Source organism: Oncorhynchus tshawytscha, linkage group LG05 (assembly GCF_018296145.1).
Source record: "Oncorhynchus tshawytscha isolate Ot180627B linkage group LG05, Otsh_v2.0, whole genome shotgun sequence".
Lineage (NCBI taxonomy): Eukaryota > Metazoa > Chordata > Actinopteri > Salmoniformes > Salmonidae > Oncorhynchus > Oncorhynchus tshawytscha.
The window spans coordinates 28,739,900-28,884,078 of NC_056433.1; the positions used below are offsets into that span (position 1 = coordinate 28,739,900).

At 42.5% G+C, this 144,179-nt stretch overlaps 2 protein-coding genes across 2 annotated transcripts; one reads left to right on the forward strand and one right to left on the reverse strand.

The window, feature by feature from the left end:
* Window positions 1–16,323: 16,323 nt before the first annotated feature.
* On the forward strand, window positions 16,324–35,138 carry LOC112250440 (ankyrin repeat and SOCS box protein 2-like). Its single transcript, XM_024420588.1, has 10 exons — window positions 16,324–16,436; window positions 18,627–18,666; window positions 19,248–19,390; window positions 21,083–21,249; window positions 21,680–21,835; window positions 22,089–22,334; window positions 22,614–22,785; window positions 31,392–31,947; window positions 32,865–33,018; window positions 33,364–35,138. Exons 3-10 carry the CDS (start codon window positions 19,254–19,256, stop codon window positions 33,492–33,494), a joined length of 1,719 nt encoding a protein of 572 aa, XP_024276356.1. The 5' UTR covers window positions 16,324–16,436; window positions 18,627–18,666; window positions 19,248–19,253; the 3' UTR covers window positions 33,495–35,138.
* Window positions 35,139–47,939: 12,801 nt separating this feature from the next.
* Window positions 47,940–109,860, reverse strand: prima1 (proline rich membrane anchor 1). The gene is given in 5 exon segments (XM_042322698.1): window positions 47,940–52,706; window positions 85,443–85,569; window positions 106,344–106,387; window positions 106,389–106,492; window positions 109,837–109,860. Coding segments are annotated over 5 exon segments (399 nt in total). The 3' UTR covers window positions 47,940–52,606.
* Window positions 109,861–144,179: the final 34,319 nt, after the last annotated feature.

Below are 144,179 nucleotides of genomic sequence, written 5' to 3' on the forward strand. Positions count from 1 at the left end.
ACTATACAGACATCTCCATCAATTTAAATATTCAGTTGCGTTCAAAATTATTGGCACCCTCGATAAAGATGAGCAGAAAAGACTGTATAAAATAAATTATAAGAATACTGAGCTATATTGTATGCTACATTTTTTGGAGGAAATTATCTTCTTTTTTACTCATAGAATTGCTTAGAGATAGAGATTTTGTTTAACAAGTAATACTTTTTTCAGAAAATTATTGGCACCCCTGTTTTCAGTACATTACATTGCGACAATAACAGCAGTGTCTTTTTCGAAAATGTTGTATGAGATTGGAGAACACATTGGGAAGGATCTTAGACCTTTCCTCCATACAGAATCTTTCCAGGTCCTTCATATCATTTGTCTGCGCTTATGGACTGTCCTCTTCAATTCAAACCGCAGGTTTTCAGTGGGGTTAAAGTCCACTGATCCTGGGTCGAGGGCATCTTGAACTTTACCCTGTACCAGGACATTGTAGCCCAAAACCTGGTTGCCTCTGTTAAGAGGCTGAAACTTGGGATATTGTGGGTATTCCAGAAAGAAAGTGGATATTCCAGAAAGACAAATACCCCAAGCACGTATAAAAATCCAAATAAATTGTTAATTGACCACAACTCTAAATTTTCCACTGTCCATTTCAGTCTCTGGACTTGAACCCCATTGAAAACCTGTGGTTTGAATTATTACCTATTACCTTTATTCTGCATTGTTGGGAAAGAGCTCATAAGTTAAGTATTTCATTGTACTGTTTTAAACCTGATGTATCCAGTGCACATAACAATACTATTTTGAAATGTGAATGACTCATGTCTCATGTGCAAACTAATGACTTTACTTGTGCAGAGTTTACACCTGCTTAGCTAACGTGACTAATCAATGTACTCACTAATACTGCTAGCTGGCAAACCGAGACGCCCAGAGTATTGGTTTTGATATACAACACTTGGTTAACAGGCTGGCCACGTGCGAAACACCTGTCCCATAGCATCTCACAGCACTGGCCTCTTACCCAACAGGCATTTTGGGAATAGATCCAAGTAACACGGTCTGAAGTTCACATGTCACCAAGGGGGAAAACAACACCACTGACGAAAACAAGTCTCCGTGCTGAGTTGGATGTACAGTTGGAGGCTCTAAAAGTTAGCTAGGTCAGGTTGCAGTATTGGCAGAACAATTGCTACAAGTGTACAAGACGGCGCTCTAGCATCTCCTAGCGATAGTTTGTGTCATGGTCCCCTGGAGGTTTTTTGTCTTGTTCCCGGTTTGTTAGGGGGACGTCTCCAAGGGCATTTAAAGGACGTTCTTTCAGCGTTCTGTGCTGGTCTCCTCTGAGTTTTTGTCTAATTCCCGGCATTGAGGACAGGGACAGGAGATTATTAGGCAGGACATTCAGTGTATAAGTCGTCAGGACGTCGTCTTGTGGTCAAAGAGAAACGATCTCCTCCACCCCCAAAATATTTGACCCGCCCACCCGGGCATGCTCACCCTCGTTTCATTACACATCCCCCCTTGTTACTGTTTCAGAGCCCATCAAGGACCTGATTGGTGAACCACTGATCCATTCACAGCTTTGGCTGTTGACAAGGTTAGGGACTACCACACACAGTGCTTTTAATATACAGTGTTTTCAACTTACATATTTTAAATATATAATTGCATTGTGTATGTTCATTTACAGTAATTATTATTCAACGTGTTCTCACCTGGAATTTAAACTCACAACCTTGTGGTTCACAGATTTCCAATCTTCCTGTTACGCCACCGTGTCTGTGTCAACGCCAGCTTTCACCTGTATTGTTACACTTTGCACTTCAAAGTAAATCTCAGATCTTTTAAAAATACACGGAAGAAAAACAAGTTTATTTTTTACAGTGATTCAGGAGTAACATTAAAAAACATTAGATAGCTAACTATACAGTACATTGCAAAGCCTCAAATGGCTGAAATAAGTCAATCAAATCACTGATGAGAGATTAGTCTGATTAAAACTTCTTCGGGATCAGTGTCCCTTCCACGGTTGAGCTAGCGTGGGCTAATGCAAGAACATTTCCCAGGACATAGACATATCTGATATTGGCAGAAAGCTTACATTCTTGTTCATCTCACTGCACTGTCCAATTTACAGTAGCTATTACAGTTAAATAGTTAAATATTATGCTATTGTTTGAGGAGAGTGCACAATTTTGTACATTAAAAGTTATTAATAAACAAATGAGGCATATTTGGGCAGTCTTGATACAACATTTTGAACAGAAATGCAATGGTCATTGGATCAGTCGAAAACGTTGCACATACATTGCTGCCATCTAGTGGCTAAAATCGAAATTTCACCTGGGCTGGAATAATACATTATGTCCTTTCTCTTGCAAAACAAAGATGATAATACAAAAAAAATACAAAAGAGCAGTTAGTTTTTTCTTTGTATTATCTTTCACCAGAACTGTTGTGTTAAACTCTCCTACATTCCTTTCACATTTCCACACATTTCAAAGTGTTTCCTTTCAAATGGTACCAAGAATATGTGTATCCTTGCTTCAGAGCCTGAGGTACAGGCAGTTAGATTTGGGTATGTGAATTTTAAAAAAAGGGGGCGTATCCTTAAGAGATTTTAACTGATAACTGAAATAGCAGTGCACTCTTTTCCTATGTGCAGAGATGTGTTATAGTTCATTAATGTGTAGGGGACTTATACTTATACTTATACTATACACTTACAATGTAGAAAGATCAGTATACTCCAAATCCAGAGGTTGTGAATTCAATGTCTAGCTGGAGTCATATCAAAGTCTGTACTATAAAAGTGAAAATGTCAAATGTAATCATATTGTCATTGATTAAAGTTTTGCACTATTTTAGCTGAGCAGCATCCTACTTACCTTGAAAACACCCATCCCATTTGATGACTTTACTTACAAAACAAATGTCCTGAGAACGTCTTGAAGATGTCCTCACATGGTCCTCAACGACGTCCTAGTAACTTTCAGGGAACTAGACAAAGTTTCCCTGTCCTCAGTGACGTCCTGGTAGCTTACAGGGACCTACAAAAAGGTCCCCCAGAGTACATTCCCTTGGGACCATCACGCAACGTCCTAATGACTAGTAAAATAAAAAAGTCCTGAACATCCTAAAAAAAGTATTGACATGGTCCTCAGTGACGTTTCCTTGGGACCGTCATGAAACGTCCCCTTGTGGTCATTGAATGTCACATAGATAACTTCCTATCAGAACCAATTAGGAACCTATTCCTAATGTTCCCTAATGGACATCAAAATACCTTATTATAACATTATACTGCAACTTAACCGGGACCTGTACTGAACGTCCTCTTATGGTCCCGAGGTTAACCTCATGTTTTAATGTTCCTAGAACGTTCTCAGAACATCAGTGTGATAATGTCTGCCCAAAACCCTAAAAGGGACCTAATGGGAACGTTGCCTAAAGTCGTTAGGACGGCCCCTGTTTGCTGGGAACTTACTATGCATGTCTCAAGCCTACCCCTTAGAAAAGCTTTCAGAGGAACACGAGATTTGAACTAGGATTGTGGTAGTGGACAGATATTTTACTTTAGTGACTGATACAGAGCTTTCCATAGTACGCATGTCAGTAATGAAAATTGATTAAGAAATCCAATAGTCAACTGAGTATATCTCACTGCTCCTGTAGCAGGAGAAGGAAATGTGATGAAAGGAAGAAATATGACAAGGCTGTGGTGAATCATTTTGTCACAGGCAATGGAAAGCACATGCTGGCATATCAGAGGGGCGATGGCTCCTTTCAGTACATGCCGGAGACAGAGGATCTCCTTTCACAAAGGGACTTTTAACAACATATCTGTCCATAAACCATAAAATCTAACGGATGTGTGTATTTCGTTTAATCAATTATCCATAACTCAAATGACACTAAACTTAAACAAGGCAATAGTAAACATGTCTTCCCGCACAAATGACGCAGAGCCTCACCTTGGACCAATCAGTGACAATTATTCAAACGTATGATGTGTGGATTAATGAGAGAGAAAAACTTGATAGCTCACAATGGACGCGATGTCAGAGAACCAACTCCACTGCTTGATAGGGAGATGCATTACAGGAGAAAAGCAAAGACAACAAACTGCATGGCGTGTGGGGAAATGTATTTATTTCACAGGCAGAAATGTAATCAGAGCGAAATAGTGTTTATACTTTTTGGGTCCAAATCTCAATATCTGTTATCAAAAAATTTAGCTGCAACCAGCAATTCCAGGGGCCAAGCACGCTATAGACATATTGAAGCCACCATGTGGTCAATCGGAGTGCCCTATCATTGTTCAAAGTTTTGTGACAGAAGTTCAGGGAGCTTTTTAAAATAATATTTTTGTAGTATACACTACTGTTCAAAGGTTTGGGGTCACTTGTATTATACAATGTCCTTGTATTAGAAAGAAAATCACATTTTTTTGTCCATTAAAATAACATAAAATTGATCAGAAATACAGTGTGGACATTGTTAATGTTGTAAATGACTATTGTAGCTGGAAACGGCTGATTTGTTATGGAATATCTACATAGGCGTATCAGCAACCATCACTCCTGTGTTCCAATGGCATGTTGTGTTAGCTAATCCAAGTTTATAATTTTAAAAGACTAATTGATTATTAGAAAAGCCTTTTACAATTATGTTAGCACAACTAAAAACTGTTGTTGTGATTAAAGAAGCAATAAAACTGGCCTTCTTTAGACTAGTTGAGTATCTGGAGCATCAGCATTTGTGTGTTCGATTATAGGCTCAAAACGTCCAGAAACAAATAACTTTCTTCTGAAACTCGTCAGTCTATAATTGTTCTGAGAAATTAAGGAGATTCCTGCTAGAAATGTCACTGGACAGAGGAACTCTGCCTAGAAGACCAGCATCCCGGAGTCGCTTCTTCACTGTAATAAAATTAATAAGAAATGGCTGAAATATTTTGAGTCTGTAAGTATTCAACCCCTTTGGTATGGCAAGCCTACTGTAAATAAGTTGTATGGACTCGTTCTGTGTGCAATAATAGTGGTTAACATGATTTTTGTATGATTATCCCATCTCTGAACCCCACGCATTCAAATATCGGTAAGGTCCCTCAGTCAACTTGTGAATGGCAAGCCCAAATTCAACCACAAGGATCAGAGAGGTTTTCCAATGCTTCACAACGAGGGACACCGATTGGTAGATGTGTGTAAAAAAAGAAATAAAAAGAAGACACTGAATATCCCTTTGAGAATGGTGACGTTATTAGGCTTTGGATGGTCCCAGTCACTACAAAAAGGCACCCTTCCTTACTGTTGGAAGGAAAACACTCAGGGATATCACCATGAGGCTAAAGGTGACATCATTTAATGGCTGTGATGGGAGAAAACCGAGGATGGATCAACAACGATACTAACTTCAGTGAACCTAACTGAAAAGAAGGAACTCTGTACAGAATAAAAGTATTCCAAAACATGCATCCAGTTTGCAATAAAGTAATACTGAATTTTGGGGGGCAGATAAATTATATTTTTATCATGAACACAAAGTCAAACGTTTGGGGCAAATCCAATACTAAGTACCACTCTTCGTATTTTCAAGCATGGTGGTGGCTGCATCCGTTTTGACTTAAATCGGCTTGAAAATCTATGGCAAGACTATAAACAATGGCTGTCTAGCTATGATCAACGACCAACTTGAAAGAGCTTGAAGAATAATGCGCAAATATTGTACAATGCAGGTGTTCAAAGCACTTAGAGGCTCACAGCAAAAGACTAACAGCTGTAATCCCTGCCAAAGGGGTCTCTAACATGTATTGACTCAGGGAGGTGAATACTAATCTAATCAAGATATATTAGTGTTTATTTTTCCTAAGTTTTTAACAAATGTTAGAATTTGTCTTCAACTTTGATATTAGAGTATTTTGTGTAGTTCGTTGACAAAACAATGACAAATCCATTTTAATCCCACATTGAAACACAAAAAATGTGAAAAAAGTAAAGGGGTGTAAATACTTTCTGAAGGCACTGTATGTACGAAAGAGCATGACTGTAGCTCAAACGGGGCAGGAGATAAACTTCTTCAAAGTTTGGTTGGGGACAAAGTCCAATTTTCAGAAAGTATAATGGGCAGAGTTTATAGGTCCTTATGGGAAACTTGTTTCTCATTAGGAGATGTGTTTATAACATGTTTTAATTAACTGCAGCTAAAAAAAGGAAAAGGAGATACAAAGTGTGGAATTTCAGATTATTACTATAACGCCCTCCTTGGGCCAATCATTGTAATATTGTTAATGCCGGATCTCTATGGCAAGACGCATCATTCAGCCAAGTTTTGTCAAAATCGGGCCAGTGGTAATGTTTGTACTCACGTACAGTGCATTCGGAAAGTATTCAGACCCCTTGACTTTGTTGATGCACCTTTGGCAGTGATTACATCCTCGAGTCTTCTTGGGTATGACGCTACAAGCTTGGCACACCTGCATTTGTGAAGTTTCTCCCATTCTTCTCTGCAGATCCTCTCAAGCTCTGTCAGGTTGGGTGGGGTGTGGCTGGGCCACTCAAGGACATTCAGAGACTTGTCCCGAAGTCACACCTGTGTTGTCTTGGCTGTGTGCTTAGGGTCGTTGTCCTTTTGGAAGGTGAACCTTCTCCCCAGTCTGAAGTCCTGAGCGCTCTGGAGCAGGTTTTCATCAAGGATCTCTCTGTACTTTGCTCCGTTCATCTTTCCCTCGATCCTGACTTGTCTCCCAGTCCCTGCCTCCGAAAAACATTCCCACAGCATGATGCTGCCACAATCATGCTTCACAGTAGGGATGGTGCCAGGTTTCCTCCAGACATGACCCTTGTCATTCAGGCTAAATATTTCAATCTTGTTTTCATCAGACCAGAGAATCTTGTTTGTCATGGTCTGAGAGTCTTTAGGTGCTTTTTGGCAAACACCAAGTGTGCTGTCATGTGCTTTTTACTTAGAAGTGGCTTCCGTCTGACCACTCTACCATAAAGGCCTGTTTGGTGGAGTGCTGCAAAGATGGTTGTCCGTCTGAAAGGTGCTCACAGAGGAACTCTGGAGATCTGTCCGAGTGACCACCAGGTTCTTGTTCACATCCCTGACCAAGGCCCTTCTCCCCTGATTGCTCAGTTTGGCCGGGCGGTCAGCTCTAGGAAGAGTCTTGGTCATTCCAAACTTCTTCCATTCAAGAATGATATGAAATATGTGACTCGTTTCAGGAAACTAGGCATATGCCGAGCATCACTACTTCACAGGAGAGCCATTTGAACATAAACTTTTTTTTAAATCAAAATGCTTTTTTTGGCAGAAATGCCTTCTGGAACATGTGAACTTTCATGTGCCTTAATAACACATTTGTATGACATCTATAAATACGAATAAAATTGTTAAGTTACGAGCCTAGTTGGTTTAGCCACAGAAAAAAGTAGCAACCTTCCCGCTAGCCATGATTGGCTGAGATAATGAGTGGGCTAAACATGCTGAGAGATGAGTTCGGATTGGTTGGCCATGTAGGATTCTTCTGTCAATGACATGAGCTGGTCAGTATATGTAGGTAATCCTTTCTAACGGGTCTTTTTTTGAAAGATATCACGTAGTTGCTCTCCACTTTCTGGAGGACCGAGTTTTGAAATCAGTGGCATTATGGCAGAATTATGTGGGATACAGCGATGGGGTAGTTATTCAATCTAGCTAGCTACATTTTTAGATATTACACGTTTCTAATTTTGTCAGAAAGTCGTTTTCATTTCCAGTTACTGTACTGTTAGCTAGCTGGCTGACGTTAGCTGGCTGGCTTGCTAGCTAACGTTACGTGCATGATCTGTGTAGTTATATTATTCATATCTCAGAACCATTTGCATTGCTAGTTATAGCCTGGTTTTGTTAGCTACCTGCAGATTCATGCATTGTAGAAACGTTATGAGTTGGGATTATGGTTCATTGTTTAGCTAGCTAGCTACATGTCTATACAAAAGACTCCCTTATGCAAGTAACCATTTCAATAGAATGTTCATTATGTTACTGCGACAACTGTCGATAGACGTACAGTAGCTGGTAAATTCGCTCTGGCTATCTGCTCTGATTTCAGAGCACTCTAACTAATGAATGTACGAACGCTCAACACCCATTGAATATGGCCGGTATCAGTAAACATTGACAAAAAATTGTAATTACATTGTTGCCAGCAGCACAGTTGCAGTCAACAACACTCTGGGTAACATAAAAACAGCCTAACCAGCTCTGCTAGGGCGAGTAAAAAGGTCAGATTTAGCTGTTCTCTATAAGCTAGCCAATGTTAGCCAGTTAGCTTGGGTACTTGACTGCTGTTGTAAGGTCAGAACTCTCGGATCAACCCTACTCCTCGGCCAGAGCGTCCAGTGTGCGCTATGAACACTCCGAGAGCAAAACAGACAATCTGAAAATGCTCTGAGTTTATGGATGCCCAGAGTGCACTCTGAGCACACTGGCACTCCAGATTAAATTTACGTACCCTCCCATAGCATAAACCAGCCTTAAGTCTTGAAATCTTTGGTTGTTTAGTACATGGCCTCACACGTGAATCCTTAAAGAGATGAGTGGGGCTAAGGCTTTAGAGGGTGTGAACGATGCTGAAAGGGTGTAGACAAAGAAGAGCTCTCCATTAGGTGTACCAGAACATTCAAGGGCCATTTTCTCAGAAGTGAGTTTGTCAACTTTCAAAGCAGAATTACTTTCCCATATTCTATTTTCTATCTCTGAGTCTCTACTTTTCTCCAATGTAAAAAAAAAGGACAACGTAAGACTACTACGGTCTTGCTACATAAAACCGAATCGAGCCGGTCAGTGACATATGGTACTCAGTGATGTGTTTTGTTGGATTTGCACCAAACACAATGCTTGGTATTCAGGACAAAAAGTTAATTACTTTGCCACATTTTTTTGCAGTATTACTTAAGTACCTGGTTGCAAACAAGATGCATTTTTAGAACATTTGTAATCTGTACAGCCTTCCTTCTTTTAACTCTGTCTTTTAGGTTAACATTCTGGAGTAACTACAATATTGTTAATCCATCGTCAGTTCTCATATAACCACCATTAAACTTTGTAACTATTTTAAAATCACCATGGGCCTCATGGTGAAATTCCTGAGCAGTTTCCTTCCTCTCTGGCAACTGAGTTAGGAAGGACGCCTTTGTCCTTGTAGTGGCTGGGTGTATTGATAATTAATCATTAGTAACTTCACCATGCTCAAAAATATATATTTTTGCCAGTGAAAATGCAGAGCACCAAATTCAAATAAATTACTATAAAAATAAAACTTTCATGAAATCACACATGCAATATAGCAGATTAAAGCTACACATGTTGTGAATCCAGCCAACATGTCAGATTTCAAAAAGGCTTTTTGGCAAAAGAAAATGATGCTATTATCTGAGAGTAGCACCTCTGTAAACAAAGAGAGAAATTGGGAGAGGGTGGGGTGATTGCCATCTAAGAGCTAACGTCTTTTTTGCGGCATTGCTGATTGATTGAGAGATTCAAGGAGTAACATCATTAAGTAACATAATAGATGCAAAGCATTGCATATTTACATTCATGTACTTCAAAATTACTTTTTTGCTTTGACCCTGAAGCATTTAAATGCATGGCACTCCTACATCATATGAAGGAATGTGCCTAGCCTACCTGATTTAGGGGACACAGTTGAGAGTTGCGATCAATTTAATTGGAAAACGTTTTCTTGGTGTTAAATACAGTCTGTGAACAAACTTAAAATGTATACATTTATGGTTCGGATTATGGGATGCCAAGGTCATATTTTAGAAATAGAAATTGTGTGAGCAATAATAGGTCCAAAGAGTAGTTTACATTATTTAAGGGGTATATGACTGTGTCACGGACCCCTCTGGAACTTTCATCACGCACACCTGTCCCCTATTCCCACTGATTAGTATATATGTTACCTTTAGTTTCCATTATCTTGTCGGTTATTGTTACAAGCCGTTGGTGTGTGTGAATGCCTGTGCTGTGTGTTTTGCCCTTGTGGATTGCGCAGATGATTACGGGTCTCGTCCCGTGCGTTAATCATTGTGCGCATGTGTATTTATTCGAGGAACTCCTCGCTCTTTAGTTTGGGTTTCAACCCTATGTTTTCTGTACGTGTTTGTTTGGTCTTTGTCCCCGTGTCTTTACACGGTACGCCGTAATTTGGGCTGAATAAAAAACCCTGTTACGCATTCCTTTGCCTGTCTCCCGAATCTCTTCATGCCAACATGACAGACTGAAGACCACCTCTAGGAGGCACCATTCTCTCTTTACTCAGCCAGGGGGCAGAAGAATCATGTCTAAACCAATTTTGGATGGGGAGAAATGCTAGTGAAATGCTGGAAATGTCTGTAAATACAATTTAAATTCTACATCTTTCTCTATGTGAGTTTGTACATTTTATCAGGAAACGTTTACTTTGCCATATACATTTTAATACCGCACTATGAATTTTAGCCCAATAGCCAGAATTGGGAACCATGGAAAGCATTGAGCTACAAAAATTCACCTGTGGCAATATATTAGTATTGACAATAGATATTCTGCTGGTTAAAGCAACTGGTATATTATTTAATCTACTGAGGTCAGATTCAATTGATTTGAGCATTCTGTTAAAGTTTCTAGCAACGGCTTTATCCAAGGACGGAAATATATCTACTCCCAAATGTATTATATTCATCATTTTGACAAAAACTAGACTAAATCATTATTGAAATGACACAAATTTGACTAACATGCTAACCACACTGCTCATGTCACGTGCGCGAGCGTTGCAAAATAAATGTACACATACATGTTATTCAATCATTACACCCACACTGCTAGCGAGCGTCTGCGTGGCCAGGAGCTAAAATACAAATTGGTTCTATTTGTGACGCTCAACGCAATGCAAGACCGGCCTCTCCCATCTCCTCATTGGTTTTTAGAAGCATATACCCACGTGGGTGATTGAAAGATGAACTTAAGTCCACACTCCGGTTGGTTGTAGTAATGCTGTAAAGTTGGGTGAAAATGACTAATACTAGACTAAATATAAAAAAAGAGTGACAAAATTAACACTGTGCTACAGTTAGGTTAAAATTATAAAGTCAATCTCAATGTGGCTTTTAAAGGAATAGACGTGAGACTGGTGAAAAAAAAATATGGTGGAAGAAAACTCTTGCCCATGTTTACACCAATTCAATGCTTTTTTACTTTGGTAGTAAATACAAGAAGAATCAAGTTAGCTACTTAGCCGTCTTTGTTCACAAATATTGGGGTAAAACAAGCTCATATTATCACGAATCAAGGTAAGACCCAGATGCAGACTGTCGAAGTAACAATGTTGCAGACTGTCAGAAAGCAGAAGACAGGTCAAGGCAGGCAGAGGTCGGTAATCCAGAGGGAGGCAGAGGTACAAGTCGGCGGGCAGGCTCAGGGTCGGGGGCAGGCAGAGTGGTCAGGCAGGCGGGCTCAGAGACAGGACAGGCAAGGGTCAAGACCGGGAGGAATAGCAAAAACAGAATAGAAGGAGGAATACTGGAAAACACGCTGCTTGACTTGAAAAACATACAAGACAAACTGGCACCAGACAGACAGAGAACACAGGTATAAATACACAGGGGATAATGGGGAAGAAGGGCAACACCAGGTGGGGGTGGAGACAAGCAGAAGGACAGGTGAAACAGATCAAGGCGTGACACATATTTTGGGTTCTAATGGGGTACGACAGTTGAACTAAGCTCATGAGTCGTTTATAAGTTTATAAGTTATATTCATTAATGGGCACATATCATTAATGTATAAGTCCAAAAATGTATTTAGCAACACATTTAAATAGACCACACAGGCTGATATAGGAAATATGACAACTAGACACAAAGTGGCACCCAAGTCCTATTTTCCAGTCCACAAAAAAATCCCAAAATCATTTCAAACATTCTCAAATTCAAATAGGTTCAAACTCCACAGAAAACAGTATATATCAGCCTTTGGTATAGAGTTTACAGTAAAACTCGGAAATGCTTAACATTAAATTATCATGCAATAAATAGAAGATCTTCAATTGTCATGCAGTCAATAAAAGCTTCAATAATTATGCAATAAATAATCGAGTTATATGTGCTCTATGGAGTGGGCAAAGAAACAATAACAGCGAGAAACCGGACTGTACTGTATGCCCTGGGCCAGTTTTCTACGAGCAGCACCACTCGCTAGTCTACAAGCAACACCAAAGAAGAAAACAAAAACAAAGTAAAGCTAAAGCATTTCCAAAATAGCTTTGATCCATATATCCCGGCCTAGAAGCCTACGTGTCCTCCCGCAGGCTGGACCGAAGTTTCCAATATTCCACGGCCTTTAGCAGTCCATTGTTCTCAGATGCGCATGACCCCGTCTCTCTCCTGAGTGAGGGAGAGACCACACTGCTGCAACTAGATACTAGGAGAAGCGGAAAAGACCACAGGATGAGTGCCATTGTCTGGATGAATACTAGTAACTCACTCACTCCAAAATTGTAGGTAATCTGAAGATCGTCCCTTAATAGTACGGCTATAGAGCGTTGTCTGGAAGGCTGTAGTCACGGGTAGTATTGGTATTGAAGATTTGAGGTGAAGATGTGAGTGGAGCTTCCGGTGTCTGGGCTGGGAGAAGCGGGTCAGGTTTCTCCTTCCTGGAGTTGCTTGGCTCTGTTTTGAATCGCTACTTTTTTATGCAGGTAACCAGGCAATGTAGAAACGCCAGGTGGAGGTCTGCTAACAATACTTCTGTGTCGAAACCTGCATAGGGGAAAAGTCCTCCAAACAATAGCACAAGCACTATACCTCAATCATTCATACGAGTCTATGCTCAGTTCATAGTAGGTGATTGTTTGTTAATCAGTTCATGTCAGATCAATCAGGCCTGGGTACGGTTAGAGCGTTGGGCCAGTAACTGAAAGGTCGCTCGTTCAAATCCCCGAGCCGACACGATATAACAATCTGTCAATCTGCTCTTGGGCACTTAAGTCTAATTGCTCCAGGGTCACTGTTGATAATGGTTGACATTGGCTGTGACCCCACTCTCCAAGGGTGTATAAGGGGGAGTTGTGATATGTAATAAACACACACCAAATTATTATCAGTTCTGTTCATTCTCAGTCTACTGTTTGAATCAACATTGTTTCCATATCATTTCAACACAAAAATGTAATGTGATGACGTAGGGGGATTTCGTCTTTTTTCACCCAACCTTTAAACCTACAGCCAATGACATGGTAAAATGTTTTGTTGATTTCACGTTGAATTCACGTTGGTTGCAAATGTAAATTAAAACTAAACGTTGAACTGAAGTCTGTGCCAATGTAACAGGGTTGGTTATGTTTCCACTTGCCTCTAAAGAAATATGTATTTAATGTTCAAGCATTCTTATTGGATAGTTCAACTCTGATGACAATAAGGTGTGTTGTGATTGGCCCCGCTTGCAGATAGGGGGAGATCGCGAACGTCAGGTCTTCCCAGTATGAAAATGTGATTCCAGGGTTAGGTCACGTTCTGAATACTGTTTTCTATTTTCTATTTTACAATGTGTACAAGTTTGCTGTACTTTACTGATTTATACATGTGTGGGCATATGGTACCTGTTAGGGATTGAGGGGCTTTCTGGGATGTGCTTTGGCATATGATTGCTGTAAATACGTGTGTTAGCTAGCATACACCGACGTAATGGTCACATAAGCCACTGCTAACACAGTTGCCTTCATGCTACAGATTTTGCCATCGACAGCCATCAATACCGTTCAGCCCTGCACAACTAATGTGCTGTTTCCCATTTAACAACAGGTATTTACACGTTATATTTTGTATTGTATTTTTTTATTTTGTTCGCCCAGTATGAAAATGTGATGCAAGGGATTTTGCCATCGACAGCCATCAATACCGTTAAGCCCTGCACAACTAACGTGCTGTTTCCCATTTAACAACAGCATAAATAAATGATGCTCAGCTGGGACCACTGGCCGAAGTGATTTATTTTGAGAAAACACAATGCGTGGAGAGTACATATACATCTGTTACACCCAGTGGGTAGTTCATCACATTAGTTGATCTTTCATGTCTAAAGCATAACGGCGCATACAAAAGTAGCACCAGAGCTTGGACCTCATGATCCTCTTCAAACTCTGGGGTGTGACTCAACTCAGACCACTGACACTTCTGACACAGACCCCACCTGTGGAACTCAACCTCCCAGGCCTATGTGGCTTAGCTACGGGATGTGTGCAGGCTGGCTCAGGAGAGGCAGAGGTTACAGAGGGCCCTACAGGAGGCACTATGGAAGGCCCTACAAAGGAACCTCCAGGGGGCGCTATAGCCAGTGCTACAGGTGAGATTGCTACAGATGGCCCTACACAGGGTGCTAAAGGGGGCCTGACAGGGGGCTCTACTGTCGATGGTACAGGTGGCCCTACAGGGGATGCAAGAAAAGGAAGTGTGTGGCAAGTGGCAGCTCCCTAACAGCAGGTCCTGGTGGAGGCAGTACTAGGAAAGGAAGTGCAGTGGTACAGGTAACTGGCAAAATAATGGGAACAATCGGGTAACTGAGATATCCAAAGTATCTTGAAAGCAGGTTTTTCCACACAGGTGTGGTTCCTGAGTGAATTAAGCAATTAACATCCCATCATGCTTATGTATAGAAATGCTGGGCAAGCCATTATTTTGGCTACGCCCCATAGGAAGGCAATGCCCCTATCCACAAGGCACGAGTGGTCACTGAATGGTTTGATGAGCAGGAAAATGATGTAAACTATATGCCATGGCCATCTGAGTCACCGGAAGTCAACCCAATTGAACATTTATGGGATATTCTTGAGCGGCGGCGCCTGAGACATTGCATTTTCCATCACCATCAACAAAACACCAAATTATGGAATTTCTTGTGGAAGAAAGGTGTCCATCCCTCCAATAGAACTCCAGACACTTGTAGATATGCCAAGGTGCATTGAAGCTGTTCTGGATTGTGGTGGCCCAACGCCTTATTAGGACACTTTATGCTGGCGTTTCCTTTATTTTGGCAGTTACCTGTACCTGTTCCTGAAGGACAGTGATGCTGTCTCATTGCAACCTGATGGGGCTCCACTGGTTCAGCTGGCAGATGTTCTATTTCAGCATGACATGGGCGGAGATTGTTGCGATGGATGGTACCGGTCCGACCCTCCCTCGCTTCAGGGCGAAGTGTATAGCAAGCACTATACCTCAATCATTCATAATAGAGTCTTTGCTCAGTTCATAGTAGGTGATTGTTCATTAATCAGTTTGTCAAGTTAATCAGTTCTATTCATTCTCAGCCTATGCAAATTAGTTAATCTTTCATATCAGATGGTGAGAGCAAAACAGTAGATGTCATTTGATAAATATTGTTGATTTACCAAAATAGATTTCAATTGCAATATTTACAGTATTTTTTTATGATCACTGTGGAATTTCTTCTGATAATAGGGTATATTCCCCTGGAAGGTGACTTCCATGTATTTCTGATCACGGAAACAATCAAGTATTTTTTGGTGGGGTGGGGAGATAAACTTTTTCTATGGGTTTTCCTTAAATATGGGTATGAGTGATCATCAATCATGCAATAGTCCATTTGTCCAGTAATTTAATGGTCCAAAAGGATGTGTAATAATTACATAGTTTCCATGTTTATGTGTTTCCACTTTTATGTGTCCAGCATTCCTGGATAAGTAATAATTGTTGATTAGAATGTGTGCGTGCTTGCACTTCACTTCAGACAAACTCCTCATGAGGGCGCCAAATAACTTTACAGAGCGCCAAACTACTATGGCTGACCCTGTAAAACAACACACTTCACACCACCTTTTTTTTTTTTTACTGTAGTTATATTGTTAGACTGTAGCATGGCTATACCACACAACCCAATCAAGTGCATTACTCATGCAATGTACTGTCCATGTTATGATGGCCCACATTGTTTCAAAAATAATAATCTACATTGTGTACATCTACATTTTATCTTGGCATGTTTGTCAAATTCGATTATGATCAATCATTAGATTAGATTAAAAATGTATATGGTAGTGGCAGACGTTCTAGTCTTGAAACACATCTGAGAAGCAATCCATTCTATATCAATGATTGAGAACTACATTGTTCGGCATTATAAACTTAGTACGGTATGTAATTACAAAACCTGTCAAGGTAAAGGAAACTAATAATCAACTGTTGATTGACAGATGAACAGCCCACCTTTTCTGCATAATCCATCACATGTGATCCATCCAGTACATATACTGTAAGATATGGGAGTCTGGTTCCACTTCCAGCACAGTGGTCTACTCTGTCTGAACTGAGGAACGCCACATAATTTAGTATTTATTTGGATCCTCTGACTCTGTCTTTACTAGCTCACAGCTCATTTCAACTAAGTAAGAGCAAATCATAACGGTAAGTTAGGAAGCAGACATTTTATATACATGCATTTTGATATATTGTTTTTAAATGCTCCTCTGTGATTCTCTCCAGTGAATTTTACAGATGATAACACACAATAGATGTGGATTTATGTGACATTGCTGTTGTTTGGTTTTACTTGAGTTGAGTGCAACACATATCTGTCATTTCACATTCTGGATTGTTTGGTGCAATCTTTATTATGCTGCGCTAAATGTGAATGTAGAGATAACAATTTCATTGCAAATGTGGTCGAACTATCAAAAATTCCTATAATTGCATTCACATAACTGAACATATAAATCATATCATATAATACATATATCATATAATACGTATATGATGATGCCTCAATTAGAGTGTTATATATTTTCTTCCTACCTCGTATGATTCTTGTTATTTGTTGCACTGCACCTTTTCCCCCATTCTCCTTCAAGTGATCAGGTAAAAACAGTTTGAGAAACCATGAAAGGTCAAACTATTTAGAAACCATTACCTGAAGGAGATTATATGGTAAATCACACTATTTTTTTTTCCACACAGTAGAATTTTATGGGTTGATAATACAACCATGCTCCTTCGTTGAGCAAAGCTTTTATTTCACTCACAGCATCAGTCGTGTCAAGCGTTAGCATATAGTTGTCTAGTACAATTTTGAAATGAGGAATTATTACGCACACCCAGATGGGTGACACACCCTGTGTGTTACTATCTTTACAATACATACCTGTGTGTTACTATCTTCACAATACATACCTGTGTGATACTATCTTCACAATACATACCTGTGTGTTAGTATCTTTACAATACATGCCTGTGTGATACTATCTTTACAATACATGCCTGTGTGTTACTATCTTTACTATACATACCTGTGTGTTACTATCTTTACTATACATGTCTGTGTGTTACTATCTTTACAATACATGCCTGTGTGTTACTATCTTTACTATACATGCCTGTGTGTTACTATCTTTACACACCTGTGTGTTACTATCTTTACTAAACATACCTGCGTGTTACTATCTTTACTATACATGTCTGTGTGTTACTATCTTTACTATACATGCCTGTGTGTTACTATCTTTACTATACATGCCTGTGTGTTACTATCTTTACACACCTGTGTGTTACTATCTTTACTAAACATACCTGCGTGTTACTATCTTTACAATACATACCTGTGTGTTACTATCTTTACAATATATACCTGCGTGTTACTATCTTTACAATACATACCTGTGTGTTACAATACATACCTGTGTGTTACTATCTTTACAATACATCCCTGTGTGTTACTATCTTTACAATACATCCCTGTCTGTTACTATCTTTACAATACATACCTGTCTGTTACTATCTTTACAATACATACCTGTGTGTTACTATCTTTACAATACATACCCGTGTGTTACTATCTTTACAATACATACCTGTGTGTTACTATCTTTACAACACATGCCTGTGTGATATTATCTTTACTATACATACCTGTGTGTTACTATCTTTACAATACATGCCTGTGTGATACTATCTTTACAATACATGCCTGTGTGATATTATCTTTACTATACATACCTGTGTGTTACTATCTTTACAATACATACCTGTGTGTTACTATCTTTACAATACATGCCTGTGTGATATTATCTTTACTATACATACCTGTGTGTTACTATCTTTACAATACATACCTGTGTGTTACTATCTTTACAATACATACCTGTGTGTTACTATCTTTACAATACATGCCTGTGTGATACTATCTCTACTATACATGCCTGTGTGTTACTATCTTTACAATACATACCTGTGTGATACTATCTTTACTATACATGCCTGTGTGTTACTATCTTTACTATACATACCAGTGTGTTACTAACTTTACAATACATACCTGTGTGTTACTATCTTTACAATACATACCTGTGTGTTACTATCTTTACAATACATACCTGTGTATTACTATCTTTACAATACATGCCTGTGTGATACTATCTTTACTATACATGCCTGTGTGATACTATCTTTACTATACATGCCTATACATGGCTTGATTGTTCCACGGAGTCGATGATGAGGCTGCTTTAAGATACTTGAGGAGGTTGTTGTTGACCTTCTGTCTTGTCGCGGTGTTCTTGTTCTTTTGTTTTCCTGTTGCCTGGGCCCTAATTCTATCACCAGAAGGTTGGAGAGTCAAGCATCTCCTGTGTCTTCACTGAAGGTTGTGATGCATGTGTGTGTGTGTAAGAGAAGGAGAGAGGAAGTGTGTGTGTGCACGCACGCATATATGTGTGTTAGAGACCATCTACCAGGTGCATAGGATTAGGCTCTTGGCAGCCATTCAAAAATGATCAAATCAGCGTTTCGCTTAATTGCTAATTAACTCAACTAAGCTTACTTTGTGCAGTGCACTTGAGTCCGAGCCGGGTCTTTGTGGGGATATTAGAGGTTGTGTTGTAAGTCATTGGGATCATGCTAAGGTGGCAGTCCAATTGACTGGCAAGTACATGTCCTTCAAGGTGTAATATTTCAAAGGTATCAATCTACTAACCATGTTGAATAGGTCATGTTTATCTTCTGAGGTGGTTAGCATACAAGATTTGCTGTTGTCCTAGGTTTGAATTTGACATTGACTGTTGGACGTACTAATGGACTGAACCAATGCTAACCCACTCACGGGGTGCCGGCGCTAATACTTTGATATTTGTTGGGTTTCTGTCATTGGTCATTCACAAAGTGAATGCCTAACCCCCCCAAAAGAAGTTTTAATACTGATGTTTTAATTTGGTTTCATTACGATAGGAAAGAATGAAAGTCGACTATCTACAGAACGTGCCTTCATCAGATGCAACCAGAAGCTACACCTTCACCAGCAATGAGGGGAAGCGCTGTGTGGCATGGAGACGCTATGATGGGTCTATGTATTTCACTGCTGAGCCTGAAGAGTGAGTATGCCTCAACCTTACTATAGTATGTTCCCATTTTACAGTATTTTAAGTACACCATAAAGGAGTAATCACCTAACCATGGATCTGTTAAAACTACCTCGACAACATCCGCTGAAAAGGCAGAGCGCCAAATTCAAAAATATTTGGGGGAAATATTTAACTTTCATACATTCACAAGTGCAATACACCAAATTCAATCTTAACTTCTTGTTAATCTACCCATCGTGTCCGATTTCAAAAAGGCTTTACAGCGAAAGCACACCATATGATTATGTTAGGTCCGAGCCAAGTCACAAAAACACTTACAGCCATTTTCCAGCCAAAGAGAGGGGGGGGGGAAAGCAGAAATAGAGATAAAATGAATCACTAAACTTTGATGATCTTCATCAGATGACATCATAGGACTTCATGTTACACAATACATGTATGTTGTGTTTGATAAAGTTCATATTTATATCCAAAAATCTCAGTTTACATTGGCGCGTTATTTCCAGTAATGCTGTGCCTCGAAAACATCCGGCGAATTTGCAGAGAGCCACATCAATTTACAGAAATACTCATCATACACTTTGATAAAATATACAAGTGTTATGCACAGAATTATAGATATACTTCTCCTTAATGCAACCGCTGTATCAGATTTTAAAAAAGCTTTACGGAAAAAGCAAACCATGCTATAATCTGAGTACGGCGCTCAGACACAAAAACAAGCCATACAGATACCCGCCATGTTGTGGAGTCAGTAAAAGTCAGAAATAGCGTTATAAATATTCACTTACCATTGATGATCTTCATCAGAATGCACTCCCAGGAATCCCAGTTCCACAACAAATGTTTCTTACAGTTCTATTACAGTTCGTAGAAACATGTCAAACGATGTATAGAATCAATCTTTAGGATGTTTTTAACATAAATCTTCAATTATGTTCCAACCGGAGAATTCCTTTGTCTTTAGAAATGCAACGGAACGCAGGTCGCTCTCACGGGCGCACGGTCAGCTCATGGCCTTCTGCCAGACCTCTGGTTGAAACAGCTCTCATTCTCTCCCCCTTCATAGTAGAATCCTGAAACAATGTTCTAAAGACTGTTGACATCTAGTGGAAGCCTTAGGAAGTGCAATATGACCACATAGACACTGTATATTCGATAGGCAATGAGTTGAAAAACTACAATCCTCAGATTTCCCACTTCCTGGTTGGATATTTCTCAGGTTTTCATCTGCCATATGAGTTCTGTTATACTGACAGACATCATTCAAACAGTTTTAGAAACGTCAGAGTGTTTTCTATCCAAATCTAACAATATGCATATATTAGCTTAGGGGCCTGAGTAGCAGGCAGTTTACTCTGGGCACGCTTTTCATCTGAACGTGAACGTGCTGCCCCCTGTCCCAAACAGGTTTTAACTGAAAGTGTCATAGCTACCATAGCACTTAACTCCTCTTGAATACCCAGCCCCACATCAGCAAGGGAGTAACAATTGTCAAATCAATGTTGACGGTCAATCGTCTGTGAACTGAAAAAACTGAACTGAACAAAATTAGCCAGATTAGGTACTTGGCTTTTCTATGAGTGTGAAAGTGTTTGTCTGTGTGCTGTGCAAATGTCTATGTTCTATTCTCTGCATCACTTGTTATTGAATACAACTCAAGTAGAGAACCTGCACTTAATTTTCTCTATTCTCTTTGAGGCTGGTCGACCCGGTCGTCAAAGCCATTAAGGGTGGTGCTGTGGGTGCACTGACGGAGATGGTGAAGACTGGGAGAAACCTGACGGAGAGGAATAAGTTGGGGTGGCTGCCTCTGCACGAGGCCGCAACCCATGGGAAGAAGGAATGCCTTGATATCTTACTGGAAGGTGAGCCACAAAGTTTTGGGATTGTGCCAATCCCCATTCCATAACACCCTATTAAATATTAAAACTGTTTTTGGAATTCCTGTTGCATCTGTTATTAGTCCCCTTCAACCAGGCATTGAATGTAAATAAATTTGCACTAGTGTTGAAAGAGACCTTTCAACTCACAATACTTACTGCATTAATTTCAAAATGACTTCTTGCTGAATACCCATGAGGGATAGGCTAGCAATAATGTATGAAGGTTTACTGTGCTAATCAAGTTCCATGCCAGGTTTTTGACTTGACACTGTCTGATTTCACAGTATCTTCTCAATTCTGCAACGTCTAAATATCTAAATGCCATGTGATTCTTAAACACCCAACATTTTAAACGTCATTATGATCACACTTGCTCACACAACTACTAATCCTGTCCTGTCATTAAATACAGCCCACCCTGAGGTGATTAACAGGCGCACAATGAAGGACCAGACTCCTCTCTTCCTAGCTGTGGTGGCTGAACATTTGTCCTGTGTCCAGTGCCTGCTGGAGAAAGGAGCTAACCCCGTCATCACTGACAAGGACAGGGAAACCCCTCTATATAAAGGTACATACCTATGCATAAAGGACACCCGCATGCCATTCTTTGAGACAATGGTTGCAAGTTTGGGTAATGTGAAGTTATTTTGTCACATAACCAAATCTTACAGTGTCCATATTAAGACAGCATCAATCTAGCTCATTTAGTTTTTTAACATTCAGATTTCTAGCCATAGGATGATCGGGCTATATTCAACAAAACATGTGTTCACTGTTTCTCTCCCTCTCTCTAACAATCCATCCATATGTCCCGTTCAAAGCTTGCGAGGGAGAGAATGTTGAGATGGTGGCAATGCTTTTGGGCTTCGGGGCCGGGGTGAACAAGCATTGTATTCAGGGCTGGACCGCCCTCCACGAGGCTGTGATCCGCAACAACATGGAGATATGTGTGCTGCTGATGAGGGCGGGGGCCAAGCTCAGTCCAGTCAACATGTATGGTATCACTCCCCTGTTCGCTGCAGCCCAGACTGGACATGCTGAAGTCCTGAACTTCCTCATCACCAATGGTAACCAGTATGCTGGCTTGGGCGTTGATTTGTGCGTTGATTGGCTTAAGTGCAGATAAAAGCTTTTGTCATCAGCTTTATTAGATATGTGATTCCTATCACATTCCAGGTTGAATTTATTATATTTTTCTAAGTGTTTTTTTCTCCCGCAAGACAACGTGATTGTGTTAATTAAACCGAACGGCATGCCACTGAAGTCGTACATCCTAAATGCTAAAGAAAGTTCCTAGTGACATTTGTCTCGTGTAAAACATCTGTGTGGGCCCTTTGATGATACAGGTGCAGACGTTAACAGCCAGGCGAACGATGGGGCAACACCGCTCTATGAAGCCTGTAAGAATGGACATGGGGAGATCGTGGAGCTCCTGCTGTCTCAGAAAGCAGATGCCAACAAACCCACCAAAGCTGGACTTCTGCCCATTCATATCGCTGCCCAACGTGGATATGATGAGTAGGTGGAAATATCATACATTCTCATACAATAACTACATTGTTACGACAATATGAATGGATTTGATGACAATGAAATCTTCATTCAAAGATTTTGTGGGAGTAAAGGTATCTATTCTGGTCTCCATTTTCACTTTATGGTGTTATGTGTAACGTCACTAACGTTTGTGAGGAAAGACCACACTTTGAAACATTTACATCTCCTCCCCTCTCGACAATCAATGGCTGTATATATATACCACAGTTTACCCATTATATAACCAGATAATCTAGTGGCCGCTCTAACAATGAAAATAAATGTCTTCAAAAATGGAAGGCAGTCGGGAGGCAAGGTCAAGTGGGAACAACAGGCACTATGGTTTCCACTAGTTACCACAGCAACAAAGTCAAAATGGACTATATCCTAAAAATGTATGAAAACAAAAATTTGCTTTTTGGTTTTAATTTAAGGTTAGGGTTAGGCATAAGGTTTGCAGTGTAGTTAGGGTTAGGTTTAGAAATCACAGAAATTGTAGAATCAGGTCAGGTTTATGACTTTATGACTAGTGACGACCAGGCACAATTCTCATATAAAGTGTTATTTCTCAAAGTTGGAGCGATGTCACGTTTCCTACTTATATCAGTATACTCGTACTTGTAAGCTAATGCACTTCTTAACATAGTAACAACCAAAACATTACAAAACTTATATTCGTTCAAATCAAATCAAACTTGATTTGTCACATGCGCCGAATACAAGGTGTAGACCTTACCGTAAAATGCTTACTTACAAGCCGATAACTAACAGTGCAGTTCAAGAAGAGCTAAGAAAATATTTACTAAATAAACTAAAGTAAAAAATTATAAAAAGTAACACAATAACATAACAATAACGAGGCAATATACAGGGGGTACCGTGAGGTCATTTTTACATGTAGGTAGGGGTGAAGTGACTATGCATAAATAATAAACAGCGAGTAGCAGCAGTGTACAAAACAAATGTAATAGTACGGTGGCTATTTGATTCATTGTTCAGCAGTCTTATGGCTTGGGGGTAAGCCAAACGTAGCAAATCAGCCATTACATTTTATGTTAACTAAATTCGACACTCTCATGGACATCTATACAAAAACTTGTTTAAATGGAAAAAAAACATATCGTACTGGAGAAGACATATTTTGGGTTGAGATATCCCTCTCGCTCACCTCTTCTTCTTTGTATATACTCACCCTATTCTGTTCCTGTTATCGTAATCTTTCGTTGCATTTCGAACTTGCTCCTGTCAAGTCTTCTCTGTTTGTCTCACAACCCCGTGATTGAAATCAGCTGGCTCTTGGCATTCATGCTTTAGAGTTTTATTTTGGTTCGTTTGCTACCGTCAGGCTCTTTATCCTCTCATTTCACGGACCAGCAAGCTACCAGCCTTTTTGACATTTACTCTTCGACTCCAACATGCCTCAACCAGGGTGTATGCAGCCCATTCTCAAGACCGCGCTTCCCCCGAGCACATCTACCTACGAGCACATCTACCTACCGACACCTCCACGGCCCTGCTTCAACAAACACAAAAGAGCATCTCCCGGCATCATGCAAGCCACACTCCTCGGTGGACGAGTGAAACTTTTCTGAAAACAGCATACAAGTCCCGGCAATTCATTTATATATTCATTTTTATATATTTATTTTTATTTCACCTTTATTTAACCAGGTTGAGAACAAGTTCTCATTTACAACTACGACCTGGCCAAGACAAAGCAAAGCAGTGCGACAAAAACATCAACACAGCGTTACACATAAACAAACATACAGTCAATAACAAAATAGAAAAATATATGTACAGCGTGTGCAAATGTAGAAGAGTAGGGAGGAAAGGCAATAAATAGGCCACAAAGGCAAAAATAATTACAATTTAGCATTAACACTGGAGTGATAGATGTGCAGATGATGATGTGCAAGTAGAGATACTGGGGTGCAAAAGAGTAAGGGGATAAGTAACAATATGAGGATGAGATAGTTGGGTGTGCTATTTACAGATTGGCTGTGTACAGGTACAGTGATCGGTAAGCTGCCCTGACAGCTAATGCTTAAAGTTAGAGAGGGAGATATGACTCCAGCTTCAGTGATTTTTGCAATTCGTTCCAGTCATTGACAGCAGAAAACTGGAAGGAAAGGCGGCCAAATTAAGTGTTGGCTTTGGGGATGACGAGTGAAATATACCTGCTGGAGCGCGTGCTGCAAGTGGGTGTTGCTATGGTGACCAGTGAGCTGAGATAAGACGGGGCTTTACCTAGCAAAGACTTATAGATGACCTGGAGCCAGTGGGTCTGGTGACGGAGATGTAGCGAGGGCCAGCCAACGAGAGAATACAGGTCGCAGTGGTGGGTAGCATATGGGTGACAAAACGGATGGCATTGTGATAGACTACATCCAGTTTGCTGAGTAGAGTATTGGAGGCTATTTAGAGTATTGGAGGCTATTTAGAGTATTGTATTGGAGGCTATTTTGTAAATGACATTGCCGAAGTCAAGGATCGGTAGGATAGTCCGTTTTAGGAGGGTATGTTTGGCAGCATGAGTGAAGGATGCTTTGTTGCGAAATAGGATACCGATTCTAGATTCAATTTTGGATTGGAGATGCTTAATGTGAGTCTGGAAGGAGAGTTTGCAGTCTAACCAGACACCTAGGTATTTGTAGTTGTCCACATATTCTAAGTCAGAACCGTCCAGAGTAGTGATGCTAGGATTTAAAAGGCTCTACTCTACCAGTATGGCGTTGAAGCTCGTTTGGAGGTTTGTTAGCACAGTGTCCATAGAAGGGCCAGATGCATACTGGTAGAGTAGAGCTGGATCAGAGAATCACAAGCAGCAAGAGCGACATCATTGATACGTACAGAGAAAAGAGTCAGCCCGAGAATTGAACCCTGTGGCACCCCATAGAGACTGCAAGAGGTCCGGACAATAGGCCCTCCGATTTGACACACTGAACTCAGTCTGAGAAGTAGTTGGTGAACCAGGCGAGGCAGTCATTTGAGAAGCCAAGGCTATTGAGTGTGGTGATTGACAGAGTCGAAAGCCTTGGCCAGGTCGATGAAGACGGCTGCACAGTACTTTCTTTCATCGATGGCGGTTATGATATCGTTTAGGACCTTGAGCGTGGTTGAGGAGTGCCCATGACCAGCTCAGAAACCCGATTGCATAGCGGAGAAGGTACGGTGGGATTCAAAATGGTCGGTGATCTGTTTGTTAACTTGGCTTTCAAAGATTTTAGAAAGGCAGGGCAGGATGGATATAGGTCTATAGAAGTTTGGGTCTAGAGTGTCTCCCCCTTGGAAGAGGGAGATGACCACTGCAGCTTTCCAATCTTTGGGGATCTCAGACGATATACAAAAGAAAGGTTGAATAGGCTAATAATAGGGGTTGCAACAATTTCAGCAGATAATATTAGAAAGAGAGGGTCCAGATTGTCTAGCCCAGCTGATTTGTAGGGATCCAGATTTTGCAGTTCTTTCAGAACATCAGCTGTCTGGATTTGGGTGAAGGAGAAGCGGGGGGGGGCTTTGCCAAGTTGCTGCAAGGGGTGCAGAGCTGTTGGCCGGGGTAGGGGTAGCCAGGTGGAAAGCATAGCCAGCCGTAGAAAAATGCTTGTTGAAATGATCAATTATCGTAGTTTTATCGGTGGTGACAGTCTTTCCTAGTCTGGGAGGAGGTGGTCTTATTCTCCATGGACTTTACAGCGTCTGAAAACTTTTTGGAATTGGTGCTACAGGATGGAAATTTCTGTTTGAAAAAGCTAGCCTTAGCTTTCCTAACTGTCTAAGTATATTGGTTCCTGACTTCCCTGAAAAGTTGCATATCGTGGGGGCTATTCGATGCTAATGCAGAACGCCACAGGATGTTTTTGTGCCTGTCAATGGCAGTCATGTCTGGGGGGAACCAAGGCCCATATCTGTTCTTATTTTTACATTTTTTTTGAATGGGGCATGCTTATTTAAGATGGCGAAGAAAGCACTTTTGATGAGCAACCAGGCATCCCCTACTGACGGGATGAGGTCAATATCCTTCCAAGATACCCGGGCCAGGTTGATTAGAAAGGCCTGCTTGCTGAAGTGTTTTAGGGAGCGTTTGACAGTGATGAGGGGTGGTTGTTTGACCGCGGACCCATTACGCATGCAGGCAATGAGGCAGTGATCGCTGAGATCCTGGTTGAAGACAGCAGAAGTGTATTTGAAGGGCAAGTTGGTCAGGATGATATCTAAGAGGGTGCCCATGGTTACGGATTTAGGGTTGTATCTGGTAGGTTCCTTGATCATTTGTGTGAGATTGAGGGCATCTATCTTAGATTGTAGGACGGCCGGGGTGTTAAGCATGTCCCAGTTTAGGTCACCTAACAGTACGAACTCTGAAGATAAATTGGGGGCGATCAATTCACATGTGGTGTCGAGGGCACAGCTTGGGGCTGAAGGGGGTCTATAATAAGCGGCAATGGTGAGAGACTTATTTTTGGAAAGGTGGATTTTTAAAAGTAGACACTCAAATGGTTTTGGCACAGACCTGGATAGTATGACAGAACTCTGCAGACTATCTCTGCAGTAGATTGCAACTCCGCCCCCTTTGGCAGTTCTATCTTGTCGGAAAATGTTATAGTTAGGAATGGAAATGTCAGGATATTTGGTGGCCTTCCTAAGCAAGGATTCAGACACAGCTAAAGCAGTGAATAAAACAAACTTAGGGAGGAGGCTTCTAATGTTAACATGCATGAAACCAAGTGTTTTACGGTTACAGAAGTTTTTAAAAATGAGAGCTCCTGGGGAATGGGAGTGATGCTGGGAGCTTCAGGGCCTGGGTTAACCTCTATATCACCAGAGGAACAGAGTAGGAGTAGGATAAGGGTACGGCTAAAGGCTATAAGAACTGGCCGTCTAGTGCGTTTGGAACAGAGAGTAAAAGGAGCAGATTTCTGGTCGCGGAAGAATAGATTCAAGGCATAATGTACAGACAAGGGTATGGTAGGATGTGAGTACAGTTAAGGTAGACCTAGGCATTGAGTGACGATGAGAGAGGTTTTTTCATCTCGGGAAAGCGTGCAGTAATTAATCTCAAAGCAGTCCCTGTTCCACATTCTCTGTGTTAACTCCATAGTTATTTTATATATTATGGGCTGGCATCAAAAACCATACAGTTCAATCACCATACAGCTGCTAGGCTACACTCTCAGGAAAAAGGGTTCCAAAAAGGTTATTCGACTGTCACTGTGGGTGAACCCTTTGAAAAAAAACATTTGGGTTCCATGTAGAGCCATGTAGAAAAAGGATTCTACCTGGAACCAAAAAGGGTTCTCCCACAGGGACAGCAGAATAACCATTGTATGTTCTGGATGTCACATTGTGCCGTTTAAGGCAAGAATCTCATCGTTCTAAGCATTCTCCCTTCAATTCCGTTTTACCTTCATTCATGTTGTGTCATTGTGGACAGTGGTGTAAAAAGTAACAATAATTCAAATGACTACTTAAGTAGTTTTTGGGGGTACCTGTACTTTACTTTGTTATTAATACTTTTGAAAGCTTTAACTTTTACTCCACTTGTCATGCCCTGACCTTAGAGAGCCTTTTTATTTCTCTATTTGGTTAGGTCAGGGTGTGATTTGGGTGGGCATTCTAGTTTTCTATTTCTTTGTTGGCCGGGTATGGTTCCCAATCAGAGGCAGCTGTCTATCGTTGTCTCTGATTGGGAATCATACTTAGGCAGCCTGTTTTCCAGCCTAGTTTGTGGGATCTTGTCTTTGTATAGTTGCTGTTTAGCGCTACAGAGCTTTACGTTCGTTTCGTGTTTTGAAGTTTTTTGGTGTCATTTGAAAATAAAGTCAAATGTACGCATACCACGCTGCACCTTGGTCTCCTTCCAACGACGGACGTAACATCACTACTTTCCTAAATAAAATAATGTACTTTTTACACCTACATTTTCGCTGACACCCAAAAGTACTAATTCAATTTTGAAAGCTTAGCAGGACAATACAATGGTCCAATTCATGGACTTATCAAGAGATTATCCCAGGTCACCCCTACTGCCTCTGATCTGGCAGACTCACTAAACACAAATGCTTTGTTTGTAAATTATATCTGAGTGTTGGAGTGTGCCCCTGGCTATCTGTAAATGTAAAAACATACAATAATAATTGTGCCGTCAGGTTTGCTTTATATAAGGAATTTTAAATGATTTTTACTTTTGATACATATGTATATTTTAGCAATTACATTGACTTTTGATACTTAAGTACATTTAAAACCAAATACTTTTTTTGACAATTGGGTACATTTTCCACCACCGATTGTGGATAAAAGTGCTGCTGTTGGCACTTTTATTATGCAATTCATTTAATTAAAAAGTATTGTCAGGGTCAGATTTACCACAGTCCAGGTGAGGGCAGGCCACATATATCATTAGCTTGCATCAAATTGTTGCATTATGCTCATTTCAACTAAATACTAAACATCCTTATGTAATGGCATGGCGTCCATCCTACCATGATCGTTTTTGCTCTCTCTTGCTATCTTGGCTCTCTCCCTTTTCCCATTTATCTTCCACTAAACTACTTCTCCCTCTCTCTGGTTAGTCGACTATGGCTGCCCCTGTTGACTGGGACGACAACCATATTTCACGTTTCAAGTGTTATTAGTTTACAGTATGTACGGGATACACATGGTATTCACCATCAAACAAAATTCTTACCTTCAGGTTCCTTCTCGACAATGCAACAATAATAAGAAATAAGAAAAAGTGAATAGGAACATAAAGTAAATGGCTCAGTAGAATAAACATACTGTAATACAGAAAGGCACAATTTATAGTCCAATATTTACATGTGTTTTGGGGAAGGTGGGATTGGGGGGGCAAGTGTTTAAATTGTACAGTATTTAACAATCATAAATAGAGTCTTGTAGCAGCAGTTGTGCTGTGTGTGTGTGTGTGTGTGTGTGTGTGTGTGTGTGTGTGTGTGTGTGTGTGTGTGTGTGTGTGTGTGTGTGTGTGTGTGTGTGTGTGTGTAGCATGAATGTGTGTGTGAGTGCATGTGTGCTAAGGTGCGGAGAATCCGAGCAGGTGGTCAGTCCAGTTCAAGTGTTCAGCAGTCTGATTGCTTGTAGATAGAAACTGTCTCTCAGTCTATTGGGATCAGACGTCATGCTCCAATACCATCTGCCCAACGGTGAGTGAGTAAGCAGCTCGTGACCTAGGTGTGTGGGGTCCTTGACAATGCTGTTGGCCTTCCTCAGGAACCATTTCTAGTAGATATCCTAGATGGGTGGGAGTACGGTCCCAGTGATGTACTGGGCAGACTTCACCACCCACTGGAGGGCCTTGCGGTCGGGGACTGAGCAATTCCCGTACCAGGCCGTGATGCAATCTGTCTGGGAGATCTAAATGGTGCAGTGGTAGTATTTGGAGAGGACCTGTGGTGGCATGTCAAATTTCTTCAGCCTCCTTAGGAAGTGGAGACGCTTTGCACCTTCTTGCCAAGAGTGGTGGTGTTGTTGGTACATCCACCTCCACCATGTTCCCCACTGCCCGACGACACCACCCTCACGAGGGATGACATACCTTGTCGCCTCCACTGCCTGATATTCATTCCACCACCACCAAATCGGCCGCAGCCCAATTCTTCCTCAGTAATTACTTCTAACTACAAGATCCGAGCTCAAGATCACACCATAATCTTTACCACCAAATGCTGTAAGAGGACTGCACATCCTCTTTTTGCATCACCTCGATTCCCATCTCAGCTCAGACGTTTACCATCGATTTCATCTACCCCTGACCTCTGGACACTCAGAGCATCAGAACTACAATCCATCCATTCAAACCATCAAGCCCTCTGACATGTTCACGTTCTCGGACATCTCGGGAGTCCTGACCCTTCCTCTTTGGGGATTAACTCTGGGCCGAGAAGCAGAGACCACCAGGACTCCCACCCCAACACTGTCTTCATCTCTCCCTCCCTATCCTTTAATGACCAAGTAACCAACAACCTGAACCATAAAGCTCCTTCAACCATCCTTAACCATCAAGCTCCATCGACCATCCTGAACCATCAAGCTCCTTCAACAATCCTGAAACTTCAAGTTCCTTCCACCATCCGGTCTATCAAGATCCTTCAACCACCCTGAACCATCAAGCTCCATCAACCATCTTGAACTATCATGCTCCTTCAACAATCCTGAACGTTCAAGATCCTTCCACCATCCGGTCTATCAAGATCCTTCAACCATGCTGAACCATCCAAAACTGTCATGCTCGTTCAGTCATCCAAAGTCGTCCTCCAATCATGCGACAGCACCTCTCATGACGCCTACCTAGAATTTTTCATTCCACAACCACCTAAAAATCATCTAACCTCATTTCGAAGCCTGCATGACGTCATTCCATATTCATACCTTGTAACCTTTTCCTGCATTAAAATATCTCAAACATATTTATGTTGAAGATGTGGTCTGTGCCTAAAGTAGTGAACCAAAAGTTATTGTTAGACAAAGCAGAATGTGCTGTAGATTGTCACCTAACCACACTAGGATTCTTTGAACCTCTTCGCTAATCTCCTATCCCGTCAACTATTCCCTATGCTTTTCCTATTCAGGATCGTGTCCAGACTGATCCAAGTCACCAGCAAGTCCAGAGTGCGACGCAGTGGCATCAGTCCCCTCCATCTTGCCGCCGAACACAACAAAGACAACACCCTGGAGGTTCTGATCGAGGCAGACTTCGACGTCAATGCCAAGCTGTCCACCGACCGCTCTTCCATATACCAGGATCGACGAACCACTGCACTCTATTTCGCAGTCACCAACAGCAACGTTGATGCTGCCGCCATGCTTCTTGAGGCCGGCGCAAGCCCCAACCTGGACATCTTCAACCCGCTACTGGTGGCTGTGAAGCAGGGTTGTGTCCAAATGGTGTGCTTACTGGTGGAGCACAGGGCAGACGTCAATGTTAAAATCCCAACTCACCCCACCTCGTTCCCGGCAAGTGTCATGTTCTGTATGAAGCATCTATCTCTGCTCAAGTACCTCTTGGACAATGGCTGTGACGCCCTATCCTGTTTCAAGTGTGAGCATGGCACCAAACCACACCCACCGATGAGGAATGTATACAAGGATGACCTGGGTCTCTGCCACGAGGAGCCAGGTGTGCAGGTAGGTGGGATTAGCAGAAAGATGGTTCTTTTGTGGTTTGAGAGAAAATATGTTTGGGCAAGAGTTAGAACAGGAAATTACGTGCTAGGTGGTTGGTTGGGGGTGGTCGACATTGGAATGTCAATAGTTTGAATCCAGGCATATTTAGTTTTTTACTGTTTTGTTTTCTAACCCTTACCTTAACCACTTGTTTGCATGCCAAAGTAGAACCCTACCCTAACCACTCACCAGCATGCCTCAACATAACCTGCTCACCTTGCATGTACATTTCTGTCATTTTGAGATTCAGAGAATGAGCGATTCTCAGGCTCTTAGAATTCTGTGTTTGTTGTGAGATCAAGTTGGCCACTCGTTAATTTAAATTTGATGGTAAAGGTAACCACTGCGCTGGCCCCTCAAAACCAGAGACTAGGGAGCAGTTTTACCACAGAATTCAAATAACTTAGTTGCAGTTACGTTTGTGGCATCTTGTGGCATATTGCTTCTAAATGCATTATGTATAGCATTACTTGATTCTGTCAAGGCTCAGGAGAAGACCCAGATGCAGACAGTTTCGAAGTAACAAAAGTTTAATACAAAAACAGGAGGGCAGGCAAACGACAGGTCAAGGGCTGGCAGAGGTCAGTAGTCTAGAGCAGAGTCCTAAAGGTACAGAACAGCAGGCAGGCTCAGGGTCAGGGCAGGCAGAATGGTCAAAAAATTGGAAAGCTAGAAAAATAGAGACACAAAGAGGAGCATTGGGAAAAAACGCTGGTTGGCTTGATGAAACAAAACAAACTGGCAACAGACAAACACAGGTATAAATACACTGGGGATAATGAGGAAGATGGGCGACACCTGGAGGGGGTGGAGACAAGCACAAAGACAGGTGAAACAGATCAGGGTGTGACAGATTCCTTTTTCTACTCTACTGTCAGTTCTGTGACATTATCTCCAGTCCCTCAATACGTCATTGGGCAGGACCCATCATAGATGCACTTCTAGACTACGTCGGTAATGTGAAGCTGTGCTCAAGACTCATTGAGCATCTGGACAGCTACGAGGCCTGGGCCTGTATCAAGGAGAAATCGAGTGAGTACCTTCTTCATCAGGGTCCAACTGTCTAAACAGGTTAGATATATTTACACAAGTTTGCAACAACCTTCAAATGTGTCAAAAAGGACATCTAAGGGTGACATTTTTCTAAAGTTCCCCCTCCCAGAAATTGTTCGAACAAAGTCACAACATAAATTGCGTTGCAGACTATAATTTCACATAGTTTACAGCGCAGGTGGCTTTGCGACAGGACAATGTTGCCCTAAGACATTTCCTAGTGAGTACAGGATTTTCCTTCTTCCATATGCTTTTATAACACTGTAACTAAAGATTATTTTATGGAGAACCTATACTTGTGCATGCCAATCCTTTATTCAACAGTACCCCCACGGAGCCTTTTGCAGTTGTGCAGGCTGAAGATCCGACATCGGGTTGGAGTCCACAGACTGAGGCAGATCAGCACCTTACCCCTACCGGGAAGACTTGTCAACTTTCTGAACCATGAGGAGTGATCCGTAGCACAATAAGGACACTGGCATGGAATTCAATACTGTAGAGTTGCTAACATTCTGTTTATGCATGTGATTGTGTCTGGTTAAAGGTCAATTCTATATGCATGCAGCTAATTGTAATATAAGGATTGACAAAGCTCATATGAGTTTACCACATCCTGAATCAATGCAGATTTAATCGTTATTCTTTTACATTTTGGTTTACACACAAACATTTAGGAAACAATGTGGTAAGGCACCGAACGTTCCAAACAAACCCCTTCATTCAAAGAAAATTGAATGAGCATGACAGGCCTGGCATTCTATTTCAATGCAGAGCGTGCAATCCAGACTTGTTTGAACAGGAAATCTTGCATTTTGTTACAATTGGTGCTCTTACTTGATTTCACCCTTTATGAAAAATTGTTTTTTAATCTTGTTGCTTTTATTTCTTAAAGTAGAAGTGAAAAATGTACGTATCAGTATTTTGTTTTTATGTATGGAGTGAAACTTATATTCAATACTTATTGTGTGAATGCACATGCCTAATAAGCTCCCACCTTTATTTGTCTATCCATGTTACATGTACCTACACAGTGTCACGTTATAAATTTGATTTTTGTTGTGTTATTCATAAGTTACTGTTGAATGGCTTGCAGCTTTAAGACTTTTGGTGTAATCAACCTTGGGAAGTTACATATTCATAGGAAATAAATTAACTAACACACACATACATCCCCCTTAAGCTCTACAGCCCCCTCTCCATTCCATTTTCACAACAGAGCCCAGTGTTTTGAACACAACACTCCCTGCGCCCTTTGACCCCCAGCACTTTCATGTCCCCTGCACCTGCCTCCCCTAGCCAGTGTCTCTCAGACGGTCAAAGGGACTATGAGGCTCACAGTAGATGGAAGCAGCGGCGGATATGCTGGCTTTGCATATCATTGTGTTCCCCCATGAGGACGGCTAAAAATACATGGGCCACTATAACCACCACCTGCTAGAAGAGGCCGGAGCGCTGGTTCAGGGTCAGATATTATCTTTAATCGTCCTGATGGTTAAAGTTAGGATTTGCGGTTTGATAATCTGATCCTGGATCTGTGGTTAAAGGAGACTTCTACCTCGAGCGAGTGAGTTTTTGGTACTGATGGGGAACACAGAAGGGATAGTTCGGAGCTCTCTCTAGAACTGAACCAGTAAGAGAATCTGTAAGAACAGAGTTTGTCAATGACAGTCCTGGGTTCCCAATGAGTATGCAGGTTTATGGAAGGGGATCGCTAGTTCAAATCCCAGGTCTGATGGGGAAAATCAGGCAGAATGTAATCAGCTTCCCTCAAACTAAAACCCTTTCTTAGGGCTAAAAACCAAAACAGATTTGTTGACATGGACCACTTTATCATAACAAATGTCACAGCTTGAATGGTTGGATCATAGTGCTTATAAAACTAGCGTGAGGGTTATGGGTCTGAAAATAATTGTGGTTAGACTTGTACTGCTTTTTAAATTGTTATGTATGGATTATGAATGTGTTAAGAAGTCCTTATGTTGGTACCATTCATTAAACTGTTACCCAACATGGAATACAGTATGTGTTGACTTTAAATCACTGTGAATTAAAGTTTCTGCTAAATGTACCAAGTAACACCACTGATTCCCTACACTAGGGCTGCCCAAACCTCTTCCTGGTGATCTACCATCCTACAGGTTTTCAGTACAGCTGATTCTACATATTAGCAGCTCACCAAGACCTTAGCTAGCTGAATCAGATATGTTAGGTTAGGGTTGGACTGAAAACCTACAGGATGCTAGATCTCCAGGAAGAGGGATGGACAGCTCTGTACTACACCAAGACAAAAACAACCACATGTAGACCTTACTGAATATCTACACGCCACTAGGTGGTAATATAGCTCCACTGCATTTCACAGAGACCAGCAGGAGCATTCAAATTGCTAACTAACAGAACAATATTCAGTCTTATATCTGCAAGTTGTGTTGACATTTAAATTGTTCCTTTTTCCTGATGCTATCTTGATCTATGTTTTAGAAATGAACACTTGGGATGACGAAGTACATAGGCCTAGACCATTCTGAAAATATTGCATTCTTGGATGGCATATAAGCCTTTGCACCTCGTCAAATGAACTATTAATTAAGCCTTTGCCAATTTCATTTTACATATTTGACATAAGGGCACTGGAAGAAATAAAACCAAATCAAATGCAACTTTATTTAGGGCTCTAATCAATCCGCATTGCTTCAGCATGCTTCAGCAATACAGATTGAATAGAGCTCTTAAGGAGCATTTAAACATATCAACACACTTTACATTCAAATTAACAAAGTAACACATATATATTTTTAGATGAGACAAACTGTTTTGTTGTAAAAAAGACAGAAAAATGATATAATAAACAACAAAAGAAGACAGTTTGTTTTGGTTCAATTAGCCAGACGAGGAAACTCCTTTTGGCACTCGGTTCAACTGGCCAATCATCTCACAATTCCAACTGTAGGCTGCAGTCCCTTGGTGTGTCCCAAATGACACCCTATTCTCTCTATAGTGCTCTATAGTCCCAACTCCCAGTTGCCATTTGGGACACAGTCCCAACTCCCAGTTAGTCACTTGTGAAGTTGGGCCTGTGTCAGAGAGGTCAAGAAAGAACATGAATTATCTCCAAACCAGTGGTTAGGACGAGGCTGGATTTATTACCCTTTGTTTTGGGAAAAAGACTAATAATGCTGACCAAAGGCGGTCCACTGCAGGGTAGTCTATCACATTCTCCTGAGTGACAACAACAACACTGTTGTACAGGCCTGACTGTTGAAGTTGGAAAATTGTTTTGTTGAGAATACACAGTTGTCTGTGTCAGACTACAACAGCTTTAGGATTCATTTTCAGCTCTAGGACCAGGGAATAATGGTTACACTTTCAATGAGCCACTTTTTTTGTAATGCATTAAAGATGATACATACTTAAGGATTTATATGGAATGCGCCCAAAATGGCATCCATTTCCCTTCATAGTGCACTACTTTTGACATGGGTCCACAGTCCCCACCTCGAGGACAAAATATTTTAGTGGCCATTCTTGGTGGAGGAGAGAAATTGTGCTGCAATTTTACACATTTTGCCATGTGGCGTAGAGAAAATGTTGCAGTTTTTAAGAAAATTGTCTGCAATTCTACACATTTTTCCATGGGGCAGAGAGAACATTATTTCGGGTGATTCTACTCATTTTGCCATGGGATGGAGAAAACGTGCGTAATCTGTGTATAATGTAGGTAGAGGAGCCTTTGATCTTATCTGTAGGGAGCCTCATTGAACTCACGGCCCCAACTGTTCGCCACCTCTGTCACACAATTCCCCCGTCAGCCACACATGACGGAAAAAACACCCTTGCTAGGGAACATTCAGCACCCTGTCTCTTTCTTGCTTTTTCACACCCGTCCTTGTAACAGAACGACAGATGACACGTGAATTGACAACATGGGGTCTTTCTCTTCTTACACTCAGGAAAAGCCCTCCTTTCTTTCACCCGTCAGCCACACATGACGGACAAAACACCCTCGCTTGGGAATATTCTCCACCTCTGTATCTTTCTCACTTTCTCACACCCGTCCTTTTAAAAGACCGACGGATGACATGTGAATTGACAAAATGCGGGCTTTCTCTTCTTATAATCAGGAAAACCCCTCCTTTCTGCATGTGTTTTTGGTTGTTTTTGCTGTCTTTTGTTTGAATATGGATGCCGACTTCTGTTGGTTGGGGTGTGTGGTGTATTGGGGGCCGCAAAGGGACCCCCTGTCAGTTGTGACTACTCTGTGGTAGAGTGAGGTAGTGTGGACTGTCAGACTTTGAAAAGTGGCCCGACACCCATTTGACTTATTCACTGACCCGGGCCCATGGCCCACTGCTTCCATGCTGTCAATCACAGGAAGGTGAAATAAGGCTGTATTTTGAGCTACCAATGCTCTCTCACAAACACGTACTGTATGTATTAGGTATCAGCATACATGCTGATGTGAACATTGAAATTCATTACTATAGAGTTCAAATTTGAATACAAACCCTGTGTGGGAATGTGTCACGTGACATCAAAATGATGTCATTTCCTGGTTGTAAACTATTTTGGGGGTTTCTTTTGCAAACAGCTAAAGATGTATTTTCATGATGAAATTAAAGTTCCAGTTCTCTGCACCTTCCACTTGGAACAAGTTACAAAAGAACATAAAATGACAGGAGATTTGGTTTACAATGGAGTAATGAAGCAACACAAACATAGGCACAGACACATGCATACACACACATAAAAACATATGCGCTATACACACACGTACACATGGATGTTGTGTTGTAGTTATGTGGTAGTGGAGTAGGAGCCTGAAATCTGTTATGAATGTATTGTAATGTTAAAAATATTGTATAACTGACTTAATTTTGCCAGACCCCAGGAAGATAAAACCTGATAAAATGTAAAAGTTAAATAAAACATTCTAGTTGTTATCTGGTCAGACAACCATATAAGAAAATACAGTGCATTTAGAAAGTATTCAGACACATTTTGTTACGTTACATCCTTATTCTAATCAATCTACACACAATACCCCAGAACGACAAAGCAAAAACATGAAATGTTTCCAAATGGATATTTAAAAAAAAAAAGGAAATATCACATTCACATAAGTATTCAGACCATTCACTCAGAACTTTGTTGAAGCAACATTGAAAGCGATTACAGCATTGAGTCTTCTTGAGTATGACGCTACAAGCTTGGCACACCTGTATTTGGGGAGATTTTCCCATTCTTCTCTGCAGAACCTCTCAAGCTCAGTCTGGTTGGATGGGGAGCGTCGATGCACAGCAGCGTTCGATCAGTTTCAAGTCTGGACTCTGGCTGGGCCACTCAAGAACATTCAGAGACTTGTCCCGATGCCACCCCTGCGTTGTTTTAGCTGTGTGCTTAGGGTCGTTGTCCTGTTGGAAGGCGAACCTCTGCCCAGTCTGAGGTCCTGAGCGCTCTGGAGCAGGTTTTCATCAAGGATCTCTCTGTACTTTGCTCCCGTCATCTTTCCCTCGATCCTGACTAGTCTCCCAGTTCCTGCCGCTGAAAAACATCCCCACAGCATGATGCTGCCACCCCCATGCTTCACCGTAGGGATGGTGCCAGGTTTCCTCCAGACGTGACACTTGGCATTCAGGCCAAAGAGTTCAATCTTGGTTTCATCAGACCATAGAATCTTGCCTTTTGGCAAACTCCAAGCGGGCTGTCATGTGCCTTTTACTGAGGAGTGGCTTCCGTCTGGCCATTCTACCATAAAGGCCTGATTGGTAGAGTGCTGCAGAGATGGTTGTCCTTCTAGAAGGTTCTCCCATCTCCACAGAGGAACTCTGGAGCACTGTCAGTGTGACTATTGGTTTATTGGTCACCTCCCTGACCAAGGCCCTTCTCCCCCTGATTGCTCAGTTTGGCTGGGCAACCCGTTCTAGGAGAGTCTTGGTGGTTCCAAACTTCTTCCATGTAAGAATGATGGAGGCCACTGTGTTTTTGGGGACCTTCAATGCTGCAGAAATGTTTTACCCTTCCCCAGATCTGTGCCTCGACACAATCCTGTCTCAGAGCTCTACAAACAATTCTATCAACCTCATGGCTTAGTTTTTGCTCTGACATGCCCTCTCAACTGTGGGACCTTATATAGACAGGTGTCTAATCATGTCCAATCATTTGAATTTACCACAGGTGGACTCCAGTCAAGTTGTAGAAATTTATCAAGGATGATCAATGTAAACAGGATGCACCTGAGCTCAATTTCGGAAAAGGGGAAGGGGACTGAATACTTTCCGAATGCACTGTATGTAATTTTCTTGTTGCAAAAAATATGTTTACAAAACGTCCTGTTACAACTTTGACATCATTGCAGCCATTTTTACCAACTGCGGCTGGGAACAGAAAAAATGAAATTGAAAAAGTGATTTCATCCTGCACTGAAGACTGGAAGACTAAACATGTAAACACTCCACATATTGATGTGAAATAACAAACAAACTCTTCAGCCATAACACCCCACATGAAAGAAATACTATGGTATATTTATATACTATAGTATTCACTGTAGTGTTTTTGCAGACATTACTGTAGTATTCTATAGTATATGCAGTTTACTACGGTATAAATCCTGTAGTATTTCTGTAGTTTTTGCAGACTTGAGTGATTTTGAGAAATCTTATTTGACATAGAAGTGGGGTCTTTCTCCTTGAGGAAACCTACTGGACAAACACGTTTGATACCGAAGCAGCTAACTTCGAAGTAGTGTGCCGGTGCGTGTATCACTTTAATGGAAGTTCTGTTCTGTGAAGGGAGCAATACACAGCGTTGTACGAGATCTTCAGTTTCTAGGAAATTTCTCGCATGGAATAGCCTTCCTTTCTCAGAACAAGAATAGACTGACGAGTTCCAGAAGAAAGTGATTTGTTTCTGGACATTTTGAGCCTGTAATCGAACCCACAAATGCTGATGCTCCAACTAGTCTAAAGAAGGCCAGTTTTATTGCTTCTTTAATCAGCACTACAGTTTTCAGCTGTGCTAACATAATTGCACAAGGGTTTTCTAATGATCACTTAGCCTTTTAAAACGATAAACTTGGATTAGCTAACACAACGTGCCATTGGAACACAGGAGTTTTGGTTGTTGATAATACACCTATGTAGATATTCCATTAAAAAAAATGCCATTTCCAGCTACAATAGTCATTTACAACACTAACACTGTCTACACTGTATTTCTTATCAATTTCATGTTATTTTAAAGGACAAAAAAGGTGCTTTTCTCTCTAATACAAGGACATTTTTAAGTGACCCCAAACTTTTGAACAGTAGTGTACGTCATCAAAGCTTTGTTTGATTACATGCTTTTTCAAACCGTGTGTTGCAAAATCCCACTGATTTTTCTGTGGTCCTGGTGCTTTCACCGTAGGTATAATTAGGATTTTATATTAAAAGCTTCTCCTGGTAGCTTAGTAAGTACAGTAGGGAACTACGGAACATTCATGGATGTGAGGGTATGAGGTAGAATCCCGTTGAAGACCCGAAGTTTTGGAAAAGATTTATGTGAAACCACACTTTCTGCACTGTTGTTCAAATTATTTGCTTTATTTAGTATAGTATAAGCTTTCATACCCCCTCCTCTCCCCTGTAACTATTCCCCAGGTCATTGCTGTAAATGAGAACGTGTTCTCAGTCAACTTACCTGGTAAAATGAGGGTACAATTAAAAATGTACAAATTCTGTCTTAAGCATCCTAAATAATGCCATAGATTCTGTTTTTGAAAAATATTAACCTGAAGGCAAAAAATGGAAGCATGATGTAAGATGCGAACCTACTCTAGCCTTCCAACTGAATATAGGCTACTAAAGCCAACGACTTACTGCTGCACTACATAGTTTTTCTGAAAACAGTGTATCTGAAAATCACACACCGCTATTTATTGCTGACAAGCAGATGTCACTAATTAAGCTCAAATTAGCCCCAACGCCTTGGTAATCCTATCACTAACAAATACTCAAAGAACACATTTCCCATAACCTGCAGGTAAGTCTGGCATCTGAACAGAGAGTTCAGTAGTTCTGCTTTTTTCTTTAACCTGTAGGGAACACACTATATGGTCTATATTTGGGATGTAGGTTTCTCACTAATGGGTGGGACAAATTGGGATTATGGGGATGGGTGGGGTAATGCAAAATGTAATACTGTACTGTTAGTATAGTTTTAAAAAACAATTTTTGCGGGACACTGTGGTGTATTTTCGGACTTTAGTTTAGTATTTACAACAGTATTTCTTTCCGGATAATACTCTAGTATTTACTATAGTATTCTACAGTATTCTACAAAATTCAATGGTAATTACTACACAAGATCGAAGGATACCACAGTGTGTAGTATAGTGTTCTACAGTATACTAAAGTTAACTACCAAATTCTATAGCAAGTACTATAGTATTCGATAGTAAACTGTAGTATTGTTTCATGTGGAACAGTCTGGGGATGGCTTAAAGTGCTATTTGCTGAAGTTGTTGTTAAAGTTAGTGTTGTTGATGACTCACCCTGACCAATAAGTTGACCACAACAAACATTAGTGCATTTCTTTTGGTCGGGAACTAGGGGACTGAGATCACACAGATATCCTGCCGATTATTTTGAAAAGGAATTACCTGATGACCATGCTTCAAAGGGGGAAAAATGTCTATAACATCATAATTTGTAAGTGGAGGTTCCTCCAGGTAGGAAATCGAGGGTGGTTCTCCTTAGCCCCCACTGAAGTGCGTACATTATGCTTTACACTCACAGACCATCATGCATGTACACACACACACACACACAGTTGTATTTGCCTGCATCAGGACATCGTTCCCCTCCTTTTTGGAGCTTCTTTAGATACCTCCCATCTTAGGCTGGAGCTATTTCAGTTGGGTCATCCAGACGACTAGACAAGGGTCTCCCTCTCCCTGCTTCCCTCGGCCGATTTAAAGGCTGTCACTTCCCCTTTGGTTCCCGCGCCCATCCAGCCTCCCTGGCAGTGCGACCGATGCATGAGTGTTCAAAATGGCCCAGACCGTCTAATCGCATTATCTTCAAATTGCACATCTGAGTCGAAGAGGTTGGAGCATGGTTCAGAGCATTGCTCATTTGCATTCCTTTGGTCGCTCTTGTTCTCTACTGTAACCCCCCCATCCCTTCATCCCTCTCTCCCTCCCTTCCTGACTCTATCACCACTTGCACATATTTTGTACACTGACTGTGTCACTTGTGTGGTGATAACTTATGCAGTACATCACGTGTGCTTGGTCTGCTTCACCTGATATCAGATATGTGTGGATCATACATTTCTGAAATGTATGATAAATGTCAGTAAATAAAATTACTTCCTGGGTATGATACATTTGTTCCTATTTCCTTCTCTGGTATTGGCTGACTTAGTATAAGTCCATACAATACATGGGTGGGACATACATTTGAAATCCTATTCAAAATCAGTCCTAGGCTAAAAGTTAGCTTTCATTTTAGAGGGATCCTGGTACACACACACACACTTTTGATTGGCATGTAGACTCGCAGCTGTCAGTTTAATTGACCTGCGGCGGCCCGTAACAACAAACCATCTTCTTGCCGAAGGCAGCCACATGATTGACAGCGAAGCTATCCTTCCACTGAGGAAGGAGCTGCGGGTATGACCGAGCAATCCATCAGCACTCCACGACTTTTGGGGGAAAGCCACAAAGACTAATGAGGACGTGAATATTAAGTCTGGGGTCGGTTCACGTTGTTGACACTTTGCTGATAGGATGCTTGATTTGTTGTGCGAGGTGCAAAGCAGAAACACTGGCTTGGTGTAATTCAAAACTGCGTTGCTGTCTCTATTGCTTTGACACAGCTAAATAAATAAAAATCCTTTACCTCTAGGGAGTCCTGAAGGAGGAAGGAGTATGTTTTGGTTAAGACCATTGGAAGTGAGAACATGGAATGTGCCATTTCCCACAGCATGAAACTATTCTTTCAAATCTAAAAGTATACATTCAAGTCCCCTGTTTACCCTGCTGAAACATACAGCATAGACCAGTATAGGCTGGTGACCAGCCTTCATTGTGTTTTTACTGGTGACCAGCCTTCATTGTGTTTTCACTGGTGACCAGCCTTCATTGTGTTTTAGCTGGTAACCAGCCTTCGTTGTGGTTTTGCTAGTAACCAGCCTTCGTTGTATTTTCGCTGGTAACCAGCCTTAGTTGTGTTTTCGCTAGTGACAAGCCTTTGCTGTGGTTTTGCTGGTGACCAGCCTTTGCTTTGTTATCGCTGGAGACCAGCCTTCATTGTGTTCTGGACACTAGGGACCAGTATAAGCTGGTCACCAGCGTACCAGCATATACTGGTCACCCCTGCAAAACCAGCATCAAGCTGGCTTACAAAGTGATGTCTAATTCCTATTGGAATTCAGCCTGAGTGGGTTAGTGACGTGCAGCTTATGACCGATTTGTTCTTTTTGAACTACTCTTTTTACTGACTCGAGAGTCATGATTCGTTTTTTCTGAGTGACACATTTTTGTCATTCTTTTGACCTGCTGGCTGCAATGAATTCTACAGCAGGATTAATACGCAATCCTCCACACCGGAGATGTATTCTGACCAATACGTGGCTGTCATATATCCTCTCACGCAAAATAGATAATGCTGCAGAGAGCAAAGAGGAGAAAAATACATGTTCAGAACTGATAATAGATCTCATTAACTAATATAATTAATGTATTATTGAGTGTTATGATGGAAACATCTTTGTAGAACCAACTAGTCCGGTTGCCACAACTATTTCTTTTTATTTTACCGTTATTTTACCAGGTAAGTTGACTGAGAACACGTTCTCATTTACAGCAACAACCTGGGGAATAGTTACAGGGGACAGGAGGGGGATGAATGAGCCAATTGTAAGGAATCGTTAAGGACTGGGGAGTTTTTCAGGACAAAAAAAAACTCAATGGAGCTAAGCACATGCACAATTCTAGCTTTCCACCAGACACTTGGAGATTAATTCACCTTTCAGCAGGACAGTAACCTAAAATACAAGGCCAAATCGACACTGGAATTGCTTACCAAGAAATGGCTGAGTTACAGTTTTGACTAAAGTCTACTTGAAAATCTATGGCAAGACCTGAAAATGGTCATCTAGCAATGATGAACTACCAATTTGACAGAGCTTAAAGTATTTGTAAAAGTCTAATGGACAAATGTTTGGCCGCCTTTCCTTCCAGTTCTCTGCTGCCAATAACTGGAACAAACTGTAAAAATCACTGAAGCTGGAGACTCATATCTCCCTCACTAACTTTAAGCACCAGCTGTCAGAGCAGCTCACAGATCACTGCACCTGTAAATAGCCCATCTGTAAAATAGCCCATCCAACTACCTCATCCTCATACTGTTATTATTTATTTATTTTTTGCTCCTTTGCACCCCAGTATCTCTACTTGCACACTCATCTTCTGCACATTTATCACTCCAGTGTTTAATAGCTATATTGTAATTATTTCGCCACTATGGCCTATATATTGCCTTACCTCCCTTATCCTTCCTCTTTTGCACACACTCTATAGACTTTTGTATATAGACTTTTTCTATTTTATTATTGACTGTATGTTTGTTAATTCCATGTGTAACTCTTTGTTGTTGTTTGTGTTGCACTGCTTTACTTTCTCTTGGCCAGGTCGCAGATTGAAATGAGAACTTGTTCTCAACTTTGGATGGCTCTGATTTTTACCCGCACCCTCAAGCCCGCCTAGCATCACTACTCTGGACGGTTCTGACTTAGAATATGTGGACAACTGCAAATACATAGGTGTCTGGTTAGACTGTAAACTCTCCTTCCAGACTCACATCAAACATCTCCAATCCAAAGTTAAATCTAGAATTGGCTTCCTATTTCACAAACAAAGCATCCTTCACTCATGCTGCCAAACATACCCTTGTAAAACTGACCATCCTACCAATCCTCGACTTCGGCGATGTCATTTACAAACAAATTGGATGCAGTCTATCACAGTGCCATCCGTTTTGTCACCAAAGCCCCATATACTACCCACCACTGCGACCTGTATGCTCTCGTTGGCTGGCCCTCGCTTCATACTCATCGCCAAACCCACTGGCTCCAGGTCATCTACAAGACCCTGCTAGGTAAAGTCCCCCCTTATCTCAGCTCGCTGGTCACCACAGCAGCACCCACCTGTAGCACGCGCTCCAGCAGGTATATCTCTCTGGTCACCCCCAAAACCAATTCTTCCTTTGGCCGCCTCTCCTTCCAGTTCTCTTCTGCCAATGACTGGAACAAACTACAAAAATGTCTGAAACTGGAAACACTTATCTCCCTCACTAGCTTTAAGCACCAGCTGTCAGAGCAGCTCACAGATTACTGCACCTGTACATCTATAATTTAGCCCAAACAACTACCTCTTTCCCTACAGTATTTATTTTGCTCCTTTGCACCCCATTATTTCTATCTCTACTTTGCACATTCTTCCACTGCAAATCAACCATTCCAGTGTTTTACTTGCTATGTTGTATTTACTTCGCCACCATGGCCTTTTTTTGCCTTTACCTCCCTTATCTCACCTCACTTGCTCACATTGTATATAGACTTATTTTTCTACTGTATTATTGACTGTATGTTTGTTTTACTCCATGTGTAACTCTGTTGTTTTATGTGTCGAACTGCTTTGCTTTATCTTGGCCAGGTCGCAATTGTAAATGAGAACTTGTTCTCAACTTGCCTACCTGGTTAAATAAATGTGAAATAAATAAAAACACTTAAAAAAAAAACTAGCCTACCTGATTTAATAAAGGTGAAATAAAAATAAATAAAAAATAAATGTTGCACATTCCAATGACTTACCTAGAAAGACTCACAGCTTCTACAAAATATTGACTCAGGGGTGTGAAAAACTTATGTAAATGATATATTTCTGTATATAATTTTCAATACATTTGCAAAAAGTATATATAATTTGTTTCACTTTGTTATTAGCGGATATTTTGTATAGATGGGTGATAGAAAAAATATATGTTATCCATTTTGAATTCAGGCTGTAACACTACCAAATGTGGAATAAGTCAAGGGGTATGAATACTTTCTAAAGGCACTGTATATCCACACACTCAAAATTTGGGAATGGTTAGGGTACATTGTTTTAGACCATGCCGCCAAATATGCTAATGTGCCCCCACCAGCACATTGCTCCTACCTACATTTCAAAGTGCAGTGAAAGTAAGGTAAACAATCATTTATTTTACAACAATAAAACCTTAATTCAACTGTAAAAATACAGTATTTTTACTGCAACTCAGTAGCTGGTAACTTACTGTCAAATTACAGGTAATTGTTTACAGTGTCTGCCATACGCACATATACTATATACTATAAGTATAACTGTAGAACCTGTAAATGGTCTACCTGGAACCAGGGGTTCTTCGTGACAGGGTTGGAACTCAAAAGGCTTCCCCTACATGGACAAATCAAAGGATTCTATATGGCTCCCCAAAAAGTTCCTCCATTCGGGACAAATTACATAACTCTGTAACCAGAGAGTTCTTCATGACAGGGTTCTATGTAGAACCCAAAAGGGTTCCCCTACAGGGACAAAATGAAGAACCCACGAGGGTTCCCTGGGAGAGGGTTCTAAAAAAATCAAAGGGTTCTACGTGACACCCAAAAGGGTTCCCAAATAGGGACAAATGAGGGAATATCTATAGGTTCTAATCTTTTAATAATCTTTATTATCCTCTCCAGCGGTGTATCAGGAAATTCAGTTTACTGGCAACAGAGGTTGTGAGGTTGGCTCCCAAATAGTCAGAATTTTGCTGGTCTGCAAAACCACGACCATCATTATGTGAACAGAAGCTGAGAATCATGATTTATTCCTTTCATAATCTTAAGAGAATGTGATTGCGCGTTTAGGGACCTGTTGTGTAGCCTAAACATGCAATTTCTTTCAGCAACATAAAAGCTGACAGTATTTCATTTTCAACCACATAAAATACACCTTCCTAATATTGAGTTACACCTTCTTTGCCCTCAGAACAGCCGGGGGCTCTAATCGCCCGCTTATGTTGCTTATGCCTGGAGCCAGCCCAGATTATACTATATTTAGAAAGCATATAAGTCATTCCAAGCCTTATTCATACAGTTTTGTTGAATAGGAAATACATCAAATGAAATATGTAATATTTTCATCATATACAACTTTCCCCATATACAACTGTGTACTTGAACTTGTGTCCTCTAAAGTGACGACACCTCAGCAATTTATATTTTAAAAAATGTCCAGAAAGGTTTAAACCTGTCTTAGAGTATGCAGCATTACTAGTTATTGTTTACTGCCTCTCATAATAAATAATTACTTTTGGGGATGACGTACATTACATTTTAGATTACATTTAGTTACATTTAACTGGTTAACTCCTGCGACCTGTACAGGTTTCTTTGAAGTGCGTTAATGCAATCAGTCGTAAAGCAATACAAAGCCTATATTGTACTATGCAAAGGAATAAAGCACACATAAAAGCCTGTTGCAATAAATCCCTGTATATAGAGGTCATTGAGGACTAAAAGTAAGTACCCACTGGGCACACACTGGCTGAATAAATGTTGTTTCCATGTCATTTGAATGAAGTTACATTGAACAAACGTGGAATAGATGTTGAATTGACTGTCTGTGCCCTTCCAATGTTGTGTTCATCAAGTTTTTCAGGGCCAAATCCCAATTTGAGATTTTTGGGGGGTTTATTAAATCATGCATTGATATCAGTGAGAAATGTGCACAATGCGTTTTCAAAGGGTTGATCCCTAATTGATTGGAAACAGTACAATCCCTCCAACAACGATCCACACAGTCTTGGAATCATTGAGGAAGCAATATGGAACAAACTGACAATAGATCATATTCAATAGTACAATTTTATTGAAAACTAAAAAAAAGTCAGCAGGTTGCAATTTAAATTAGTTCAATGCACAATATATATATGTATATATTTATTGTTTTGGTATGTGATGCATACATTGTGCAACAACCTTTAATTACTCAAATATACATGAATGGCTTGTTCCAGACACACAACAACATTTACTCAACTCAGACTGGTAGCATTTCAACATCTTGTTTCTTAATATTTAATCCTATAAACGTACAGTATTTTATTTACTCTGTACACACGAGAAACAGTCAAGAAGACAAGTCTTAAATACTGATATTTACATTCATGCTATTTTTGTTATACTTATTTTGTACATTATAATACACCACTATGTTCATGTAGTGGAGTTAACTGTAGGTATAGACTGTATGGGCTGTAGGTATAGACTATGCAAAGAGTGTGTCCAGTATGATTTCTTTTGTAGCATGAAATGAAGAAGGACGGACAGCTTGGGCATACAGACAGTTACCTTTGTGTGCAAGATGATGATCTATGAGCTCTGTTATCATTGTATTTTACTCTTCTTCTGATGTGAATAAATGTTTGATTTTAATGTATGTTGAATTTCAGCATGTTAACCCATTATGACCCACTTCCCTACAGCCCACTAAAGCTGTGTATCCTTAGGGAGAGGGGGATTGGAAGAATCACTCTTCAGAAGAAATATAACTTTTTGATCTAACCACAGGCAGATCATTCGGCAAAAAAAAAAGGATACACGTCAAAATGTTCCCAATGTTTACGTAGATTAAAGGGATAGTACAACCAAATTACAAAATGACATGTTTGTTTCCTAACCTTCCTAACCGTAGTCAGTTTGCTTATGCATCTACTGACCACTATCGGCTTACAGCATTTTCCAATCAAATGCAATATTAGCAATGGCTTCTAACCAGGTCAATGACTTCTCACCAAGTCACATTTCTACACAATCCCTTTTGGAGACTTTGGGAGGATTTGAGCATGACATTTAATTCATGATGATATCGGGTACATTGACTTTGAGAAAGAATCAACAATGTTAGCTACAATGCTTTTAGGAAACACACCTTGAAAACAATGCAGTACCAAACATATTGTAGGTGGAGTAATTTACTGCGGTAGCTATTAGGGACTGTTCGAAAATGACTGCATGGGGGGGGGGTTCCAACTCGAGACGTCATTAAAAAAAACGTTTAAAATGCACCCCCCTCCCCAATGTAAAACATATTTTCACATGACCCTCCCCTTGTAATTGAAAATAATTAAATACCCTCCCCCTTTATTAAATTAACTCAAAATAATGATTACAACCACAGTAATAGTGATAAAGTAGTCCTACCTCCTTAATACCATCAGGGGTGCATATTTGCAGGTCAGATAAAAAAAGTACCTTTTAAAAACACATATCATGCAATTCTAGTCAATGTACATGACTGAAGATATTAGCTAAATGTATTTTGTTTTTATATCATTTTTTTCTGAGTTAATAGTCGTCGGGCCAGAACATAATATAATAGCAGCCCGATTCATAGGCCTACACTATTTTGAACACCATTTTGAACACATCTTTTTAGTACATCACTAATTCAATGACAATAACATACTCGTGTAGATAAACGTCTCTACTCAATCTACATCGTGGAAGTTCAGCTTTACATCGTGATTGAAATGTAAAGGCAATGTTTACGGTAAAACTCTGCATTCGTCAGCTCAATCGGAAAATACCTTTACATTTCTATCGCAAGATCTGTCACACTTCAGCGTTACAGATTGAATAGAGACCAAAATGTCTCTAGGTGAATTCGTTTTGTAGCTTATGTCTATTTATCTGTGCGTTGATTGGGGAAAAACAGGCAGCCTACCCTACTTTTTATTAGCTCAAAACAATCCGCTTGGTTGCAAGAGAAACTGTCGCTCCCAAAATGTCACAAAAGAAAGGCCGATTTAGAAAATAGAAGTTTCAGGGAAGAATGAACAGAGAGATATGTATTAATTTTACCACATTTCTCCGATGCTAAACCAGTGTGTCTTGTTTGCAACCAAACTGTCGCTGTTTGCAAATAATTAAATCTAAGATGTTATATGATTCTAAGCATTGTAGCCTACTTGCCACCCCAGACAGAAGCCCGACGCAGAAAAATGTACGCTTTAACTGCTGGCTGCTCTTCCATGGCTTAACCCAACAAGAGACAGTCACAAGCGCATTCCTAAAAACTGCCTGGGTTTAAAAATCTTCCCTTTTAGAGCAAGTGAATAGCTCAATTGGTAGCGACAGAGTTACACATTGTAGGCCTATTAGATTACTTCCCAAGCAATGTTTTTTTCAAATATTCTCGGCTATAAGACTTCATAGCTTAACCTCTGAATGACAGAGACAAACCAAAGATATTCCCCATATGCATCGGAGTTGCGTCTTTGGGCATTTTGCAACTTGTTTCTAGCATAAAGCATCGGGGAGAAAAACATTGTTATAAAGTCACTTTATATATGCAGAATCCGTTTTAATTTCTTCAAAATCTTAACCTAACAAGCAAGGGGTATGATTTTGCAAGTTTCTTTAACAAGAAACTAGGCTATGGCATACCCTCACATAGGCCTACTCCTTCAATTCGAGCACTGGTTTTAACTTAACAGACCAAGCCATTCACGGACACTGAGGTATTTAAGAGTGGTGACACTATTGGAGGAATTGGCCAACAAATCTATGGATAGCCTTTAGTTTTGTCTGTTAAAACAGGTAGGCCTACCTTTTATTTCTTAAATAGGAAGAAATCGGCTTCAACACATAGATGTGTTGTTGTTAGTCAATTAGCATAATTTCATCCTCATGTGCTGTCCACCTCCTGATTGATTGCACCGTGGCTTTCACTTCACGTTTCTGCACCACAAAGCTTTCATGGAAGCACTCAAAATCTGTCTGATTCTGAAAAACATGTTGTTTTGTGGCCTTTGGAGTGGCAAATATCAAAGATACGAGTGTGACAAATATGAGCCCAGAGCCGACGGCGGCAGCCAATGTGGGTACTGTGGCATAGGCTAGTGTATAAGGTAGGCCCATGCAAGCAGATGGGTAAAGTTGGTTAGGATGGAATAAATTATATAGGAAAACCTGCAAAACAGCAAATATAAACCAGGGGAAAAATGCAATACCCTCTCCTGTGCACAATAAAAATCTACACAATCCTCCCCAAAGCAAAAACAAAAGTTACACACCCCTCCCTTATTTTGGAGCGCCCCTCCTGCGCAGTCATTTTACAACTGTCTTTTAGATATGTATCCAGTAGGCTATTAGGGTAGAAACTGCAGGTTAGCCATTAATGAAATGCTGAACCCTGGCTTTGTTAAGGGTGGAAAGCCCATAGGCAAAGCTAACATCCAAAGTTTTCAGTGCATTTAAGGTGTAGGTCATTAACCCAAATCCAGAAGACTGAATCCTGGAGCCAAACTTTATAATAGAGACTTTGACAAAAGAGTACAGAATGCAATTTTGGAATGCATTTTTTGGGGAAACATATACTTACAAATAAAAATAAAAAGGTTAATTCTACCTTTCTTAAAGGTAGACTCAGCAATATTGCATCATCATACACAGCGGGGCAATAACAAATGAACAAACTTGAAAGACTGCCGCTATTGGCTCTTCCCAATTTGAGCCCCCTCTTGAGGCATGCCCACATTTCTGTAAGCAGGAAGTCGCTCCACTGTGCATCATGATGTCATATTGCTAAATCCACATTGAATATAGCCCCTGTAAAAACTCTTTGAGTCACATATGTGTAATTCTATGGGCTGAGTTCTCCCATTGATTAATATAGTCTAGACATACAGATCTGCGTCGGAAAGCACTAAACAGGATCCATAACTGGTCGGCATTGGATACTCTCATGTCCTATTTTCATAATAAGGAAACAACCCTTGGGAACATATCTCATATCCTTTCAAATTGCATAGTCAGAGACCAAAAGCAATACATTGAACTCTTTACGATGACAGTCCTTCTTTTGTCATATTTTGGTGTACAGACCACTGCAATCCTTGTCCATCAACATGATTTTGTGTTTCAAGTAGAATGTCAATTAACAAAAGGCGTCATCAAGGAACCTTCAGAGGCAGGAGAGGAAGGGGAAGGGGGGGACAAGACAATGAAACGTGGAGGGTTGCGGGAAGTGCAGAAAGAGAAAGACAGAAATCATTGCATTCAACAGAAAGTGCATGCGATTTTTTATCCTCTGTATTTCGTGTCGCTTCTGTCCACTTAGGGGTCTCCAAGGTGATGTATGGACTTCCAGATTTGGCCAATGTGCTGGCAGCTGTTATCGAGTGCCCGCTAGACATCGAGTCCACACTAGACGAGCCATCCCGTTAAGGCTTCCAGTGCTAAGCCCTCAAGCCCTGCGTGTGAAGGAGTCAGCTACTGAGTTCCAAACCCGGATTAATATATTTATCAATGCTATTCTCTTTCACAGACCTACGGCCAAGCTCTCTTTCATATGGTCCCACAATGGTCTGAAGCATGATTTGCTGTTGGGTTGCAAGTTCATACTCTCCCTCCTACCAGCCCCCCTGCCTTCTCAAAGTCAAGGAGGGCTTCTTGTCATTTCTAGTGGTTTGGGGTTGTGGTTGCCGTGATCCTTCTATCTGGGCACTTCCTACACCCCTGTGTTGTTGGTGTCCACCGTCTTCTTGCTGCGCGAGCTCATGGCGTACTCCCCTCGGCTTGTTCCATTCTCCTCCTTCCGTAAGGGTTTCCTATGACACAGGTGACAAAAATAATCAGATGTCAACATGTGAACAGTACTGCTCCTGTGACTACATCTGATGCATACAGTTGTTCTATGTCTTGCACCTGTGTCCTTTAACTCCCTTGTTGGTTCATTTGAAATCAATTGACTCTGAAGAGTATATCCACATTCATGGAAGAGAAGACAAGCATTGGCCAATCTGTCGCAAGTCAAAAGTGAAATGTGCATGCACCCTCCACAAGATTCAAAGCATTTATGCTTACGACACAAGTGGGGAGAATATTATTTTGACTGCAGATGGATACAATGAAGATAGCAATCTAGCTAGCTAGATAGGTTCAAATTGTTTACAATTACTTATAGCTATTAGCTTACTATTACTTCAGCTACAGCAGCTAGCTAGCCTGCCAACTTAGAGACATTACTGTGCAGCCGTCTTCATCGACCTGGCTAAGGCTTTCGACTCTGTCAATCACAACATTCTTATTGGCAGACTCAACAGCCTTGGTTTCTCAAATGATTGCCTCGCCTGGTTCACCAACTACTCCTCTGGTAGAGTTCAGTATGTCAAATCGGAGGGCCTGTTGTCCGGACCTCTGGCAGTCTCTATGGGGGTGCCACAAGGTTCAATTCTTGGGCCGACTCTCTTCTCTGTATACATCAATGATGTCGCTCTTGCTGCTGGTGATACTTTGATCCACCTCTACGCAGACTACACCATTCTGTATACCTCTGGCCCTTCTTTCACTGTGTTAACTAACCTCCAGATGAGCTTCAATGCCATACAACTCTCCTTCCGTGGCCTCCAACTGCTCTTAAAACTTCTTAGGGCTGAGATCCCGCTAACGGGATTGATATGACAACAGCCAGTGAAAGTGCAGGGTGCCAAATTCAAAACAACAGAAATCCCATAATTAAAATTCCTCAAACATAGAAGTATTTCACACCATTTTAAAGATACGCTTCTTGTTAATCCCACCACAGTGTCCGATTTCAAATAGGCTTTACAGCGAAAGCACCACAGACAATTATGTTAGGTCAGAGCCAAGTCACAGAAAAGCACAGCCATTTTTCCAGCCAAAGAGAGGAGTCACAAAATTCAGAAATAGAGATAAAATTAATCACTAACCTTTGATGATCTTCATCAGATGACACTCATAGGACTTCATGCTACACAATACATATATGTTTTGTTTAAAAAAATCTCAATATACATTGGTGCATTATGTTCAGTAGTTCCAAAAACATCCGGTGATTTTGCAGAGAGCCACATCAATTTACAGAAATACTCATTATAAATGTTGATGAAAATACAAGTGTTATGCATGGAACTTTAGATACACTTCTCCTTAATGCAACCGCTGTGTCAGATTTCAAAAAAGCTTTACGGAAAAAGCAAACCATGCTATAATCTGAGTACAGTGCTCAGACACAAAAACCGTACAGATACCCACCATATTGTGCAGTCAACATTAGTCAAAAATAGCTTTATAAATATTCACTTTGATGATCTTCATCAGAATGCACTCCGAGGAATCTGTTCGATAATGTCCATAATTTATGTCCAAATAGCTACTTTTGTTAGCGCGTTTTGTAAACAAATCCAAAGTCACGAAGGAGCAGACGAAATGTCAAAAGGTTCAGTTACAGTCCGTAGAAACATGTCAAACGATGTATAGAATCAATCTTTAGGATGTTTTTAACATAAATCTTCAATAATATTCCAACCGGAGAACTCCTTTGTCTGTAGAAAAGCAATGGAACAGAGATCGCTCTCACGTGAACGAGCATCACGAGCTCAAAGCATTCTGCCAGACCTCTGACTCATTCCCCTCTCATTCGCCCCCACTTCACAGTAGAAGCATCAAACTAGGTTCTAAAGACTGTTGACATCTAGTGGAAGCCTTTGGAAGTGCAACATGACCAATATCCCACTATCTTCAATAGGGAATGAGTTGAAAAACGACCAACCTCAGATTTCCCACTTCCTGGTTGGATTTCTTCTCATGTTTTTGCCTGCCATATGAGTTCTGTTATACTCACAGACATCATTCAAACAGTTTCAGAGTGTTTTCTATCCAAATATACAAATAATATGCATATATTAACAACTGGGACTGAGTAGCAGACAGTTTACTCTGGGTACCTCTGGGCACTGCAAAAATCACTAAAGCTGGAGACTCTTATCTCCCTCACTAGCTTTAAGCACCAGATGTCAGAGAAGCTCACAGATCACTGCACCTGTACATAGCTCCTCTGTATATAGCCAATCCAATCTACCTCATCCCCATACTGTATTTATTTATTTATCTTGCTCCTTTGCAACCCAGTATCTCAACTTGCACATTCATCTTCTGCACATTCTACCATTCCAGTGTTTAATTGCTATATTGTAATTACTTCACCACCATTGCCTATTTATTGCCTTACCTCTCTTATCCTACCTCCTTTGCACATGCTGTATATAGATTTTTCTACTGTATTATTGATTGTATGTTTGTTAATTCCATGTGTAACTCTGTGTTGCTGTATGTGTCAAACAGCTTTGCCTTATCTTGGCCAGGTCGCAGTTGCAAATGAGAACTTGTTCTCAACTAGCCTACCTGGTAAAATAAAGGTGAAATGAAAAAAATAGTTTGCCAGCAACACTCGTCTTACTAGACAAGGCTAGCTAGTTGGCTAGCCATGCAGAGAATACTACATATTGCCTATCAAGCCATTAGCATTGTAACAAATGCTAGCAAGGAAAGTAGCCAAACTGGATGGAAGTGAGCAAACCTCAGTCAACCAATCATACCATCTGACACTCATTTCAGAAATGAGGAGGTGTGTAACATCTTCCATTGCCCTCCACTAAAGCCAATGCGTACATCACTTGTCTTTTCTACCAAAAAGCTGTCTTAAGCATAGGTAAAAGATCTGAAGATCTTGAGATCAATAGTTAATAAACTCCAAGCTACTGTATACCTACTATTATGTTGAAAAGCATTGTGATTAAAAGAAAAAGCACACAGGAGTTGGTTACGAAAGCTATTTGTTATTATGATTGTAGAGGAAGGCCTATCTAAACCATAAACATACTATTGGGGAAGTTACTGGCTACGCACAAGGATTTAGTCAGAGTTTAATGCATGTGACACATTAAACTCATCTAATAAAAAAAGAAGAAGAATGGAATCTAAATGGAAAATGTGACACTTCTCCCAAGAGGTATACTTCCCTACAGATAGATAAGACGTAAATCCACACAACAGCTTTAATTTGTAATTGTGAATAAAAAATGGCCACCAGCGTTTAAGAGCTTAGACCTGGAGAGAGCTGGGCCTGGTATAATGCAGCCAGTGAGCAGTATATTGCAGTGGCTGATTCACAGCTGCTGAGGGTCATCAAAGTGAGTTATCCTGTTCTCCAAATGACTTTCTGCCGCCTTTAATGGCCCCGTGAGCGAACACAGTGGCCTCCTTCCCTAACTCAACCTACCCATCCTGTCGCTCCCCTAATTAAGAGATCCAAGATATGTGACCCTTTCAGGCAAGGACCCAAATAACTCAATTATGGGTCCCTGCAGGGATGGCAAGACTGGGCTTGATCAATGTGTCCAGGAGGTCCTGGGAGGGCTCTGTGTTCGTTCTCCCCATAATGTCACTTTTAGATGATGTGGACCGTCGTGCTGTGTCCATAATGATAACAGACAAATAAGATGGACATACAGATCTCTATAAGATCTCTTGGCTTTTTCAACCAGAATAAAGTCTGGATATGCTGTCTGCTTTTTCAGGGAAAGACACTGAAAATGGCTATATGCTCCTCATACGTAGCTGTAGTGTGAGACAATCCCCTTTGTTGGCATTATCATTTTTCGCCCCATACTTAATCAGCATATCAGCATATGAGGGATCTCAACTTTGCATGGTGACGGTTTTGGGATACAAGGCCTCTGTCTGTCTGAAACCCTTAAAAACAAACAAATGGGAAACTTTCTCAGTTCTGAAGCCACTCAGCCCATACACATGAATCCAGTCACTTTCCCCAGAGCCACCTCTCTCAAAGTTTCAGCAATGGTCGGGAATGCTTTTGCTCATTTGTGGTGATACTGTAAAAACAATCTGGGTCCCTCAAAGATGGGTGGATGAGACACGTCCTGTAGCCAGGCCATCTGTCCTCCAAACATGATTTTGATTGAATATGGCCCATCCTCAAGGACTTGAGGATGTGCACTCATGAGGGGCATAGTACCATTTTCTGTTTATCATCGACCATCACATTCAAGTAATATGCGCACATCCCGACATCAACAAGCTCTGTAGCAGGGTAACTAATGCTGGGACCTTGACAAACTAACTGTGAGCGAGTGATGATCATGAAAACATGCAAAACTGATGGCTATAGCTATGTTCAACAATTATATTATTCTTCTATTACTCTATTTGTGATATTTCACTTTGCCTCGCTGGATTTCTAGGTAATCAATCTTCTGATGACATCTGTAATGTTGTAGACGATAAGCATGTGATTACGTGTTTGTTAACTTGCACGAGCTGCATTTGAAATTGCATGTGATCGTATCCACTGCTAAGTACACAAAGAGGTTTCGGAGGTGCGCGTGGAACTTTTCATGATACGGACAGGAAATGGGTCTGTACGAAAGAGCATCATTTATGATATCAGAAGAACATTTTGTTCAAACGCAGTAAGCTCAGTCAGCCATTTAAAAGGTCAAATCTTTTGTGAGGAGACAATCTTTGCAGACCGCAACAGCCTCCTACCCTTCACGCCCTTCTTCACACACCGATTTAAGGCATGGTACAGTACCAGAGACTGACGTTCACAGCAAAGAAATTCACAGCACACGAATTGAGGGCCCCAGATGCTTTCAAACATAGTCTGCTGCTACAGGCTACCATGCCATCCAAGGGTCATTACCATAATACATACAGTACACCAGGGTCTATCAGAGAAGACAACATGGATCATTGCTGAATATGAGTCAGGGCACGAAACTCCCAGTCTTTCATTGTCAAGGCTAACGCTAATTCCTTATGCTGACCGTATAGTCATTCAGTGGCAGAGGAGTCAGTGACACAACCACAGAATAAAAATTCTCAAGTAGAAGCCATGGGTCTGTGATTCATTTACTATAATCACACCATCACTCCTGTCCCTCTGCTAGTAAGCCCTCTGTCTTTTTCAAGGAGTCATCCTGAGCAAGTGAGCGACTGAGAACTATCAAGCCCCAAAATGGCTGCTGAGGGGGCCAAAAGCCACTCCTCTATTGGTTGTCCCTTCTTCAGTTACAAAGTAGTGAGTCAAATGTTGTAGGGCCTATATCATAAGTTGAAAGTCACTGTGCCTCTGTTAGAAGTAGACTAAACTGCCTGATCTGTTTCAAAAGAAGCCATTTATGATCCAAGTTCCTTCTCAAGATGAGTAGGCTATAGGCAGCAGTAGAAGTTATGTAGTTATTTTGATGGCTGTAGTAGTCTTTGTTGTTTTGGCCACTGGTCAAGCCATACTCATTGTAACTGGCAGCTCTGTGGTGGCTCTTGGGGCCTTACATAACGTGCCAGGGGGAGAGTGAAGAAATTAGCTTTCAGCAGAGTCGCTGTGTCACTCCTTTCATTTGGGCTGACTCAGCTGGCAAACACACACAAACACGCGCACACACACACACACTCAAACCTTCCTCTCCTCCTTCTCCTGATGGACAGCAAAACCTTGAGACTGAGGTCCTAGCAGCGACCAGACCCTTTCCCATGGTCCTTAAGAGGACTTGGCGACTGCCTGGGTTGACTGTGTGTGTGTGTGTTTGTTTGTGTGTGTGTGTCTTCACAGGGAAGTGGTAAGGCAAACATGTCTTCCAGTCACAGCAGTGACTTCAATCACCATTACCAGCAAATGGAGATCAAGTAAACATTTACAAGTACAGCACTTCTTATCTCTATGTACACAATGATACACTATGCAGTAAATACTACTGTGACCCAAAACAGAGACTAATGTTTCCTGGAGCTTGAATGTATAAACATTTTCATTAATTAAACAGATGCAACTTTGAGCGTTACTCAAATATATATTTTATTTACAGCAGCATAAAAAAAAGAAGCATAAAAAAACCTGACAGCATGACACATTCAGGATAATAATTGAAATGTAATCTTGGTTAACCCAGAACTAAAGTCTTGTGTAATTGGTCAGATGCTCAATTAAGTTCTGGGTCCATGTGTTAAGAGAAGAGGAACCGTAATGAAGAGCACCACCCTCTCTCTTTGCGATTCACGGGCAAGTCTATGGGCCAAATGTCCCCTCCCCTTCTGAAACTCAAAAGATGCTAACACCTGTGAAATCGTGATTTGTCCAAAGCACCGGAACTAATGCTGCTCGTTATCACACGCATCCCGTTGTATCATGACAGATCTACGGTACCATTTATGTACTGTAGGACGTCCACCAGAGATGAGCTGAAATTCAAATTGGGATATTGATATGGGTGAACTGGGTGAACCTCTCAAAGTGTGAGTTCAGAAAATGTTCAGGAGTTCAGCAGCATGTTTTTTGCAATGTAATGGTAAGTTCCCATGGTTCTGGTAAATTCCAGAACTTCCAGATGAACTTTTATGACGTGGGTGTCCACATTTAAATACATTTTTGAGCAGACAAATCTGTGAAAACGCTCTTCGTCCAGATTTTGCACAAACTGTTTAAGATGGTTTTCTTGTTGAGAAAACATAATATAATCATATTACAACCAACTTTACCAACCAACCAGGGAAATATGTCATATTATGGTTGTCTATTTTGATCAACCAAAAATTACATCAATAAGATATGTCAGATTTGCCTATTCATACTCAAGAGTACAGTCCTACCACTGACCTAGAAAACCCAGTGAACTTCTAGGTCTCAGGGCGGGTGACGTCGTCACCACACAATGTCTGCTACTAACGCACGCTAACTACAGATAACTGCCAAAATAAAGGAAAAATTTGATTAAATGAGGGATAAAAAGAATACAGTACCAGTCAAAAGTTTGGACACAGCTACTCATTCAAGGGTTTTCCATTATTTGTATTATTGTAGAATAATAGTGAAGATATCAAAACAATTAAATAACACACATGGAATCCTGTAGTAACAAAAAAAGTGTTAAACAAATCAAAATATATTTCCTATTTAAAATTCTTCAAAGTAACCACCCTTTGCCTTAATGACAGCTTTGCACACTCTTGGCATTCTCTCAATGAGCTTCACGTCCAACTCATCCCAAACCATCTCAGTTGGGTTGAGGTCAGGTGATTGTGGAGACTAGGTTATCTGATGCAGCACTCCATCACTCTCCTTCTTGGTCAAATAGCCCTTTTTAGGCCTGGATGTGTGTTGGGTCATTTTCCTGTTGAAAAACAAATGATAGTCCCACTAAGCGCAAACCAGATGGGATGACGTAACTCTGCAGAATGTTGTGGTAGCCATGCTGGTTAAGTGTGCCTTGAATTCTAAATAAATCACAGACAGTGTCACCAGCAAAGCACCCCCACACCATCCACACCCCCTCCTCCACACTTCACGGTGGGAACCACACATGTGGAGATCATCCGTTCACCTACACTGCGTCTCACTAAGACTCGGTGGTTGGAACCAAAAATCTCTAATTTGGACTCATCAGATCAAAGGACAGATTTCCACTGGTCTAATGTCCATTGCTCATGTTTCTTGGACCAAGTAAGTGTCTTCTTCTTATTGATGTCCTTTAGTAGTGGTTTCTTTGCAGCAATTCGACCATGAAGACCTGAGTCTCTTCTAAACAGTTGATATTGAGATGTGTCTGTTACTTGAACTCTGTGAAGCATTTATTTGGGCTGCAATCTTAGGTGCAGGTAACTCTAATGAATTATCCTCTGCAGCAGAGGTAATTCTGTGTCTTTATTTCCTGTGGCGGTCCTCATGAGAGCCAGTTTCATCATAGCACTTGATGGTTTATGCGACTGCACATGAAGAAACTTTCAACGTTCTTGAAATGTTCCACATTGACTGACCTTCATGTCTTAAAGTAATTATGGACTGTTGTTTCTCTTCGCTTATTTGAGCTGTTCTTGCCATAATATGGACATCGCATTTGACCAAATAGGGCTATCTTTTGTGTATCAACTCTACTGTCACGAGTCCGACCGAGGGTGGCTTCCCTTCCCGGGAGGGTGGCGCTTGCGGTCGTCGTCACCGGCCTATTAGCTGCCACTGATTGTCTTTCCTCCCCCTCCTTGTATGTTTATTGGTAGCACCTGTTTGTGATGATTAGTTGGGCTTCTTTAGACAGCCGGCCCGCCTGTTTGTTGTGCGGAATTAATTATTGTAACCTTCGGCTCTGTAGTAGAGGAACGTGTTTGTTCCTGGTCGTGAATTATCAGCTGTACATTTTTCATTCCCCGTGTTTGGGGCCGTTATTATTGTGAGCACCCTGTGGTGCGTTGGTGCATTAAAGAGCACAGCATTGTACTCTGTCTCCTGCGTCTGACTCCACACCCACGACACCCAGAGCATTACACCTACCTTGTCACAACACAACTGATTGGCTCAAACGCATTAAGAAGGAAAGAAATTCCACAAATTAACTTTTAACAAGGCACACCTGTTAATTGGGGCAGCAGGTAGCCTAGTGGTAAGAGTGTTGGGCCAGTAACCGAAAGGTTGCTAGATCAAATCCTCGAGCTGACAAGGTAAAAATCTGTTCTGCCCCTGAACAAGGCAGTTAACCCACTGTTCCTAAGCTGTCATTGTAATTAAGAATTTATTCTTAACTGACTTGCCTAGTTAAATAAAAAATGTAAATGCATTCCAGGTGACCTCATGAAGCTGGTTGAGAGAATGCCAAGATGTGCAAAGCTGTTATCAAGGCTGTAACGGTTTTCTAGTGGTGATGAAAGAGAGTCGGACCAAACTGCAGCGTGTCGATTGCGATCCATGTTTAATATAACCAAGAAACACGAACTTACAAAAAACAATAAACGAAACCGAAACAGCCTATCTGGTGCAAACTAACAACGAGTACACATAGGACACTAAGGACAATCACCCACGACAAACTCAAAGAATATGGCTGCCTAAATATGGTTCCCAATCAGAGACAACGATAAGCACCTGCCTCTGATTGAGAACCACTCCAGACAGCCATAGACCTTGCTAGACAACCCACTAAGCTACAATCCCAATACCACCACCAAAACCCCAAGACAAACACACCACAATTACAAAAACCCCATGCCACACCCTGGCCTGACCAAATACATAAAGATAAACACAAAATACTTTGACCAGGGCGTGACAGAACCCCCCTAAGGTGCGGACTCCCGAACGCACCTCAAAACAATAGGGAGGGTCCGGGTGGGCGTCTGTCCATGGTGGCGGCTCCGGCGCGGGACGTGGACCCCACTCCTTTAATGTCTTAGTCCCCTCTCCCTTCGTCCCTGGATAGTCCACCCTCGCCGCCGACCATGGCCTAGTAGTCCTCACCCAGAACCCCACTGGACTGAGGAACAGATCGGGACTGAAGGACAGCTCGGGACCGAGGCAGCTCGGGACTGAGGGGAAGCTCGGGAGTGAGAGAAAGCTCGGGAGTGAGAGAAAGCTCAGGAGTGAGAGAAAGCTCAGGAGTGAGAGAAAGCTCAGGAGTGAGAGAAAGCTCAGGAGTGAGAGGAAGCTCAGGAGTGAGAGGAAGCTCAGGAGTGAGAGGAAGCTCAGGAGTGAGAGGAAGCTCAGGAGTGAGAGGAAGCTCAGGCAGGTAGATAGATCTACCTCCTGGCTGGCTGGTGGTTTCAGCAGATCCTGGCTGACTGGCAGATCCTGGCTGACTGGCAGATCTGGAAGAGTCTGGTTGACTGGCAGATCTGGAAGAGTCTGGTTGACTGGCAGATCTGGAAGAGTCTGGTTGACTGGCAGATCTGGAAGAGTCTGGCTGACTGGCAGATCTGGAAGAGTCTGGCAGACTGGCGATGCTGGGCAGACCGGCGGCGCCGGGCAGACTGGCGGCGCGCCGGGCAGACTGGCGGCGCCGGGCAGACTGGCGACGCTGGGCAGACTGGCGACGCTGGGCAGACTGGCGGTGCTGGGCAGACTGACGACGCTGGGCAGACTGACGACGCTGGGCAGACTGGCGGTGCTGGGCAGACTGGCGATGCTGGGCAGACTGGCGATGCTGGGCAGACTGGCGATGCTGGGCAGACTGGCGATGCTGGGCAGACTGATGGCGCTGGGCAGACTGGCGATGCTGGGCAGACTGGGGGCACTGGCGGCGCTGGGCAGACTGGCGGCACTAGCTGCTCCATATAGGCTGACAGCTCTGGCGGCTTCTTACAGACTGACCGCTCTGGCGGCTCCGTGCTGACTGGCAGCTCCTTGCAGACTGGCAGCTCCTTGCAGACTGGCAGCTCCTTACAGACTGACAGCTCCGTGCAGACTGACAGCTCCGTGCAGACTGACAGCTCCGTGCAGACTGGCTGCTCCATGCAGACTGGCTGCTCCATGCAGACTGACAGCTCTGGCTGCTTCATGCAGACTGACAGCTCTGGCTGCTCCATGTAGACTGGCTGCTTCATGCAGACTGGCAGCTCGGGCTGCTTCATGTAGACTGACAGCTCTGGCTGCTCCATGCGGACTGACAGCTCTGGCTGCTCCATGTAGACTGACTGCTTCATGCAGACTGGCAGCTCGGGCTGCTTCATGTAGACTGACAGCTCTGGCTCCTCCATGCAGACTGACAGCTCTGACTGCTCCATGCAGACTGACAGCTCTGGCTGCTTCATGCAGACTGGCAGCTCTGGCTGCTCTATGTAGACTGGCTGCTTCATGCAGACTGGCAGCTCGGGCTGCTTCATGTAGACTGACAGCTCTGGCTGCTCCATGCGGACTGACAGCTCTGGCTGCTCCATGCAGACTGACAGCTCTGGCTGCTCCATGCGGACTGACAGCTCTGGCTGCTCCATGCGGACTGACAGCTCTGGCTGCTCCATGTAGACTGGCTGCTTCATGCAGACTGGCAGCTCGGGCTGCTTCATGTAGACTGACAGCTCTGGCTGCTCCATGTAGACTGGCTGCTTCATGCAGACTGGCAGCTCGGGCTGCTTCATGTAGACTGACAGCTCTGGCTGCTCCATGCAGACTGACAGCTCTGACTGCTCCATGCAGACTGACAGCTCTGACTGCTCCATGCAGACTGACAGCTCTGACTGCTCCATGCAGACTGACAGCTCTGGCTGCTTCATGCAGACTGGCAGCTCTGGCTGCGCTGAACAGGCGGGAGACTCCTGCAGCGCTGTGTCGGAGGAAGGCTCTGGCTGCGCTAAACAGGCGGAAGACTCCGGCAGCGCTGGAGATGAGGAAAGCTCTAACAGCGCTAGATAGGCGTGAGACTCCGGCAGCGCAGGAGAGGAGAAAGGCTCTGGCTGCGCTAAACAGGCGGGAGGCTCCGGCAGCGCTGTAGAGGAGGAAGGCTCTGGCTGCGCTGAACAGGCGGGAGGCTCCGGCAGCGCTGTAGAGGAGAAAGGCTCTGGCTGCGCTGAACAGGCGGGAGGCTCCGGCAGCGCTGTAGAGGAGGAAGGCTCTGGCTGCGTTAAACAGGCGGGAGACTCCAGCAGCGCAGGAGAGGAGAAAAGCGCTGGCTGCGCTGAACAGGCGAGGCACACTGAAGGCCTGGTGCGTGGTGCTGGAACTGGTGGTACTGGATCGAGGACACGCACAGGAAGCCTGGTGCGGGGAGCTGCTACCGGAGGGCTGGGGTGTGGAGGTGGTACTGGATAGACCGGACCGTGCAGGCGCACTGGAGCTCTTGAGCACCGAGCCTGCCCAACCTTACCTGGCTCGATGCCCACTCTAGCCCGGCCGATACGAGGAGCTGGAATATACCGAACCGGGCTGTGCACCCGCACTGGAGACACCGTGCGCTCCACAGCATAACACGGTGCCTGCCCGGTCTCTCCAGCCCCCGGTAAGCACAGGGAGTTTGCGCAGGTCTCCTACCTGGCATAGCCATACTCCCTGTAAGCCCCCAAGAAATTTTGGGGCTGACTCTCGGGCTTCCATCCGCTCTGCCGTGCTAGCTCCTCATAATGCCGCCTCTCTGCTTTTGCTGCCTCCAGCTCGGCTTTGGGGCGACAATAATCTCCAGGCTCATTCCAGGGTCCTTTACCGTCCAATTCCTCCTCCCATGTCCATAACTCCAGGTGGTGCAACCTCTCCCACTGTAGCTGCTGCTGCTCCTGCTGCTGCTGCCTCTGTTGCCTCTTCTCCTGTTGCTCCTTTGGGCGGCTACACTCCCCTGGTTTAGCCCAGGGTCCTCTCCCGTCGAAGATCTCCTCCCATGACCAGAAATCCTTGGTGAGCATCTCCTTTTTCGGCTGCTCCTGCCTGTTGACACGCCGCTTGGTCCGTTGGTGGTGGGTGATTCTGTAACGGTTTTCTAGTGGTGATGAAAGAGAGTCGGACCAAACTGCAGCGTGTCGATTGCGATCCATGTTTAATATAACCAAGAAACACGAACTTACAAAAAACAATAAACGAAACCGAAACAGCCTATCTGGTGCAAACTAACAACGAGTACACATAGGACACTAAGGACAATCACCCACGACAAACTCAAAGAATATGGCTGCCTAAATATGGTTCCCAATCAGAGACAACGATAAGCACCTGCCTCTGATTGAGAACCACTCCAGACAGCCATAGACCTTGCTAGACAACCCACTAAGCTACAATCCCAATACCACCACCAAAACCCCAAGACAAACACACCACAATTACAAAAACCCCATGCCACACCCTGGCCTGACCAAATACATAAAGATAAACACAAAATACTTTGACCAGGGCGTGACAAAGGCAAAGGGTGGCTACTTTGAAGAACCTCAAATAGGTTCGCACACTTTACTATATGATACCATAAGTGTTATTTCTTAGTTTTAATGTATTCACTATTATTCTACAATGTAGAAAATACTAAAAATAAAGAAAAACCCTTGAATGAGTAGGTGTGTCCAAACCTTTGACTGGTACTGTATATTGTAGAAAGCAGGTGCTTCCACACAGGTGTGGTTCCTGAGTTAATTAAGCAATTAACATCCCATCATGTAGTGTATAAAAATGCCCAGTTGCCCAATAGAGATCCAGACACTTGAAGAATCTATGAAAAGGCGCATTGAAGCGGTTCTGAAGGCTAGTGGTGGCCCAACGCACTATTAAGAGACTTTATGTGGGTGTTTATTTTATTTTGGCAGTCACCTGTAGCTAGCAATTATAGTTAGTGAGTTTCTTCCTGCCCTTTTAGTCTGTAATTTACTGTGTGGGTGTACACTCACATTTCCCATTACCTACAGAGTATCCCTGGACAGGGAACTCCTAACCAATAAGGCCACTCTAGTATTTACATGTATATGTCCCCCATCCTAGCCTGGCCCAGTTTGGAATGTGCTGTGCTAGCTCTTCCCCTTCTCTTTAGAAATGTATTCGCTAGCACCTGCAATCCCCATCCATCCACATAAGACTTGGAATGTGTGTGTGTGTGTGTTGTATGGTAGAGTGTTGTGCGTGCATGGTGGCACCATGGGGATGTTTCATTGCGGAGCTGAGTCCCCCCCCGTAGGGCCGCACACAGACGGCCCCTCAATGGGCCCTCGGCACACATGACAGGTGGGTCATAACACATTGCAGGAGAACATAAATATTTCAAGACCCTTTTACGCAAGCCTCTCACTTTGTAGAAACCGGATGGTCTGTGTTCGTGAGATATTTGTTTTTTTACATTTGCAAAAGTACTGTCATTGGCGGTTGCTCCGGTAACAAGCAAGCTCACATAAAAGAAGTACTACAGTTTACTATAGAATACTATAGTACTTACTATATAATTATATAGTACTCTGCAGTAAACTGTAGTATACTGTAGAATACTACACTACACACTGCAGTATCCCTGGATTGCGTAGTGCTTAATAAATGTTTTTGTAGTATACTGTAGAATACTATACTCACACTGTAGTATCCCTCGATCGTGTAGTGCGTACTATATAATTTTGTAGTGTACTGTAGAATACACTACACAATGTAGTACCTTTCAGTCAATACCGTTTTTCTCAATCGCGTACAAGCAATCTGTGGATCTTTGTTGAAACGTATCTATAGCAGAACAGCAGTGTTCAAATGCTCAAATACATTTACAGAACTTCTGATAAATTTCTTGCATTAGTGAATACAAAATTCACTGTTAATTAAGTGTTCTGTTCACAGAATATAACACATCGCTTTCATCAAAAGAGAAATATGTGCAATTGTGATCAATGCTACAGAAAATCAGTAAAATATTACTGCACAAAATTCTAAATCATTATTGCACAACATTCTAAATCATTACTGCACAACATTCTAAATCATTCTATCAGTGTCATACCATGTACAATATATGGAAAGAGGGGATTGTCACTGTTATGATTTTATACAATATTGCGGAAATGCTGAGATGCAGAGAATGCAATTGGTCACTTCTAAGTAACTTTGGATTACTCCTAAGTCATCATCTTCAACATTGTGGCTACTGTTGCTGTGCACCAATGGAAAGTCTAAAGAACAATGAGCAAACCAGCCCTTGTATTGAATATATGGAATAGGATTGTGATGATACCGATGAATGAATCCTGCAGACAATGTGCTTTTAATTTTAAACACAACTTCATTTGATGTGTATGAAATTGTTTGTTTGACTTTGCCCATAATTCTGTACCTTTGGATAGTTATTCTTCCAATTGTGATCATCATGATTTAGTGACGGCAAAGAAAATGTATTGAACTACTGGAAATTTTGTCTGCTTGAACTCAAGCGATAAGCATGATTGCATTCATCTTTTCGCAGGCAGTCATGTTCTTTTGTTAAATCTATTTGTAAGTTTGATGGTATAATGTAGTTTTGATTAATGTATTTATGTTTCGAGAAGGCAAAAACATTTTGAAAACGCATTTACTGTTTTGCAAAAGGCCACAGAATTGACAACATTGTTCCAAAAATAATGCTTGTACCCAATTGTGAAAAACTGTAATACCACTCACTTACTATAGCATTTTGTACTACACTGCAATAATGATAAGTGAGAAAGTTACAGCGGGTCAAAATCATACCCCCAAGACATTCTATCCTCCCCTGTTATTGGTAATGGTGAGAGGTTAGCATGTCTTGGGGGTATGATCGTTGTCCCTGATTGTTGTCCCTCTGTAACTTTCTCACTCATCATTATTCACAATTTATTCAGGATTATCCGTCATCATGGTTACATCCACATTCATGTAGAAGTGTTTGAAACATATTATATACAGTACTTATTTACAATGAAAGTGACTCCAAAATGATTTATTTTTCCCTCTACCTTTTTGAGAGAAAAAATATTACTTGTTAAACAACATCTCTTTCTCTGAGCTGTTGTATTAGTGCACTCTTAGAAAAAAGGGTTCCAAAAGGAGTCTGCGGCTGTCCCCATAGGAGAACTGTCACGCCCTGATCTGTTTCACCTGTCCTTGTGCTTGTCTCCACCCCCCTCCAGGTGTCTCCCATCTTCCCCACTTATCCCCTGGGTGTTTATACCTGTGTTTTCTGTCTATCTGTGCCAGTTTGTCTTGTTTGTCAAGCTTACCAGCGTTTTTTAGAATGTCGGGTTCGCATCCCACAACCTACTTAACCTTTTTACCTCCAGGGTCAAAAAAATGTTGGATGCTGAAGACAAAAGATTATCATAGGCTATACTAAATATAAGGAATTATTTGAACAACAATGGAAAGTTAGTGTGGCTTCACAAGTTATTTTACAACCATAGCCCAGATTCAATTTTGTGCCTATGCTGGTGTCTAATCCCAAATCCCGGTCCCTACCTGCTGAGCTGTTGTTCAGGGAACCCTGCCGATCCTTCACGACTGGACTACGACATAATCTGCTCGAGGGGATACTCGACGTCCCCTAAATGCCCATCTGCTGTCTAGAGCATATTGGACTGTTAGCTGTATAGATCCATCGGCCAATTTCTTGGGCCACTATACCTATTTTGCCAATTGAAATTGGACCCCTCTGCAACTTGAAACCCTACTAATCCATCACGACTGGTCTATCGACGTCACCGGCTAAAACAGACTTTCCTCCGTTGAGACGTCCCTCTAAGGTCCTTGTGCTAGCTTGCTAGCCCCGGCCTGCTAGCTGTCTGAATCGCCGTGTCTCCAGCCAGCCCAACCTCTGTTACTTCCGGCGCCGACAGAGATGGCCGCCTCGCTTCGCGTTCCTAGGAAACTATGCAGTTTTTTTTGTTTTTTTACGTGTTATTTCTTACACTAGTACCCCAGGTCATCTTAGGTTTCTTTACATACAGCCGACAAGAACTACTGAATATAAGATCAGCGTCAACTCACCATCAGTACGACCAAGAATATGTTTTTCGCGATGCGGATCCTGAGTTCTGCCTTACAACCAGTGTAACCGAGTGGATCACATGCAGCGACCAAAAAAAAAAAAAACGACTCAGAAAAAGAGGGAAACGAAGCGGTCTTCTGGTCAGACTCCGGAGACGGGCACATCGTGCACCACTCCCCAGCATTCTTCTTGCCAATGTCCAGTCTCTTGACAACAAGGTTGATGAAATCCGAGCAAGGGTAGCATTCCAGAGGGACATCAGAGACTGTAACGTTCTCTGCTTCACGGAAACATGGCTCACTGGAGAGACGCAATCCGAAGCGGTGCAGCCAGCGGGTTTCTCCACGCATCGCGCCGACAGAAACAAACATCTCTCTGGTAAGAAGACGGGCGGGGGCGTATGCCTTATGGCCAACGTGACATGGTGTGATGAAGGAAACATACAGGAACTCAAATCCTTCTGTTCACCTGATTTAGAATTCCTCACAATCAAATGTAGACCATTATCTACCAAGAGAATTCTCTTCGATTATAATCACAGCCGTATATATCCCCCCCCAAGCAGACACATCGATGGCTCTGAACGAACTTTATTTAACTCTCTGCAAACTGGAAACGATTTATCCGGAGGCTGCATTCATTGTAGCTGGGGATTTTAACAAGGCTAATCTGAAAACAAGACTCCCTAAATTTTATCAGCATATTGATTGCGCAACCAGGGGTGGAAAGACCCTGGATCATTGTTACTCTAACTTCCGCGACGCATATAAGGCCCTGCCCCGCCCCCTTTCGGAAAAGCTGACCACGACTCCATTTTGTTGATCCCTGCCTACAGACAGAAACTAAAACAAGAAGCTCCCACGCTGAGGTCTGTCCAACGCTGGTCCGACCAAGCTGACTCCACACTCCAAGACTGCTTCCATCACGTGGACTGGGAGATGTTTCGTATTGCGTCAGACAACAACATTGACGAATACGCTGATACGGTGTGCGAGTTCATTAGAACGTGCGTTGAAGATGTCGTTCCCATAGCAACGATTAAAACATTCCCTAACCAGAAACCGTGGATTGATGGCAGCATTCGTGTGAAACTGAAGGCACGAACCACTGCTTTTAATCAGGGCAAGGTGTCTGGTGACATGACTGAATACAAACAGTGCAGCTATTCCCTCCGCAAGGCTATCAAACAAGCTAAGCGCCAGTACAGAGACAAAGTAGAATCTCAATTCAACGGCTCAGACACAAGAGGTATGTGGCAGGGTCTACAGTCAATCACGGACTACAGGAAGAAACCCAGCCCAGTCTCGGACCAGGATGTCTTGCTCCCAGGCAGACTAAATAACTTTTTGCCCGCTTTGAGGACAATACAGTGCCACTGACACGGCCTGCAACGGAATCATGCGGTCTCTCCTTCACTGCAGCCGAAGTGAGTAAGACATTTAAACGTGTTAACCCTCGCAAGGCTGCAGGCCCAGACGGCATCCCCAGCCGCGCCCTCAGAGCATGCGCAGACCAGCTGGCCGGTGTGTTTACGGACATATTCAACCAATCCCTATACCAGTCTGCTGTTCCCACATGCTTCAAGAGGGCCACCATTGTTCCTGTTCCCAAGAAAGCTAAGGTAACTGAGCTAAACGACTACCGCCCCGTAGCACTCACATCCGTCATCATGAAGTGCTTTGAGAGACTAGTCAAGGACCATATCACCTCCACCCTACCTGACACCCTTGACCCACTCCAATTTGCTTACCGCCCAAATAGGTCCACAGACGATGCAATCTCAACCACACTGCACACTGCCCTAACCCATCTGGACAAGAGGAATACCTATGTGAGAATGCTGTTCATCGACTACAGCTCGGCATTCAACACCATAGTACCCTCCAAGCTCGTCATCAAGCTCGAGACCCTGGGTCTCGACCCCGCCCTGTGCAACTGGGTACTGGACTTCCTGACGGGCCGCCCCCAGGTGGTGAGGGTAGGCAACAACATCTCCTCCCCGCTGATCCTCAACACTGGGGCCCCACAAGGGTGCGTTCTGAGCCCCCTCCTGTACTCCCTGTTCACCCACGACTGCGTGGCCATGCACGCCTCCAACTCAATCATCAAGTTTGCGGACGACACAACAGTGGTAGGCTTGATTACCAACAACGACGAGACGGCCTACAGGGAGGAGGTGAGGGCCCTCGGAGTGTGGTGTCAGGAAAATAACCTCACACTCAACGTCAACAAAACTAAGGAGATGATTGTGGACTTCAGGAAACAGCAGAGGGAACACCCCCATCCACATCGATGGAACAGTAGTGGAGAGGGTAGCAAGTTTTAAGTTCCTCGGCATACACATCACAGACAAACTGAATTGGTCCACTCACACAGACAGCATCGTGAGGAAGGCGCAGCAGCGCCTCTTCAACCTCAGGAGGCTGAAGAAATTCGGCTTGTCACCAAAAGCACTCACAAACTTCTACAGATGCACAATCGAGAGCATCCTGGCGGGCTGTATCACCGCCTGGTATGGCAACTGCACCGCCCTCAACCGTAAGGCTCTCCAGAGGGTAGTGAGGTCTGCACAACGCATCACCGGGGGCAAACTACCTGCCCTCCAGGACACCTACACCACCCGATGCTACAGGAAGGCCATAAAGATCATCAAGGACATCAACCACCCGAGCCACTGCCTGTTCACCCCGCTGTCATCCAGAAGGCGAGGTCAGTACAGGTGCATCAAAGCTGGGACCGAGAGACTGAAAAACAGCTTCTATCTCAAGGCCATCAGACTGTTAAACAGCCACCACTAACATTGAGTGGCTACTGCCAACACACTGTCAATGACACCTCTGTTCCTCTGATGATGTAGAGGTTAATCCAGGCCCTGCCGTGCCTACCTTCACTCCTACTCCCCAGGTGCTCTCATTTGTTGACTTCTGTAACTGTAATAGCCTTGGTTGCATTCATGTTAACATTAGAAGCCTCCTCCCTAAGTTTGTTTAATTCACTGCTTTAGCACACTCTGCCAAACTGGATGTCCTAGCCTTGTCTGAATCCTGCCTTAGGAAGACCACCAAAAACCCTGAAATTTCCATCCCTAACTTTAACATTTTCCGACAAGATAGAACTGCCAAAGGGGGCGGTGTTGCAATCTACTGCAGAGATAGCCTGCAGAGTTCTGTCTTACTATCCAGGTCTGTACCCAAACAATTCGAGCTTCTACTTTTAAAAATCCACCTTTCCAGAAACAAGTCTCTCACCATTGTCACTTGCTATAGACCACCCTCTGCCCCCAGCTGTGCGACATGCTTAACACCCTGGCCATCCTACAATCAAAGCTAGATGCCCTAAATCTCACACAAATTATCAATGAACCCACCAGGTACAACCCCAAATCCGTAAACACGCACACCCTCATAGATAAGATCCTAGCCAACTTTCCCTCCAAATACACCTCTGTTGTTTTCAACCAAGATCTCAGCGATCACTGCCTCATTGCCTGCATCCGTAATGGGTCTGCGGTCAAACGACCACCCCTCATCACTGTCAAACGCTCCCTAAAACACTTCAGCAAGCAGGCCTTTCTAATTGACCTGGCCCGGGTATCATGGAAGGATATTGACCTCATCCCGTCAGTAGAGGATGCCTGGTTATTCTTTAAAAGTGCCTTCCTCACCATCTTAAATAAGCATGCCCCATTCAAAAAATGTAGAACCAGGAACAGATATAGCCCTTGGTTCTCTCCAGACCTGACTGCCCTTGACCAGCACAAAAACATCCTGTGGTGTTCTGCATTAGCATCGAATAGCCCACGTGATATGCAACTTTTCAGGGAAGTTAGGAACAAATATACACAGGCAGTTAGGAACGGTAAGGTTAGCTTTTTCAAGCAGAAATGTGCATCCTGTAGCACAAACTCAAAACAGTTCTGGGACACTGTAAAGTTCATGGAGAATAAGAGCACCTCCTCCCAGCTACCCACTGCTCTAAGGCTAGGAAACACTGTTACAACCGACAAATCGACTAGAATTGAGAATTTCAAGAAGCATTATTTTACGGCTGGCCATGCTTTCCACCTGGCTACCCGGACCCCAATCAACAGCCGTCCACCCCCCACAGCAACTCGCCCAAGCCTCCCCATTTCTCCTTCACCCAAATCCAGATAACTGCATTTCTGAAAGAGCTGCAAAATCTGGACCCCTACAAATCGGACGGGCTAGACAATCTGGAACCTCTCTTCCTATAATTATCTGCCAAAATTGTTGCAACCCCTGTTCAACCTCTCTTTCGTTTCGTCTGAGATTCCCAAAGATTGGAAAGCTGCCGCGGTCATCCCCCTCTTCAAAGGGGGAGACACTCTAGACCCAAACTGCTACAGGCCTACATCTATCCTACCCTGCCTTTCTAAGGTCTTTGAAGGCCAAGTTAACAAACAGATTACCGACCATTTCAAATCCCACCGTACCTTCTCTGCTATACAATCTGGTTTCAGAGCTGGTCATGGGTGCACCTCAGCCATGCTCCAGGTCCTAAACGATATCATAACCGCCATTGATAAGAGACATTACTGTGCAGCCGTATTCATTGACCTCGTTAAGGTTTTTGACTCTGTCAATCACAACATTCTTATTGGCAGACTCAACAGCCTTGGTTTCTCAAATGATTGCCTCGCCTGGTTCACCAACTACTTCTCTGATAGTGTGAGTTCAGTGTGTCAAAGGGCCTGTTGTCCGGACCTCTGGCAGTCTCTATGTGGGTGCCACAGGGTTCAATTCTCGGGCCGACTCTCTACTCTGTGTACATCAATGATGTCGCTCGTGCTGCTGGTGATTCTTTGATCCACGTCTACGCAGACGACACCATTCTGTATACCTCTGGCCCTTCTTTGGACAATGTGTTAACTAACCTCCAGACGAGCCTCAATGCCATACAAATCTCCTTCCGTGGCCTCCAACTGCTCTTTAAATGCAAGTAAAACTAAATGAATGCTCTTCAACCGATCGCTGCCCGTACCTGCCCGCCCGTCCAGCATCACTATTCTGGACGGTTCTGACTTAGAATATGTGAACAACTACAAATACCTAGGTGTCTGGTTAGACTGTAAACTCTCCTTCCAGACTCACATTAAACATCTCCAATCCAAAATTAAATCTAGAATCGGCTTCCTATTTCGCAACAATCATCCTTCACCCATGCTGCCAAACATACCCTCGTAAAACTCACCATCCTTCCAAACCTCAACTTCGGCGATGTCATTTACAAAATAGCCTCCAACAATCTACTCAACAAATTGGATGCAGTCTATCACAGTGTCATCTGTTTTGTCACTAAAGCTCCATACACTACCCACCTACCCACCACTGCGACCTGTACGCTCTCGTTGGCTGGCCCTCGCTACATACTCGTACATAATCTACAAGGCTTTACTAGGTAATGCCCTGCCTTATCTCAGCTCACTGGTCACCATAGCAGCACCCACCCGTAGCACGTGCTCCAGCAGGTATATCTCACTGGTCACCCCCAAAGCCAATGCCGCCTTTGGCCGCCTTCCAGTTCTCTGCTGCCAATGACTGGAATGAACTGCAAAAATCACTGAAGCTGGAGACTCATATTTCCCTCACTAGCTTTAAGCACCAGCTGTCAGAGCAGCTCACAGATCACTGAACCTGTACATAGCCCATCTGTAAATAGCCCATCCAACTACCTCATCCACATACTGTATTTATTTACTTATCTTGCTCCTTTGCACCCCAGTATCTCTACTTGCACATTCATCCTCTGCACATTCTACCATTCCAGTGTTTAATTGCTAAATTGTAACTACTTCGTCACCATGGCCTATTTATTGCCTTCCCTCAATTATATTTGCACATGCTATATATAGACTTTTTCTACTTTATTATTGATTGTATTTTTGTTTATTCCAAGTATAACTCTTTATTATTGTATGTGTCGAACTGCTTTGCTTTATCTTGGCCAGGTCGCAGTTGCAAATCAGAACTTGTTCTCAACTAGCCTACCTGGTTAAATAAAGGTGAACTAAAAAATGAATAAAAGAGCCACCTGCCAGGTGAGAAATACTGTAGAGTATTTAATATGTTGACTAAGCCTGGAAGTAGTATCCAGCAGAAGTCAAAGCTTTGTACGTCATTTTTCATGTAGTAACTGCTTGTCAACTTTGGGTTTAAAATAAACATTTTCAAATCACTTTTACATATTACCAAAACACTTTGGATCAATAATGTGATAACTAGGGACTGTACGTTATTTACAGTGCCTTCAGAAAGTAATCAGACCCTTTGACGTTTTCCACATTTTTGTTACGTTACAGCCTTATTTTAAATTATTGAAATATTTGATTCCCTCATCAATCTACATACAATACCACATACTGACAAAGCAAAAATAGATTTGTAGAAATGTTTGTTCATTTATATATACTGATATATATATATATATATATATATATATATATATATATATCGCATTTACATAAGTATTCAGACCCTCAGACCCTTTGGCAGTGATTACAGCATCAAGTCCTTTTGGGTAAGAAGCTACAAGCTTGGCACACCTGTATTGGGGAGTTTCTCCCATTATTCTCTGCAGATCCTGTCAAGCTCTGTCAGGTTGGATGGAGAGTGTTGCTGCAGAGCTATTTTCAGGTCTCTCCAGAGATGTTCCATCGGGTTCAAGTCCGGGCTCTGGCTGGGCCACTCAAGGACATTCAGAGAGTTGTCCCGAAGCCACTCCTTCGTTGTCTTGGCTGTGTGCTTAGGGTCGTTGTCCTGTTGGAAGGTGAACCCACACCCCAGTCTGAGGTCCTGAGCACTCTGGAGCAGGTTTTCATCAAGGATCTCGCTGTACTTTGCTCTGTTCACCTTTGTCACCTCCCTGACCAAGGCCCTTCTCCCCCAATTTGCTCAGTTTGGCCGGGAGGCCAGCTCTAGGAAGTTTTGGTGGTTCCAAACTTCTTCCATTTAAGAATGATGTAGGCCACTGTGTTCTTGGGGACCTTCAATGCTGCAGAAATGTTTTGATACCCTTCCCCAATTTAATCTGTCAAATAGGTAGGCCTACCTCTTATTTCTTGAATAGGAAGAAATAGCCTCCAACACAAAAAGCCCTCTTGTTGTTAGCAGCCTAAACCCAAATTAAAATGAAGATTGTTTAAATGGATTATGCCTTCTCAAATTAGCCTACATTCAGCACCCATGCTCTGTCCATCTCCGTGGCTGCTGCTTGATAGTAATGTCAATTATGTAAATTACGAGAATATTTGTTATTGTGAGGTCAATAAGTGTGATAAATAGCTTCATTATGGGCAATGAAACATATTGTTTTTATTAAAATCAATTATAGCAGGAGCAAGCTTACCTCCGGTGCTCCTTCTCATCTTTGCGTTCTCCCTCTCAAACTAAACAGGAAATTAGTAGGCCTAGTCCACTGTATCTTTGGACAAATAAAAAAATATTTTTGACTCAACTCCTGAAGTGCCACAGCACAGTCATTGCTTAGGCAGCAAAAAAGTGTTTACATCAGCTAGAGCAGTGCAGGCTGGGGCTCATTATTAAGAACACCTATTCATTACAGTGTGTAATGCAGTGTAGCCTAGTTTCAATGGCGCCGGAGGGGATGGCTGCCGTTTTATGGGCTCCTAACCAACTGTGCTATTTTGTGTGCTTTTGTACATAATGTTGCTGCTACCATCTCTTATGACCGAAAAGAGCTTCTGGATATCAGAACAGCGATCACTCACCTCAAACTGGACAAAGATTTTTTCTTTAATGAGTCCGACACGAAGGATATACTGCTTCTCCGAGGCCAAGCCCAAATTCCTGTCATTCGCGTGAAGACGGAAATACAAGGGGCGGAGATTGGGGTGCCTTGTTAGAATTCGAGACTATCTTACCAACGGGACATTAAAAACTATAATATCTTTTGTTTCACCGAGTCGGGCTGAACAACGACACAGATATATACATTTGGCTGAGGGTGGCTACTTTGAAGAATCTCAAATATAAAATATATTTTGATTGTTTGACACTTTTTTGGTTACTACATGATTCCATATGTGTTATTTCATAGTTTTGATGTCTTCACTATTATTCTACAATGTAGAAAATAGTCCAAATAAAGAAAAACCCTTGAATGAGTAGGTGTGTCCAAACTTTTGACTGGTACTGTATTTACTAGGCGGTGTCAGAGGAAGAATTGTCAAAGACTCCACTCACCTGTCATAGACTGTTCTCTCTGCTACCGCACGACAAGCGGTACCGGAGCGCCAAGTCTAGGTCCAAAAGGCTCCTTAACAGCTTCTACCCTCAAGCCATAAGACTACTGAGCATTTTACAATTTACATTGACACCTCCCTTTTTGTTTTTACACTGCTGCTACTTGCTGTATTTATCTATGCATAGTCACTTTACCCAAACCTACATGTACAAATTATCTTGACTAACCTGTACCCCCGTACATTGACTCAGTACCGGTACCCCCTGTATACAGCCTCATTATTTTATTGTGCTACTTTTTCTTTTCTTTTTTACTTTAGTTTATTTTGTAAATATTTTCTTAACTCTATTTTGTGAACTGTGCTAGCATGCTCTTCATATATCCTAGGCCTACAGACTATAGTATAGGCTACGGATCATTTCATTGAGACCACACTAGGCACACTTGATGTTGCATGACCCTCCCCCATTTTCCTCCAGGTAAGAATTTTGTACATTTCGACCGCTCCATTAACAATAACAACTACTAGAGCTGTTTCATTTACAATCACTGTTGGAGAAAGAAAAAACATCTAAAAGGATCTCTCAGGAGTCGATACTAGAGTGCTGCAGATTTCCGGATAGATTACTCCTCCTTGTGACAAAAAGCTTCCAGCAGAGGCCGGCGCTCTGTTACAAGTTCGACACCTGTCAGATGGTAATGTGAATTGTTACTTTGATGCAAGCATTGATACGTTGTGTCAAATCAGTAGTGCTTTGAAAACTGCATCAGCGTGTCTGAGCTCTGGTATCAATCATCCCATCACTAGTGAATACTATAGTTAATAAATATATTAATACTACAGTATTTATACCATAGACAGTAATTATACAATAGTATTATTTTATGTGGGAGAGTATCTCCAAATACCTTGATCAACATAGATGCTTAGATCATGGGTTCAATTACCTCTAGGGCCATCCATACGAAACCTGCATGCATGACTGTAAGGAGCTTTGGATAAAAGCAACTGCTAAATGACAAATATTTTTAAAAACCATGTGAAAGGTTTGACCGGTTTAACCATGTATTAACGAAACCATAACCCTAACCAAATCAGGCATGGGCAATCCCTGCGAGATCAGGGATCGAATGTACTTGAGATATCAGCTGATCTACGAAGGGCTATATAAATAAATAAATACATTTGATTTGATTTGATTTTGTCCTCTTGCTCAGTTGTGCACCGGAGCCTCCCACTCCTCTTTCTATTCTAGTTAGAGCCAGTTTGCGCAGTTCGGTGAAAGGAGTAGTACACAACGTTGTACGAGATCTTCACTTTCTTGACAATTTCTCGCATGGAATAGCCTTCCTTTCTCAGAACAAGAATAGACTGACGGGTTTCAGAAGAAAATTCTTTGTTTCTGGCCATTTTGAGGTGGTAATCGAACCCACAAATGCTGATGCTCCAGATACTCAACTAGTCTAAAGAAGGCCAGTTTTATTTCTTCTTTAATCAGCAGAACAGTTTTCAGCTGTGCAAACATAATTGCAAATGGGTTTTCTAATGATCAATTAGCCTTTTAAAATTATAAACTTGGTTTAGCTAACACAACATGCCATTGGAACACAGGAGTGATGGTTACTGATAATGGGCCTCTGTACGGCTATGTAGATATTCCATAAAAAATAGTAATTTACAGCATTAACAATGTCTACACTGTATTTCTGATCAATTTGATGTTATTTTAATGTACAAAACATTTGCTGTTCTTTCAAAAACAAGGACATTTCTAAGTGACCCCAAACTTTTGAACGGTAGTGTATACATAATGGCTGCACTGTTGGACCCATCTTTTGCCTGTTCTGGCTTGATCATGATGTCCTCATACCACATGGAGATAAAGCTGAATTGAAGGAGAGTCTGATTGTTAGGTACAATGCATTGCAAAATGCAACGTTTTCTATGTCACTCGCATTCAAATAATAATGTTATTTTTTTCATGTATAATGTGTACTGTTATATTCTTGATCATATACATTTTTTTTTTTTGTTCAGTCCTTGTTTTGGCTGAGGCACGGAAAGTCACCGTTACGGAGAGCAGCAGTGGAGAAGAAGAACAACAACCTGCCAAAACCTCCAGAATATTCTCTGGCTACCGCAACAAGATCAGCAAGAACAAAGGAGACATAAAGACATCTGTCAGAGCAGAGATTATTCGCTACATTGAAGTATCTTCTGATGAAAAGTTGATCGCTTGGATTTTTGGAGAATCTATGCAAAAGACTTTCCAAGGCTCAAGCAGGTAGCAATGACAGTGTTGGCTGTACCTGCCATCAGTGCCCCAGTGGAGAGAGTGTTTAGTCATGGAGGCCTCATCATGCACCCTCATCGTGCCAGGCTCAGTGCAAGAACGATGACAAACTTGATCTTTCTGAAATGTAACCTGTCTGCAACATAAATGTTCTCTGTCTTAGGCCACAGCATGTAATTTGCTACTTGTTACAGGAAATTGTATTTCTGTTAAGTGTTCAGGTCAGTAAGTATATTTTAGGGATATAGGTCATTACTTTTGATATGTAGGACATTTTAGTAGTGTAGTTATTGAACAGTTGTCAGTCATTTTGGTTTACATTCTTGCTTGTCATTTAACTTCCCTCACCTACAGATTGTCTGTTTGTGTGGCAGAATGATGTGAAATATAGACATGTCTGCTACAAAATACCATGCACTTTAAAATGTTATGTCTGCTTTTTTTCATATCCGGTATAGTTACTTTTATTAATGTAAACTGTCTACATTTTAAAAGGACATTTATTTGTATTTAAATAGTGCCTGATGTGCTTTATTTCATTCAAGTGTGAACCAATGAACAAGGGAGTCTCTTCAAATAATTTACAAGGTTTATAGACCTAACCCACAGCAGGAAGACAGCCATTGCCAAAAGGGACTTGAGACTTGACTTAGACTTGGTCCTAAAAGACTTGAGACTTGACTTGGACTCTACCTCAAAGACTTGTGAACATCTCTGGCCTCTAGGCACGCCCCTGTTCAAAAGTTTAAAAAATTGTCTTGGCACTCCTGTGTCCCTTTTCTATCTCTCTCCTATCCCTCAACCTCTTTCAATGAAACATAAGTCAACGACAGCACAACAACAACTGCTTTTCAGAGGGGGGGTGGGGGCGGCAGCGATTGTTTATGCCCAAGACCACTGCCTGCCAACAAGAGGGATGCCCTAATGTTCGGCACCCTTTGGATATATTTTATTTGTGCTGATATCAGTCTTCCATGAGCAAGCGTCTCTACCCTCCACCCCCCCATCTACCTATCATCACCCCATCCCCATTCCATCTATCCCCCCCTCCCACACACCCCCAACCCAACCTCTTTGTCTCTCTAGCAAACGATGTAGAGGTATGCTTTCGAATAAAAACCTATCCCTTCTCCTTCTCTTCTTCCTCCTCTGTGTCATCTTTGCCCTCCATCAGGACAGGAGTCTCTCCCTCAGGCACCCTGACAAGGCGATAGCCAAGTACACTTGGAAAGCCCATGGTTGACACTTCTGCAGAGTTATATAACTCCGTTATTTCTCCCATGGCCAAACCTTTCACATATTGTTATTGATTGAACCAATCCATATGACAATTACAGAGGGTAGGACACAAACTATACATTCAATGCCACACGCACATGCACGCACACACACACACCCACACTGTTTTTGATAGCCAAATGCCCTGGTGCTAGCCTCCCGATAAGGAAGTGTCTCACCAAAACAAACAATGGACCACTGACCAGCACTTCCAGATTCATGATTCAATCATTCTCATGTCACAACAACACAGTGCAAGCCTTCCCCCCAAGGCTGCCTCTGCTCTCTCTCACCAGTCAGCATTTCCTTTAATGGCATGTCGTTACCGTAGCGGTTCTCCTAAGCTTTTAGAGTATGGCGGCCGTAAAACGGTGATAAGGTAAATGGTCAGTGTGTTTTTTGAGATGGTGTGCTCTTTGTTGGGAGAGACTGAGCACCGTGGTACTGTTTTTTATTCCACTGTTCACTGAGCGTCACTGAATAATGGGTCTAAATGCCCACAAAGAAAGACATAAAAAAATTTTTAAAACTGACTCTGCTAGACTTAGCATGCTCATTAGAGAGAAAATTGCTGCCAGCTGGGGTTCCCATCCTGAGTTTATTTGCCCCCACTCAAATTCTCAGGCACAGAGAAAGAGAGAGAACAAGAGGGGGAGGGGAGGAGGGGCAGACTGCACATGGGAAATGAGTGCACCCTGGCACATTTCCAGGAACGCCACTACAGGCGTGACAACAAAATATACAGTTTATTTACAGTAGCCATACAAATTGGATATATTGTATATTGCATACTGGGGCGGCAGGGTAGCCTAGTGGTTAGAGCAGTGGACTAGTAACTGGAAGGTTGCAAGTTCAAACCCCTGAGCTGACAAGGTACAAATCTGTTGTTCTGCCCCTGAACAGGCAGTTAACCTGCTGTTCCTAGGCCATCATTGAAAATAAGAATTTGTGACAAAAAGTTAGATTTTTGTGTGTCGTTGAGAGACGCAGAGTAGGTGAATGGATGATCCCCGCATGTGTCATTCCCACTGTGAAGCATGGAGGAGGAGGTGTGATGGTTTGGGGGTGCTTTTCTGGTAACACTGTCAGTGATTTATTTAGAATTCAAGGCACACTTAACCAGCATGGCTACCACAACATCCTGCAGCGATACGCCATCCCATCTGGTTTGCGCTTAGTGGAACTATAATTAGTTTTTCCATATGACAATAACCCAACACACCTCCAGGCTGTGTAAGGGCTATTTGAACAAGAAGTAGAGTGATGGAGTGCGGCATCAGGTAACTTGGCCTCCACAATCACCCAACCTCAACCCAATTGAGATTGCTTGGGATGAGTTGGACTGCAGAGTGAAGGAAAAGCAGCCAACAAGTGGTCATTATATGTACGAACTCCTTCAAGACTATTGGAAAAGCATCCCAGGAGAAGCTGGTTGAGAGAAAGAGTGTGCAAAGCTGTCATCAAGGCAAAGGGTGGCTACTTTGAACAATCTCAAATATAAAATATATTTTGATTTGTTTGACACTTTTTTGGTTACTACATGATTCCATATGTGTTATTTCATAGTTGTGATGTCTTCATTATTATTCTACAATGTAGAAAATAGTAAAAATGAAGAAAAACTCTTGAATGAGTAGGTGTGTCCAAACCTTTGATTGGTCTGTATATCCCAAATATATAGCTTATATGCATTTTCTCAATTTCAGGTGCTTCCACTATGTTGTTGTGAGAAAAGTGCAGCAAGTTTGCAATCCAAAAACTGTGGCCTACTACAGTACATCAAACAGGATGCTAAAAATATCAACAGAAATCTACTTTGAGTCTGCCGAGACCTAGAAAAAGGAGATATATTTAGAATCCTCCTGACCCTTTATGGGAGGAACAAGCTTATGACTAACCATAACAAGCCACAGTAGTAGGTACCCTGTCACTGGATGACTCGATCATTGGAAAGTAAAATGAGCCCAAAACACATTATACACAAAGGTTTACTTAGAGGATGTTTCTCGAGGAAATATTATCAAGAGAAAAGTTTGGCAGAGGACAAAGATAGTTAGAAAAGTGTGAGTGTTGTGATATCCTCTTTTTTTTTTTTGGGGGGGTTCTTAAAACTGCATTGCTGGTTAAGGGCTTGCAAGTACGCATTTCACTGTAAGGTCTACTACACCTGTCGTATTCGGCGCATGTGACAAATAAAATTGGATTTTGTCTTTTATTTATCTTCATTGCCTTTCTATGTGTGTGCCTCCCTCTATTTCTTCCCCCTGTTCCCTCCAGTCTGTCACAACCTCATTGTTTGCCTCTGAGGGAACACAACAAATCAGATACTCTTCTCACAAATAAGATACCCTTCTCACTCCATTTCCCTGAACTATGGCATTGCATCAGAAAGAGAGAGAGTGGGAAAGATAGAGAGGGGGGTGGAGAGAAAGGTGGGGGAGAGACAGGTGAGACAGGTAAAAGAGAGAGAGAAAGAAAGATGGCGGGATGGAGAAAAGGAGGGGGGGGGTGACAGAGGGAGAAAGGGATAGAGGGATTTGATAAGAAAAATAAATTTGCCAGGCCTGAATATTTGGGATAATAAAATCGAGTGGTGTGGTGATATGGGGACAGCAGCCAATTCCAAAAAGCTCCAGTGGATTCCTGGGGAAAGCCTTAAAACTGGCACATACCTTTCTGGTTCTGTGCGAATGAATGAATCCGTCTGTCCTCCGATCAGCCAACTTCTATGCCTGAGCAGATCAGGCATACATAATAACGCACTCAATCCAAATCCCAGGAGTCTCCTTCGATTTTGACTGCTCTGATGCATCTGTTTGGGGCCATTTCCCTTGAAGCTCTTTTTTTGGAAAGTCTTTTATCTACTTCCCTAACGGTAACGGTATGTCAATGTTAGCTAGACTCAAGTGCAGCTCAGGACACATAGGCACTGACACACACACACCACTCTTCTGGCTCCTAGCTCACCTCAAAGAGTAGCTGGATCAGGCTGACATACTGTAGCTGGATCAGGCTGACATACTGTAGCTCAATCAGGCTGACGTACTGTAGCTGAATCAGGCTGACATACTGTAGCTGGATCAGGCTGACATACTGTAGCTGGATCAGGCTGACGTACTGTAGCTCAATCAGGTTGACGTACTGTAGCTGAATCAGGCTGACATGCTGTAGCTGGATCAGGTTGACATACTGTAGCTGGATAAGGCTAACATACTGTAACTGAATCAGGCTGACATACTGTAGCTGGATCAGGCTGACATACTGTAGATGGATCAGGCTGACATACTGTAGCTGGATCAGGCTGACATACTGTAGCTGGATAAGGCTAACATACTGTAGCTGAATCAGGCTGACATACTGTAGCTGAATCAGGCTGACATACTGGATAAGCCGAACATACTGTAACTGAATCAGGCTAACGTACTGAAGCTAAATCAGGCTGACATACTGTAGCTGGATCAGGCTGACATACTGTAGCTGGATCAGGCTGACATACTGTAGCTGGATCAGGCTGACATACTGTTGCTGGATCAGGCTGACATACTGTAGCTGGATCAGGCTGACATACTGTAGATGGATCAGGCTGACATACTGTAGCTGGATCAGGCTGACATACTGTAGCTGGATCAGGCTGACATTCTTCCCCAGCTGTCAGCTGTCATCTTTTCACCCATTTTGAGGATTGAAGGGGAAAATATTCTACTGGAGAGCCACATTCACTGAGTTGATTGACATCCACTGAGGTTCGCTGACATTGAACTCATCTCCAACAGCTTGAGGTGTCAGCATGCTCACTTTGAAACTATCACTCTGATAACCATGTTAGGGCTAGCAACATGATAGGAATGGCTCTGAGTATGTCTTTGTAGTGTTGTATGTTGATATTAATTATTTTTTAAAGACAAATATCAGGTTCAATACAGATCAAATCACAGGAGAATAAGTATTGGCAGGGGAAGAACGGACAAAGCTAACTATGGACCAATCACCCTCATGAAAGCTGATTATAAGATCTTTACAAAGGGTTTACAAATACTATATATAAGGGATTACCCACATGATCTGTGGAATAATGTTGTATTACACTAAGGCCCCTTCTATAGAAGTAGAAGACAATGTTACCTGGGTCAGACTGAACATAGATGATCCTAAATGCATCCCAACATGTTTGGCATGACAAGGAGTGGTAAGGAAAGGAATGTTAGCACTAACATACTGGATTTCTCCAGACTATCAGGTTATAGATTGTCTCCTAAATGTTTACACAGTGTCTTTGTTCACAATCTCCTGCCAGTGCACACACACTTCTTCTGATAACTTGAAGCATCAACCTGTGAGGTGGATTTACCTGGTAGGAGTATATATATATATAAATATATATATATATATATATTAAGTATCATACTGTATCACTCATGTTTAACCATTCTGTAATTTTCTGTGATCATGGGAGGAAAGAGCTAACGCGTAAATAGCCCAATGCAAATTCAATGCAAGGGTATGTGTACGAGTCAGAAAGAGTGAGGCCTACCTCTTTATGGCCTTATAGCAGATGATGACCATCAACAGGAGGAAGGCAACCGAGGCACAGCCCACTGTCCCCAACACCACGATCTCCTTCCACCACGGCTTCATGGGAGGCACTGTGGAGGGAGCCACTGCAGAGAAAGGCAGAAGGGAGGAAGAAAAAGAGATGACCTTATTCAAGTTTAAGTTAATTTTCGTTCAAGTTCCATTTCACATCAAACACATGGAGGAGATAGTAGGACCCAGTGAGTCACAAAACCAGTTTACAACCAACTGATCTCTGTTACAACCAGGTAAAGCTGGCATTTTTATGAGGAGATAAAGACATCATGGGGAAAGCCGTCCTATTTCGGTTGTTATCTGGTCAGTTAACAAGATCACAACCACATAAAGTTGCATTATATGATGAAAACAAAGATAGAGGAGATAAAACAGTAGACAAAAATATGAAACAGCCAGATAGTCTAACAATAAAATCACCTGATGGCTTGCATGGCTCAATAGTAAAGACATGGCGCCCCACTCCAGATCATCCATCATGAATTACCCCGAGAGAGAAATTCTATAGGATCATTACACCACTAACTCAGCCAGCAACCTATTAGCGCTATTGCAGGTCCTGGACATTGCCTGTGCCACTTCAAAGTTTGGATTAGTTTCTACTTTTTCAGTGTGGGGACATTATGAGCAGCAGTGTTTTATCGAGCATGGGTTTGAATGGAACCATAAAAGGCAGGATCATCCAGAAGGGGACGGCTCATTCACGGCTTAATCGCCCGGAAGCATCAGATGGGGGAACAGCCTGTTCTGTGGGCCCACCGAGGGCCTTTCTGAATGGATGTATGGCGTGGTGTGCTAGCTGTGTTATTTTGTCTGTTCTCTGTGTGGCTTTGGGTCTCAAACTCAAGGTCTGGGGGCAACATCTGGCTTAAAACCAGGTGTCTTATGGCCCCGTACTGATATCTGAATCAATCTATCTACATACATACATACATACACGCACACAAACACCTCCTGTTGTGCAGGAGCATACACACACACACACACACACACGCACACATAAATTCACACAAACAAACCATGTCTTAATTGTCTCAAGGCTTAAAAATCATTCTTTGACCTGTCTCCTCCGCTTCATCTAGACTGATTGAAGTGGATTTAACAAGTGACATCAATAAGGGATCATAGCATTCAACTGGATTCACCTGTTCAGTCTATGTCATGGAAAGAGCAGGTGTTGTTAACGTTCTATATACACAGCCTACAGTACAATCTATAGTATATGTTTCTTTCTTTCTTTTAATAATTTTTCCTTGCACTGTTCAACAGTGATTTAAGGTGATACAAACAACAAGGCCAAAACTAATTTGAGTTGTCCTTGGGCCGTATTACAAATGTAGAATTGATTTGGGAGGGGGAATCTGAGATGGATAGCCAGATGATCCCCTACCCCCCTCCCCATTTGGGGTTAATTGTTTCCGGGAACACTCAAGCCTGGTTCTCCGGCTGATAAGCACTTCTCCGGATGGATAAGTAATGCATCTCTGTCTCCTCTGTGACAGCCGATAAGATTCCTCGGATAAACCGTCAAAAGGGAAATGGAGGGAACACCTTAATCGAGTCTGTGTCGAGGCCCACCTGTTGTTCACTTGCGTCACACCACTCCAACTCCTGGCAGAAGCTTTTCAAAACTCTGTGGCTGATTTACTGTGGGATGTGTGTGTGTCTGCTCGCTCCATGTTGATTCCAGATCATTGCAACATTACATCATCTCCTGAGCATAAATACCTGCACATCCCTGCAGGTCATCTTCAACATAAGGTTTGAACGTTCCCATATTAGGAATGGTTTAAATAGCCAAAAATAAACAAAACTTTGCAACGGTAATCATTTTCAGACTAATATTATTATTGGGGGAGAGGGTTTATCAGTGTTTTCCCAAACTGCTACAACAGTGTAGCTCCATCAAGGGCATCAAATCCGTGATGCATTGAATGACGGGCTGATCTTCAAATAATAATGAGTAGTTATTTATCACGCAAGGTGATGTGTAAATCAGTCAGTGGACAGTCGCCGACTGCAATGCAGTCAATGTTAAACAAGCCCATAGACAGACCAAGGATGGATGCACAATGCTTCCATAACTTTCATTGAATCACCTATTGCACAATATTCAGGACGACACGATCTCTCTTAAGGCACCTGCATGACCCCCATCTGAAACGGTTCGGAACAGTTTGTGCATATAATATATATTATGACGACATTTTGTTCGTTTTTGCAAAGGTTTTTTCGGCTGTTCGTGCACACAAATTTTTCTTGAGGCAAGCCACAGTTCGGAAGCTGAATTTTACACCCTTCGTCGGTTATTGGTCAGATTTTTCGATTAAGTGTTTGTTGTCATTCAATGCTAGATGTTTTTATGCAAATTTTTTCACATGCGAAATACTGCACCAAACATCTTAGTTAGATGTAAAACTGTGCAACTAAAATCTCCTCGGCAAAAACATCAACATTAATGACAGATTTCTTGAGTTATCTTAGATTAATTCTGACTATTTTGAGGAAGTCTATACTGGCTATGGCGTCTCAAGATGGACAAACAGTGCTACTGCTGCTTTTAAGGGAGTATGTGAGCATACTCATTCGGTTCGCCTAGCTGAGTTCGGCCTAGTGTAACTACGCATCCCCCATTCCATCTGTATGAAGGAAATCACCAGATGGCTCTGATCCCAGGTGACTAAAACACACACGTACCCAAACACAAGTACCACAAACACTCAAAAACACACACACAGGCCCACGTACACGCACACACCACACACACACTTACATGATCATGCAAACACATATACACAATCATACAGTGCCTTGCGAAAGTATTCGGCCCCCTTGAACTTTGCGACCTTTTGCCACATTTCAGGCTTCAAACATAAAGATATAAAACTGTATTTTTTTGTGAAGAATCAACAACAAGTGGGACACAATCATGAAGTGGAACGACATTTATTGGATATTTCAAACTTTTTTAACAAATCAAAAACTGAAAAATTGGGCGTGCAAAATTATTCAGCCCCCTTAAGTTAATACTTTGTAGCGCCACCTTTTTCTGCGATTACAGCTGTAAGTCGCTTGGGGTATGTCTCTATCAGTTTTGCACATCGAGAGACTGAAATTTTTTCCCATTCCTCCTTGCAAAACAGCTCGAGCTCAGTGAGGTTGGATGGAGAGCATTTGTGAACAGCAGTTTTCAGTTCTTTCCACAGATTCTCGATTGGATTCAGGTCTGGACTTTGACTTGGCCATTCTAACACCTGGATATGTTTATTTTTGAACCATTCCATTGTAGATTTTGCTTTATGTTTTGGATCATTGTCTTGTTGGAAGACAAATCTCCGTCCCAGTCTCAGGTCTTTTGCAGACTCCATCAGGTTTTCTTCCAGAATGGTCCTGTATTTGGCTCCATCCATCTTCCCATCAATTTTAACCATCTTCCCTGTCCCTGCTGAAGAAAAGCAGGCCCAAACCATGATGCTGCCACCACCATGTTTGACAGTGGGGATGGTGTGATCAGGGTGATGAGCTGTGTTGCTTTTACGCCAAACATAACGTTTTGCATTGTTGCCAAAAAGTTCAATTTTGGTTTCATCTGACCAGAGCACCTTCTTCCACATGTTTGGTGTGTCTCCCAGGTGGCTTGTGGCAAACTTTAAACGACACTTTTTATGGATATCTTTAAGAAATGGCTTTCTTCTTGCCACTCTTCCATAAAGGCCAGATTTGTGCAATATACGACTGATTGTTGTCCTATGGACAGAGTCTCCCACCTCAGCTGTAGATCTCTGCAGTTCATCCAGAGTGATCATGGGCCTCTTGGCTGCATCTCTGATCAGTCTTCTCCTTGTATGAGCTGAAAGTTTAGAGGGACGGCCAGGTCTTGGTAGATTTACAGTGGTCTGATACTCCTTCCATTTCAATATTATCGCTTGCACAGTGCTCCTTGGGATGTTTAAAGCTTGGGAAATCTTTTTGTATCCAAATCCGGCTTTAAACTTCTTCACAACAGTATCTCGGACCTGCCTGGTGTGTTTCTTGTTCTTCATGATGCTCTCTGCACTTTTAACGGACCTCTGAGACTATCACAGTGCAGGTGCATTTATACGGAGACTTGATTACACACAGGTGGATTGTATTTATCATCATTAGTCATTTAGGTCAACATTGGATCATTCAGAGATCCTCACTGAACTTCTGGAGAGAGTTTGCTGCACTGAAAGTAAAGGGGCTGAATAATTTTGCACGTCCAATTTTTCAGTTTTTGATTTGTTAAAAAAGTTTGAAATATCCAATAAATGTCGTTCCACTTCATGATTGTGTCCCACTTGTTGTTGATTCTTCACAAAAAAATACAGTTTTATATCTTTATGTTTGAAGCCTGAAATGTGGCAAAAGGTCGCAAAGTTCAAGGGGGCCGAATACTTTCGCAAGGCACTGTCGGCAACTGCACTCATAAGGTGCAGACACGCTTGGATTTATTAGGTAAGAAACCCCAAATTTGCACGACCCAAAGATAGGGAATGAATGGCCGGTATTTATTTCAAGCATTAGGCAGAGAGAGAGAGAGAAAGAGAGAGAGAGGGAGAGAGAGACAGACAGATACATAGAGAGGGGCAGTGGGGATGCCAAAAGGGAGAGTGCATGGGCTCGCTGAGCTTCCTGCCACCACATCCCCAGTCCCTTAGACAAGCAGGGATGTCACTGTCCATCTCATCCCTAGTGCTGACCAATAAAAACAACACCAATCCTCACTCACACACAAGCGTGCACAAACAGACAAACACGATCACACACACGGCACATGCACTTAAAAACAAGCACACACATGCACACACGATCACACAATCGCACACACACAAGGACCCATAAAAAAGTACTGTTTGATCCTTCCACGGCAACATTCTTCTGATGTTTGATTCTTACACTTATTTGGAGAGACTTGTGCATATTTTATGGCTGGGGTGAGGACGGACCCAGAGCGAGGACTGACGTGAATAATCTCTGGTTAACAAGGGTGCGAGGCCGAGGGCCCCTAAGGCTCCTGCTGCAGCCTCAGACTGCTACAAACGACACACAGCCTGTCCTCGGAAGACTCCTCAACCTCAACTGCCCCAACCAACGCAGTTCAGCTGCCACCAAAGCAATATGTCTGCCTCCACAGTGCCCTGCAGGCCTCCGGGCTAAAGAACCCAATAATTGGACTGTCATACGTTTCCTGGGAGGGAAGTAACACAAAGAGAGATACCAAGGGAGGAAGGGAAGAGAGTAGGGAAGAGAGGCACCCACTGTCACGGCTTCTTCAACGTCATTGTAATACATTGGTTAAACAGCTAGGATTACTGTCCCTGCTGTGCATTCAAACTATTTCATGTGTGTCAACATGAGTGTCTATGTACGAGTGGTACAGGGAAATAAACCCACATGCAAATGCCATGCTCTACCAACTGAGCTACAGAGAACCACCCGAGTACCCCCTTTGGACGAAACCAAAGATCATCAGCTTACTGGGTAACGACTGGTGAATCATTGGCATTTCAAAATGTTGCACTTACAATTACATCACTCACTATCTGACGCCGTTTCCTTTCCCTTCCCTATAGTGACTAACATAAAATGAGAGAGAAACTTTTCATTTCATAGCTAGAAATGAGAAAACAATAAATATTACATTATTTCTTTGTTGAGCACAAAAAAAACTTGCTCTCTTGATGGCACTGTCATTTGCTTTTGTTTGGATAAGTCACTCAGTCCCTCTGTATAGGGACCAAGCTGGGGTCTGCCATGGCAATGCGATTCATCTAAAGTTGTGCAAGGAATACAAAGGCCTCAGTCAGTGAGTAATAGAGATAAAGCTGTAATAGTCAAGGACCAGGATGTAGGACCTGTACTGTTGCCATATGATCTGTCTCACCCATTTAACTATAACGTCACATGGGGTCAGAAGTGGGAACTGAACCATAGCCTCCACTTGACTCACATCGCTCTGCCTAATCCATACAACTGTAACGTAACAAATAGCTGTGTAATAGGCTGTAAAAGGCTAGTTATGCAGTACTTATACATTTTTTGATGCTTTACTTGGAAAACAACATTAGCAGTGGTAAGAAGTGTTGCAAAGGGTCGGAAACCTTCCAGTAAATTTCCGGAATTGTTACAGAAGTTTTCGATGGGAAGTTAAGCCCGGGAATTTGGGGAATTTTGCTTAAATTCATCAAAAAAGTTAGCTTATAACAGTGAACCTTTTTTGTGGGATACACATAATGCAATTCTAGGTCTTGTGACATATTTTGGTTAAACTATCCCCAATTCAATGGAATTGCAACCCTCTGCATGCACAGTACATTCTTCCATCACATGTAGAGTGCACTCTTTCCATAACATGTACAGTTGATCCTCAAGATCTTGCACACTAATGAGATCCTATTGAGCCCACACTACTACACTGTCTGAGCCAAGGACTACATGCTTGAATATATTTTATATGACATACATGATTTTTTGTTAACTAGTTAATAGTAGCCTACAGTTAAGTGTGTTTAAATAATATCTAACAATTTCTGCTAGTTAGTTTTTGCTACCATGTGCGTTTTAGCTTGCTTGAATCTGCTACCTGAGGAGTGTTAATTCACCTGTTTCCATACAGGGTTCAGCTTTTCTTTTCTTAGTCAACCTTGTGTTATTTTCCTTTGTTCTTGAACGTAGCACTGCTTCTTTGTGTTATAGAACGTAGCCCTGTCTTTCATTTTTGTTCATTGTTTTCACCTGTGTTCGTTTCTCACCTGGTCTCATCAGCTCAGGTTCAGTTCTATCTGTTTGTATAGTTGTGAGGTATTGTTTGTTTTTGTTCCCTCAGCGCTCACAACAAGCAACCTCTGGCAAAAGTCCCTCTACTTCTATTCGAGGTGAAAATCATGAATCAGACACCTTATCGATAGCAACAGCTCATGGTCCTCCTGGAATCAGAGTTTTTTTTTGACTCAATGGAGGAACGTAGTCAGAGAAATGCTGATGAATGTCTTGCTCAAGGTGTGTATGCAACTGGTTCACCTCTGGTGCTCACAGGCAATGTGTGATGGAAGAGATTTCTGAATGTTCTTCACCCAGCGAACATCCCTCCAACAAGACATGCTTTTTCTAGTAATTTGCTGGATGCAGAGTTCAACAGAGTTCAAGTGAAGGTCAAGCAAATCATAGAGAAAGCAGACTGTATTGCAATCATCTCTGATGGGTGGTCGAATGTTCGTGGGCAAGGAATAATTAACTACATCATCTCCATCCCTCAACTAGTATTCTACAAGAGCACAGACAGACACACCGGGCTCTACATTGCAGATGAGCTGAAGGCAGTCATCAATGACCTTGGACCACAGATGGTATTTGCATGGGTGACAGACAATGCTGTGAACATGAAGGCTGCTTGGTCTAAAGTGGGAGGAGTCCTACCCTCACATCACACCCATTGGCTGTGTTGCTCATGCATTGAATCTGTTCCTCAAGGACATCATTAGCGCTGAAAACAATGGATACACTCTACAAGAGAGCCAAAGAAATGGTTATGTATGTGAAGGGTCATCAAGTTATAGCAACAATCTACCTCACCAAGCAAAGTGAGAAGAATAAGAACACCACATTGAAGCTGCCCAGCAACACCCGTTGGGGTGGTGTTGTCATCATGTTTGACAGTCTCCTGGAGGGGAAGGAGTCTCTCCAAGAAATGGCCATATCACAGTCTGCCGATATGGACAGCCCCATCAAGAGGATCCTCCTGGATGATGTATTTTGGGAGAGTGGTATGCAGCCTAAAACTCCTGAAACCTATAGCAGTAGCCATTGCACGGACTGAGGGAGACAATGCCATCCTGTCTGATGTTCAGAAGAAATCTGTACTGCCCTGCCCACTTCACTGTTGCTCCAAGCAGAGGAAACTGCAGTTCTGAAATACACCAAAAAGCGTGAAGACTTCTACCTGAAGCCCATACATGCTGTAGTGTACATGTTGGACTCAAAGTATGCTGGCAAGAGCATCCTGTCTGGTGCAGAGATCAACCATGCCTATGGTGTCATCACTACCGTGTCTCTCCACCTTGGCCTGGAGGGCAAGGTTCTTGGCAGTCTGGCGAAGTACACTTCCAAGCAAGGGCTTTGGGATGGAGATGCAATATGGCAGTCGTCCCAACATATCTCATCAGCCACCTGTTGGAAGGGACTTTGTGGATCTTAGGCTCTTTCCCCTGTTGCCTCCATCATCATCCAAATCTCACCAACATCAGCCTCCTCAGAGCACAACCGGTCCTTGTTTGGGAACACACACACCAAAGCACGCAACAGGCTGACCAATACAAGGGTTCAAAAATTGGTGGCCATTCGGGCAAATTTTAGGCTTTTTGAGACTGACAACGAGTCATCCTCAACAAGGTTGGAAAGTGACAGTGACGATGAGGCCTCAGAGTCTGATGTTCAAGAGGTGGACATTGAAGAGGTCCAGGGAGACGACATGGAAGCCTGAGAGGAAGACAACCAAAGCTTTAGTTTCTAGACTATCATTTTAAGAATGTATGTTGAAAATGTTTTTGGGAGATGCGATGGATCATTGGGGATCATTCAATATTCCCTTTCTTTTGTTGTTCAGTGAAATCATCCCATGTGAATAGTCAACTCATTTAACTAAAGTTCAATTCGTAACTAAATTGTTTTTAAAATTACTATTGGACGGATGGAATCATCTGCAATTATGTCTACTTATGACAAGGTAAAAGGTTTATGTTTCTGTCTCCATATGATATGGTAAATATATTCAATGCAAAAAACATCTACATTTATATGGTATTAATAGGAATTTGCATATATTTCCGTTAATGCCCAGATATTCCCATTAATTCCCACGGAATGTTTCCACCTCTGAATATTCCCCAAAACGTGCAACCCTAATGTTAAGTAGCACAACAGCATTCATACAGTAACTCCCTTCTTAAGTGTATTCCCTTATAGACTATAGTATGGTCCCTATCTTCTTCTACTGCTGGCTGACAAGACAACCACAATATCCCTCTCTGGGGATCAATAAAGTTTACTCAAAATTCTAATGTAATGCGTTGCCAGCAGTTGCTCTCATGAAAAGCTCTGAGGACATTACCAATCCCCGTGGGTCCATTCCAAGAAACCATGGTGTAAACACAGCTGAGAATTTCCTGTTAACGCTAGCTATCATCATGAGCCCTTTTACCCCGGAGCAAGACCCCAGAGACATTGACTGGTGAAAACAACATCCCAGAATACATAACCCATGGGACTTGACTTCACACTGCTGTGGGTTTGTGAGTGTGTGTGTGTGTATGTGGGGGGTTTCCATGCATGAACCTGTGTGTGTGAGTATGTCTCTGGTAGCAGCCATATCCATGAAGTATACTGTGTGTGTCTGAAGTGTGTGTGTGTGTGTGTGTGTGTGTGTGTGTGTGTGTGTGTGTGTGTGTGTGTGTGTGTGTGTGTGTGTGTGATTGTGTGCGTGTGTATGCTTCTGCACAGCGAATACACATTACATACTTCACCGGGGATGACTGTGATAGATTACCGTATGTATACTTGTGTTGTTCCTGTGTGTGCGTGTGTGTGCGCGTGTGTGTGTGTGTATGCTCCTGCACAGCGAATACACATTACATACTTCACCGGGGATGACTGTGATAGATTCCACCTCTTCTCTCTAAGACAGGAACAACACAAGTATACATACGGTAAGGAGCCAGGGCAGCACCATGACTTCAGCAAGGGAGCAGGGCTATTAGATTAGGCTATTTTTATACCTGCCCTGGACCTTAATGGAGTTATGAGGCTCTGCATTGCCAGGCCAAACTGATTGCAGAACTGAGGGAACTGATAGCATGCAGGATACAAAAACAAACAACAGTCCTCGGCCAACAAGGCTTTTTCAATTTTCAACATGGAATGCAAGGCCCTACTATTTCTTAATGTTGCTGGACCCCAGGAAGAGTAGCTGCTGCCTTGGCAGCCACTAATGGGGATCCTTAATAAATAAAATACAAATACACATTTCAAACTTGCCGTGTTGGGCCCGTTGTTCTAGTCCAGCTCTGTCTGGCGAAGTTCTCTTTAAGACCGAAATATATTTGGATATTGACCAACAAAAAATTGATGAGCTGAAAAAAAAAGATCCCAGAAACATTTCCATATGCACAAAAACCTTATTTCTTTAAAATGATTTGCACAAATTTCTTTACATCCCTGTTAGTGAGCATTTCCCCTTTGCCAAGATACTCCATCCACCTTACAGGTGTGACATATCAAGAAGCTGATTAAACAACATGATCATTACACAGGTGCACCTTGTGCTGGGGACAATAAAATGATACGCTAAACTGTGCAGTTTTGTCTAACACAATGCCACAGATGTTTTGAGGGAGTGTGCAATTGGCATACTGACTGCAGGAATTTCAACCAGAGCTGTTGCCAGATAATTGAATGTTAATTTCTCTACCATAAGCTGCCTCCAAAGTCATTTTAAAGAATTTGCAGAATGCCAAACTGGCCTCAGAACCGCAGACCACGTGTAACCACGCCAGCCCAGGACCTCCACATCCGGCTTCTTTCCCTGCGGGATTGTCTGAGACCAGCACCAGAACAGCTGATGAAACTGTGGGTTTGCACAACAGAAGAATTTCTGTCAGGAACCATCTCAGAGAAGCTCATCTGCATGCTCTTCGTCCTCACCAGGGTCTTGGCCTGACTGCAGTTCAGCATTGTAACCAACTTCAGTGGGCGAATTCTCACCTTCGATGGCCACTGGCATCGGAAGTGTGCTCTTCACGGATGAATCCCAGTTTCAACTGTACTAGGCAGTTGACAGACGGCCTGTATGGAGTCTTGTGGGCAAGCGATTTGCTGATGTCAACGTTGTGAACAGAGTGGCCTATGGTGGCGGTGGGGTTATGGTATGGGCATGCATAAGCTATAGACAACGAACACAATTGCATTTTATTGATGGCAATTTGAATGCACAGAGATACCGTGATGAGATCCTGAGGCCCATTATCGTGCCATTCATCCGCTGCCATCACCTCATGTTTCAGCATGATAATGCACGGCCCCATTGTCGCTAGGATCTGTACACAATTCCTGGAAGATGAAAATGTCCCAGTTCTTCCATGGCCTGCATACTCACTAGACATGTCACCCATTGAGCACGTTTGGGATGCTCTGGATCGACGTGTACGACAGCGTGTTCCAGATCCCACCAATATCCAGCAACTTCGCACAACCATTGAAAGGGAGTGGGACAATATTCCACAGGCCACAATCAACAGCCAGATCAACTCTATGCAAAGGAGATTGTTGCGCTGCATGAGGCAAATGGTAGTTACACCAGATACTGACTGGTTTTCTGATCCACCCCCTTACCTTTTTTAAGGTATCTGTGACCAACAGCATATCTGTATTCCCAGTCATGTGAAATCATAAATTAGGGCCTAATGAATTTATTTCAATTGACTGATTTCCTTACACGAATTGTAACTCAGTAAAATCGTTGAAAGCATCACACAGTAGCTAAGTAGCTCAGTTTGTGGAGGTAGTGGCAACAATATCAAACATAATATATAATAATATATGCCATTTAGCAAACGCTTTTATCCAGAGCTATTTAAAGTCTTGCGTGTATACATTCTAGGTGGTCCCAGGAATGAAACCCACATCACCATGCTTTACCATCGCCATGCTCTACCAACTGAGCTACAGAGGACCACCCGAGTACCACCTTTGGACCAAACCAAAGACCATTAGCTTACTGGGTAACGATTGGTGAATCATTGGCATGAAGTAGCACCTCCCAGGCACTAGGAGTGCTGGTGAGCCGGTGGCAACCATTCATATTGGTGACAATTGAATCTCAACAACTGAATATCAACGTTGCCCATCTGAGTGCCTAATCAAAGAAGGCATCAGGGTGATTGGTTTCAATGCCAGTGACATGTTGTTTGAAATAGGGGCTGTGACCATTGAGATCCTATATGTAATTATATGGCTGTGACTGTCTGCCTGCCCCGGGGCTTTGGGGTGGACAGTGGAAGAGCTGGACTGGGCGGAATACGCCCCCCTGTGGTCCCACTTGGCCATCCCTTGCTGGGCTCTGGCTCCTTGGCTGAGATGGTTGCTCATCAAGCTGACAGGCCTCCAGCCCAGAGACTGAGTCACTGCCACAGGGGTGTGTGTGTGTGTGTGTGTGTGTGTGTGTGTGTGTGTGTGTGTGTGTGTGTGTGTGTGTGTGTGTGTGTGTGTGTGTGTGTGTGTGTGTGTGTGTGTGTTTGTGTTTGTCATCGGCCCAGTAAACAGAGAATGTTTGCTTAATATCAGGTAATATTCTCTTCAGTGGTTTATTTATTCTATTTATTTTCAATTCAGCCAATTCAGGAACTGAATTGAAATTGTAATACATTGAAATTCTAAAAGAATGAAACTATCCTCATTGAAAATATAAATAGCTATTTTCAACGTGGAATTTCAAATAATCTTCTGAATTGACCGAATAAAAATGGAGTTTACCCGAACACAGTTCCAAAGGTTATAGCATAACATTAACAATGTTAACTAAAAAACATTCTGAGAACATTGTCAAACAGTTTTGGTACCAGTACCAAGTCAATGTGCAGGGGTATGAGGAAATTGAAGTAGATGTGTACATATAGATGTACATATAGATAGGGGTAAAGTGACTAAGCAACAAGATAGATAATAAACAGTAGCAGCAGCTTGTGTGGAAGCATGTGTGGCGAATGTGTGCCTGTGTGTATTTGTGAGTGAGTGTATGTGTGAGTGTGTGGGTAGTGTCCAGTGTGTGTGCATAGTCAAAAAGTGTTAGTGCAAAAAGGGTCAATGCAGACAGTCCGGCTAACTATTTGGTTAACTATTTAGTAGTTTTATGGCTTGGGGGTAGAAGCTGTTCAGGAGCCGTTTGGTCCCAGACTTAGTGCTCCGGTATCGCCTGCTGTGTGGTAGAAGAGAGAACAGTCTATGACTTGGGTGGCTGGAGTCTTTAACAATTTTTAGGGCCTCCCTCTGACACCGCCTGGTATAGAGGTTCAGCCCCAGAGATGTACTGGGCTATACGCACTACCCTCTGTAGTGCCTTGCGGTCGGATGCCGAGCAGATGCCATACCAAGTGGCGATGCAGCCAGTCAAGATGCTCTCAATGGCGCAGCTGTATAACTTTTTTAGGATCTGAAGGCCCATGGCAAATATCTTCTGCCTCCTGGGGGGTTGTGTTTGGACCATGATAGCTCCTTAGCAATGTGGGCCTATCCACTACAGCACCATCGATGGCCCTCCTTTTACTGTAGTCGACGATAAGCTCCTTTGTCTTGCCCACGTTGAGGGAGAGGTTGTTGTCCTGGCACCACACTGTCAAGTCTCTGACCTCCTCCCGATAGACTGTCTCATCGTCATTGGTGTTCTGGCTCACCGTCGTTGTGTCATCTGCAAACTTGATGATTGTGTTAGAGCCGTGCGCAGCCATGCAGTCGTGTGTGAACAGGGAGTACAGGAGGGGACTAAGCACGCACCCCTGAGGGGCCCCTGTGTTGAGGGTCAGTGTGGCGGATGTGTTGTTGTCTACCCTCAGAAAAGATAACTCGTTGTGTGACTGTGGTTCCCACATAACGGGGGGTTGGTATTGTCTCGTAGGTGGCTCATCCACATGCTCGCCTGCCAGCGTGCAGCAGCTTCAAAGGTCATCTCAGCACTAGCCTCCCCCAGTCCACACTCTCTTACTCATCACAGAGAGAATGAGAACAACTGGTTCGCGACTATCACCATCTCCACAATCCACCAACAGCAGCATAACATGAGCTGAGGCCATTTTCAACTCACATCAAAGACAGTGGTCCCCTCGGGACTAGGTTGGAGTTTTTCCTGGACCATCGATACAGTGTCAGATGTTTTGTCCTCCTGATAATGGTTAGAGTTAGAAATGGGAGTAGGGTAATCTGATCCGAGATCTGTGATTAGAGGTGACTTCAACCTGGAGCATCCTGTTGTCATGTAGCATGAATCGAATTTGTCGAATCACGGCCAGCTTTTCTCATTAATGTTAAAGAAAGTTAAAATGAGCAAAATGGCAAAGAACTGAGGCAAAGAACAGAGAGCTGCCTATACATGGTGGAGGGAGGAGTGTGTGTGTGTCTGTACTGGATGAGCAAAGACACAGAAGAGGTCTATATTGAGAGAAATTTTGCCGCCTAGGCACCTACCAATGTAACCAATGAAAGCTTCCTAGGGTGCCGTGGTTGGCTGGGGCAGCAGGAGAGAGATCTACAGTCGATGGCTCAGTCAAATCCCTGGCCCACCTCTTAAATCCTCCTTTAATTAAAGTGGAAGTGCTGGAGCAGGTCCAGAGAGGGAGCCTGCATACCAGAAGGATACTCACACTGGTATCCTTTTAACCACAGATCTAGGATCAGGTTCCCCCACCACCGTTACGAACCGAAATCATTAGGGGGATTAAAATATTTATGACCCTGGATCAGTGGTTAGGTTAGGAGAAATTCTGACCTGCTTTCATGGAGTTTCAGGAATGAGGTGAACACCTACAGTACACTACCCTCATTACGCCAGACAGTTAGAACACCAGGATTTCCCCCACTCCATCCCTTTTCTCCCATCCTATGAGGTAGTTAGCTGAGGCAGGTCACAGTGCCATCAGGGCTGTGACAGTCATGGAATTTTGGATGACGGTTATTTGTCAGCAAAATGTCCGCTGTCACCATTATAGTCGTTTGAATAGCAAATATATATATTTTTAAACATAAACAATAACTGTATGTGCTGCTGTTGCTGCAGAGGGGGGGGGGCAGGTTTTCTACAACACCTTGCTGATACAAGGAGCAGCAGCGTTTCATCACATTGTACAGAGTCCTTGTTACAGCGGAAACGCGGACGTGCCATCTTTTTGAAAGCCCGACCATCACAAATCAAATCAAATTTTTATTTGTCACATGATTCATAAACAACAGGTGTAGACTAACAGTGAAATGCTTACTTCTGGGCCGCCCTTCACAATGACCCATAGAGAACAATAGAAAAATAATAACACAAGGAATGAGTAACGATGACTTGGCTATATACAGTACACGTGGTACCAGTACCATCTTTAGTCAGCTGTTCCACAACACAAAATTCTAGAACTGGCTAGTTTGGCATCCTCTCATCTCTTCTTATGTTGTCTGTTAGATGTAAACCAGGCTTATTTACACTTTGCTGCTTTTGGGTAAAGTTTTTACGATTTGAATATGAAGTAGATTTTTTTAAATGAAAGTCTTCATCCATATTCGTAGGCTACATGAATATGAAATTCTAAGTGGCACACGTGTCCACACACACACACACACACACACACACACACACACACACACACACACACACACACACACACACACACACACACACACACACACACACACACACAGTAGGATTAATCAACAGATTGTAAACAAGTGGTTGACAAAGCCCTCACACTCATTCACATTATCAAGCTAATTAGCCTTAAATTAGCCAGCAGGTATGGGTGCATAAAGAAAAAAAAATCACATTTCCAGGCCCCTCACATTCGCTTAACCTGTCCTCCATTCACTCACTTACCGACTGACTTATTTACTTTCTTACTTATTGACTGACTGATAAAATGTACCTTTGCCAATAACTGCCAATCTTCAATTGTCCCAGATTACTAATGGGTGCTGAATAACCTGGATCTGAGCTCAAGATCAATCAACAAGATTGGCTGCTGGATAAATCTGAACTCGAGGAAGTGTGTGTGTCTGTGTGTGGGGTGTGCATATGCCGTGGGGGTGGTTAGGCACTTCTATATTCCTCTGGCTATAATGTATTAGTTACACGCATTATGACAGTTTGTATTATGAAGATGTGTTCTCAATGACTTGTTCAAAGATGAAATAAATAAGCAAATGGGTTCTGCGATCAGTTTAGAGGGAAGGACCCCAATCAGACAACTACTTTAGATAAGAACTTTAAAAGCTTATTTGGCTACAAATGGAACCAATGCTACCAATGCTATTACATGTTGCTGCACTTTTCTGTAGTTACTGCACTTTTCAGTACTGCACTTATCAGCAGTAACTGGCAAATATAAATCAATAATACAGTGCTCTTTGTTACGAAAACAACTACGATGCTACATATTGCAAGAGCAACTTAGTGCTAAGTGCTACTAACAAGCTAGTGTGGCACAACAATATCCTGGTACTGGGTAGTGGGTACTGTCTGACATGTTTTTCCCTTTATTTCAAATGACAGCTCTACGCTGAAGGCACAGAGACACTTGCTACCTTCCAAAAAGGCACCCTATTCCTCCCTATGGGCCCTGGTCTAAATTAGTGCATTATAAAGGGAATAGGGTGCCATTTGGAATGCAGACACTGTAGAAACAAGAGGCATCTAATGCCAACTGCAAACTAAACCCAGCACTATCAGAGATGGGTTACTTTTGTACACCTTAGGACTTATTATGCATTTATGTAACTTGGCCCGGGAGAGATGGAGAAGTTACTTTACACCTTGCTTTCAGTGGTGCTGCTATGAGAGACTTCTCATCATCAGTATGTACAGCTACATGGCACAGCCCACATCAGCTAACCACTTAGTGTTGTGGGCGCCGCATGTCAACATATAGGCCTGGACTAGTAAGCCACGTGGGCTCACTTCAGCAAACACTCCAGTGCCGAAATACTTCACGATCTAACTTACACAGTTGCGTAACGCCACGCTGATGCGGCATTTAAGTGTGACGGTGTTAGCGTGTTATCTCCGGCAAATGCTAATGCGAGACCATTCCACTTCTGATTTCGCAATCTTTCCCACTTTGCCGCAGGTGGAGAAAGGAAACAGTATCGTTCCTGTACACGTTCCTGAATAATTAAACAAGGAGAATGATAGGGGTGGGGGGTTGGATACAGCAATCGGCATGTTCCAAATAGATTTTTTTAATGTTTAGACCACGACAGTCGGCAGCACCTGATTGATTCGGCTCGGAGACAGCTGAGCCAAATGGCGCAACAACCCCCCCCATGCCAACCCCCCCCAACACACACACTCACTCTCACTCTCTCTCTCTTAAGGGGGTTTATTGGCATGTGAAACATGTGTTAACATTGCCAAAGCAAGTGAGGTAGATAATATACAAAAGTGAAATTAAAATAAAAATCTCTCTCTCTCTGACTTCCTACATGAACCGGCTGCCTAATTACTCTTGACATGGTCTGAATTAGCATAAACAGGCGTATGAACTCTACGCTAGCTAGCACACTCACTCGCAAAGCCCCTGTGGATTGATAGCCCGGCAGGCTCGATGGGCTCTCAGTCTCTCTCTCCCTCTCTCTTTATCTCTCTCCTCCCTCTCCTCTGTAACGTTGATTGGCAGGAGGGGGAGTCAAGCCGACAGGCCTCCAGGGAGGAAGCTGACACGTAAAGAAGAGCCCTTGTCATATCAAAGCGGCGCGCGTCACACCGTTACTTACTCACACGCGCACTTCAAACCTCATCATGTCTCGTCATGGACGAAGGGACGGGATTCAGTTTTTCGGATGGGTCCAAGACTAATTGAAAATGAACAAGGGCTGAATAGTCACCGGGCTTTTTTCAACAGCAGCTTTATTTAGCAAGGGTGAACAACAAACGCCCCAAGGAAAAGCCGGGGGGATAAATAATGATAGCCTACATATCTGTTCACGGAACATCATTCATCTTCAAATTGCTGGAAAGATGAGAGCGATAATACTTTTGTGATCCGTGTACTTTGAGATAAATCTTTGCTCGTTAAGGAAAAGAACACCCTGGATTGAATATGGCTGTCTATTTATAACCTCGAAATCCGGGACTAAATCTTCCCAACAGGATAGTTTGATAAAACCCTGTTACTTAAGTAAATTCCTAAGTAAAGTCCTTGATGATTTAAGGTTGCTCAGACACCCAATGGTCCAAATGCCCACTGTATGTATGAATAATGACTCCTTATAGATATGACGATTGTTGCAATGGCTCAGTGGGTTAGAGCATGCTGCTGGCAATACCAGAGGGCTATACTACGAATCTAGCTAGATGTACTCAGGCTTTTCTGAAATTCGCCAGCTTCCAGCTCGGGCTTCATCCATGTTACAAAGGTAGATTTTGGTTGTGTACCCGCCTCTTACTTGACCACTCGAGCCGGGCTTGTAATTGCGTGTTGGTGCCTCACTGCTTCCACTGAGCCGGGAAAGAGAGGTGGTGGGGGTGGGGGGTTAGTGGGAGATGAGGTGGCCGCCACACGTTAGACCCACTCACGTTTGTTTGAGTCGGAGCGCTGCTGAGCTGAGGTTTCCCGTGGTCACCCAAGGGGATACACTCACTCTGCAGTCGGTGGTTCTCTCAGACCTCATGCATGACAAGGCATCAGCAAGCTGGGCCTCACTGTGCTGCACCGGCAAGTCACTTTGGATGTTAAAATTTACTGCAGCCTGAGCCAAACTTCAGTTTTAATCCTCAGTTTTTGGGGATGGCTGTAGGCTTGAATAAAATCAGGGCTAAGTAGACCAGGTCGCTGAACGTTTAAAACGCCTTTTTGTTGTTGAAGCTACTCTTTTTTTACGATTCTTTCTCTCCTTTAAATCTTTTATCACTCTCTCCCTCTCTGTACAGACAGGTGCAGGAGGCTTTGTTGGGCCCCTAACTTTCTCATGCATATTTGAGGCATTCATTTTTAGATATACTTATGTTCTTACCCCTAAAAAGCCTACTAGATTTTCTCACCAAAAAACCCTCAAGTCAAATCTTCACAACAATACCATTCAGGCCATATCATTCAACACACCCTCATTCCTAAATGCATCCACACAAGCTTAGTGAGAATTCATACTTCTGTGGAGGAGGTGTTTTGAGATGGTCTCACAGAACCATGTTTGTTTATGTCACATAGTGGCAAGGCCTCAAAATCCCAGGTCATGTCAACAGAGTAAATCTGAAAACCAGAAATGAATGTTTCCTTTTACTTACCAGAGAAATTGAATGAAAGACATGGTAGAGAGAGACATTTAGAGAGAAAGGGAGGATGATAAAAGCCCTCTTCTGACTGGAGCAAGGAACCAGACACACTATCAATAAAACAAACCCCAGCTTCTCCCTCACTTCTCACTGGCTTGTTTTCTTTTTCGCTCCATCCATCGCCCAAGGTTTAAACAAAAGCCTGGAACGAATAGCTGTCAAAAGTATTATAGCAGATTGATGGCGCAACCTTCACTGTGCCATACCCGCAAAGTATCACTGATCAATAGTCTCTCAGTGCATGAGGCCAGGCTAGCTAGAGGCTCAAAGACAGATCTAAGATATAAACTTCTAGATGGGATGGAGCTGCCAGGCTGTCACCGCTAACAGCCTCATACTTTACAGCCAGGCCCACAATTCAAACCCGAGAGGCCAGTTCTAGGAAAATTTGAATTGCGTAAAGAAGGAAAGCAATTTGCTAATCTGTTGACTGGCCAAAATGTAGGCGCGTTCAATGCTATTCTATGGGTTTAGACCTTAGCTAATGTTGATGGCGATGGCTAGCATTGGCAGGAGTGGAGGAAGGAATAGCTATGATATGAATACTTAGCGACTTAATTTAGTGATCTCCATTTTCAGAAAACCTGATCATTCCTGAGTCGGATAACATTTGGTGTATGTTACCTACATGTCGACTCAGTGACACTGGGCTGTGGGGCTGGACTCCTAGTTCAATCAATTGTGGATAACGGAAACTGCACTGCGGGTTTAATCTCAGTGTTTACGCTGTGGGGCCAAGAATTTAGACTATGATCGTCTTTGGCCTATATCACAGACTGGGGAAAGGTGAATTCACTCCCCACAAGGAAACAGAGAGCCATGCTGTGGTCACACAGACAGTGCTGCTGGCTTCTGCTGGTTGACACCATCCTGCTCAGGTCCAGATTAGCATAAAATTGTGTATTTGGCATTTGAGCTTGAAAATACAGTATAGCTAATAGGGTAACATTTACATTGTTTGTTTTTTTTGTTAGAAAATGACCTAAGCAGTTGATGGCATTGGTTTGTTTAACAAATTCAAAGTGTGAATTGAAGTCTCTCGTTGCCCATATAGTGCTTTAGAAGTAATGAAACAAGTACATTTGTAATTTAGCTGAACTATACATTTAAGCTGCCCATAGACCAAGCTGTGATAGTAGCATTTAGTATGCACAGCCACATTGACACATAAGATTATATCTCATTCAGAACAAATGAGCATAGTCAAACAGGGGCCTTCTAGACATCCAGGGGTGAGATTACTTATCCGTTTCGCCTGCAATAACGATATGCTATTGGTGAGGCAGTGTAGTTTGTGACCACAGGCAGTTCACAGCTCCAGTTCACGAATCGTCCTCACTTACTCATTTTCAATGAGTTCAACTGATAATTTACTTAGAAACATTGGCAAAGGTTTGATGTTTTCAAACTTCAAAAAGGGTTTGTAGTTGAGACGAACCCCCATCCCAACCCATCTGTTGTGTAGCTCCATCCAGCTACCACTTGAACTCTGAGTATGTGGTGGGTTGATTTGGGTGAGACTTGGCAACAACCTCTGACCCCTGCAGAAAAGTATCAAGGCTGGAAGCACCTCACGAGTCATGTCACCTTTCAGGAAGTGATACCAATGCTCTGCCTTGCGGTAGTAGGCTAGTAGGCTATCAATCAAGGCCAGTCATCTAATTGCTGAGGGTGGAGTGAGCGGGGGCGGGATCTTACTTTGCAAACCAATCAGGCCAATGGCAAAATCATCATATAGGAAAGTCCAATACTTACCAGTGAAGACCAGAAGTCTGGGGGGTGGAGGAGGTGGGGGGGGGCGGCAGGGGAGGGTAGGGTCTACATTGGCACTCCAGCTGGCAGCTCTCACCCGCCCTCTCTGCCACGTTCCGCGCACATGAACTCTGGGGCTCTCCCTGAGTGAACTGCACAGCAGAAGGAGAGAGAGTGGGAGAGGGAGAGAGAAGGAGAGAGAATTCAAGCCAATTGGTAAGGCAACACCGTAGTATAGCAGTGCTAATTTAACAAAAATAGTAATTAGTAAGTATTACGGAATTACCATATCACCATTTCATTCGTAAGTAAAATGTAAGTAAATAGTAGCTAACAGATGGACTGTTAAATTAAGGGTATCTATTGTCCTGGCTAGTCTAGGACTGGATAGCGTGGATGGATGGGAGCAGGTTGAAACGGGGAGGAATCTCTTATGACGTTCAAGAATATGTATTTGGTGCCCTGGTTGGTGAGAATTCCACAAAATGCATACTTAAGATGGGTGCACTATAAAAGGTGCTTGGTGAAAGTCTACACACCCCTTGCACTGTTTTCACATTTTTCTTTCTTAAAATGACATCTAAAAAGGATTACAATTTATTTTCTCTATGTATCTACACAAACTGCTGCACATTTTTAATGTGAAAGTAAAATTATATACATTTGTCTTAGTTAATACAACATTTAAAACGAAGATGTCTTGATTGCATATGTCTTGATTGCGTATGTCTTTCACTTGGTGAAAGCCCCTTCGGGCAGCCATTGCAGCTGTGTAAGATTTTACCAAATCTGCACAACTCTTATTAGGGAAACATATAATTATTGTTTTTGTCAAAACAAAAAACTCTCCTGCTGGTGACAAGCATACACATAAAACGATGCTGCCAACACAATACTTGAAAATACAGAGGGTTTCACAACATTTCATTCACTCCACATTACTGGCCTGTATGACAAGGTGAAAAGAAGGAAGCCGGTGTTAAAGAATCCATTCCAAATCATCCATTATGTTTGCAACAAGGCCCTTCAGTAATACTGCAAGATAACATGACAAATAAATATTTGTTTTGTCTTAAATTGAAAACTTCAGGTTTGGGTCAAATCCAATACAACAAATCACAGATGTGTATCTTCAAGTATTGTTGTGACAGCGTCATGTTAAGTTTGTCAGGATCAAAGTAAATATGAAAGGAGCAAAGCCAAAGCAAAAAGTTACAGGAAAACTTGCCCCAGTCTTCTGAACACATAACCTAGTTTTATTTTTCAGCAGAACAATTACATACATTTAAATACCAAAGGCACACCAGAATGCCTTTTCAAGAGGTGTTGAGTGTTCCTGAGTGGTCCTGGCTTGAATCTGCTTCACAATTAGAGACGAGGCTTGAATATTGCTGTCCATCAATGATTCCCAACTAAATTTACTGAGCTTGAGCAATTTTGACAAAAACAATGGATATACAGTATGTATCCCTAAGTTGTAGAAAGTTGTTAGAATCTTATTCATGATGTTTCACAACTGTAATTGCTGGCAGAGGTGCTTCCACCAAGTTTTCACTCTGTTGTGTGAAGATGTGCAATCAAAACATCTTTGGCGTATTTTTATTAGTTAAGATACAGTACATTTCTATAATGTTTCTTTCACTTTGAAAATGTTGAGCAGGTTGTGTAGGTATGTATGAAAAAAAATCTAATTCAATTCCTTTTTAGATACAGCTTCAAGGAAGCAAAATGTGAAAACTGTGCAATGGGTGTGTAGACGTTCACTAGGCAGTGTACACTAAAATGACATGATGCTAGCATACCAACTTGTTTACATTGGGCAGAGAGTTCCTGGAAACCTCACTATACTGCAACACAGCACCCAGTACTTGGGTCCTGGATCCTGGACCCACCACTCAGGTAGTTACCAGAACTTGCTTAGCCCAGGGTGTGTTTGGATAAAGAATTATGCTTACAACGCAGATCAGGGTACCCTAACACCAAGAACTCCAATTTCCACTTTTCTAATGAGTGAAAACGAGTCTAGGAAATACAACAAAATGGGAGAGACTAGTGCCCTTTTCACACGGAGCCAAGCCGTGCAGAGCTGAGCTTACCTTGTCGTATATCAGTGATTTGCAGTCAGGGTAGGCAGTACTTACCCAGTAATAATCTAATATGAAAAGCTGTTAAGAAAAATATATATAAACAAAATTGTCATTATTTTTTGTGATCTACTGTTTTTTTCTCAATGATTATGGTGTTTTTTTGCTCAAAATCTTATCCTGGGATAACCTTTCCATGCATTCAAATCCATTCAATCGTTGATAAGTGCGGCAGTTCCTGACTCCAGTCACTGTTAATGGACAGGGTTAGCATATAGGCACCTATAGACGTCGCTGCTTTGCGGCTTTGAACAGAGCTTGAAGTAGCTTCATTTGTTGCAGCCGAACATTGAACAGCTGAACAGTGAGTAATGGACTGTCCACTTGTCTAAAGCATCATTACCAAATAATACTTTTTACCCAGACTTTTACACATCTTGGACATTTACAGTGCACTGTGGTAAACTCAATAGATTGGACATGATTTGGAAAGGCACACACCTATCTATATAAGGTCCCACAGTTGACAGTGCATGTCAGAGCCAAAAACCAAGCCAGGTGGTCGAAGGAATTGTCCGTAGACCTCTGAGACAGGATTGTGTCAAGCCACAGATCTGGGGAAGGGTACCAAAAAATGTCTGCAGCATTGAAGGTCCCCAAGAACAATCATTCTTAAATGGAAGAAGTTTGGAACCACCAAGACTCTTCCTAGAGCTGGCCGCCCAGCCAAACTGAGCAAATGGGGGAGAAGGGCCTTGGTCAGGGAGGTGACCAAGAACCCAATGGTAACTCTGACAGAGCTCCAGATTTCCTCTGTGGATATGGGAGAATCTTCCAGAAGGACAACCATCTATGCAGCACTCCACCAATCAGGCCTTTATGGTAGAGTGGTGAGATGGAAGCCACTCCTCAGTAAAAGGCACATGACTGCCGCTTGGAGTTTGCCAAAAGGCACGTAAAGGACTCTCAGATCATGAGAACCCAGATTCTCTGGTCTGATGAAACCAAGATGGAACACTTTGGCCTGAATGCCAAGCATGTCTGGATGAAACCAGGCATCGCTCATCACCTGGCCAATTCCATCCCTACGGTGAAGCATGGTGGTGGCAGCCTCATGCTATGGGGACGTTTTTAAATGGCAGGGACTGGGAGACTAGTCCGGATGGAGGGAAAGATGAATGGAGAAAATTACAGAGAGATCCTTGATGAAAACCTGCTACGGAGTGCTCACCTTCCAACAGGACAACGATACTAGAACATGAAAAAAACAGTTTGGTACTGGAATTGTTACTTCCGTACTTCTGTCAAATGTGTCACACGTCGTCTACTGATTGAGAGAAGATCAAATCTGTCTATCAGCGCAGCTTAGTCATTGCTTGCTTTAGCCTGCCATGAGGAACCACTGAACTCACTTGGAGTCTGGGCTGCATCACCATTTATGTCATGCTGCACAGAAGTTAACACACTTGAATAATCATCAAGATCACCTTTGCTCAAGCCTGGAATGGACTCTGTGTGTGAATGACCTCATGGTCATGGTCATGTGTGTGAATGACCTTAAGGAGAAGGCGCGCACTTATATAAAAGAAGAGATTGCTTCTTCTATGCAAATGATGTTGCTCAGAACAATAAAATAAGTCCCAAATGAAAGGTAAACAGATTGTTTTGCATCTGTCGACTCATGAAATCAGCCAAAACAAGCTCAAGAACTCAATGCATGCAAACACTCCTATTCAATACGCATTCACCTGTATTGTGGATAGGCCTAGGCTACATCTTGATTTACCCAGTTTATCAATAGAGATTTACCATTCAAATAAACTATAACCATTATGTTGTTAGGTAGTTGGATTTTGTTTTAAAAACGTATTGTATAATTGATTCTTTAATGCATACATAAAATAATTCAATGTAATGATATTGAACTGAAAAGATCTGTCTGGATCAAGTGCCATTCTGTGACTTTGGCTATTATGCCTTCTTTTTTTGCCGTGGTATCATTTTCATATCATTTAGGTATCAGGTATCGTGATGGTATCGATTATCGTGCTACTAAACCTGGTATCGGTATCGAAGTCCAAATTCTGGTATAGTGTGAGCTGCGTGGGAGAACTGTGCTACCAGCTACTGTTTGTGTGTCTGTGACTTTTTATGTCAGTGTGACAATGAAACCAAAGGAGACCTTGGGGATGCATCTCCCACACGACCATGGGCCTTCAGTGTGCATGCAGAATAAAATAATGGACATGGGGTTCTGCTGTGACTTCCTCAGCGCTATCACAGAGAGGTTCACCCTGAAGGACAGACAAATGGACTAAGGTACAGTAGGCTAAATGCATTTTCCTTAACAATTTGCGGGTTAGACTACTGTTGAATGAACATTAGAAAAGACAACATCCCTTTGATACATTTGATTTATCAAGCTAGAATTTCATTTTGCTTAGAATTTCTATTTTTTTTATTTTAAACTGTATTTTTCGGTCATTTCAATTGTTGATATGGACATTTCATTATAACCTTTTATTATGTGTGTGGGTGTAATAATATGGTTGGTTGTAACTGTGGATGCTACATCGGTCTATGGCTGAGCTGAGTTGAGCAGTGTGTCATTATGTTGGAAGATATGAAATATTCCACAATCTGTGGCTATGGTATTCACATTTGGTGACTAACATTTTTTTATATTTCACTTATTAGCCCATGTCACTCTGGTGGAGCTATCTGTTGTATGGTGAACTTGGGCTTCACCAGGGTTTATTTGTGAGTAAATCTGGCTTTGATAATAGCCAGTGCCTATCCTGCCACCGACCACACCGCACGTCACTGTCGTACATCAACCAAAAAATGTATGCACTGGCATTGGATAAAAGTACCTGCTCAATAGCATTCTCTATACTTTTACATTATATTATAACCATAGTTGCTGGAACTGCACCATTTGAAAATAAACAGAACAGTATGGTTTGCGTCGTCATGATAGTATGAAAAGGGTATAAGATACCAAAGGCTCCATCCAGTATCTGAGACAGACGGCACTATGTGAAAAGACCCTAAGTCAGACTCTGATGGCGTTTCATTCGTATCCATAGGGCCCACTGTAGGAGATCCCATCCTCAGTGCAAGGCAGCCATGTGGCCAGCTTTCCACCACAGATGAGACTCCCACCTGAACCCCAAGGCCTCTCACACCCTCTGTTACACACTCATGCACACATTCTCAATCCCTCACACACACATCTGCACACAGATATGCCCGGCAACCACCCAAATACTTAGTCCCACACACACATGCATGTATGCACAACATACACTCCATCAGTTCACACACATGCATGCACGCAGGAACACATACACACACACACACACACACTCTCTCGCTCTTCACACACTAATGATCGAGAGAAGAGATTCCCACCCACTTACAAGAAGGGTAGGAGAGAAGAAAAAGGATAAGAGCTCGTCTAGGAGAATGCCCACCCCCACTCCCTCCCTCCCCCACCCCCCAGAGGTGAACCCTGACACTGCCTCCCCCAGCAGTGAGCCTGGTGGGCAGCCCCGTGGACGGGAGAGGAGAGCGGAGCGCTGGAGAGCTCAGGGGCTCTGGAGTAGAGATCTAGTGCATGGTGGGTAGCAAAGCTCTTTGCCTGGGACACTTCAAGCTGAAGCTCCCTCCTGCACCCACGCCTCTGAGTGAGCGCCTAGCATTAGCCACGCGCCCAGTTGAATGCGGCGTCTAAACGCAATAGCTCTCTCGCCACTGATCCAAATCCAAATACAATCGCCCGCACCCCTTCCCCCGCATTGTGCTTGTCATAACTGTGCACAGGAGCTAGGTATTCTACCAACGTGACCATTCCACTGAGTATCGAACTTGGATTGTCCTCGTAAATTATCCCTTATTAGCATGCTGAGTTTATGCCTAGGCATTAGCTCAGAGGCTAACAGGTCTCAAAGAATGTTACCTGTCACATGGAACACAGGATGCTGCTGAGGGGAGGACAGCTCATAATAATGTGAATGGCATGGCATCAAACACATGGAAACCATGTGTTTGATGTGTTTGATACCATCCTGCCTACTCTTCTTCAGTCATTACCACGAGCCTATCCTCCCCAATTAAGGTGCCACCAACCTCCTGTGTTCAGGAACCACCTCTGTTACACATCCTACATAGCATGATAACAGAGAACTTGTGACAGTATATGTGTGTCTGAGAGAGAGAGAGAGAGAGAGAGAGAGAGGGGCAATTAAATAATAATTAACACATGGCTCAATGGCCAACTTGGTCAAGTATACATGAGCATATTTTGTCAGGTCCGGCAACCCCTCTCTACAGTGCCTATACCCTCTCTCACCCACCCACTCCCTTTCTCACAAACACAGGCACTAACTCAAGAATGCATGCACCCTAATTTACACATGTTATGCATACACATTTCCAATTTACTCAGTGAGACGGTGGAGTTGCATCATCAATCAACTGACATTAATTACTTCCAGATTATCAACTCCAAAAATTGGTACCATGATAAGTGGCAGTCAACTGTAAAGCGACTATACTTTAACCACTGATGCAGAGTATCTTGTCAGTACAATGTACCCACTCATTTCATGGTGCATGAACCGATAACTTGGCAATTTACCATCATTATTCCCATTACACAAACCCCATTCCCAACATCACATAGACAACGCTTAGTGGTATAAGAATGGTGCGTAAACTAGTATGGTGTGCTACAATAGAAAACGTAATTAACCCACCTGGAAAAAAAGTAAAAACGGCGTGAGAAAGCAGTGACCAAAAACAAAATGCGAAAAACCTAAAATGAGCGGCAATATCTCTCGGACAAGCATTCCTCCTTCGCTCTCACAGCCCTCGTGTAAAGGAAACAAGCATGAGACGCATAACACTCGTCTATTTTCAAGAACTTAATCCAGGGTCGACTCGACAACGAAATCTCTGTTGGACGTTTCCAAAAAGTGATTCTGCCACATTCTTGTCCTGTTTTCACAATTGTTGGTGGCATGAGAGAGCTTGAACAACCATCCGTCCTGCATCCACAAACCTAGTTAATTTAATTAGGCCTTTCTAGAAAGTTGGAATCACCGCGCAAATGTGCAGCGCTTTTTGGTTGGTATCCACAGCTGAAAAGTCCAAAGTTCTCCAATATAAAATCAGCGGGCCGTGATGTTTTAGGTGGTAGTCGCAGTTTGGGAGTCATCCCTGCCCTTGCATTTAACTCGAATGACGGCCAGGGATGAGCCACGAAAGTTAGACATGCTGAGAATAAGCGCACACCGCCTATCCCTATAATTTATCATTCCGTGTACATGTGTACTGAATGAGCTACGCGGCTCTTGGTAATATGTCTTGGTTTATTGAGGCAAAAATTGCGGAGGCATCTTCAGAAGCCTGAGAGTGGACATTGCCTGTACACATAGGCTACACTTGGGTTAAAGCGCATTAGGAAAAATACGTGCAACATTGGTCCCGCGCGAAATTCGGTGGTGAAAAAGCAACAATTCTGCCTATATCGGCTCTAATACATTATCATCAAATCAATGCACATTCACTCTCTGCAAAGTGTCACTGAACATGTTAAAAATAACTGTGTAGAGAAGAGCGACGGTGCGCGAGTATCAATATCAACTCCGCCTGTAATGATGGGCATCAACAATTGCTTGGGTAAGTCACAGCGTAATTTCAGTCAGCAAACACACACACACATTCAGCGATTTGAGCGAAACAGACAGATATGTTAAATGAAGAATATACTGTAAGACCGCGTTGGGGGAGTGAGAGAGATCTATGTGTGTGTGTGTGTGTGTGTGTGTGTGAGAGAGAGAGAGAGAGAGAGAGAGAGAGAGAGAGAGAGAGAGAGAGAGAGAGAGAGAGAGAGAGAGAGAGAGAGAGAGAGACGGAGAGAGAGACATTTCTCATGTCTCTATATAGGGTTATCTTGGTTTTCTGCAGTTAGTGTGAGAGGTGCATGCTCCTTACATTTGCTCTTGTTTGGAATATTTATTTCGATGCATATAGTGTGTCAAGATAATGTCAATGTATATTTGGTGCATCCTAGGAGCAGGCACAATTAATTTGAATAATAATTATTCTGGATTCAATTCATGATGAAAGTCCTGTGTGCATTACCATGTCTTGTATAGTTCTGTAAATACATAATTTGATAAGAGCAGAGAAGAAAAAAAGAATCACCTCTGTACTCTCCCATTACTAACAGGGCATGCTGACTGTCGACTGAGGTTGATTTATGTGTATTGTTAATGCCTGGTAATGCAAGTGTAGTGGAATTGCTAAGAAGGGGAGAGGAGAATGCACCACCCCAAAGTTCATGCAAGACAGAACTGTTTTATTTATTTTTATTGAACCTTTATTTAACTAGGCAACCTTTATTTAACTTCTGTAACTACTAACTAGCACGAGGCCTATCCGTTGAATTTCCTTCCTAGACAAGTGTATGCTTTTGTAACAAGGTCGGTTATGTTTCCACTTGACAGTGCAGAAATATTCATTCAATATTTATGTATTTATATTGGTTGGTTCAAGTCATGACATGGAAGTGATAGGTCATGTTCTGAAACAGTGCATTCTATTTACGTATTTACAATGGGTATGAGTTCACCATGTACATTTCCTGATAGATAGATAGATAGATAGATAGATAGATAGATAGATAGATAGATAGATAGATAGATAGATAGATAGATAGATAGATAGATAGATAGATAGATAGATAGATAGATAGATAGATAGATAGATAGATAGATAGATAGATAGATAGATAGATAGATAGATAGATAGATAGATAGATAGATAGATAGATAGATAGATAGATAGATAGATAGATAGATAGATACTGGCGGCTTCCTGGGATGTCCTTTTGTATGTTATTGCGAGTTAGCTAGCCTGCTCTAATAGTATGTTATTGCTGTAAGAGCGAGTTAGCTAGCATGTTCTAATTGTACTGGCCGCATTAGCTCCATGCTAATTCACAGTTATTTCCATTCTAACAGAGGAATCTACAGCCATACTGTTGTCATGCACATCTAATGTGCTTCCTGGTGTCTATCGTCAGGTACTTACATTTATTTTATACTATTTTTGTCATTGTTTTGATGTTTGATTACAAAATACAGAGTCTGATATTGACATGCAAGTGACGAATCACGAATCTACAGCCATCAAAGTACTGTTGTCCGGCACATTTAATGTGGTTCCTTCTACCGTCAGAATAAACACTAATCAACTGGGATCGCATGCGGGGCAGTTCTTTATTTAAAAACACAACGCAGAGAGTTACGAAGTACGATCACATCTGCTACACTGGTCCGAGACCCGTGTTCTTGTCTTTGTGGGATATCTGTTACACTTTGGTGTGTTTAAAACCCTACAATAAAACACAGATAAACAATATTTTGTTCTTACACATGTCAAACTGTGCGACCATCACAAATTGTCTGGCATTACAGTGTGGTTACTACATGATATGGCCCTACAACTCACGTTACACACACTTCACATACTGGCTTGCTCCACTTGTAGGCACATCTAACTTGTAAAAAACAAGTGAGTCCAGGACAGGGTGTAGCCAACGAGTACCCTTGATGAGACTCTCACACTCAGAGAAGTTCATCATTCATATTGATGGTGGTAATAACAAACCATTCTGATAGTATTCACAATTTGTTACATCAATGTATTCTTTCAGAATGAGTGGCCCAGCATTTGAATTGAAAGTGTCCATACTATATCTTGTAGTGGTGTTAGTCTATAGGGCTCGTAGTGTCTCATTAGTGTAGTATAAGCTGTTGCCAGGAGAGGTGCTGTGGCTTTTCATCACTCTAAGGTGGCGCATGTTCCCCAACGTCCTCGTATGCCACAGATAATCTCCTGGAGCTGCCACAGCTGCAGGCCTGCAGCCATGAGCTAATTAAAGTATACACTTGCCAGCCCAAAGTATACACTTGCACACTGTCTATTTAGAAACGGTGGATATTCCCTTCAGCCAATGCTTACACCAATCTTATGCTTTAAAACCCTCCATATACACCACACCATTTTTTTAAACAATGAGCCTTATCCCACTCTAGTAGTAAGTTGAGGTGAAGGGTCACTCACCGTCATTAGCCAATGGAATCCATGACGTAACGTTATGTTAGATCAGTGCTCAAAAGGAATACACGAGAAAAACAAGTGGTCCATAAGTTACGATATCGGCTAACGATAAAAGTGCCAGCCATTTCTTTCTCGCTCTCGAATGGAATATTCATGGTTTTAGTTAGCCAGAGAGATTTATCATAAGAAGGAGACCTCCCCCCACACATATTTCTGCCAAGGCACAGCGGCAGCGAGCTAATGTAGACAGCTGAAGTTTTACTGCACCGGGCAGGGCTGCAACCTGTTTCCCCTTTTATTTGAATTAGTCAGAGGCGCCCTTCAATGTGATTATCCCAGACGAGGTCTCTCCATTAGATAGCAGTGGCGGTAAATCCTGTCAGGAAGACATATTATATAAATGCATTGGCCTTGTTCTATGGACCGAGCAGTGAAAGCTGCCTACACACACACCTAAAAGAAAAACATCTTGGGAATTGGTTGTTTCTGCGATCATTAAGGGATGGATTTACAACGGCTCCATGAGAAATTCACTTGCACCGGCTGCTCTGCTGGACAGAGTTGTCGAGACTATAGCCCCAAGCTTAGACTCAGACTGAAGCAGTGGGGACAAATCATTTAGCCTTATTCCCAAACTTGCCAAGGCTGGTCTAAGTAAGAAAGTTATTTTTGTTGTTGTTGGTTTCTGCTCTCTTCAAATGTAAAGCGTCAAAGACACTAGACAACCTGCTTTGCTTTGCTTGGACCCTCCCCCCGGTGGAAGAATAAAGGGGAAGCTGCTGACCTTCATCAAGGCGAATGAGGGCCTGCCATTAGTGATAGGCAAGAGGCCGAGTCAATGCCATTTCATTAGGGGAGGCATGGGGGGACTCCGGGGGAGATTAAAAGCTGGCAGTCGAGGAGGGAAACGTAGAGGAGATGGGCAGCTTGGCGCTGCTCAATGCTTCCAGTCTGCATCGAGGGCCCTTTTTTGTCAAGCTCTTCCTCCCACATTCCCTCCCTCTGTCTGGGGTGCTGACCCGGCTGAAAGAGTGGCATAATCTGATTGTACATTGAAACTGCAATATCTAACGTTTTGTGCAAGCTGACCAAATTCACATAGAATTTGTCATTCTCATTGAAAGCAAGTTCAAGAAGCGGTAGATCTGTTCTATGTTGCTATTTATAAGCTTCCCGTTTATAAGTTTTGTTTTGCATCTTTCATTTACGGTTTTGTACACCAGATTCAAACAGCTGAAAATATCATATTTTTGGTTATGGAAAATATAGTTCACAGTAGTTTAGAAGGTATAATGATTCTCTACACAATGACTGCTTGTTTTGTCACATAAACTAAAATTAGGCGAAAATTTTAGCAACCAGGAAATGGCAGAGCGATTTCTGCATATTGCACCTTTAAGGTAGATTTGACTGACAGTTCATTCAATTGAGTAGAGACCATGGCTCAATTATGATCTCTCTCTCTCTCTCTCTCGTCAATGTTGATACTTTATCTCCCTCTCTCTCTCTCCTTAAAATGTCCCTTGACATCCCTTGGAAGGTACGAGTTAAGTTTCCTCCGAAACCGATGATGGTGCAGAGGGTGACTCTAGCTGATACAGATGACGATGGGGAGAACTGTATGGCACCAATTAAGTATATGCGTGCCACGGCATTGGCGCCATCCTTATAGCTATAAAGCTGTCGGACAGACCTTTTAAATGTCTCCTCAGGTCTGTTTTATGAGAGAGAAGTCCAAATGAAATCATTGCCGTAACTCCTGTGATGACTGTCCTGAGACCATAACCGTCAACCATGTTTACAGACAGTAAATATATCATTTTAATGGCATTGATAATGCCAAAATGATGAGGTGAGAGAGAGAAGTGGATTTAAGGCGATTAAATATTTTTCACCATCTCAATTGCTCCCCAGTGACATGATTAGCTGTAGATGAGGTCTGGTAAACCAAGATGTCTTTTAGTACACTATGGAGAAGTGGTTTGTCTTACGTTATAATAACGTTAGGAGGTATTTTCACATGACAACCTTCAGTCTGACCTCTCTTTCACTGGACACTACTGTGGATATTACTGTGAGCTGACTCGTTATCTGCCGTGACTACATTACAGGAGAAGTTTCAATAGAGTAGTGTTGTCCAGATGTACTACCTGCCTACACCTGGCTGAGCACGCCTGTTTTTTAAGACTTGTTACAGGAAACTGAAATTGGACAGGTCTGACTGGTGCTATCAAGTTCTGCAGACTGCCTTTTGTTTTGATCAATATATGATATATAGAGTTCGTTTGGAAAGTGTTCAGACAACTTCCTTTTTCCAAATGTTGTTATGTTACAGCCTTATTCTAAAATGGTTCATTTGTATTTATTTTTTAATCTACACACAATACCCCATAATTACAAAGTAAAAACAACAGGTTTTTCAAAAACAGAAATAACTTATTTACATAAGTATTCAGACCCTTTGCTATGAGACTCGAAATTGAGCTCAGGTGCATCCTGTTTTCATTGATCATCCTTGAGATGTTTCTACAACTTGATTGGAGTCCACCTGTTCGATTGGACGTGATTTGGAAAGGCACACACCTGTCTCTATAAGGTCCCACAGTTGACAGTTCATGTCAGAGCGAAAACTTGGCCATGATGTCGAAGGAATTGTTTGTAGAGCTCAGAGACAGGATTGTGTCGAGGCACAGATCTGGGGAAGGGTACCTAAAGAAACAAGACCATGAGAAACAAGATTATCTGGTCTCATTAAACCAAGATTAAACTCTTTGGGCCGAATGCCAAGCGTCACGTCTGAAGGAAACCTGGCACGATCCCTACGGTGAAGCATGGTGGTGGCAGCTTCATGCTGTGGGGGTGTTTTTCAGTGGCAGGGACTGGGAGACTAGTCAGGATCGAGGGAAAGATGAACAGAGCAAAGTACAGAAAGGTCCTTGATGAAAACCTGCTCCAGTGTGCTCAAGACCTCAGACTGGGCTGAAGGTTCACCTCCCATACCCAAGAAAACGTGTGGCTGTGATCGCTGCCAAAGGTGCTTCAACAAAGTACTGAGTGAAGGGTCTGAATACTTACGTAAAAATTATATTTCAGTTTATTTTGAATAAATTTGTAATACATTTTTAATTTTTAAAACCTGTTTTTGCATTGTCAATATGGGGTATTGTGTGTAGTTAGATGAGGAAAATAAACAATTGAATCCATTATAGAATATGGCTGTAAAGTAACAAAATGTGGAAAAAGCCCAGGGGTCTGAATAGTTTCCAAATGCACTATATGGTCCTGTGTGGATCAGTTGGTACGGTAGAGCATGGTGCTTGTAATACCAGGGTTGTGGGTTCGATACCCACGGGCGACCAGTATGAAAAAGTATGAAAATGCATTTATTCACAACTGTAAGTTGCTTTGGATAAGAGCATTTGCTAAATGACTAAAATGTCAATATAATCAATACTCCCACTCCGTGTCCACCTCGGCTACAGGTTGCCTCTCCTTACAGCTGGCCATGTCTGTAGTGGAAGTATGGGCAGCTCAGGCCTTAAATGGCAATCTGATTGCTGCTCTGTGAAAAGTAGGCTGCTGGAGGAAAAGAGTGCCATTTTAGGTGCTACTGAACTGCATTATAAAAAAATAACACACCTTTTCTGTCATAAATTGTCTCGCCAAACCAAACATTTGCGCATGATTTTGTCTTTGAAGAGCGTTTTTCTCTTCGACTCAAGCTTGTCCTGATGTGGAAGACAGAAAATGAAAGAAAGAAAGAAGCACCATGTTGATGCACACTAAGCTGGAATGCTGAGGAGAAATTACTTTATGTTATCACCTACACTCATACAATTGGTTTGACCACCCATGCAAGACTATTGCCAAGTCTTTCATTTTCTCTTTCTTCTCGGAAAGAAATGTAATTAAAACTTGTCCGGTGCAAACTGGGAAGAATAGAAGAGAGCTTAATTTAGTCTGAGGACAAAGCAAGGCAGTTATCTATCAAACTCATCTTAAAAGGAACAGCCAGACGTCGTGTGTAATTCTGAAGTGCAGTTAACTGGGAAACCAATTGTTAGAGACCTACGGTTCAATTTATGTTATTTATTACTTTGGGGTGCTGTCATAGGAGCCGGAGTGGACTCTGCTTCAGCATAAACGTTCCACGGTTGATAAGATTACATGTGCCTTTGGCAGTGCCACCCTCCACAGAAATGTTTTGCTTTTGCTCTCTGAGAAGAAGTAGAGAGGGGAGTTGGCTTTCAGTGGCTGCTGGGCTGTCTGAGCCCCTTCTGCTCTCACCTTGGTCGGAATCGATTGCCCGAATGAGGCCGTAAATCACCGAGCTGTTGACCTGCCGACTCACTCTTAAGTCCACGACTTGACAAAAAGCGTGTGAGAGAAACGAGGACCTGTCACAACACCATCTATCACCTTTCCTCCGGACATTTTCTCCCATCACAGCTCCTTCACTGTCCTCTGAGGGTTTTCACAGTAGGCAGGGGCTCGCTGCCTCTACCCAGATAAGCTATGGGTCTCCGTGGGCCACGACAGGCCGTTCCATCAGTGAATAATGGAGTGTGCAGCTAAGACTTACAGCTGTATTTTGGTATCCATTACTAGAAGTGAAATCAGCTGACAGTTTTATATACAGTGCCTTCGGAAAGTATTCTGACCTCTTGACATTTTCCACATTTTGGTAGGTTACAGCCTTATTCTAAAACTGATTATACAGATTTGTTTCTCCTTGTCAATCTACACACAATACCCCATAATGACAAAGCAAAAACAGGTTTTCGTAAATTTTGCTGTTTTACTCAAAATAAAAAACTGAAATATCACATTTTGTTAAGTATTCAGACCCTTTACTCAGTACTTTGTTAAAGCTTGGGCATGACGCTACAAGCTTGGCACACCTGTATTTGGGAAGTTTCTCCCATTCTTCTCTGCAGATTCTCTCAAGCTCTCTCGAGTTGGATGGGGAGCATTGTTGCACAGCTATTTTCAAGCTACTCTAGAGCACGGTCAGAGTGACCATCGGGTTCTTGGTCACCTCCCTGACCAAGGCCCTTCTCCCCCGATTGCTCTGTTTGCCCGGGCGGGCAGCTCTAGGAAGAGTCTTGGTGGTTCCAAACTTCTTCCATTTAAGAATGATGGAGGCCACTGTGTTCTTGGGGACCTTCAATGCTGCAGCAATGTTTTGGTACCCTTCCCCAGATCTGTGCCTCGACACAATACTGTATTGGAGCTCTACGGACAATCCTTCCTCCTCATAGCTTGGTTTTTGTTCTGACATGCACTGTCAACTGTGGGACCTTATATAGACAGGTGTGTTCCTTTCCAAATCATGTCCAATCAATTGAATTTACCACAGGTGGACTCCAATCAAGTTGTAGAAACATCTCAAGGGATGATCAATGGAAACAGTGGATGGATGCACCTGAGCTAAATTTTGAGTCTCATATTAAAGGGTCTGAATACTAATATAAATATGGTATTTCTGTTTTATATTTTGAATAGATTTGCAAACATTTCAAAAACTTGTTTTCTCACGTCATTGTGGGGTATTATATGTAGATTGCTGAGGATTGTTATTTTTATTTTTAAAACATTTTATAATAAGCTGTAAGATAACAAAATGTGGAAACAGTCAAGGTGTCTGAATACTTTCCGAAGGCACTGTATCTCACTTAGTTTGCTCTCAAAGTGGACGGGCGTCAATGGGAGTTATATACTCATAAAAACACATGAAGGTAGTAGTAGAATTTGGGGATGAAGTGTTATTCAAGGAAACAAAATACACGACTATAAAAACATACGTATGTCTCTTCTGTAGCTCAGTGTGGTCCTCTGTAACTCAGTTGGTAGACCATGGCTCTGACAACACCAGGAAAGTAGGTTCAATTCCCAGCACCACCCATACATTAAAACTGTTAGTCTCTTTGGATAAAGTGTCTATGAAATAGCATATATAATTACAATTGAAGTTGGAAGTTTACATACACCTTAGCCAAATACATTTAAGCTCAGTTTTTCACAAGTACTGACATTTAATCCAATTAGAAATTCCCTGTCTTAGGCCAGTTAGGATCACCACTTTATTTTAAGAATGTGAAATGTCAGAATAATAGTAGAGAGAATGATTTATTTCAGCTTTTATTTCTTTCATCACATTCCCAGTGAGTCAGAAGTTTACATACATTCAATTAGTATTTGGTAGCATTGCCTTTAAATTGTTTAACTTGGGTCAAACGTTTCGGGTAGCCTTCCGCAAGCTTCCCACAATAAATTGGGTGAATTTTGGCCCATTCCTCCTGACAGAGCTGGTGTAACTGAGTCAGGTTTGTAGGCCTCCTTGCTCACACACGCTTTTTCAGTTCTACCCACAAATGTTCTATAGGATTTAGGTCAGGGCTTTGTAATGGCCACACCAATACCTTGACTTTGTTGTCCTTAAGCCATTTTGCCATAACTTTGGAAGTATGCTTGGGGTCATTGTCATTAAAATATTTTGCTAAACATTAAAATACTCTCCTGCAACCCGCCTCACCCAATGTGGCGTGGATCTGCCTTTTTTCCCTAAAGTATTTATATTTACTTCGGATCCGGAATCCCTCAACTGAAGCTAGCCAGATAACTACCAGCTATCAGTCAGCAAACCATTGCCAGCGGTCATCATCTAACCTTCAGCTCGGAAAGCTCTCATCAGTTCGAACAACGTTACTCTAACCAGAGCATAACGGACCTGTTATTTTTATCCCCGGATTCCTACCGCAAACTGAATATTTTCATCTGGATCTTCACAACTAGCTAACCGCAATCCCGGATGACTACTCCTGGCTAGCGTTTCCATCCCAGAGCAAGCACCAATTAGCTTGAAGCTAGCCTGGCCAGGGCTCCTGTGCTACCACCGAAGTATACTCCTGGGCTACAATATCCGGACCCCTTCTACAGCCGGTATGGGGCATGGAACCCCGCAGATCCCCTACGACCGGAATACTGACATAATCTGCCCGAGGACTCCAACAGGCCCCTCAGGTGTGACGCCCGCTGAAGGACCATTATGCTAACCAGCTAGGCCTGCTAGCTACCTAGAGCTACTTGGAACCCTACTAATTCCACGACTGGTCTTTTGATGTCACCGCACGAAGAGGCAAAAACAGACTTACCCCCATCGTGACGTCCTCCAAAGGCTAGCTTTCTAGCCTCTGCTATCTGCTTGCTTGCTAACCCGGTCTGCTAACTGCTAGCTTGCAGGGCGGGCCCGGTCTGCTAACTGCTAGCTTGCCTGCCCGGTCTGCTAACTGCTAGCCCCTGCTAACTGCTTGCTAACCCGACCTGCTAACTGCTAGCTTTCCCTGGTCTACTAACTGCTAGCTGCCGGCCTGCTAACTGCTAGCTTACCTGCCCGTTCTGTAACTGCTAGCCCATGCTAACTGCTTGCTTGCTAACCTGGCCTGCTAACTGCTAGCTTGCCCCGGTCTACTAGCTGCTAGCTTGTTTAGCCCCGGCTTACTAACTGTTAGCTTGTTAGCCTGCTAACTGTCTGAATCGCCGTGTCTCCAGCCAGCCCAACCACTCACTGGACCCATATGTTCACCTGGCTATGCATGCCTATCTCTAATATCAATATGCCTTGTCCATTACTGCCCTGGTTAGTGATTACTGTCTTATTTCACTGTAGAGGCTTTAGTCCTGCTCAATATGCCTTAACCAACCATGTTGTTCCACCACCTACATATGCGATGACATCACCTGGTTTAAACATCTCTAGAGACTATCTCTCTCTTCATTACTCAATTCCTAGGTTTACCTCCAATGTACTCACATCCTACCTTACCTTTGTCTGTACACTATGCCTTGAATCTATGCTATCGTGCCCAGAAACCTGCTCGTTTTACTCTCTGTTCTGAACGTGTTAGACGGCCAGTTCGTATAGTCTTTAGTCGTACCCGTATCCTACTTCTCCTCTGTTCCTCTGGTGATTTGGAGGTTAATCCAGGTCCTGCAGTGCCTAGATCCACTCCCACCCCCCAGGTGCTCTCATTTGTTGACTTCTGTAAACGTAAAAGCCTTGGTTTCATGCATGTTAACATTAGAAGCCTACTCCCTAAGTTTGTTTTACTCACTGCTTTAGCACACTCTGCCAACCCAGATGTCTTAGCCGTGTCTGAATCCTGGCTTAGGAAAACCACCAAAAACCCTAAAATCTCCATTGCTAACTATAACGTTTTCCGCCAAGTTCGAACTGCCAAAGGGGGCGGTGTTGCAATCTACTGCAAAGATAGCCTGCAGAGTTCTGTATTACTATCTAAGTCTGTACCCCAAAAATTTGAGCTTTTACTTCTAAAAATTCACCTTTCCAGAAACAAGTCTCTCACAGGGGCCGCTTGCTATAGACCTCCCTCTGCCCCCAGCTGTGCCCTCGATACCATATGTGAATTGATTGCCCCCCATCTATCTTCTGAGCTCGTGCTACTAGGTGACCTAAACTGGGACATGCTTAACACCCCGGGAATACTACAAACTAAGCTTGATGCCCTCAATCTCACACAAATTATCAATGAACCTACCAGGTACAACCCCAAATCAGTAAACACGGGCACCCTCACGGATGTCTCACTAACTAATTCGCTCTCCAAATACACCTCTGCTGTTTTCAATCAAGATCTCAGCGATCACTGCCTCATTTGCATCCTGTAGTACTAACTCAAAAAAGTTCTGGGACACTGTAAAGTCCATGGAGAATAAGAGCACCTCCTCCCAGCTGCCCACTGCTCTGAGGCTAGAAAACACTGTCACCACCGATAAATCCACTATAATTGAGAATTTCAATAAGCATTTCTCTATGGCTGGCCATGCTTTCCACATGGCTACCCCTACCCCGGTCAACTGCCCGGCACCCTCCACAGCAACCCGCAGAAGCCCCCACCATTTCTCCTTTACCCAAATCCAGATAGCTGATGTTCTGAAAGAGCTGCAAAATCTGGACCCCTACAAATCAGCCGGGCTAGACAATCTGGACCCTCTCTTTCTAAAATTATTATTGTTGCAACCCCTATTACTAGCCTGTTCAACCTCTCTTTCGTATTGTCTGAGATTCCCAAAGATTGGAAAGCTGCCCCGGTCATCCCCCTCTTCAAAGGGGGAGACACTCTAGACCCAAACTGCTACAGACCTATATCTACCCTACCCTGTCTTTCTACGGTCTTCGAAAGCCAAGTTAACAAACAGATAACTGACCATTTCGAATCCCACCATACCTTCTCGGCTATGCAATCTGGTTTCAGAGCTGGTCATGGGTGCACCTCAGCCACGCTCAAGGTTCTAAACGACATCATAACCACCATCGATAAGAGACATTACTGTGCAGCCGTATTCATCGACCTGGCCAAAGCTTTCGACTCTGTCAATCACAACATTCTTATTGGCAGACTCGACAGCCTTGGTTTCTCAAATGATTGCCTCGCCTGGTTTACCAACTACTTCTCTGATAGAGTTCAGTGTGTCAAATCGGAGGGCCTGTTGTCCGGACCTCTGACAGTCTCTATGGGTGTGCCACAGGGTTCAATTCTCGGGCCGACTCTCTTTTCTGTATACATCAATGATGTTGCTCTTGCTGCTGGTGATTCTCTGATCCACCTCTACGCAAACGACACCATTCTATATACTTCTGGCCCTTTCTTGGACACTGTGTTAACTAACCTCCAGACGAGCTTCAATGCCATACAACTCTCCTTCCGTGGCCTCCAACTGCTCTTAATCGCAAATAAAACTAAATGCATGCTATTCAATCGTTCACTGCCCGCACCTGCCCGCCCGTCCAGCATCACTACTCTGGACGGCTCTGACTTAGAATACGTGGACAGCTACAAATACCTGGGTGTCTGGTTAGACTGTAAACTCTCCTTCCAGACTCACATTAAGCATCTCCAATCCAAAACTAAATCTAGAATAGGCTTCCTATATCGCAACAAAGCATCCTTCATTCATGCTGCCAAACATACCCTCGTAAAACTGACCATCCTACCGATCCTCGACTTCGGTGTTGTCATCTATAAAATAGTCTCCAACACTCTACTCAACAAACTGGATGCAGTCTATCACAGTGCCATCCGTTTTGTCATCAAAGCCCCATACACTACCCACCATTGCGACCTGTATGCTCTCGTTGGTTGGCCCTCGCTTCATACTCGTCGCCAAACCCACTGGCTACAGGTTATCTGCAAGTCTCTGCTAGGTAAAGCCCCGCCTTATCTCAGCTTACTGGTCACCACAGCAGCACCCACTCGTAGCACGCGCTCCAGCAGGTATATCTCACTGGTCACCCCCAAAGCCAATTCCTCCTTTGGTCGTCTTTCCTTCCAGTTCTCTGCTGCCCATGACTGGAACAAATTGCAAAAATCTCTGAAGCTGGAGACTCACATCTCCCTCACTAGCTTTAAACACCAGCTGTCAGAGCAGCTTACAGATCACTGCACCTGTACATAGCCCATCTGTAAACAGCCCATCTATCTACCTACCTCATCCCCATACTGGTATTTATTTATTAATTTATTTATTTTGCTCCTTTGCACCCCAGTATCTCTACCTGCACATTCTTCTTCTGCCGATCTACCATTCCATGGCCTATTTATTTCCTTAACCTACCTCATTTGCACTCACTGTATATAGACTTTTTGTTTTCTTTTGTTCTACTGTATTATTAACTGTATGTTTTGTTTATTCCATGTGTAACTCTGTGTTGTTGTATGTGTCGAGTTGCTACGCTTTATCTAGGCCAGGTCGCAGTTGCAAAGGAGAACTTGTTCTCAACTAGCCTACCTGGTTAAATAAAGGTGAAATAAAAATAAAAAATAAATAAAATTGTCCATTTGGAAGACCCACTTGCGACCAAGCTTTAACTTCCTGACTGATGTCTTGAGATGTTGCTTCAATACATCCACATCATTTTCATCCTCATAATGCCATCTATTTTCTGAAGTGCACCAGTCCCTCCTGCAGCAAAGCATCCCCACAACATGATGCTGCCACCCTCGTGCTTCACGGTTGGGATGGTTGTCTTCGGTATGTAAGCCTCCCCCTTTTTCCTCCAAACATAACAGTGGTCATTATGGCCAAACAGTTCTATTTTTGTTTCATCAGACCAGAGGACATTTCTCCAAAAAGTACGATCTTTGTACCCATGTGCAGTTGCAAACCGTAGTCTGCACATTTTTTATGGCGGTTTTTGAGCAGTCTTCCTTGCTGAGCCTTGCATAGCCTTTCAGGTTATGCCGATATAGGACCCTGTGGCTATAGATACTTTTGTACCTGTTTCCTCCAGCATCTTCACAAGGTCCTTTGCTGTTCTTCTGGGATTGATTTGAACTTTTTGCACCAAAGTACGTTCATCTCTAGGAGACAGAACGCTTCTCCTTCCTGAGTGGTATGATGGTTGCGTGGTCCCATGGTGTTTATACTTGCATACTATTGTTCGTACTTATGAACGTGGTACCTTCAGGCGTTTGGAAATTGCTCCCAAGGATGAACCAGACTTGTGGTCTCCTTTTTTTCCTGAGGTCTGTGCTGATTTCTTTTGATTTTCCCATGATGTCAAGCAAAGAGGCGCTGAGTTTTAAAGGTAGGCCTTGAAATACATCCACAGGTACACCTCCAATTGACTCAAGCCATGTCATAATTTTCTGGAATTTTCCAAGCTGTTTATAGGCACAGTCAACTTAGTGTATGTAAACCTTTAACCCACTGGAATTGTGATACAGTGAATCTGTTCGTAAACAATTGTTGGAAATATTACTTGTGTCATGCACAAAGTAGATCGACTTGCCAAAACTATAGTCTGTTAACAAGAAATGGAGTGGTGGAAAACAAGTTTTAATGACTACAACCTAAGTGTATGTAAACTTCCGACTTCAACTGTATATAAATCTTCATGGTGGGCTTTAACTAGACCATCTTAGTTTTATGGACCAAACTGTGTCATGTCATTTGGTTTATTTTTACCCTTAGCTCCTCCTGAAATAATTTAAACAGGAGAGAAAGATAATAATATATTTTAATATATTAATACTAGTAATATTATCTCCCCCTCGCTGTTTCATCATCTCTCTGAAGTCTGAATTCATTACTCATCCCAGAAAGGTACCTAAAGCCACTGAAGTGAGCTATTTATAAAAAAAATCAAGCCTAGCCTCATTCCTCTCTCTTGCGCTGTGTAAAGCAAATGCAAGGATGCAAAGGGCCTGGAACATCAAAGTACCCCATCCAAATAGAATTAGGGGCCCTGGAAGTGAGACTGAGTGGCCGGAGGCTATGGGACAGTAACAGTGAACATATCTGCTGTCTGGATGGCTCCTTGGGGCGAAGATGGAGCATAAAAACTGGTGCAGGGGGAGCCTGGCCTGGGACACAGTTGAGCTTCAGGGCATGTTAAAAGGGATAGTTCTTCCAAATTACAAATTGTGACAGTGGCCAATGCATGAATTGCTGTCTTACCTTGTCCATAGACTGCTTATGTAGTGGACGTCACACTGCTTGCTTAGCGAGTACCTCTTCCTCCTGATTCAGCTCACACCGAGGCTCAAACCAGGACCTTTGCCTTGCTAGCATGTGATCACTCTCCCAAAGTGTCTTACCAGTTTGCGCCACGTGAAAAGCTAGCTATTTGGCGGCGAAAGTGGGAACACTTCAGGCTGACACACATCCCCATGCGTCACATTCACCCACCAAACTTACTCCACAGCGACCCCAGCATTGTGCTGAGCGCAACTGCAGTCAAGGCACCATTTGTAACAGAAGTAACGCTGCTTGCTAAGCGAGGTCCACTTCCTCCTGATTCAGCTCCCACATCTGTTGTGTATATCCTGTGCAATGGCAACCTGCTCTTATACTGGCTTATGTACAGTTGTGGTTCTGCTTGTTGACTTTATTAAGCAATTACAGACTACTGAAGTGGGCCTATGCAGAGGATTTCTAAGGGATTGGGTTGCCCTTCAGACTGCCTGTCTCATCTTGGTGAATCCCTCCTATCAGGTTATTATGCTCCCCTATATGAACACCGTGGCTAGGCCCTGGATTGGGTTTATCTATTTATTTAAGCTCCAATGTCATATTTAAATTACATCTGGGCAGAAAATGGCTTGTAAGTGCTGCCACTAAAGCCCTCCATGATCAAGTTGTGAACAAGAGACACAGATAATGGCTCATTACTGACAATGGGGACCTGAGTGCTTTTAGAATTATTATGGGGGAGAAGGGTACCCACAACACTTTCCAGGCACCACCTCTCAAATCGAAGTCCTTACATTAGTTTCTGACTCTCACACAGAGTGTAAATTATACTGGGACATTTGGGGTCTCAATTTTTTCTATTTGTGCCCCCCCCCAATGGTCCTAATAGTAAAGATGTATTTTAATGGTAAACATGTATTACCTTTTAATGTGACATGAACCCCACCAGTCATTATGTTTTAATCTGATTGTCAAACAAATCACTTAAAAAGCAGGCTACCTGCACACATTCATCCACTCCAAAATAGGCCTAATTCCAGCATCCAAACAGTGCACTGTGCACCGGCAATTTGATGAAGAGAAAGACATTTGTTAAAAAACACCCCAAAATGTAATGACATTCTGCGATTGTCATTAGGCCAAAATGAATTGACAAGTCTTGCTGACAAATGGTAACTTTTTGTCAAATGAAAAGTCGGTACACCTGAAACGGGGCAGACATACGGGACACAAATGCAGCTGTGTTGGTCTTGAGCTCATGAAACTTTGTTGCAAGTTCGCTAGCGGGCTGACACCAGTCGATACTATGTAGCAAGTTATGTAGCAAGTTAGTTAGTTAGCGAAAGCTCAAGACAGACATAGTGCCTGTGCCCAAGAACACTAAGGTAACCTGCCTAAATTACTACCGACCCGTAGCACTCACTTCTGTAGCCATGAAGTGCTTTGAAAGGCTGATCATGGCTCACATCAACACCATTACCCCAGAAACCCTAGACCCACTCCAATTTGCATACCGCCCTAACAGATCCACAGATGATGCAATTTATATTGCACTCCACACTGCCCTTTCCCACCTGGACAAACGGAACACCTATGTGAGAATGCTATTCATTGACTACAGCTCAGCATTCAACACCATAGTGCCCTCAAAGCTCATCAATAAGCTAAGGACCCTGGGACTAAACACCTCCCTCTGCAACTGGATCCTGGACTTCCTGACGGGCCGCCCCCAGGTGGTAAGGGTAGGTAACAACACATCCGCCATGCTGATCCTCAACACAGGGGCTCCTCAGGGGTACATGCTCAGTCTCCTCCTGTACTCCCTGTTCACTCATGACTGCACGGCCAGGCACGACTCCAACACCATCATTAAGTTTGCTGATGACACAACAGTGGTAGGCCTGATCACCAACAATGACGAGACAGCCTATAGGGAGGAGGTCAGAGATCTGGCGATGTGGTGTACGGACACAACCTCTCCCTTAACGTGATCAAGACAAAGGAGATGATTGTGGACTACAGGAAAAAGAGGACAGAGCACTCCCCCATATTCATTGACAGGGCTGCAGTGGAGCAGGTTGAGAGCGTCAAGTTCCTTGGTGTCCACATCAACAACAAACTAACATATGGTCCAAGCACACCAAGACAGTCATGAAGAGGGCACGACAAAAACCTATTCCCCCTCAGGAGACTGAAAAGATTTGGCATGGGTCCTCAGATCCTCAAAAGGTTCTACAGCTGCACCATTGAGAGCATTTCTGACTGGTTGCATCGCTGCCTGGTATGGCAGCTGCTCGGCCTCCGACTGCAAGGCACTACAGAGGGTTGTGCGAACGGCACAGTACATCACTGGGGCCAAGCTTCCTGCCATCCAGGACCTCTATACCAGGCGGTGTCATGGGAAGGTCCTAAAAATGTTCAAAGACTTCAGCCACCCTAGTCATAGACTGTTCTCTCTGCTACAGCGCGGCAAGCGGTACCGGAGCGCCAAGTCTAGGTCCAAAAGGCTTCTTAACAGCTTCTACCCCCAAGCCATAAGACACCTGAACACCTAATCAAATCGCTACCCATCCTGTACTGGTACCCCCCTGTATATAGTCTCTCTATTGTTATTTTACTGCTGCTCTTTAATTACATGTTACTTTTATTTCTTATTCTTATCCATATTTTTTAAACTGCATTGTTGGTTAGGGGCTCATAAGCATTTCACTGTAAGTTGTATTACACCTGTTGTATTCGCCGCATCTATCTGTCTGTCTCTATCTATCTATCTATTCGGCGCATGTGACTAATAACATTTGATTTGATTTGATTTGATTTGATTTGAAAGCAGCAGACATGCGGAATAGACAGAGATTAATGTGATTGAAAGAACCTGAACCAACTGTCACTGGTTTAAACCATGAAAGAAAAGCGGGGTCTGTTCATTTAATTGGGAATAAGCTTTTATTTTCATATTATTCACTGTAGCAGTACAAAATCACATTTTAAACAAATAGGAGAATGGTTAAATTAGAGACCCCCCTAAAGTTTGACTTTTGTTGCATTGAGAGGAGCTCATGTCTCATTCGGTGGGGGCTGAGCCCCTCCAGCCCCCCTGTAATTCGTACACTGCTTTCACATTTTCCGCACCAGTTTAAACAGGATACAACAAGGTGGAATAACAGAGAAATATGTGCAACATTTTTTGTCAATAAGACAACGTATTGAACAGGAAAATAATTAACTTGGAAGCCCACCCAAAATATCCCTTGTAGCAGGCCTTTCAGGATAGCTTCTCTCGTGACAAGATTTTATTTTACCTTTATTTAACTAGGCAAGTCAGTTAATGACAAACTCTTATTTCCAATGACGGCCTAGGAACAGTGGGTCAACTGCCTTGTTCAGGGGCAGAACAACCGATTTTTACCTTGTCAGCTCAGGGATTCAATCTAGCAACCTTTCGGTTGCTAGTTTACCTGTCGCCCCTGATATGCCAATTATGATTCAATTTTTCTCACACTAGAAAAACATACTTGACTGGAATATCATACATGACTAGCCGTTACTGACACTTAAAATGGATTTTAAAAAGTCCAGACCCTGGAGAATGTTTACGTTGTGTGAGTCGCAGGCTTGCAAGTTGTCATAAATTCTTGGGACTTGGCATAAAAAAGTGGAGTTTTTTTAAGTCAGTAGCTCAACCTGAATAAATCTATATTCCTAACAAGGAATTGTGGAAAAGTATCACAATCACATAGGCCTTTTCTCATTTGGCCAAAAGTCTGTCCTCCACCCTCTCTCCTCCTTAACCCAGAAACTGATAACTGGTTGAGTGATTGAGGAGATGTCAGTTCGTTTGTAGGCGAATGGAAGAGTGTCCTCTTCTCCTCAATAGCCACCTTTCATTGAGGATAGTCTTGTGTATCAGGCTTGGGTGGTGTCCAGATTGTCATACCAACATACCTGCCTTGTTCCATACCAGGATATTTGGTAATACCGGCACTGAACACACTGTTTTTAAACCCCACTGATACTCTGTAATCCGAAGGTTAACAATGCTAAGAAGTACATGTAAAATCCTATTGAGAATGCTAACTAAATGCTAACGAGTGCAATGTGAACATTTTGTATAGTTTCTGACATAAAGTATACAAGTATACAAGTAACAAACAAAAAAATGCTACCCACAGTTTGCTACTCACAGTTTGCTCTTGATCCAGGAGGATATTCTCTGCTGTTACCAAGCAAATGCTTGATTTGGGAAGAAGTTAACCACTTAGCTAGATAGCTAACTAGCTACTAAATTAGCAAACCAAATGTACAACTGCAGAGCATTTAGCACATTTTAGACAATTAACTTAATAGTTATAAGATATCTAGCTGGCAAACATTTAGTTGTGAAGTCCATCCTGTAATTAGATCACCTGGCGCATACTGCACAACAATGAGTGACTCTCATCATTGTGTGCTTGTAAACAAACACCACCCGACAAAACGGCTGGGGACTATGATAAGCTTCATAATAATGTAACAGGTGAAATAACGTTTTGCACAAGTTGATTGCAGATATTTACTTAGAAAGTAGCCACAAATATTCACATTTATTAAAAACACTTCAAAGACATAGTTTCAACGGTATTGATGGTATTGAAAAACCATCCCATGGCTTTTTCCATATACCTTGGTATGTATATACGGTATACCGCCCAAGCCTAATGTGTATCCTACCTAAGTCCTTCATAAATAAGCCTGCTACACCCTCTTTGAATCAACTTTTATTTTCTAGGAGGAGAAAAGCATGCACACATTTAAAAACAATATGCTACTTATCGTTTTATCTATAAAATGTCTTGCACTACTAACATAATTCGTTTTTATCACTTTACACATCCACCCATGTAAGCATCCTTTGCCTGATTGCACGAGAGTGGAGAAGGAGAGTCATTTCAAACAAACTTATTTTCTTCCTTGTTCCCTCTCCTTGCTGCCTCCTCGTTGACCTTTGACCTTTTTCAAAAGGAGGCGATAGAGGACGGAAGAGAGAGGATGCAGGAGTTGATCAAATCGATTATAATACTGTAGGCTGTGAAAGTAACCAGGAAGTGACTACCCCCTCAGCCTTCTAGTTTTTAAACTTTTTTTTTTTTTTTTAAGATTTTGAATTAGCTTCCCTTTTAACTGTGACTCTGAAACACAATCTGTCAACACTTCAACACTGTCTCGCATTACTTACCTTTTCATCTTTTTTTTACTTCATATTTTCAATATTCTGTGCTTGTGAAGTGTCCTTGGTGTGCGTAAGATGCTACATAAATGGAGAAAGGTTCTATTCAGGTCAGCGTACTTGAGTGATGATGTACTTTTAGGTCAAAGGACACCAGCGTTTTTCTGCCTCAATGCTCTGCGGCATTGCCGACGACCATTATTGTTCTGCCAGGTCAACTTGCTGAGTGGTATTATCTTTATAGGTCACTGTTCGGCATTAAAACACTGTCACTGGTCAACACTGCTGCTAAGCCCTATTCTATAGATGACCTACAAAGGAGAACTTATCCGACCATGCAGGCATACAACTGGACTCCATATAGCTGGTTTAAAGCCACAATATTCAACCTTATATTTTGAGTTATAATAGGGTAAGACAGTTCTACTAAGCTCATAAGGCTTAGTACAACTTAAATTCAAGAACAAAAAAATCAATTGGTATATATGTATACCTGTGCAGCCATATTCATTGACCTGGCCAAGGCTTTCAACTCTGTCAATCACCACATCCTTTTCGGCAGACTCAACAGCCTTGGTTTCTCAAATGATTGCCTCCCCTTGTTCACCAACTACTTCTCCGATAGAGTTCAGTGTGTCAAATCGGAGGGCCTGTTGTCCTGACCTCTGGCAGTGTCTATGGGGGTACCACAGGGTTCAATTCTTGGGCCGACTCTCTTCTCTGTATACATCAATGATGTTGCTCTTGCAGCTCTTGCAGCTCTTGCAACTGTTGCTGCTGGTTTGTCTCTGATCCACCTCTACGCAGATGACACCATTCTGTATACTTCTGGCCGATTAATTAGGGCCGATTTCAAGTTTTCATAACAATCGGAAATCGGTAATTTTGGATGCCAATTTTGCCGATTATTATGATTTTTTTTACACCTCTATTTAATCTTTATTGAACTAGGCAAGTCAGTTAAGAACACATTCTTATTTTCAATGATGGCCCAGGAACGATGGGTTAACTGCCTTGTTCGGGGGTGAACGACAGATTTTTACCTTGTCAGCTCAGGGATTAAATCTTGCAACCTTACGGTTAACTAGTCCAACGCTCTAACCACCTGTCTCACGAGGAGCCCGCCTGTTAAGCGAATGCAGTAAGAAGCCAAGGTAAGTTGCTAGCTAGCATTAAACGTAATCAATCATAATCACTAGTTATAACTACAGATGGTTGATGATATTACTAGTTTATTTAGCGTGTCCTGCGTTGCATATAATCGATGCAGTGCGCATTCGTGAAAAAGGACTGGCGTTGCTCCAACGTGTACCTAACCATAAACACCAATGCCTTTCTTAAAATCAATACACAGAAGTATATATTTTTACACCTGCAATTAGCTAAAAGAAATCCAGGTTAGCAGGCAATATTAACCAGGTGAAATTGTGTCACTTCTCTTGCGTTCATTGCACGCAGAGTCAGGGTATATGCAACAGTTTGGGCCGCCTGACTCATTGCGAACTAATTTGCAGAATTTTACGTAATTATGACATAACATTGAAGGTTGTGCAATGTAACAGGAATATTTAGACTGATGGATGCCACCCCTTAGATAAAATACGGAACGGTTCCGTATTTCACTGAAAGAATAAACGTCTTGTTTTCGAGATGATAGTTTCCGGATTCGACCATATTAATGACCTAAGGCTTGCATTTCTGTGTGTTATTATGTTATAATTAAGTCTATGATTTGATAGAGCAGTCTGACTGAGCGATGGAAGGCACCAGCAGGCTCATAAGCATTCATTCAAACAGCACTTTCATGCATTTTGCCAGCAGCTCTGCTATTTATGACTTCAAGCCTATCAACTCCCGAGATTAGGCTGGTGTAACGATGTGATGTGAAATGGCTAGCTAGTTAGCGGGGTGCGCGCTAATAGCGTTTCAAACGTCACTCGCTCTGAGACTTGGAGTAGTTGTTCCCCTTGCTCTGCATGGGTAACGCTGCTTCGAGGGTGGCTGTTGTTGTTGTGTTCCTGGTTCGAGCCCAGGTGCAAGGAGAGGTACGGAAGTTATACTGTTACACTGGCAATACTAAGAACATCCAATAGTCAAAGGTATATAAAATACAAATGGTAGAGAGAGAAATAGTCCTATAAATACTATATTAACTACAACCTAAAACCTCTTACCTGGGAATATTGAAGACTCATGTTAAAAGGAACCACCAGCTTTCATATGTTCTCATATTCTGAGCAAGGAACTTAAACGTTAGCTTTCTTACATGGCACATATTGCACTTTCCAACATTTTGTTTTTGCATTATTTAAACCAAATTGAACATGTTTCATTATTCATTTGAGGCTAAATTGATTTTATTGATGTATTATATTAAGTGTTTTAAAATAAGTGTTCATTCAGTATTGTTGTAATTGTTATTATTACAAATACATTTTTAAAAAGCAGCCAATTAATCAGTATCGACTTTTTTTGTCGTCCAATAATCGGTATCGGTATCGGCGTTGAAAAATCATAATCGATCGACCTCTACTCCAGACGAGCTTTAATGCCATACAACTCTCCTTCCGTGGCCTCCAACTGCTCTTAAATGCAAGTAAAACTAAATGCATGCTCTTCAACCTATCGTTGCCTGCACCTGCCCGCCCGTCCAGCATCACTACTCTGGACGGTTCTGACTTAGAATATGTGGACAACTACAAATACCTAGGTGTCTGGTTAGACTGCAAACTCTCCTTCCAAACTCACGTCAAACATCTCTAATCCAAAATGAAATCTAGAATTGGCTTCCTATTTCGCAACAAAGCATCCTTCACTCATGATACCAAACATACCCTCGTAAAACTGACCATCCTACCGAGCCTCGACTTCGGCGATGTCATTTACAAAATAGCCTCCAACACTCTACTCAACAAATTGGATGCAGTCTATCATAGTGCCATCCGTTTTTTCACCAAAGCTCCATATACTACCCACCACTGCGACCTGTACGCTCTCGTTGGCTGGCTCTCGCGTCATATTCGTCGCCAAACCCACTGGCTCCAGGCTCCAGGTCAAGTCCCTGCTAGGTAAAGCCTCACCTTATCTCAGCTCGCTGGTCACCATAGCAGCACCCACCCGTAGCACACGCTCCAGCAGGTATATCTCACTGGTCACCCCCAAAGCCAATTCCTCTTTTGGCCACCTTTCCTTCCAGTTCTCTGCTGCCAATGACTGGAATGAACTACAAAAATCACTGAAACTGGAGACACTTATCTCTCTCACTAGCTTTAAGCACCCGCTGTTAGAGTAGCTCACAGATCACTGCACCTGTACATAGCCCATCTGTAAATAGCCCAACCAACTACCTCATCCCCTACTGTATTTATTTATTTATCTTGCTCCTTTGCACCCTAGTATTTCTACTTTGCACATTCATCTACTGCATATCTACCATTCCAGTGTTTCATTGCTATATTGTAATTACTTCTCCACCATGGCCTATTTATTGCCTTACCTCCCTTATCTTATCTCATTTGCACACACTGTATATAGACTTGTTTTTCTACCGTATTATTGCCTGTATATTTGTTTATTCCATGTGTAACTCTGTGTTGTTGTAAGTGTCGAACTGCTTTGCTTTATCTTGGCCAGTTTGCAGTTGTAAATGAGAACTTGTTCTCAACTTGCCTACCTGGTTAAATAAAGGGGAAATTAAAAATAAATGTATATGGGAAACTATTTCAGATTGTGCCTTTAACACAACAGACCTTAACATACGGCCTGATGGGAAAAATGTTTGCTGCTCAATGATTGGTATTTCTTGAGACACCATTTCAGCAAAAAATGTCCCAATAATTTGAGATTGAATGTATAAGATGCTCGTGGTATGCACTTCACCATTGCCGTTAGTGTTGGCCTTCCCTGACTCAACACATTGTCAGCAGTGAGTGTGAGTGGAAAGGTCACAGACGAGAAAGGAGGTAGGCTGAGACACAGGAGTAATGTGCTGAAATGTCAAAGTGACCTGACCGCAAATAACTATACACCCTGAAGGACAGTAGAACTGATGCAAGACACACACACACACCCACACAGTAAGGAGTCAAACACATACTCATGAATATCATTGGACACAAATACAGGCTACTTTTTATCTGCATATGCATGCAAATTAACATACACTTCGATTTTAGTCTCTTATGTTAAGGTAAGAAAACAAATCATGAATGTACATTTGTAATTTGGGTGAACTATCCCTTTAAATATGGACAGACTACCAATGACTTACAAAGAGCTAACCTTAGAACAGTGCGCCCAGCTGGCAAAACTGGTCGCAATGACATCATTCTGACGTCTTTTATGACATTAGAGGTGAGTTCAACAAGAGTTGTGTTTGCGGCGAACATGTTATTTTATTACAATTTCAGTTGAAGGATTTTATTGAAAATTCCTAAATGTTACAGTGAAGCACCAAATAGCTCCTTTCAGTAAGCACCAGCACCAGCAGAATACCTGTGAAATTGCTATAACTATCAGGAGACATAATAAGGTTTGGCACATCCTGACAGCCATTGTAAAACATAGCTGTCCTCATCACAAAGTAGAAGTTGCCCCACAGATCTAGGATCAGATTCCCTCCACCACAAACTTAACCATTAGGCGGAGGAGAAATCTGACCATGGATCAGTGGTTAGAGGAAAGTACCTAATTCTTGTCATGGGGCTGCTGCTGTAACTTTAATGTATCCAGAGGATACTGGTGAAGCCAGTGCCATCCTGGATGACTGAAGCTTATGGTCCTCTCTCTCCTTTCCTCTTATTTGATCCTGTGGGTTCAAATCAACGAGAAACAAACCTTTTAACCGAAAGGACGCCCAAGTTTTTGACCCAAGGCCAAAATGATAAGAACCGCAGTGAGACATTTATATCCCCCTCAGTAGGACTTCAATGCAAAAGGACAGATTTGCTTGTTTGACGACGAGAACTCATGGAAGATGTCCACAAGTTCAGGTTCAGGATCAAAGCTCTATCCCTCTAATGTTTAAGGTTGTAAAATATTCTACCAATTAACTACCATTTGCATCACAGAGGAACAACAGAATCAATACGTCGTCCATCGCCAATTCATAAAACTGAAACCAAAACATCAAACCTTAGCTTGATTAACATTTAGATTAGGAACGGTCCAATTTCATTTTGAATTATGGTGCTATTATGGTGCTATTATTCAAAGGTGTGACCCTTTTACTTGAATTAGATTATTCATTGGGGTTTGTCGTTTGTTCTCTTATTCAGAATAATAACCTTCAATCAATAGTTCTCTTTGGTGACAAGTAGCCTTGTCTAGGCCAGAACAACCTATAAAGCAGGAGCCTACAGTATCTCCTGTTTCTGTAGCGTGAGGCATCTTGAAATACAAGTACATCCCCTGGACAGGACGCTAGTCTATCACAAGACATTTGGTGACACACACTAGCTAAATGCAGATGAACCAAACTTTTCTCCTAATGCTGCTTTGTAATGAGGGACTCAGGTACTCCGACTTTGTATACCAATGCTGATGATAAGCATTTCATACATCTGATAATACATCTAGATAGCACTTTTTAGGAAGTCATGAATGATTGGGAAAGCAGATACAGAGAAGACATGAAGGTAGTGATCACTGGGATCGAACTCTCTGCCGCTAATGTAGAGTTAGTCCGGAGTCTGCAGTGCTAACACTAGACTAGAAATGATTAAGCTCCTCTTTTGTTACGCATGTCCCTCTGTTTCATCCATCCGTGGCTGGAAAAAAAGTGAGGTATGGTTAGTATAAGATCTCCTGTGTTCAAATAATATTTCAAATCTTTCAAATACTTTGTGTGTTTGATTGGGCCTGCCTGAAGTACAAATGGGAAGACAAGTGAAGTGCCAAATTGCACCAGACAGGCAACCTCAATCAAGCACAGCTAAAGTGTGAACCCAGATCTGGCTAGTATTGTATAATAGAATAGATACAAATACATTGAAATTGATGCCAGAATCTTCTAAAATTCCATATGCATGACGCCCCTGTATTCCTTTCACCTTAATGGTTAGATTAGCAATCTCCCCTCCTTACTTAGCATTTCTTCTGAGCGATAGCACTGAGGGCAAAACTGCTTTTCTTCCCCATTCAGGCCGCCAACTTCCCCATTAACAATGATGGAGTGTGTTTTTGGAACAGATTGTGTTAATCATTCCAGAGTACCCCACTTCTCATTTGTTTGTGACAGGACAACAGGCCATAAGGCTCACACAGGGACAATGACAACCCCGCCTCCACTTCATCACTTTGTCTTAATTTTGGTGTCTGCCGGGACCCGATCAATGAAACCCTGTTTTGGGGAGGTAAATTACAGAACACACACACGCACACACACACACACACACACACACACACCATTGCTCTCCAGGGTCCAGGGGAGTTTACCTTGCATGGCCTAAAATGAGAATTTATCAACATTTTCTCCCCCTTTGGATGGAGAGAGTGAGCACAGGAGGGGTAGAGAATTGTTACTGAAACAGAGAGATATGTCATTGTTAGCTGATGTGTATCACCCATCTCTCATCTCTCTTGCAAACACCATCATTGAGTTAAAATGGAGATCAAAAGTTATTTTTAACATTTCAGTCTTTTTACACATCTACATAAAATAATGACTTTTGTTATCCCAAAGCCTGCGTTGTCATGATGGAGATACAGTACTACTCTATGTTACCAGCAGCACAGCATTCTATAAATCCCTTAAACTCAACTGTGGAGCTCGAAGCCAGTTCCACTGCTATTTTTCATTAATTCCCTTCTGGATTTAGGCCTGTGACACCAGCTGGGTGCAATTCATTATCAGGTAGAACAGAAAACTAACAGGCTCCGGACCTCGTAAAGTAAGAGTTGAATATCCATGCTATATACTGTAGCACCATTACATTTAAACTCTTTATGGCGATACATTAAATATTTAAAAAGGCCTTATTTTGAAGCCTAGTTTTACCCTAATACAGCGGCCTGAAACGCATGTTTTACAGAACACATCAGGCCTGCAAGTAGGGTTTCCAAATTCCCGTAACTCCCAAAACTCCCAGATTTTCAAGAAATACTAGTTGAAAGATTTCCTTCTTATTCCCTCCTATTTCCAGGAATCTTCCAACCTGGATTTCTGGAAAACTGGGTAATTTGGGAAAGTTACCTGAATTTTTCAAAACTACCTGCAAGTCACATTCTGCTGGTTTGCAAAGTGTAATTGCTATTGGAATCCAGCTAGAGTTTGGATATCCAACAATTGGAATTTGTATTCACCTGCAAACTGCATTTAGAATGACTGCCAGGGTTAGTAACAGTGTGAGGAGACTACCTACTGTAAAAAAACATTTCAGTAACGGGTGCAATAAGTCAAACTAACTAATCGGATTAGTTTAGATTTGTATTTATTTATCTTTGCAAAGCATAAGATTAATCAATCAATCAAAGTACATGCAAATACACAGATATTAAAAACAATTAGACATTTTAGGGTACCAGCCTAAAAGTTCCTTATTGGGTATTCAGAGCATTGAGGGTACACAACATATGTTTGTACCCTGGGAAACAGAAATGTAACTTCGCTCTGTACCCATTTTTTTGAGAGTGAGTATGTGATTATTGTACCTTTATGTTCAAAATATTGGGTACCATTATACCATGTGAAATCATTATGTGTACCTAATGAAGGTGCATCATATGTATTTTGATATTTTTATACCCCAGGGAACAATACTGTACCCTAACCGTACCCTTATTTCTAAGAGTGAAGCACCAGCCACTCCCTAGAAAGGCAATGGGTCTCCACTAACATTTGACAGCTAGGTTATTGGAAAACACTTTAACTGCTCTTTCTCAAATTCTATTTTAGTCCCAGTAATTGGTAAATTAGCAAATGAGACTCATAGAAAGAGCTGGACTCTTTTCTCAAGACTTCATTAACTTGCCACACTTAACTGCTGAGCAAATGAGGGGGAGAGTGAGAGTCTGCTTACCATAAAAATAGCTGTCCAAAACAAGAAAAAACAAGCCTTTTTTTCATCTTTTCCTCCATATTGCTAACAGAACGTATTCCTACAGATTCCTACACTAACCTACACATTTTTATTAGATTTTTTTCCCTGCTGATGATGAGGATGCGTGGCCTTCGTTATTTCAGTAAACCATTTTTCCTCAGGTGGTTTGTCCCCAGGCTGTGCTGTGTGAGCTAAAAAAGACAGCATCTCACTGCAGCCCCAGCCCTATCTGATTCTTAAAGGCCCTGTGCAGTCCAAAAAAAACATGGTTTTCTGGGTTTTCGAAATATCTCCACACTGTGTTGACTAATACTGTGAAATTGTGGGATGCAGTAGTAAATTAGTTAATAGCTAATAAGAAAAGGAATTCCAAACTTCTCTGCCAATAACAGCTATTTTTCAGTTTTCCAAACCACTCCAAGACAGTCCTAATTAAATTCTTGCTTGAAAAATTGCACTTTGCTAAGAAGCTATTTTGGTTTCTTTTTTTACTATTTTCATTGAAAACAATCACAGCAAGGTACTTAATTGTTACCCGGAAATGATTTGATATTGAAAAAAAATAAAGGCTGCATTTGACCATTAAACAACCAGGTGGAATAACCCTGGTGCCCAGTGCTTTCAGGTCCCCTTCAGTTATCTTGACAGTTTCAGCGGCTGCCAGTCTGACTGCCTGTCTACCACACTGTATACAGAGGAGGATGCAAGGGGGGTGGGTGGTCTGGGTGTTCAACAGAGGAGGGAGGGGTGCAGACAGAGTACCTCCCACGACATCGATTACATAAGATGCAGATTAATGAGCCTATGAGCAGATGCCATCTCAGCTTTGGGACCAGAGGACAGCCCAATGGATGGAGCAAAGAGCAAAGGCTGATGAGTACAGGAGGAGGGCTGTGCATGAGAGGCTGATGTCCTCTGGCATTATTCAAAAACATAAGGTAAAAGTTCCTAACCACAGATCTAGGATCAGATTACCCGGTCCCAAATCCTGTGCTTCACCATTACAGTGATGGACCAGTGGTAACAGCTCAATTCTACCACCTTTTGATAAGACCTGAGTATCATGGGATAGGATGATGGAGATCGTGTATAGACACTGGGTGCATTCCAATTTTCTACCATTCTCCAGAAGGGTGCACTCATTCACTCCCCCTCAGGCATTTAAAAGCATCTGATCGATGCAAGCATGGCTGAAAGGAGTTTCCACCATATTCCACACAGCAACCCATTACTTTTAAATCCATGAGGGGGAGTGTAGAAGTATACACTTTGGGATAATGGGAACGTAGCCACTGATCTAAGGTCATTTTTGTATATCCCCCTAACGGTTAAAGGAGGGAGGGTTGAAGAGTAATCTTCTCATTATAAAATATTGTTGTTCTTGTTGCAGTGATTTGGACAGCACTGGACTGTATCAGCCTGTTTCATATCCAATTAGAGATGTTGTTGTTGGACGTCTGGTTTATTGGTTTGGGGATATTTATGAAATTGAGTCACCGAAGCATGGCAAATAACAGAGATCAAATTCTGGGCCGGGTCTCTCTCGTAAAAAAATACGTTATCTAAAAAAACTAAACTGGATGAATAATGGTTAATAAATACAGAGAGACCTGGTAAAGGGCATCCACATTTGCCTTGGCTTATCTTCCATCTCCCTCTCTTCTTGATAAATGTCACTGGGAATCATATTTGACAAACTCTCAAATTATATCTGTTGTCCATCCATCCATACAATAGGCAAAGAATGAAGAAGCACTCGGACAAAGCTTCAGCTTGCAAAAGGCCAGATCTGAAAGTCATCACCGATGTGCGGCAATGTCATGCAAATAGCAGCAGACAAGGGGAGAGGCATAACGAAATGAGGCCCAGATTCCATTCAATA

What these genes read in the sequence shown, in the direction of transcription:
- LOC112250440 (XM_024420588.1), top strand. Translation starts at nt 19,254, where the DNA reads ATGAAAGTCGACTATCTACAGAACGTGCCTTCATCAGATGCAACCAGA. An exon ending in CCTTGATATCTTACTGGAAG is followed by an intron (nt 21,250 to 21,679) that starts GTGAGCCACAAA and finishes CATTAAATACAG; the next exon opens with CCCACCCTGAGGTGATTAAC. An exon ending in CTGTATCAAGGAGAAATCGA is followed by an intron (nt 33,019 to 33,363) that starts GTGAGTACCTTC and finishes TTTATTCAACAG; the next exon opens with TACCCCCACGGAGCCTTTTG.